Raw genomic sequence first — 144,179 nt, forward strand, 5'->3', positions numbered from 1 at the left:
GTAATACTGGGTATTTGACAATTGTAGAGCTTTGTTTGATGGTCTTATATTTTGTTAAAATGTTCTGTGTGATTTTTGAGTCCTAGATTTTCTGTAATATGTTGTTGCATGTGCCACAATCTATATATTTTTAAAAATTATATCTGCCTCTGTTCATATGTTCACTATGTGTATCAATTTTTTGCCTGTAGTTTTATGAACCAATTAAAAACCCAATTTTAAATCTATCTTTAAAATGGTGGATACATAAAGTCATCGTGTAATATGACAATGTTTATGCTATGGGTTTTGAGACATCTTCTTAAGTACAAAAAATTGTAGAAAGTAAATTAAAATTTTCTCATTATGTAGTGAATCTTTCTATACCCTAAAAATGCCTGTATTTTAAAATCCCATTTTGTCTGGTATTTATGCAATTATCCTTGCTTTGTTTTCTATCATATGCATCTTGTATATATGCTATTTTTTAAGTTATAGACTTTATTATTTTTAGAATTGTTTTGGTTTCAGAGAAAAAAAATGAGCTGAAAGTACAAAGTTTTCATACATTCCCTTATCTCCTACCCCCACCCCTCCAGATATACACAGTTTTCCTTATTATTCACATCTTGTACTAGTATGGTACATTTACAACATTATAGATGGATCTGGAGGGTATTATGCTAAGTGAAATAAGTTAGACTGAGCAAGACAAATAGCATATGATATCATTTATACGTGGGATCTAAAAAACAAAACAAATAAATAAGCAAACAAAAAGCAGAATGAAACCTATAAATATTTAGCAGAACATAAATGAGAGTGGGTACAAAGTAAACCGTCTTATACTTTTTTGAGTTTTGTTTTGTTTTCCAAAAGTTGATATAATAGACTCTTTATGCTTTATTTAAAGACATTATAATTATTTAAATAAAAACATTAAAATAATGCTAATAGGATGTATGACTTCAAAGCCAGCAATGGAAAATAGTGGTGCACACAGTCTAATAACATCAATTATATTTAATGCATCTCATTCTTTTTTTAACTGTGTAATATTCCATTAAGTACACACATGGTATATATATGTGTGTGGATGTATGTATATATTTATACACATACCATATCTTCCTTATATATTGGTGACAGATAGTAGCTATACTTGTGGTGAGCATAGCATAACATAAAAATTGAATCACTATGTTGTACACCTGAAACTAATGTAACATTGTATGTCAACTACATTCAAATAAAAAAATTAAGATGTTGATGAGTAAATAATATTTTAAAATAAATATTATTTTGAAACATAAAAAAGTACAAAAGAGTACACAATTCATAAATACAGAGTTTGGTGAATTATCATAATGTGAACACACCATTTGAGCCACCAAACAGATAGAAAAATATAGAACACCACCAATGTTTGAGAACACCCACCCAATGACTCATTCCCATTCATTGCACTTCCTTCTCCTCACAAAGTCAGCCATTATCCTGACTTATAATACCAAAGATGCTTTGCCTGTTCTTGAACTTTATATATGTACTCTTCATACATAGCAACTTTTGTTCAATATTATGATTTCAATATCCATCCATGTTGTTGCTTGCTGTCCATTGCATTCTTACGTGTCAATTTGTCTCTTCTGTTGTTGCTGGATGTTTTGTTTTGTGGGTTATTATGTTTCTATGGGCATTCTTGTACAAATCTTTTAGTAAACATCTGCATGGTCCCATACTCCTGTTCTCAATGTACCTGGTAATGGAATTGTTGTGTGAAAGGATCTGCTATATCTATAAATAGTAAATCATGACAAAGTGTTTTTCAAAATGTTTGCATTCATGTACACTCCACTAGAAATCTATAAGAGTAGCATTTACCCAACATGCTTTTGAATCTTACTGCCTGTCTTTTAATTTTAGGAACTGGTGGGATGTCATAACATCTCACTGTGGTTTTAATTTGCATTTTACTGATGCTATCAAAGTTGAACAAATTTTTACAAGATTATTGGTTATTTGTATATCCTATAATATGAAGTGCCTTTCTAAAGTGTTCCTCACATTTTTTTATTGGATGGTAGGTCTTTACCTATTGATTCATTAGCATTTTAATATTTACAAATATTAATCCTTTATTGTATTTATTATAAATACATTCTCCCATATTGTGGCTTGCATTTTCACTTTCTTAAAGTCACCTTTTCTTTTTTTATTGTTTCCTTTTTAAAATAGATAGTCTTATAATTTGTCAATTAAATTATAGCATTTTTCTTTATGATTAGTTTTTTTGTTCTGTTGAAAAATTAACCTATCTCAATGTCATGAAAATATTATCATACATCGTCTTTCAGAGATTTTATTTTCATCTGCCATATATAAATTTACAATCCATTTGATTTTACTTTTTTACGTATGCTGTGAAATCAGCATCAAGTTATATTGTTTTTCATAAGGATACCCAGTTGACATGGCGCCATTTATTTAAAATGTAGTTCTATACTCCTCACTGTTTGCACCACATTGGCATAAGTCATGTGTCCACATATTTAGGGTTGATTTCTGAACTTTTAATGTAATTACTTTGATCTACCTTTCTGTCCTTGTGCCAATTATACATTACCTTAATTACTGTAACTTCATAATGTCTCAATATTTAATAGTGTAATCCTTCAAGTTTATTTATTTTCCGCAATTTTTTCTTGGCTATCCCTTCTCTTTTATGTCGTTATAAAAATTTTTTTAATTAGAATATCAAAGTCAATAGCCAGGAAGAAAAAAAGGATAAATTGCAAATTTACCACCCCTCTTTTAAATATTGAGTCTTCCAGTTCACCAAAATTGTAGCCTTCTGTACATTCATGTCTTTTTACTATATATCTATGATATTTTATAGTGTTTCTATATAGACATTATGCATATTTTGCATAGCTTTTTATGCATAGTGATAGTTATACATAGTTATATTTTATTATGCGTATGTTATAGCTATGTATAGTTACATTGTGCATAGTTATTTTAGTGATATTATAATTTACATCAGTATACTGTCATTTACAGAATGATGCTGTTATATAGAAATGTAATATTTTATATTGACCTATCTAGTGATCTTAGCAAATTTATTTATTAATTCTAGTGGTTATTTTGTAGTTCCTTGGATTTTGTATTATGCTATCATGCCACCAGTGCATAATGACAGTTTTAATTCTTCCTTCCTAATCATTTTACGTGCATATATAGATAGATAGAGCTCAATCTTAGTATGTTTTTACCCTGAAGGAGTCAGAAAAAAATGTTTTTATTTGCTAATAGCCTAAAATCATGTAAGTAGCTGTGTTTATAGCTGCATTTGAAGGAGTCACTAGATAAGACATGGGAATTAGGACAAATATGTCCACTAAGGTGAATATTGTGATAACCATTATTACCATATATTTTACATTTATTGAGATAATTACTTACGCTTATTTAATTTACTCAGTCATCACAATAATCTTATGGTAGGCATGGCAGTGATGTTGGAATGATCATACCAGGAATTTAAAATAACTATAATTAATATGCTAAGAGCTCTAATGGATAATATAGACAGTATGCAAGAGCAGATAGGCAATGTAAGCAGAGAGAGGAAATCCTAAAAACAATCAAAAGGAAATACTAGAGATAAAAGACACTGTTAACAGAAATGGAGAATGCCTTTAATGGGTTTATTAGTAGACTGGATATCCCTGAAGAAAGACTCTCTGAGGTACAGGATGTATCCACAGAAACCTCAAAAAGTGAAAAGCAAGGAAACAGAGACTGAAAAAATCAGAACAGAATATCCAAGGACTGTGGGACAATTAGAGAAGGTATAATATATACATAATGGAATATGAGAAGAAGAAGAAAGGAAGTAAAGAAGAAATATTTGAAACAATAAAGATTGAGAACTTCTTTAAATTAATGTCAGACACCAAACCTACCAAAAATAAGAATTACTTAGGATTTCTTCTCCGAAACCATGCAAGCAAGAAGAGAGTGAAGTAAAATATCACATTTACAGAAATATACACAGACCTAGAATTCTGTACCTTGCAAAAAATGAAAGATATAATGAAGTTTTTTCTCAGACAAAGAAAATTGAGGAAATTTGTTGCCAACCAAGCTGAGTTTCAAGGCATGTTAAAAGAAGTTCTTTACAGAGTTGAAAAATATATAGGTCAGATACTCATGTCTACATAAAGAAAAGAAGATTATCAAAGAAGGAATAAATGAAGGTAAAAACAAAACTTTGTTTTTTTTTTTTCTTATTCTTAGTTGATCTAACAGATTTATCCAGGGTATTAAGACTGTTTTAACATTTGAAAATTAATTAGTGTAACCCATCACACCAACAGGTAAAAATGAAAAATTGCATGATCATATCAATAGATGCAAAAAAAACAAGCATTTGGCAAAATCCAGCACCCAATCATGATAGAAATTCTCAGTATTAGAAAAAGAAGACAACTTTCTCAACATGATAGAGACTATCTACAGAAAATCTACTATGGGGAATCCTAAAAATTTCCCATCAAAAGCAGGTACAAGTCATGAATGTTCTTTCTTAACACTCCTATTCAACATTATCCTGGAAGTCCTTAGTAATGCAAGGAGGCAAGGTATGGAAAGAAAAGATACATTGATTGGTAAGTAAAATATCAGATTTTTAATGCACGTGGCATGATTGTGTAGAAAGTCCAAAAGAATGGGCAAAAAACTTCTAAAATTTATAAAAGATTATATATAGCAAGGTTTAAGTGCACAAGGTTAATATACAAAAGTTTATGATTTATCATGTTGAGAAAGTTCTCTTCTATTTCTAATTTCCTGAAAAAAAGTCCTATAAACCAACAATGAACAGATGGAATTAATTTTTTTTAAAAATACTGTATATATTATAACCTCAAAAATGAACTACTTAAACAGAATACTTACAAAATCTATATTAAGGTAACTACAAAACTCTGATCAACAAAATCAAAGAACCAAAAAAAAATGGAGAGGCATTCCATGTTCATAGGTAGGAAGATTCAATATTGACAAGATGTCAGTTCTTTCCAACTTGATCTATAGGTCAATGCCATTCCAGTAAAAATCCTAGCAAGTTATTTTATGGATCTCAACAGAGCCTAAAGTTTATATGGTGAGGCAGAATACCCAAAATAGCCAAAACAATATTAAAGAACAAAATTGGAAGAATGACACTGCCAGACTTCAAAACTAACTATTAAGCCACAGTAATCAAGACAGTGTTGCATTGGCAAAAGAAAAGACAAATAGATCTATAGAACAGAATAGAGAGCCAGAAAAAGACACACATAAATATAGCCAACTTATCTTTGACAAAAGAGCAAAGGCAATACAGTGGAGCAACAATAGTCTGACAAATGGTATTGGAGCAACTGGACATCCACATGCAAAATAATGAATCTAGACACAGATTCACAAAAATTAAACTGCACAAAAATTAACTCAAAATGAATCATAGACCTATATGTAAAATACAAAACTATAAAACTCCTAGGAAAAAACCTAGATGATCGATCTTGAGTATGGTGTTGCCTTTATAGACACAACATTGAAGACACACTCCATAAAAAGTGATAAACTGAACTTCATGAAAATTAAATTTATGCTCTGCAAAGACAATAAGAGAATTTGAAGTCACACCCCAGACTGTGAGAAAATGTTTTCAAAAAAAAACCCTTATCTGATAAAGGCATGGTATCCAAAATTACAAAGAATTCTTAAAACTTAACAATAAGGAAAAGATTAAAAATTGGCCAAAGAACTAAACACACAACTTACCAAAGAAGATATGCAGAGGCAAATTAACATATGAAAAATACTCCATGTCATATGTCATCAGGGAAATGCAATCTAAAACAACAATGACATACCATTGTACACTTATTAGAATGGCCAAAATCTGAGACGCTGATGATAGTAAATGCTGATGAGGATGTATATCATCAGCAACTCTCATTCATTGCTGGTGGAATACAAAATGGTATAGCCATTTTGGAAGACGGTTTGGTGTTTTTTTGTTTGTTATTTTTTGTGTTTGTTTTTTGTCTGTTTACAAAACTAAACATACTCACAATATGATCCAGCAATCACACTCCTTCCTATTTGCCCAATGGAATTGAAAACTTATGTCCACACAAAAACCTGAAGATAGATGTTTATATTTATGGCAACTTTATTCATAATTGCCAAAAGATGGATGCAACCAAGGTGTACTTCAGTAGGTGAACGGATAAGTAAACAGTGGTACATCCAGACAATGGAATATTATTCAGCCCTAAAAAGAAATGAAAAGACATGGAAGAGACTTAAATACATATTACTAAGTAAAAGAAGCCAATCTGAGAGGCTACATACTGTGTGATTTCAACTGTATGACACACTGGAAAGGCAAAACCAAGGAAATGGTAAAATTTTTAGGTGTTGTCTGGGGTGGGGAGGTAGTAAGATGAATAGGTGGAGCCCAGAGGATGTGTAGGGCAGTGAAACTACTCTGTATGATATTAAAACGGTAGGATATATATATACACAAATACATATATGTGTAGACACATTTAAATGTTAATATATAATTTATAAATTTATAAATATGTATATAATTTATAAATACACACACACACATATACACACACATACACATATATAGAATGAACTGTTGGGGCACCTAGGTGGCTCGGTTGGTTGAGCGTCCGACTTTTTGGCTCAGGTCATGATCTCACAGCTTGTGAGTTCGAGCCCCATGTCAGGCTCTGTGCTGACAGCTCAGAGCCTGGAGCCTGCTTAGGATTCTGTGTCTCCCTCTCTCTCTCTGCCTCTAACCCACTCGCATTCTGTCTCTGTCTCTCTCAAAAATAAATAAATATTAAAAAAAAAAAAGAATGAACTGTAAAGTAAACTAGGGACTTTGGGTGATTGTGATGTGTAAATGTAGGTTCATCCTTGGTAACCAATATATCATTCTGATGGTGAGTGATGTTGATAATGGAGGAGACTGCATGTGTAGGGGCAGAGGATATATGGGAAATCACTGTACCTTCCTCTGAGTTTTATTGTTAACTTAAAATTGCTTTAAGAAATAGTCTTTAAACACACATACATACACACAAAGAACATAAGGGTAGCTATAGCTATGATAGCCCTTTCAGATGAATGTATTAGAAGATACACTTCAAGCAACTCATTAGCGGCTGAGGAAACCAGGAAAATTTGTAACAGTAAGCATGACTATATTTGTTTTAATTAAAGAGAAAAAGGAAACTGGATAAATGTATAGGAGAGTAATATGGAAACATATTATTTTATAAGGTAGAAATAAGACAGCTAAAAAGTAGAAGAAGAAATAATAGGTAAGCTAAATAACCTCAAATCATTTTTGCTTAGTTAGAAGAAAGTATATCATAAAAATTAATGAGGGATTTAAGTAAAGATTAAAAGTATTACAAGTATTTATAAAATTTAATAAAAGTATAAAGCTAGCCACAAGAGCAAAAATAAAACTTTAGAACGAATAATCCTATTAGAATTTGTGAATTAACAATGGGAAGACATGTAGAGACAGAAATACAGTAAAAATAGGGTAATGTACATCTTTGTTATGATATGCAAGGATGGTGACACATCATTACTTCCACCAACGTACGTGAATTATCTTAATTCACTTAATAAGGAGTCTTATAGTCTTCAACATTTTTACTTCGAATATTTTCAGACATGCAGACACTTTTCATGAACAATAAAATGAACATTCATACATGCTTCATGTGTACTTCTACATTTTGGCCAAAATGGGAACACTTCAGGCTGGCTGTTGTGTTCTTGTAGACACTTCCCCATCTTTTTAACTGGCACAACTAAATATTGTTTGCCCTTTTTAATTTCCCTGTACCAATTTAGAATCTGTCACTATTGATTATAGTATTTTCATTGTTACTAGGATATAGATTGTATTATGTTGTCATTGTGTTAGTAATACCACTTATTGCAATCCAAAAATATGTTTTTTTCCTATTTCATAATTTTTATCTTGTTTCTCCCATAGTGAAACAGTATGTGCATTAATATATTACTCATTTGTTCAATCTATAATAAGCAGGAAATATTCTTAGAATTGTTGCACTTAGTACAGTAAAAAACAAACGTACTAAAGTGCAAAATATCTTTGCAATATTTTTATTTTTCCCTCAGAATATATCCTGCTAAGAATATATAGTTAAAATAATATGTTAGAAAAGTATTTAATTTCTTTAATTTGTTCTATTTTAAAAGCTCTGTGGTTATGTTAAAATTTTACCTAAAATTATATTAAAATATTTTTAACAAGAGTATAGTTGACACACAATGTTACATTAGTTTCAAGTGTAAAACATTTTTGTTTTTGTAGTCAGTATGAGATTTTCCCTATTTTCCCATATCTATTTTTTACATATTTTCAATTATGTAAACCATATTATTTCAAAAGTCAAAATGATACTAACAGGTAAACTTCAAGTAATATCTATTGCCTTCTTTCCTTCTCAATGTAGCCCCACCCCCCCCCATAGGTAAATATATACGTTAGGTTTTTATTATTGTTATGCAAACCTAAGCAAATGAATGCATTTTTTTAACTGCCACATTTTTTTTTTTTTTCAATGCAAAGAAGGGCTTACTGTAGACAATCTTTTCCAATAGCTTTTTCACTTAGCAATGTATAATGGAAAGCACTGTCTGGCTTATCTTTATTGAAAAAAAAACAAAACAAAATGAGTTTGAGGGTGCCTGAGACTGTCAGTTAAGCGTCTGACTCTCCATTTCTGCTCCAGTCCTGATCTCACAGTTAGTGACATTGAGCCCCACATCCAGCTCTGCACTGACAGTGTGTTGCCAGCTTGTGATTCTCTCTCCTTTCTGCCCCTCCCTGCCCCACTATCAAAATAAATAAATAAATTGAAAAAAAAAAGTAAGCTTGTATCTTTTTCATTATTTGCAGCAATGCTTATAAATATCTGTTACCTCTTGCAAAAGTGTATATTTGTCACACTTTTGAATTCTTGCCTAATTGGTAGAAATAAAATCTTCATGTATTTTATTTTGCATCTTACTTATGGTTAAATTTACTTATTTTACATATGTTTTAGATTACTCTGATATCATTTTTGTGACCAGGTTTTTGACCTCTTTTTCCTAGACTTTTAAGCCTTATGCATATTAATCCTTTGTCTATGATATGTTGTAAATAACATATTCCACTTTATCATGTGCCTTTTGATTCTTTATGTTTCTTTTCAAAAAGTTATTTTATTTACTCATAGTTATTTAAGAGAAATACGTCCTTTAATACGTCAGAAATTTAAATCATATGTAGAGTCTTTCCCCAATGTTTTCTTCTGGTAATTGTTTGATTTTATTTATTATACTTAGATTTCCAAACCAATTAGATTTTTATGAATGTATGATATCAGATACAGATTAAATTTTAATTTTTTAGTGTTTTTTTTCTTTTTCTTTTTTTTTTTTTTTTTTTTTTGAGAGAGAGAGAGAGACGGGGGGGGGGGGGGGGGAGACAGCGTGCATGTGGCAGGGAGAGGGACAGAGAGAGAGACAGACAGATAGAATCTGAAGCAGGCTCCAGGCTGTGAGCTGTCAGCACAGAGCCTGATGCGGGGCTGGAACTCACTAACCATGAAATCATGACCTGAGCCGATGTCAGGCCCTTAACCAACTGAGCTACCCAGATGCCTCTTAAATTTTAATTTTTATTTCCCAACTAGCTACAAAGTTTTTTGAAAACCATTTTGGAGTCTAGTTTTACTCCAGTAATTTCAGATGCCACCTTTATCAAATGCTAAATATTCATATGTAGTGAGATATGCACGTGGATTTTCTGTTGTATAAAATGATTTGTCTGTTACCTCAAGATTCCTCATTATTTCTCCTTATTGTCTGCAAGCCAATGATCAGGTCTCAATATAATCTGTGCTTTTTATTCTAGGAGAAAAAGAGTACATGTAGAAAGGATTGCAAAGCTTGTCTAATGCAGTTCAGCAGGAACTGGTAGATATGCTTGGAGCTGATCATGATATTGGGCTTGTTTGACTACTCATTAAAGGTTGGAGAGGAGATAAATTGTTGACATTAGAATACTCTTTCATGACTAGAGTTTCAACATTTTAACAGGAACTACTGAAGTCAATACAAATTTGTTGTTGAAAATGATTCCTTAAAGCTCGTAATTAAAGAGAGTCAGTTCTAGATGAGAAAAGAATTCTGGTACTGCCTTTGAAATGTGCTGAGGAAAGGGTCAGAAGGCCTGGAAGGAAAAGACTGAAGTGTTAGAATATTATAGCTTGTGTACAGAGAATGCCCACTAGGCCATATTCCCTAGGAGATTAAAGCAGTAAAAATTCACTGGTGAGGCTCACACCATTCTCTTTGGCGAATTTCAATGGCGACCATCCTCTGTAGGTAGGGGTTAACAGGAGATACTGCTTTTGGAAAAAGCTTCATAGAGTTTCGGAATTGTCAAGTGGCATCATTTAACCAACAGAAACAATGTGAAAGTATACTAACGGGAATTAAACTGTTGTAATCAGGGGTACATTGGTGTTTTTTTTTTTTTTTTCGTTTTGGGTATTTTTAAGATTTTATCTAAATTCCAGTTAGTTAACATGCAGTGTAATATTAGTTTCAGGTGTACAATACAGTGATCCAACACTTCCATATATCATCTGGCCCTCATCTCAGCAAGTGCACTCCTTAATCTCCATCACCTATTTTACCGACCCCCTCACCTCTCCTCTGGTAACCATCAGTTTATTCTTCATTGTTAAGAGTCTGTTTATTGGTTTTCCTCCCTCTCTCTTTTTATTCCTCTTTGTTCATTCGTTTTGCTTCTTAAATTTCTACATATGAGTGAATCATATGGTATTTGTCTTTCTCTGATTGACTTATTTTGCTTAGCATAATACTCTCTAGCCCCATACGTGTCTTTGCAAATGGCAAGATTTCATTCTTTTCTATGGCTGAATATATTCCATGGTATATATGTCTTCTTTATCCATCATTAATTGGTGGACACTTGAGTTGTTTTGTAATTTGTCAATTGCATATAATGTGCCTATAAACATTGGGGTGCCTGTATCCCTTTGAATTAGTATTTTTGTATTCATTGGGTAAATACCTAGTAGTGCAATTGTTAGATTGCATGCTAGTTCTATTTTTAACTTTTGCGGAACCTCCATACTGTTTTCCAGAGTGGCTTCCACCAGTTTGCATTGCCAATAACAATGCAATCCCCTTTTCTCTGCATCCTCACCAACACTTGTTTCCTATTTTGTTAATTTTAGTCATTCTGACAGGTGTGAGGTAATATTTCAGTGAAGTTAGATTTGTATTTCCCCGATGATCAGTGACGTTGAGCATCTTTTCATGTGTCTGTTGGCCATTGGGGTGTCTTCTTTGGAAAACTGTCTATTCATGTCTTCTGCTCATCTTTTAATTAAATTATTTGTTTCTTGGGTGTTGAGTTTTATAAATTCTTTATATATTTTGGATACTAACCCTTTATCAGATATTTGCAAATATCTTCTCCCATTCCATAGGTTGCTTTTTAGTTTTGTTGATGTTTCCCTCATTGTGTAGAAGCTTTTATTTCTGATGAAGTCCCAATAGTTTATTTTTGCTTTCATTTCCCTTGCCTCAGAAGGCATATTTAGAAAGATAGAGCTTCAGCCAATGTCAAAGAAGTTACCACCTGTGTTCTCCTCTAGGATTTTAATGGTTTCAAGACTCATATTTACATACTTAATCCATTTTGAATTTATTTTTGTGTATTGTGTAAAAAAGTGGTCCAATTTCATTATTTTCCCAGTTTCCCCAACACGATTTGTTGAAGAGGTTGTCTTTTTCTCACTGGAACTTTTTTCCTGCTTTGTTAAAGATTAGTTGACCATATAATTGTGGGTTCATTTCTGAATTTTCTATTATGTTCTATTAATCTATGTATCTATTTTTGTGTGAGTCCTATACTATTTTGATCACTACAGCTTTGTAACATAACTCAAAGTCTGGAATTGTGATGCCTCCAGCTTTGCTTTTCTACCTCAAGGTTGCTTTGGCTATTCAGGGTCTTTTGTGGTTCCATACAAATTTTAGGATTGTGCTTTCTAGCTCTGTGAAAAAATGCTAGTGGTATACTGATAGGAATTCCATCAAATGTGTAAATTTCTTTGTGTAGGATAGACATTTTAACAATATTTTTTCTTCCAATCCACGATCACAGAATGTTTTAGACATCACTGGTAATGGTTACTATGTTCACAGTAACTACCTGATTTTTCATGTAATCAAATACAAAGGTAGTAACTTCTACGGCATTTGCCTGAGTATTTACCCACTCACATTGAACATAGTGCACCGTTTACTGTATATTTATTCAAAATTGGTGATAGACCTGTTATGATTTATCTATAGTTGAATTATAAGGATTTAGGTAATCAAAGCACACATTACTGGAATGGATGTTCAGGATGAGTGAATGTTTTCTTGCCGTCATTCACTGTTTTATTCAAAGGTTATTTATCAGGCAGAACACTGGATTCTGGTATTGTGAAAAAAACAAAGGGGCAAAAAATTGGAATCTCTTCCACATCTTTTTCTGAGATTGACACATATATTAAAACTTAATCATAAATCCAATGTGTTTCAAGTGAATGAAAGCATAAAAGAAACATAGAAGGCTTCCATGCATATTTTAGAAAATATTTTTTTTTTTGGAAAAAAATGTATTTGGCTTAGTACTTGATGAATATACACTTTCCAGAAGTCATATTTAAAACTATGAGTATTTGGGAATTACAGTTTGTAAAATACCAAGTACGTGAAAACCAGGTGTCTTATTTGTATGGTATTCTATGCTGATGCTTTCCAAAATTGAAGCAAAACTTCTGGGGAGAAGAGTCAGATAAGTATATTTCAAAATGTAATCTAAGGGAAACTTATGAACAGCTAGATTTCAAACCAGAAATCTAAGCAACTGTAATAACTGAAATAAAGCAGATTAAGGGACTAGCAGAATAATAAGAGTCTCTGAATGACCTTAACTGTCTTGACCAATTCTAAGATGAGTAAAGATTATGAGAATCCTCTTTGGTTTTTCTACTTAAGTTCAGTAGTAATTGTCTTTGAAGTTCCATTAAAGGCTAATGTCCCAGTAGCCTTATCCTTTGAATTTCTTACCACCTGTTCACAACTGCTGAGAACAATTTACTGTTTATAATGTATACACATGCTTACATTTAGACACATAGGAAGACCTGGTGTAATAGGAGACCATGTGGAGAATTGCAATAGACACCCGGACTTCTGGGTTAATCGTGATGCTTGGGGTAAAGTCTTAAGAGGAAACTAGTGATTTAAAAAGATTAGATGCTAGACCTACAGAACAGTTGCTTAAAATCCATGTGATTAAACTCCAGGTGGCTCTGGACTTCTGTGTGCACTGTTAAGGTCTCTTCACCTCAACACGGATGAAATAAAATGATTGTCAGTAGTTGTGACAAAGAAAAAGCATTTGATTTTACATTTTGTGTTTGCTGAGGGTCAGCTACTAAAATGGAGGCATTAAATTGACATATAGTGTAACATTAGGACCAGGGTCTCATTTTAGGACACATTTAAATCTTCTCAACATTTCTCTCTTGTAATTGCTCTGACTTTTGAGCTCCATTTTCCTTAATGACACTCAGTGAACTGAATTGCTTCAGTGAAATGAAAAAGCAGCAAGGAAATTCAGTGGAAGGTTTGATTACATCCCTTGTTGTAGCCTAGTTTCTGAATAATCTTATACTTTGATTATATAATCTTCTTTTCATGGTTTATCCACCATCAATATAGAAAACTATTCAGAGGTGATATATTTCCCTACCATGTACTTGTAGTATTCATAGCTAAGATATTAAAAATTAAATTATAATAAATGAATTTGAAACTTCTCTGCTGCTGACCCTAGATTTATTGCTTTTAAATCCTGCAAGCTGAAAAATTTTATGCATGAATGCATATTGTTTTTCTTAGTGATTATAATTCATATGTTGCTTCTTCTGGTCATTTGGTTAAGTGTTAAGTGACAGTGACATTTCTTCAGTAATCCGTCCATTCAGGATAAATTTTATACTTTAAAAATAACGTTTTAAAGACATTTAAAAAGTAGGTTGACATAAATTTAAGAGCTTGTAAGTACCTCATTCTTGTGCTTGTATTTAAAGCTCCCATGCATACTGAGATTTTACATACAGGCTGAGATGTTTATATTTAAGCAGATGATAAAGGCAAGCCAACAACCACACCAGTGAGTTGCTAAGCCACCAGAAAAAAAGCAAACTGTTCTAAGCATAAGAACCAGTCAAGCTGTGAGCTGTGGAATCCATAAGCTGTGTATAAAATGAGGTCACTGAATCATGATCTCATTCTGAACAGAATCATTTAGATATGCATGTACGTAGATGACTTGTTTGAAGCCCAAGTGGTTTTGTGAAAATTACACAGTGCAGTTCGATGATATACATGTAGATAAAGTTAAAATAAAAAATTTTCATTAGATAAACATATTTCCATATGCCATCAGTTGAATGCCAGTTTTTAGTTTTAGTTTTACAGATACAAATCATCACCTGTTTTATTACAATTAGAAACTAGAAAACACCAATGCATGTTTTTTTTTTTTTTCAACTAAGCACATTTCAGATATCATTTAGAAATACAGGCTGACAATATATTATGAAAAGAGAATGTATACAAAAATAGCTTTGGTTAGCAACATTAATTGAGAGTTACTCCAAGAAGAACAGGTTTTTATTTTTATTTTTTTGGAAAGAATACATGTTCTCTTACTCCTTAAGTTCCATAACTTAAACATGTTTCGTAAGGTATAAATTGAAACCCAGTTCAGAAAATAGGTTATCTCAGAGCACAAATGTTTATGTTGTCTTGTGAAAGTCAAAGTGCCAGAAGCATAGAAAATTCACAAAGCCTTTGAAAGAAATTAAAATTATCTTTTGCATATATGGTTACTGTTACTCAGGAAATAAAAGAGGGGCTAAATTTCACTACCAGGCTAGAGCTAAAAGGACTCATTGGAAATTAAAATGTCATCCTGAGTTTCATAATGGGAGAGCCCACCATATAGTGACAACTCTTTCAAGTACTAGTTCTACTCAAAAATAAACTCTGAATGATGATACATTAAAACAAAAAAGTGATTGAAGAACAACTGTTTGCAAATTAAAATGTCATAACATAAATTTCTGTAGAAAAAGAGATAAAAGTTACTGATTTAGGGAATGAACCAAAAGGAAGTAAACTATTATGAAATGTTAAAAACAGTTATAGTAACATATGTGCAAATAAATATCTTTCATTTTGATAAACAGATGCTTTAGTAGACTAGAAGTTCTTTGAGAAAAGAGAATATGCCTTATTTGATTTTTATGCCTAAGAGGTATAAGAGACCATTGATTGTAATAAGCCTCCAAAAATGTTAAAAATGGACTTTATATGATTTGTAAGAATTAAGACAATACAGATGTAGGGACAGGATTGATAATGTAGATGACTGCACAGAGCAAGATGTTTTTGCAGACTAAGAAAAACAATTGAAGAGCCCTAATTCAGCCACTGTGGATTACAGTATGGAGGTTCTTCAAAAAATTAAAACTAGAACTACAAAGAATTCCACTTTGAGGCATATATTCAAAGGAAATGAAAATAGGAGTTCAAAGAGATATCTGTACTTCTATTATTCATTGCAGCATATTAACAATAGCCAAGTAGCCAAGATACGGAAACAACCTAAGTGTCTGTCAGTGGATGAATGGATAAAGTAGATGTGGTGTATACACACACACACACACACACACACACACACACACACACACACACGAATATTGTTCAGCCATGAGAAAGAAGGAAATCCTGACATCAGCAACAACATGGATTCACCTTGAGGGAATTATGCTAAGTGATATGTCAGCCAGAGAAAGGCATATACTGTATGCATATACTGTAAGGCATATCACTTATCACTTATATCACTTATATGTTGAATCTTAAAAAGCCAAGTTCATGGGGTACCTGGGTGGCTCAGTTGGTTGAGTGTCTGGCTCTTGATTTTGGCTCAGGTCATGATGCCAGGGTCGTGGGATTAAGCCCCAAATCAGGCTCTGTGCTGAGCATGGAGCCTGTTTAAGACTTTCTCCCTCTTTCTGTCTCTCTTTCTATCCCTCCTCTACTTGCTCTCTCTCTCTCTCAAAATAAATTAAAAAAAATGAACTCGTAAAAACAGAGAGTAGAATGGTGGTTACCAGGGGCTGGGGTGTGGAGGGATTGAGGACGTAATGGTTAAGGATACAAATAGGAAACTAGTAGATCAATACATCTTGGAGAAGTAATAGAGGTTAGTGATTAGAGTAAAAAATACTGTATTATAAAGTTCACAGTTGCTGAGAGATGAGATCATTGTTCCCACCATAGAAAAGAGATTATAATTATGTGGCTTAAGAGTGGTGTTAGCTAAAGCTAGGTGGTAATCATATTGCAATATAGAAACCATTGTATACCTTAAGCTTATATGGTGTTATATGTCAATTATACTACAATTAAAACACAGAGAGAGAGAGATCCCCGTAATTGGGTTTCTGTGTCCCTTGTGGAGAGAAAATTGAGCTTAGTTTAAGAAGTTAACTGATCGAGTAAGTTTACATGTGGCTATAAGGTCACACACTCTGGTGGTCTGGTAATATAACATTAACTACACAAAGCCAAAGAAGCTAAAGATTACTTTATTTATTTATTTGTTTGTTTGTTTGTTTGTTTGTTTGTTTGTTTTTAACTACCTTAACTATAGAAGTGACTATATCTGGAGTTAGGGAGAAAGGTAATACTTCCCGGTTTTATAAAATGTTGTATAGCTCTTAGAAAATTAGATGCAATGTACTCCAAACTCTTCACTTGACAAGTTAAGAAACCCTGAAAGTGTGAAATTACTTACCTGCAATCACATATAAACAGAACCAGTCATCATTTAGGTCTCTTGGCTCTACTAATGTTAGCATTTTTTCCTGGTGCAACACAATAAATTCTTATAGAACTCAATAATTCAAGTGAGGAACCATATTTCTATGATTTTTTGGGGGGGAGGAAATTTCACCCTGATAAAAGAAAACAATGACGACTTTCTATTTACTAGGAATTGGGGTGTTGAGAAATTAAAATAATATTTCCTGTTTTTTCACACACACTGTTGAGTAGTTTATGGACTGTAAATGCGGTCATTATCTGCTCTAACACTTGCTTGGTTTTCCAAAAATAAGAGAGTGGAGTGAGAACATATTAATCAAAGGAGAATAAAGTATACCATACTCTATACCATTAACAAATGTAATTTTCCTATTTTAAGATTGTAGAAAGCATCTGTTCCAATTGCATGAATTTTCAAAGTATGCTCATGGCTTCCTAGATTAATCAAAAACAACTGAAGAAAAGAGCATTGAGCAGTAAGAGATGTTATGTTTACATGAATGAAATATGTTAAATCTGTGGTGACAAAATGGAAAAGATTTTTCAAAGGAATTTTATTACCCTAGGAAACTTTTCTCCTCACTTTCCAAACTCTGTGATATGATAAAAGTGATTTTGTTCTAGGTCTGTCTTTCTTTGTTTCTTTGCAAAACAACAACAAAGAGTAAAATTATGTTCATTCTCTGCCTACACTGAGAGATGCTCAACTTAACGATATTGGAGAAAAAAAGTAGGTTAGTAATATTTGTTCTTTCGTGTGCATGGTTCTTATTTTTCTGTACCGATTACTAGTCATGGTACCATTATTCCTAGAATTTATCTCACGGCCTTCTTGTTCCCATCCAGTGCCATATTGAGTCATGTTGGAGACAAAAGCAGAAGGAAAAATCAATACTCCTAACTTTATTTAAAAATCTGATATTTGTTCATCGTGGAATTTTGCTTCACATTTGGTTGTTAAAGTATAATTTAACATGGTTGTTTTCATGCCCCTTATATTGTGTGCCTAAAACATGTGCCTTCCTATTGTCACTCTGTTTCAGCCCTGTAGAAACTATCCCAATGACTCAAAAGCAGTTTATTTTTTACCTTTCTCATTGCGGATATTCTCCCTAACAGAATTTCTATTATTTTAGCAAATTTATGGATTCTTCATATGCATTAGGCAAAATGTTAGACATTTTTAGATGGGATATAAAAATTAAAGACCTGATTGTATTCTAAATATTCAAACATACCAAAAGGAAGAAGAAGCATATACACTTAGTTATTGTGTATGCAGAAAAATGCAACATCTACAAAAGAGATTAAAATCTATGAGGATAAATCGGTGAAAATATTTTCTTCTGATCAAAAGAGGCAATAAAATAACATAATCTGAACAGGAATGAAAGGGTAAACTTTTGAAAAGCAGAACCAGGAACCACGTTCACGTTGTAATGGAAGACACTAGACAGAAAGACTAGCTGCAGCAGACAAGGGAAGGCACCATATTACACTTTGAATAACCCAGTGACTCAGAATAGCTCAGAACTTATTATTAAAAAAATTCTGGCTTTGGGGTTAAGGCTTTGTTAGAAGATATGATTCCAGCACATAAGTATGAAATGGAAATTTGAAGATCTTTAAGAGAGATTACAGAATATTGAAGAATAGATGCCCATGGCATTCAAAAATGTCAGAGTCCGTATTAAAATTCCCCCTTTATTGATGTCAGATTTACATACCAAAAATATTAGCATGGAAGATGATGCGGAGAAATATGTGGACTTCTGATATCACCAAGGCTGTTTTCAAGGATGACAAATGAGTTGGGAAAGAGTAGTAAAAGCAGCTGGAAAATGGTGAAGCAATGATATCAGAAGTATGGCCTGAAATATACATTTGAGAGAAAGATGGACACCGAACACTCTCCCTTGCATTCAGCATTTTAGAGTATGAAAATGATAGAAGAGAAGTGTTCTTAGGAAACATGTTTAGGTGCAGAGTTGGAGAGTGGGTTTTAGTCTGGAGAAAGCCAATTTGAGAGAAGTTTGAATGAGATTCCTTTAGAAATAGTTCCAATGTGTAGAGTGTTTCCCCTAAAGAATGTGGTCAAGACACTGGAAGGAGAGTTTGGCCAGACAGGATGTGTTTTCTATAAAGCAAAACAATGCGGCCAAAACTATCACAAAGAATATCACAAAGAATATCTCAACTTAATTCTTGCCAAGTGAGGTGATGCTCTTTGCCGTCAATACCTGTACCCAGAATTTCATCTAAGTTGAGACAGTAGAGGCCTCCTTAGCAAGGAAATAACTCAATTTATTAGTTATAATTATATATTCATATAGCTTCCTTTTTTCATGATTATCCCTTCTAATGTATCAGATATGACTATTAACCAGAACCCTGGAACTTTTCAAACAGCGTGGACAAGAGCATCTCTCCAATGTAGATTATTATCATTGCAAAGTGGCACTTAACTTTGAGGGAAAATGCCACCACCACCAACTCCCACATATATTTATAAAATGAAGTTTGAACACATATCTTTCACATTCCTCAATTCCACAGTACCTACCAGCGTGAATTAAAATGTCAACTGTCTCAATAATTTTACACTAAAATTATGTGAAAGGAAGCAAAATGTTAAAATCATAAAATGCCAGACTTTCAAGTTAGCATTTAAATTCATAACACTTGGCATAGAGGGGATTGAAAATATTAAAATTCTACTTAATTAATTTGAAGAGTACTCTGATGCTAATTTCTCTAATGATTTTAGAAGTTTACTTTTATAATGAATACACAGTAAGAAATATACTACTGTAACCTTTCCACTTTATAAACATAAGTGAAATTTAACTTGCAGGTGGAAAAGAAAAGTCAAAATTGTTCTTTCCCCCAAAATTCTTCCAAGCTTCTTTTCCAAGATCTCAGCATCATTTGAGAAAAATCGAGGGAATACAAGTTAAAACAAAATGATGTGACATCATAAAGACTTATGCATAAGGCAATTTGAGTAAGTTTTTATTAGATGCCAGTAATACTTATAATTGGAGTATCAGGTTACCCATAATTAGTCAATGTCTTCTTGCAAATGAAATAATGTCAAAGCTATTTATTTGTATCATAATTTAAAAATTTGTAGAGTTCAAAAGGAGTTCCTTGTGGCCCTTATGAGGCTTTTTTCCCTTGAGAGAACAGTTGAATTTCATTAATTTATAAAGCTGAACTGTTAGGTGGAACACCCTAATACTGTCAGTTATATTCCACAAACGAAACACTGATTTCTCCTGATGTTAGAATTCCAGATGTCATCCCTCCTGATCTTTCAGGTTATTCAAAACAATCTTTTCTTCCTAGTGTTTAGTCCTAACCTCCTCCTAGTAATCCTACTCCTTTCTAAAGTAAAATACCTACCACTGAATAGTCCAACCACGGTCCACTATAAAGTTATCATAAATACTGGTTACTCAACACTTAATAAATTTTCAAATCCACCAGTGGATTCCTACTGCCAGCCACAGTGCATCATTATATTATATTGTGCTTCTTTTCGTGAACTTTTACTCACATCTCTTCCTCTAACAGCCTCAGAGATTAAGAGTTTTGATTATTTTTGTTTGTTTCTTAACCAAATAAAGTAGTTATTTGGAGATATGAGGATATTTTTGAAAAGTTATTCTTAAGTGATGTTTCGCCCTACTATTTTGGAATATAGACAAAATGAATAACATTCTAATTAATTACTTAGAATGCAAACTGAATCAAATAGCAACTTAGTAAAACTAGTTCAGATATATAAATAAGGTTTGAGGAAAGGAAACATATGCTGCAGGAAAGGGGTAAAGTTAGAATCCAAAACTATGCTGTATCTTCTAGGTAATCCTTGCAATTATTTTCACATCTTTTCCAATTCTGTCTAGTGCCCTTGTTGTTTATATCACGTGGATTTTTCATTCTTACTACTTTATACTTGTCATCTACCAATATTCTTGTCATTATCCCAAACTATCCCTCTTCAAAAGTGTTAAATGGAAATAAGGACCATGTACATTAACAGCCTCTTAGACATTTAGTTTCCCTGCTCAAGAAGTCATAATTAAAATCACTCATCATACTGTGGCTAACAATCCTTAGAAAATGTCACGTTTAGGGGCGCCTGGGTGGCGCAGTCGGTTAAGCGTCCGACTTCAGCCAGGTCATGATCTCGCGGTCCGTGAGTTCAAGCCCCGCGTCAGGCTCTGGGCTGATGGCTCAGAGCCTGGAGCCTGTTTCCGATTCTGTGTCTCCCTCTCTCTCTGCCCCTCCCCCGTTCATGCTCTGTCTCTCTCTGTCCCAAAAATAAATAAAAAAACGTTGAAAAAAAAAAAGAAAATGTCACGTTTTTTTCCATCATTTTACCCTACTTTATACTTTACACTTCCTTATTATGTACATTAGATTCCATGGTCTGTCGTGATCATTATTTCATTTTCTTTTTTTTCTTAGGTTTTTCCATCATACGTACCCTCACAAAATGCCCTTGATTTCATGACCTTAGGGTTAAAATACCACCTGCATGTATTGCCTGGCAAGTCTACTAGCTTCTTTTAGTAAATTTACTCTCCTCCTCTTTAAAACTGCAGCACCTGATTTTTTCCTTACTCAAACTTACTTCCTTCTCACCAAAGATAACAGCATGATTTAATATTCAAATGATAAAATATAAAGCACAAGAAAATTGAATCCTTATGCCTCTGCCATCAAATCGTCAAGTTATATTGAAAGCTGTCTTTTTTTCCTATCAAGGAAGGATCTCTTTTATTGTCAAATGGAAATACCCCTAAGTGTACCCTGGATTCCATTTTCATTAACTTTCAAACACACTCCTTCTCCATACATGCTTTTTTGTTTTGTTTTGTTTTTTTGTTTAAAAATTTTTTTAATGTTTCTTTTTCAGAGAGTGAGCGAGCAGGGGAGGGGCAGAGAGGGAGAGAGAGGGAATCCCAAGCAGGCCAGGCACTGTCCGTGCAGAGCCCTACTCGAGGCTCGAACCCATGAACGGTGAGATCATGACCTGAACTGAAATCAAGAGGCGGACGACCAACTGAGCCACCCAGGCGCCCCACAGACGTGCTTTTTTTTTTTTTTTTTTTTAAATCAGTTTCTGTCTATCTACAACATGAACAGAAAAGCATGCTGTTTCCCAAATGATGTTCTAACCTCTCCAGATGACAGCAACCGCAGCAGCCCTTCCTTTTCCGTACAAATGTCCATCCACTCTACTGGTTTCCAGTCCTCACAGAACAAAAGTTGTCAGTGTCAACACATTCTGTCTGCATATTCCTAGGACATATTTACTCACCATACCAATTTATCCTGGCTTCACATTCATTTCATTAGAGCTGTGGTTTTCAAATTCAATTACCTCCACATTTTCTAAGCCAATATTGTTCCCTTTTACATTTATTTCCTATGTTATATTATTTATTTTATTGTAGAGAGGGAGGGGAGCAGAGGAGGGCAGTTCTTTTCTTTTGTTTCATTCTCCCCCTAATCAACTTAGTGCCTATGCTGCCCTTAACCTTGTTCCTCAGTTCCATTCTTTGGCTCTGTCAGAACACAATCCCAGGTTTTAAAATATGTGGTTGCATTTTCCTTTATTTTCTTGTTGAATTTCAGGAGGTCTTTGCATTTTTAGTTAATAAACCCTTGTCAGTTTTATAGAATAACATGTCTTCAATTAGTCTTTTACTTCTTTGTTTGTTATATGTGTGTCTCGTGAAATATATAATACTAATATAATCAAATATATCATTTTGTTATGATGATTTGTAAGTAAACATGTTAACAATAATTATAACTTTAACACTTAACATGTGTTAGACACTTATATAAGTATTTTTTATATATTAGTAAGTTTTATCTTCATGATAACCCTAAGGAATTAAAGGCCATTATAATCATTTTAAACATGTGAAGACCGAAGCCCAAAGTTTAAGCAATATATGGAAAAACAAACAGGTAATAAGTTATAGCATGGATTCACACCTGACTGGAATACAGATCTATCACTCAAGGACAAATCTATACTGCCTCTATAAAACAATTATTAAAAAGCAAATTATAAAACACAATGTCTTTAGATAGAAAATGATAAAATTATTACAATTCACATAAAGAACTTGAATGAATGGAGATAGTCTCTTACATAGGACATACTGATCACAAAATTATTCTCCAATAGACCTATGAATGTAATTAATTCCAATAAAAATTTCTGCAACATTTTTCAAGGAAATCAACAAATGTATTTCTAAATTTATATGGAGAATAAAAGTTTATTATTTAGAGAGCCTTTTGTCATCCCACATTTTTCTCTCTGTAAATTTATTCTCTTAGGGTTAAGATCACATGTATACATCTTTTAAAGGAGAACATGTTTTAGTTTTCTCCATACTGTGAGATAACTTTTCAATCACTACTAACCAATACATTTTTTTTCTTAATCATTTGGGTGTCCACCTCTATAACTCATTATTTATTTATTTATTTAAGTTTTTATTTATTTGAGAGAGACAGAGACACTATGAGTGTGGACGGGCAGAGAGATAGGGAGAGAGAGAGAGAGACAATCCCAAACAAGCTCTGAGCTGCCAGTGCAGAGCCCAACACAGGGCTCAAAACCATGAAACCATGAGATCATGACCTGATCGGACAACAAGAGTCAGACGCTCAACTGACTGAGCCACCCACACGCCCCTATAACTCATCATTTATAAATGGGCATATTTATGTACTATGATCTACTCGTCATTATTACTCTAGAATTTTACTCACATATCAGGTAGAAAAATGTTTTTTTTTAATTGCTATTTTATTCATGAGTTTTAAATTCCACATGCATTTTAGAATTTTTGTTGTATAATCTATAACTTATTTACTGATGACTTTATATTTAATCTTTTAATCTTTTCAATTCAAATGGTTTGTTTTAATTTGTTAGGTTTTCTAAATAGTTGATTATCATATCTCCAAGTAACGGTATTGTGATTTTTATTTTAAAACTCAATCCACTATTTCTTCATATTTTATTGTATTATCCAGTACTTAAAATAAATTATTGTAATATTCTATACTAAGCATAATACTTATGTCAACGATTGGGAAGGGTATAAGATTGTTACCCTACTTGCAAGCTAACATGTTAATTTGCCACAGTTCCATAGATGTTGACAGAAGACCCAATGCTCCTGGAACAGAGGCACTCACAGCAGTAACAGTAGCAAGAGAATGAATACATTTACAGTGGTTTTCTGAGTCTAGTTTTTACAGAGCAGCAGAGAAAGGCTGATAACAACTATAAACTGTGTATTGTTTTACAGTATATGAACACTGGGCTTGGGGAACCCACTATTTTAAAGGAACTAAGTGAGTGAGAGAGAGAGACAGAGAGACAGAGAGATATTATCCCAACCCTCAAGATTGTTTCCTGCCATCAAAACCTCCTAAAATGGTCCAGATAAAGAGCATTTAAAGAAACCTTGAATTCCTTACGTACACAGTAAGATGCATAGAAGCTCAATACTCTAGTGAGGCATCTCCAAAGCGTTTACTATCATTTTTTGGCTTATAGTCTTCATAAAGTTACCTTGAATCGTTTATTATAAATTGACATTTAATATTGTAAAATGCTTTTGGCAGCTACTAAAATTATTTGAGCTTTTTTCTTTGGTATATTAATGTGAGGTATAAATCCATAATAATTGATTTTGTGATGTTGAATTCTTAAACTCTTGATATAAACTAACTTAATCATTATATAGATATTTTAATACACTGTTAAGTTTGGGTCTGTGCTAACTTAGGCTTTTTAAATCTCTATTCATACATTAAATGAACCTATATTCATCATGGTTTGTATTACTTTTGATTGATTTTGGAATCATGGCTATCCTAACTTCCCAAAATGACTGACAGGTTTTTAATTTTTTCTATTTTACAAACAACTCCTATAAAATAGATTTTCAGTTTATTTAAAATTTAGTAAAATTTTCCTAGAGTTTATTTCAAATTGTGGTCTTTGATTAGACCTTTATTTCATTAGATGTTATAGATCTATTCAAGTTTGCTCTTCTCTATTGCACTACCTATGGCATTTTATATTCTTCGAGAAATTAATTTATTCCATCTAATTTTTCAAATCAATTTTCTTCCAGTTTTTCTATTTATTTCTCAATTTTAATCATTTTTATGTATAGTTTTATTCTGTTTAGAATTTTGTATTTTATTAGTGCCTTTTTCTCCTTCTTTCTCTTTTCTTTGTAGTCTAATCAGTTTTTATGCCCTCCTCTTCTTTACTTACAAAGCAGCATTTTACAGAGTTGACAACTTTCTCCTCTTTGAAACAGTCTTTCCTCTTGGTTCTACAGATGTTAATATGCAGGTCATTTCCTAGATACTCTAACCTCTCTATATTGGTTCTCCATAAAGTTTGTTTCTTAATTTCCTCATATTGTCTTTTTTTTTGGATGAGACAATTTAACATTTTATTTATTTTAATACGAAATTTATTGTCAGATTGGTTTCCATACAACACCCAGTGCTCATCCCAACAGGAACCCTCCTCAATGTACATCACCCACTTTCCCCTCCTCCCCACCGCCCCATCAACCCTCAGTTTATTCTCAGTATTTAAGAGTCTCTTATGGTTTTCCTCCCTCCCTCTCTGTAACTTTTTTACCCCTTCTCCTCCCCCCTGGTCTTCTGTTGAGTTTCTCAGGATCCACATATGAGTGAAAACATATGGTATCTGTCTTTCTGTGCCTGACTTATTTCACTTAGCATAAGACTCTCCAGTTCTATCCACATTGCTGCAAATGGCCAGATTTCATTATTTCTCATTGCCAAGTAGTATTCCATTGTATATATAAACCACATGTTCTTTATCCATTCATCAGTTGATGGACATTTAGGCTCTTTCCATAATTTGGCTATTGTTGAAAATGCTGCTATAAACATTGGGGTACAAGTGCCCCAATCCATCAGCACTCCAGTATCCCTTGGGTAAATTCCTAGCAGTGCTATTGCTGGGTCATAGGGTAGATCTATTTTTCATTTTGTGAGGAATCTCCACACTGTTTTCCAGAGTGGCTGCACCAGTTTGCATTCCCATCAATAGTGCAAGAGGGTTCCCATTTCTCCACATCCTCACCAGCATCTATAGTCTCCTGATTTGTTCATTTTAGCCACTCTGACTGGCGTGAGGTGATATCTGAGTGTGGTTTTGATTTGTATTTCCCTGAGGAGTGACGTTGAGCATCTTTTCATGTGCCTGTTGGCCATCTGGATGTCTTCTTTAGAAAAGTGTCTGTTCATGCCTTCTGTCCATTTCTTGACTGGATTATTTGTTTTTCGGGTGTGGAGTTTGCTGAGTTCTTCAAAGACTTTGGAAAGTAGCTCTTTATCCGATACGTCATTTGCAAATATCTTTTCCCACTCCATTGGTTGCCTTTTAGTTTTTTGATTGTTTCCTTTGCTGTGCAGAAGCTTTTTATCTTGATGAGGTCCCAATAGTTCATTTTTGCTTTTAATTTCTTGCCCTTGGAGATGTGTCAAGTAAGAAATTGCTGCGGCTGAGGTCAGAGAGGTCTTTTCCTGCTTTGTCCTCTAGTGTTTTGATGGTTTCCTGTCTCACATTCAGGTCCTTCAACCATTTTGAGTTCATTTTTGTGACTGGTCTAAGAAAGTGGTCTAGTTTCATCCTTCTGCATGTTGCTGTTCAGTTCTCCCAGCACCATTTGTTAAAGAGACTGTCTTTTTTCCATTGGATATTCTTTCCTGCTTTGTCAAAGATTAGTCGGCCATACATTTGTGGGTCCAATTCTGGAGTCTCTATTCTATTCCATTGTTCTATGTGTTGTTTTTGTGCCAGTACCATGCTGTCTTGAGGATTACAGCTTTGCAGGAGAGGCTAAAGTCTGGGATTGTGATGCCTCCCGCTTTGGTTTTCTTCTTCAATATTTGGCTATTCTGGGTCTTTTTTGGTTTCATACAAATTTTAGGATTGCTTGTTCTAGCTTCGAGAAGAATGCTGGTGCAATTTTGATTGGGATTGCATTGAATGTGTAGATTGCTTTGGGTAGTATTAACATTTTCACAATATTTATTCTTCCAATCCATGAGCAGGGAATGTCTTTCCATTTCTTTGTATATTCTTCAATTTCCTTCATAAGTTTTCTATAGTTTTCAGCATACAGATCTTTTACATCTTTGGTTAGGTTTATTCCTAGGTATTTGATGTTTCTTGGTGCAATTGCGAATGGGATCAGTTTCTTTGTCTTTCTGTTGCTTCATTGTTAGTGTATAAGAATGCAACTGATGTCTGTACATTGATTTTGTATCCTGAAACTTTGCTGAATTCATGTATCAGTTCCAGCAGACTTTAGGTGGAGTCTATCAGGTTTTCCATGTATAATATCATGTCATCTGCAAAAAGTGAAAGCTTGACTTCATCTTTGCCAATTTTGATGCCTTTGATTTCCTTTTGTTGTCTGATTGCTGATGTTAGGACTTCCAAAACTATGTTAAACAACAGCAATGAGAGTGGGCATCCCTGTCGTGTTCCTGATCTCAGGGAAAAAGCTCTCAGTTTTTCCCCGTTGAGGATGATGTTAACTGTGGGATTTTCATAAATGGCTTTTATGATGTTTAGGTATCCTCATTTTGTCTTTTGATACTTTTCTTCTAAATGATCTGATTCAGTCCCATGGCTTTATATATAACATAGAAAAGGAAGGCTATTGAATTTACACTTATATTCCAAAGTTCTCTAAACACCAGACATTTTATTGAACTATTTGTCATATTCAATAAATAAAACTCCTCACTTAGTTCCCAATATCAGAGCTTCCAAGTGTCAGTAAAATGGTACCACCATTCACTCAGTTGCTGATCTAAAACTCTGGGCTGAATTATTATTACTTTTTTCTTTCTTAACACTTGACTTCCAATACATCAGTATGTTTTACCACTTTTTACCTACCTGTATATTAGAGAAGTCTCTTATCTCCATCTTCATTTTTTCACATAAGCCGATACTAGACTGCTGATATCTTCAACTTACCCCTCTTTTTCCACCCACCAATCTTATGAGTGTAGAAAATTTATCAAACTAAGAAAGAGTACTAACTGAATTAATGAAAAATTATCTAAGTGTCCTAACTTTTAAAATTATTTAAGAATAGCATTTGTGTACATTATAGTGAAAAAATTATATAAGGAAAATATGTTGTCAGAGATCAAGATCTTCTTAGCAGTAGAACACATATGTAGTTATATAAACATAATACATAATAAATGTGCTTATATTTATTTAGAATATATATAAATTCTCACTTATATATCTATCAATGTCTGAACTTTAAAGTTGTAATCAAATTTATATATCTTCCACTAGGAATTGTTATCAATTTGCTTTGTTAAAATTGCTAAGGTTTTTCTTTTGTACATATCTCAACTTTTATTATAGAATATGTCACAAAGCACTTGCATTTATATTTATTCATATGTGTACATGTATCTGCTTCAATGCAATGTATCTTAGATATACACTGAAAAATATGAATCGTGACTCATTTAATCTGTATCTCCCATGGTACTTACCTAGCATGGAAATTTACACATAACACATGTGAATTACTTTTTATTGAATTAAAATCAGTTGTGACAATTATGCAATTTTGATACTATAGAGCCCTTTTTAATTGACTATAATATTGGAGTACCAGCATGACTGTAGATTTTGTTCATGCATTCATTACAATTTTGCTTGAGAGCTAAGGTGAGAAAAAGAAAAAGGGACTGGAATATCTAGTTAATATGTAGGGCATTATGATTTTGTCACAATTTTTATCCAGAGTGAGGCCTCTATTTAGCATGTATGAAACAACCATTGATTTACTCTATAATAAACATGGAACCATAATCAAACTATCAGCATATCATTCATAACATTTGTTTGAATTATACATTTTTTGACATGCCTGGACAGATGGGCAGATATATTTTGTTTCATAGTTTTTACTATTTAATGTGTTTAGGGGACTGGCTAGAAGTGAAGAATATCTATAAAAATTAAAAACGTAACTGTTTTGTTGGCTTACTTGTATTTTTAGTGTTAAAGAGGAGGAAGGATGAAAGAACAAGAAGTTCCTTTAGATCATGGTTGCTAAGCCAACAATTGACCTATTCTTATTCTTTTAAGTAAAGTAATTCCAATTTTGTTCAGATATCTGTTTCAGACCTCAGATGAGGTGCGTCTCAAACACAGGTGTAAAAGGTGAATCATGACTGGAAAGGCACTTATGTCATCTCATCCCTCTTGTCGTTGATCGGTTCAGAAATAGGTATGTGTTGGGGTGCCTGGGTGGCTCAGTCAGTTAAGTGTCTGACTTTGGCTCAGGTCATGATCTCACGGTTCATGAGTTGGAGCCCCGCGTTGAGTTCTGTGCTGACAACTCAGAGTGTAGACCCTACTTCAGATTCTGTCTCCTTCTCTCTCTCTCTGCCCTTCCCTGACTTGTGCTCTGTCTCTCACTCTCTCAAAATAAACATTAAAAAAAATTTAGAAATGTGTGTGTATCAAATTACTGACCAACTTTTTAATATATGATCATTTTTAATATAAAAAATTCATCGTTATTAAAGATAGTTGACATAAGGTTTTCTGTTACTTGTCAGTAAATAATTCTGATATCATGCACTAGAATTAATTGACAATTCAAGAAAAAAAACAAAATGTTTTCTACAAAGCTGATATTTAGTTAGTCAGGGTAGGTAGACTATTAATGATCAATCTTGTAACGTCCAGAATTTGACAATATCTTCCTCTCTGAATACTTTCATTCTGTTCCTCCTTTCTTTTAAGTCTTAAACTACCTTATATCATCCAGTTTATACAACCTTAAGTTCAGTATTTAATTTAATAACACATGAATATCATGTTTGTTAAACATAGCTCTGTCATTTGGTCAGTTTTACCAGACTAAGCTGCCTGCTGTTCAATAAGACCTGAAGGAATGAGACACAGGACAAATTGTGGTTTGTAACAATAAGAGGATCACATGACTAGAACATTAAGTACATTATAACAGTGCAACTCAAAGTGCAAAGGCAATCTGAGCACTAACCAACTGGGAAGACAGTAAAAAAAAAAAAAAAGTTAATAAGGGTGGAATGACAGATGAGATCAAGTCATTCCTGCCAAGAACCATTTCTACTTAACAAATTACTTATCACACTGAATTCTTCTCCAAATATTGTCTAAACCTTTGCTGTTTTCAAGTTCTTAATAGTCGTTTTATGGCAACTTTCAAGGAAACTTCATCAATTTTAATCTTATAAAATAATTCCACAAACTGCTAGGTTACAGATGAGTATTGTTTTCTTGAAAAGTAAAAAGTATTTTTTAAAAGTAAATATTATTCTTTGAAGGTAGCATCTTTTGGAGCCTCAGAAACATGTAAACATTCCCCCCCTTCTATTAATAGTTGTGTTTTTCATATTGTCGGGCTCAGTCAGCCACAGTAATATATCTTATCACAGATGTTTTTACTCATAATACCAGTAGTAAATGGATATATGTTTCTAGTATTTCTACTTAACTGAGGGTGATGTTATGGATTTTGGTTTTTTTTTCTCTTTAATTTGAAAGTCTAATCTGTGTTTGTATAAAGGATGGAAAAAAATAGCTTACAGTTAAATGCAAATCAAATCTTTGATCCAAAACCACCCAAAGTCTGCTCTTTATTTTCAAAACCCTAAAAACTTTGATCATGTCTGCAAATACTACATTGAAAAACTATGCATCAAACACACATGCAAATTTTCTTACATATAAAAAATAGCTCGATTTAAAAAGACCAAAACATATGTAATAAATTATTATCACTGTAATCTATATGGTATAATATAAAGTGAAAACTAATAATATTTTGTTTTTGTATACACACACACACACATGCACACACATATGTATATACTCATACATATTCACACCCACACAGTCTCACATATATGTACTGGTGAGATTTTTTTTTGCCAAATAGAAAATGAGTTTTAAGTTTGCATTTATATTCTGTTGACTCATTTCAATTCCATCAATTATCAGAAGATAAATTCAAACAAAATAGACCATAATAGAGAGTTACTGGGATTGTCACTCATGTAAGCCTAAGAAACCTGACTGTGATCCATGTGAAGTAGAGAAGTGGAAGAAAGGATCTCTCTTAAGCAAGTATTCTGGAAGGCTACTTTCTCAGGGAAAAAAAAAGTGATTTGAAAATGAAAAATCGTCAGTAATAGCACAGAGAAAAAGAAAACCCATCTCTGCCATGGATTCTAGACTGATGGGGCAAAATTCCTGGAAAAATTGAAAAGTCAAGCTTGTACGACTAGACTTGCACAGATATTTTCAACTTTGAAAATTATATAAATCTTCTTTAAAGCTCATGAGGAGCGAATGCAAAATGGCAGGAGTCTCTGAACTGTGGTTTCCATTTCCAAAAACAACACAAGCAAGATCTACAATCAAGATATTGGACGATAACTTTATGGATATTGATATGATACACACCCACATGATTCTGTGTGTATTATGTGATATAACATGCAAAGTCAACCTATATGTTAAATATGTGTAAAGCTATAAACACACACTCACACATACACAATGGTGGTAATGGAATCTGTTTTTTTTTTGTTTTTTTTTTTAATGTTTATTTGAGAGAGAGAAAGAGAGAGAGCAGGGAAGGTGCAGAAAGAGAGGGAAACACGGCATCTAAAACAGGCTCCAGGCTCTGAGCTGTGAGCACAGACCCCAACACGGGGCTCGAACTCATGAGCCGCAAGATCATGACCTGAGCCAAAGTCAGACACAACTGACTAAGCCACCCAGGTGCCCAGGTAGTGGAATCTTCATAACAATTATAATGTCATAGAAGCGATCTTGGAAATATTTTTACCACACAAATGCTATCAGATTAGTATTGCAAAAATGTTAAATTGACAAATTTAAAATGAATTCCCTTTTTCCTAACTCTCCAAAAGCAGATGACCATGTGGACATATCAGTAAGGCCCCTCTCAGGGCCTTGGATGAGGCTCAAGCAAGTGAAGGGCCCTCATGCTCAAGCTTCACAGTAAATCCACTGCTAGGTACAATTAGTAAGAATTCCTTCCTATACTAGCCAAATTTAATGACTTTTCATAGTTATATATATGTAATGTTTATCAACACATAATGTTCAGGCAGACAAAAGGGTTACTTTTCAGACCGGTAAAAAGCTCAATTGTAAAATAGTGACAACTAGAGCTTTGTTTTCTTTAAATTGAATTGTCAGCAAACACAACAACAATAAAAATGTGTCATTCATGGCAAAGAATAGAGCATAGTGTAAATTAATCTCACTCTATACTTTCACCTCAATCTAATTAAAAAATTAAAGTTGCTCTTTTTTTTCTTAGTTCCCTGGCTAATACACATCCTGCAGCCTGCTGCTTCTGTTGCAGTGCATTTCATTAGCAAGCAGGTGAACTTAAATCCTGGTGTTTTAGCTTGCAAACACATAGACATGTTTCATTCAGTTTTGATTAATTAAAATGTGGATTTATGAAATGTCACTTCTTTAAAATTTTGTTTTATGTTTATTTATTTTTGACCGAGAGAGAGAGAGAGAGAGACAGAGCATGAGCGGGGGAGGGGAAGAGAGAGAGGGAGACGCAGAATCTGAAGCAGGCTCCAGGCTCCGAGCTGTCAGCACAGAGCCCAATGTGGGGCTCCAACTCACAGACTGCAAGATCATGACCTGAGCCGAAGTCGGACGCTCAACCGACTGAGCCACCCAGGCGCCCCTGAAATTTCACTTCTTTTTTTAGTTTATTTATTTTTGAGAGTGATAGAGTGAGGACAAGTGGGAGGGGCAGAGACAGAGGGAGAGAAAGAATCTCGAGCAGGCTCAGCGCTGTCAGCACAGAGCCCAATGCAGGGCTCCAACTCACAAACCGTGAGATCGTGACCTGAGCCCAAACCAAGGGCAGATGCTTAACCCACTGAGCCACCCAGGTGTCCCCAAAACTTCACTTCTTAATTCTGTCAGATGATGAATTCTGAAGAAATGTATTCTGTCATTATTTTGTTTGTTTTAGCTAAAACAATGGCTCTACAAAGTACTTCTAGTGTGACTAAGCTATAGGAGTCATCTAATGTTCTTTCATATTAACAAAAAAACTTAGTACTTCTTACATTCTTGGCATTGTTCTCAATGCTAGAAGAATAAATTAAACAGAAAATATCCCTGCCTCCTGTAGTTTACACTGCTGTGTATTGAGACAGACAAAACAGTCATTTCTGCTTCGTAAAATTTTCAGAGGAAATGTTTCTGTTCCTATCAATTTATATGTCTTAAATATGTTAATGACCATAATTACCAAAAATATTATACCAAATATCACCAAAAATAATGCCCAGATTCTTCATGTAATTCAAAATGCGTTTCACTTCGTATTTGCATGAATATTGACAGTATGTTTACTATACTTCTTAGATAAGAAGTGTTTCTGGTAAATATTGGACTAACCAATATATAGCTGATATTGATAGGGCCTAATATTATTGAAATTAATTGTCATGTTTTTGATCAGGGGAAATAATAAACATATTCAGCTATTTTTCATATGCATAAAGATATAAAATTGAGACAGCTAAAGACCAGATTAAAAATAGACCAAATAATATGAGAAAAATGGAGAGAGTGGCATCCTGTGATGACAGTAAGCAGGAAATAAAAGCATGAATTCAGGCAATGGAAACAGAAGAATGATTAACTCTCCTGAACCGTATCTCATCTGTTTAGAGTTTATATACATAAAACTGTCAGAATGGCATTACCTCACATCTTACATGGAATTTGAAATGTGGAGTTATGTTATCATTTGCACAGTTTTTCACTTTTTTGGGGGGCAAAGGGGGGCTGAAGTGTCCTTTTCTGGGTAAATATTCCAAAGCTTTTGATATGTTTAAGATACTATCACTAGCAACACAATACACTTTAGGAAATACTGTAATAGAGGGTCTTCAGGGAAGATGCTGATAGTATGTTAAACTCTTGTAAGAGCAGGAATTTTTAATGCAGTTCATCATTTTCTTACTGGCTTACCTGCAATATAATACTCATAGTTTGATAGAATTTGTTTTAAATTTTAGTATTTCTCTAACACAGTGGGTCTATGTGGTATTGGAAAAATTAACTATATTCAGAAGAGACAAGTTTTCTTGTTAGTGCTATCATGAAAATGATTTGAGCAAGTTATTTAATTGTTCTTCATCTTGGCTCTACCATATGCAATCCTTCATTAATTATTCTAAGCTCACAGACGTGAAGACTAAATAAAGCCACTGATTCATACCTTTATTCATTCATTCATTCATTCATTCATTCATTCACTTATTGATTGAATGTTTTTTTGGTTGTTAGTATATGAGAGACATTGTTAGAGAATGAACATAAAACATTTTTTTAAAGTAACATTTTGGGGGAACCTGGGTGGCTCAGTTGGTTGGGCGTCCAACTTCAGCTCAGGTCATGCTCTTGTGGTTTGTGAGTTTGAGCCCCGTGTTAGGCTCTGTGCTGACAGCTCAGAGCCTGTAGCCTGCTTTAGATTCTGTGTCTCCACCTCTCTCTGCCCCTCCCATACTCATGCTCTGTCTCTCTCTGTCTCTCAATAATAAATAAACATTAAAAAATTTAAAAATAAATAAATAAAGTAACATTTTGACTTCCACTCTCATGGAGCTTAAAGTCTAATGGGTGAGGCATATATTAAAATAATTATACAAATAAAATGTAATTTGGTAAGAGTTAAGAAGAAAAGCTATTCAGTATTATTTGACAACATATAATAGAGACCTCAGTCTAAAGGTCAGGCAAGAATTCTGTTAGGTATTAACATTTCTGTAACACATGAACCATTTTATGTAATTTAGGGCCTTCTTGGATGTATGTCTATATTTAAGAAAATAAGCTCCATGAGGTCAGGGATTTTAGTATTTTGTTTATTGTGCTAGCTTCCAGTGCTTAAAATAGGGCATGAGTGAATGGATGGGATGAAGGTAGCACAGCATTTATTATGTTGGTAAATTGGATAATGATTTTCTTCCATCGTCTTATGATACTCAAAAGAATTTCTTTTTCAAAATTTCTAATTTACAGAAACTTCTGATGCAGTAAATGTATTTTTAATGTATTCACTCAACATGCTTTTGATGTTTATTGAGTGCATATTATTGCCAAACACTGTGTTACTGAAAGGAAAAACACCTGTGTCTGTTTTATTCCATACTCAGAGAACACTGCTGACACCAAATACTGACAATTTTCCACGCCAAACAAAGCTCTAACTCTCCAGACACCAACTGAGTGTCCTACAATTCAATTATGGCACTAACTATGCAGCATTGGCACAGACCTCACAAATTAAAGGCTCAGTTCTACAAGATCAGCTCCTACTTTAGATAACAGTCACAAATAGTGAATCTCCAGGGTACCCAGACTTCTCTCTGACTTGGCCACAAGTTGGGGGTTCTCATGACCCCCTTATCAGTCCTGTAAAAGAATAAGTAAATGATGTGTTTAAGGTGCTACATTAATAAAAACTACCATTGATTGGCTATGCAAAAACAATTCAAACTTTAAGTTGAATTAATTTTATTATCTCTAAGTATCTCTACCCACCTGAAAGAAACATGTCATTTCTATTCTTAATTAGGGAAACTGGCGTTCCACTAATTTAGGCAGATTATCCATGCCATACTTGGTAAAACTGGTGGTCTGGACTTAGGGATGGCTATTTCTTAGCTTCTCTTAACACTTCTTTTGTCCATTTGTTATTTAGAAGTGCAATGCTTATTCTCCAAATATTTTAGGATTTTCCAGGTATCTTTCTGCTATTGATTGCTAGTTTAATTCCACTGTGTTCTGAGGGATTCTTTGTAGGGTTTCTATTTTTTTTAATTTGTTAAGATGTATTTGAAGGCCAGAATGTAGTTTATTCTGGTGAATATTTCACAAGAGCTTGAGAAGAATGTGTGTTCTGCTGTTGTTGGATGAAATGTTCTATAAATGTCAATTAGGTCCAGGTGATTGATGGTGCTGTTCAGTTCAACTCTATCCTTACTGATTTTTCTGCCTGCTGAATCTGTCAATTACTGAAAGAGGGCTGTCAAAATCTCCAACTATAATAGTGGATTTAACTATTTCTTCTTGCAGTTTGTGTTAGTTTGCTAGGGCTACCATAATAAAGTAGAATACACTGAGTGACTTAAACAACATAAATTTACTTTCTCACAATCCTAGAGGTTAAAAGTCTGGGATCAAGGTATTGGCAGTCTTGTTTGTTTATTTTGTTGTTTGTTTTCCTGTGGCCTATATCCTTGGCTTGCAGATGGCTGGCTTGTCCCTGTGTCTTCATGTGGTCTTTCCTGTGTGTTGGTCTGTGTCCTAATTTCCTCTTCTCATAAGGACACCAGTTCTATTGGATTAGGACCCACACTAATGACTTCATTATAATGTAGAAATCACATCTTTGAAAACCTTATCTTCAAGGTTGCATTCTAACATACTAGGGGTGAGGACATCAAAATATGAATTTAGGGAGGTGCACAGTTTAGATCACAGCACAGTTCTATCAGTTTTTGCCTCATATATTCTTATGCTCTGTTGTTAGATGCATACACATTAAGGATTGATATGTCTTGCAAAATTAATCCTTCTATGATTATGTATCATTTCTCTTTATCCCTGATAATTTTTGCTTTTCTGAACTCTCCCTGCTTTGTCTGAAATTAATATAGCTAACTTCAAATTTCTTATGGTTAATGTTAGAATGGCATATTTTTATCTCTTCTTTTGTTTTTAATCTATCTGTGTCTATATTTAAAGTGAGTCTCCTATATTCTTAACTATAGAGAATAAACTGATAGTTACTAGAGGGGAGGTGTGTGGGAATGAGTTAAATAGGTGAGTTTAATGAGTTTAATCCCCCATTAAAGAGTTTAAGATTAAAGAGGATTAAAGAGTTTATATGTTGAATGAGCACAAAGTGTTGTATGGAATTATTGAATCACTACATTGTATACCTGAAACTAATATTACACTGTATGTTAACTAACTTGAATTTAAATAGAAACTTGAGAAAAAGTGGGTGGCCTATAGAGAACATATAGTTGGGTCTTGCTTTTTTGTCCATATTTTTTTAATTGGTGAATTTAGACCATTTATATTTAAAGTGATTGTTGATTTGTTCGATTAGTATCTACCATGTTTGTAACTGTTTTCTACCCATTGAATTTTTTCTTTTTTCTTTTTTGCTTTTTTGCTTTTTCTCTTGTTTTAGCTATTTTATATGATTTTATTTTCTCTACTCTCTTTGCATATCAATTATATTTTTAATATAATCTTAATTGTTGTCTTAAATATTTCAATATATGTCTATAAGTAATCTAAACACACTTTCAAATAGCACTATATTAATTTACAGGAGGTATAGGTACCTTATACCTGAATGTTTCCACACTTTACTCACTAGATGTCATTCATTTCACTTCTGTAAGTTATATTCACCTGATATATTGTTGTTATTATCATTTTGAATTGTTATCTATTTGAGCAGTTTGGAAGAAAAATTTTTAAATTTAACTTACTTTTGTTTATTCTTCCTCTAATGTTCTCCTCTTTTAGGTTTATCTGAGTTTCTGACATTATTTTCCTTTTCTATAAAGAACTTATTTTAAGATTTCTTTCAAGGCTAGTCTACTGACATCAAATTGCTCATTTCTTTATTGGTCTGAGAAAATATTTTTCTCCTTTACTTTGGAAGCATAATTTCACTGCATAGGAAATCCTAAATTGGATTCGTGAGTTTCCTTCCTTTAACACTTCCTTCTCTTTTTGCTTGCATGATTTTTGAAGAGAATACAAATGTATTACATGTATGTTACACATTTTGTAATTCTCTCACACTTCTTGAATATTCGATACTTTATTTTTCATTCTTATTTTTATTTTTGCCTTTCAGTTTTGGAAGTTTTTATTGACATATCTTCTTCCAAAGCACTGATTGTTTCCACATTTGTGTCCTGTCTACTGAGCAGCTAATTAAAGGAATTCTTCATTATTTTTTTTTTTTTATGGTGTTTGTTTTCTAGCATTCTCTTTTGATTTGTTCTCAGAGTTTTCTTACACTGCACATCTGTTCTTGAATGTCATCCACTATTTCCACTGGAGACTATAGCATATTATCAGTTATTTTAAATTCCAAGTATAAGAACTTCAAAATCTCTGTCACATATTAGTATGTTTCTAATGCTTGCTTTGTCTCTTTTGACCGTGTTTTTCTTGAATTTTACCATACCTTGTAATATTTATTGAAAGCTGGACATGATATTGGTTAACAGAAAGGAGTTAAATAGCCCATTAATGTGAGGTTTTATATTTATCTTCAAAAAATAAGAAAATATTTATATTGAGTTAGGCTGTGTTTAATGTTTGCTGTAGCTGTAGATTTCAGAGGCTTCAGTTTCCTCTAATGTCTTTATTTATGGCTCCACTATTGCCTTAGGGTCTCTTTAGAAACATCTTAAATAAAGTCTGTTTCTAACAGCTCTCTCAGTTATAATACATTGTTATATTGGAGTACTGTTGATAAGGTGTTAGAGTTTTGGGGAGAGGAATTATTCTATAACCACATGATTAAATCTTACTTTTTAATGGGCAAGAGTCCCTGGGCTTTGATCTTTAGAAGACTTTCTTACCATTTTTGCTTCTCCATATGTGTGACAGAGAGGGTAGAAAGGCTCAAGTTATATAATTGCCCTTTCTCTACAATATATTAGATTCTGGTAAAGCAGCTTCCCCTGAGGGCAGGCAGGACTTTGCTACTGAGAACAAAATGTTCTGGGCAGGCATCAGTATGGTTCCTTTTCCCATCTCCCTACTAAAAGCAAGAGGCAATTTTTCTCTAGTCATAAAAATGAGAAGCTGATGGGCTCTTAAAGATATAAAACCCATGAAAATGTGGAAGAAACCAAATGCCTGTTCCTCCAGGAGATTTTAACTCTCAAGCTAGTCCAGGCTCAGCCTCTACATATCAGTCAATTACTGTTTGAGCTTTCTTACCAGTACTGACCCTAGTGGCTTCGACTCTAGGTATGCTGTGATTCTCTGTATTTGATTTTTTTTTTCCAGTTTCAGGGCATCAGTTTTCCCTGTCACCTCAATTCTCTGGTGGATTTAAGAAGAAATGAATTTTAATTTGTTCAGCCTTTTGCTTATTATAAGTTTGGGAGTGACAGCTTCCAAACTGTTTATATTTTGAAACAGAAACCAGAAGTGGGGGAAGCCTATTTCAGATGCCCACATTTTTATCAGCTGTATCCAAATCTCATAGTAATAGCATTTGTTGGGGTGGAGGGAAAAGAGGGAGTTTTATTGTAAACATCCAAGCAATCAGTGATGAGAACATAAACAATAGATACATAGAGTTTTCACTATAGTCAGAATACCAAAGTAAGGAGTGAGTACATGGCTAAACAATTTGAATATCTCAAGTTTGAGATTAATGACAACTGTAAACCATTTTCCAGGTTATATCATATTGAGGATTTGACCCCTATCAATATGTATGTGGTTGTTACTCAATATGCCAAATGATAGGATTTTTTTAAAAGTAATCCCACTTAAATTATGATATTTTTTGAAAAACAGTTATAAATTATTAAATTCAGGTAGCATATAGATGGATAGTGGCAAAATGCACTAATATATAACACTGCATTAGGTCCAATTTTGGAGTTTAAATGTTCTGACAAAAAACATTAAAGAATGTGCATAGAATTTAAAGAGGATACATAGCAAATTTGATTGCCATTATTCCAATTATTCAACGTATATATTTTTAGGTAATTGACGTCTCTACCATGATCACAATTCCTATCATTTTTATAAAAAGTTTATGTGAGCCACTTTCATCAAAATATTTTCTTTCTTAAAAAATTGAATCAATATCCTCTTTTATATGTATGAAAGATGTCTTAAATTCTCAAGTAACTTTATTTAAAAAGGACTATGACTTTCCTACTACTTTGTACCATAATTATAAGTTTTTGGCATCCTTTGCTAAAACCAAGCTGCTGTATTTTCAAAATTTCATACAGTAGGAATTCAACCTGGCATTCGTTACTGAGGAAATTGACTGGCTAGCAGTGAGTTTTATGATCCTGAGGCTTTGTTTCCTAGTTAGAAAATAATTTGCAGTACACTTAATCTGAAAAATTATATAAGAAAATGGAAAGTGTTACAATATATTTGACTTCTTCACTAAATATATAGAGATTTTATTGGTAAGGAGAACTTATAATTCAAAGGATTTGAGAATTATTTATCTATCTTCTCAATTCCTTTGATTTTTATCATTTATTTATACATATAAATAATATATATGATGTATATCTTTTTTTTAATTTTGTGCCACGAATATATGACACCTTATTATGCAAGTTTCAGTATCTAAAGAGTACCAGTCACATACTATCCATCAATAAATATCGCCTCAGAATTTGACTTGACATAAGCTACAGTGATCAACATCACATAAGAAACTTTCTTTTAGCTTTGTCCCCCCAAGTTAAATTCAGTGTTCACAACCAGAATACTCCTAATCCTGACAGTAGTTCAAACACAGAGCAGCAAATGCTTATATTCCTTATTATTTCCATAGCCTTATAGAAGGATTCATTATACAAAAGGAATAAAGACTGAACTAAGCTCTAGTATTTATGAGCTCATATCAAGAAGGGTATGAAACCATATAGTAAAACTAAAATTATCAATATTAAAAGCTTAAAAACTATACTGACATATTTAGGTCAGTGACTTGTAAGAAAAAATAAAATAATATTGTTAAGATATTAACAAGAACTTGTCTGTGACATCTGTCAGGATTGGAAACAAACATTTCATTGGAAAGATTTTTTTTAAATTTTAAAATATTTATTTATTGTTGAGAGATAGAGACAGAGCACGAGCGGGGTTGGGACAGAGAGAGAGGGAGACACAGATTCTGAAGCAGAGTCCAGGCTCTGAGCTGTCAGCACAGATCCTGATGTGGGGCTCGAACTCACGAACCCGTGAGATCATGAATTGAGCCCAAGTCAGACGTCCAACCGACTGAGCTACCCAGGGGCCCCTCACTGGAAATATTTTTAAGGTTTCTCTATTGATTTAAATTTTGGCTTTTTTTGTATGCTACAGCTGATTCAAATAAAGTAATGAAGCTATTTAATACTGTATGAGTTATACTATGACCTAGACAAACATTATCTTCTGTTAATAATTTTAAAACAATTTATTTGCTAAACAAATTTAAATAGCTATTATTTATGTAGAAAGAATAGAAAACATTAATGAACCAATAATGAAAATTAAAATGGATTTTAACCCCAAAAAGAACCAAAAAATTATCTTAATGTTTTTATTTTTACCTGCATGTTACTTCTGGTCATATAAACATATTAAAGTAAATATATTTTAAAATCAGAATCTCCTGGATAAGCTGTTCTAGAACATTAATATTCCACTTTTGTAATGGTGACTTTAAGTTATTTCATTTCAGAATTACACTAACAGTATTTTGCAGAGTAAATACATACCATTTTATAAGATGCCATAAATTGATCAGATGTTTTCCTGAGGTTCAGCCATTTTTCAGAGTCTTCTTATTTTATTGTATCTTTTGGATTCATGAAATGTATATTATTTATATAACGTACATGTTCACTTTTATATATTTTGGTTTATATTGCCAATAATGCTCTAGAATTGTGGTATCAGCATAGCCAGATTTAAAAACCTGCTCATTTTCTTGGAGTACTATCTTACTGTCTTTAGTCAATATTTATTCTTTAAAGTCAAATGTTTAATTTGTATATTTTAGTACTAACAAGGTTCTTCCTTTCCTAAAATTTATATATATAAATAAATATAAATATAAACTATACTTTTATATTTATATAAAAATTTTATATATTTATAATTTATATAAATATATATGTATAGTTTTTAAAGAAATCTCTGCATTTCCATGGAATGTCAGTTTTTATATATTTTCATTACTTGTAAAAGTTTTTTGTGTGTTGAAGCCATGAGTCTTGTCTTGGGATATAAATTTAAAATACTTTAGTACATTCCACTAATAATTTTATTGGAAAAAAAAAAAAGATTGGAAGTTAAAATAAAAAGAGACCCTAGGGGCTCCTGGGTGGCTCAGTCGGTTGAGCGGCCGACTTCGGTTCAGGTCATGATCTCACGGTCCGTGAGTTCAAGCCCCGCGTCGGGCTCTGTGCTGACAGCTCGGAGCCTGGAGCCTGTTTCAGATTCTGTCTGTGTCTCCCTCTCTCTGACCCTCCCCCGTTCATGCTCTGTCTCTCTCTGTCTCAAAAATAAACGTTAAAAAAAAAAAAAAAAAAAGAGACCCGAAATGAAATATCTCTAAAGAGTAGAGTTGATCACGGGTGCCTGGGTGGCTCAGTCTGTTAAGCGTCCGACTTCAGCCAGGTCACGATCTCGTGGTCCGTGAGTTCGAGCCCCGCGTCAGGCTCTGGGCTGATGGCTCAGAGCCTGGAGCCTGTTTCAGATTCTGTGTCTCCCTCTCTCTGACCCTCCCCTGTTCATGCTCTGTTTCTCCCTGTCTCAAAAAATAAATAAAACGTTTAAAAAAAAAGTTAAGAGTAGAATTGATCAAAAATACAAATTTTAACAAACATAAAAGTCAGATAGACAAATGAGTGGAGAGATGGAAAAAATACAAATACTAAATGATAATGGTAAGAAAACTGAAAAGAGCTCTGTTAAAATTATACAAAATAATATTTGGAAAAATACATTACAAAGACAAAATGTACATTCATAAAGAAGAAACAATTGTATGTGTATGTATGTGCATATGTATACACATATGAAAATATATTCAAAATAAAGGAAGCAAAACTGACATAAAAGGAAAATAAGACATATTTAAAATTGTAATCATTCCCTTCTCAGTAATTAGTGGAAGAAGCAGTGAAAAAAGTATATCTTAGTGCTTAATGGAAAACTAGAATAACATTATCAACCAACTTGTATACAAAATACAGTTGTTTTGCATTTTTATCCACCATGAAAATCTCCACATTTTAATTGGTGTATCAATTTAATTTAATATAATGATCAATAAAGTAATAGGGTGGAGTTTCAATATATCAACTTTTGATTTATTTTCTATTTATTCTTTTCTGAATTCTTTATTTCTTCATTCCCACTTTTGGATGGGTTGAATAGTTTTTGGTTTTCCATTTTTACCTCTAATTGAGTCACTAATTTTTTTACCTCTAATTGAGTCACTAATTTTTTACACTAATTTGTATTGGTCTCAGCCTATCCCTAGAATAGTATCAGCTAAGAATGACAGATGCTCACCAGGACCCATAATGCTTGGGGCCAGCCCCCACACACATTTCCTCAATCAGAGCCAATTTTATGGATGGATGGACCCTTGTGGTTCTTATGATTGCAAGATACACCTCAGCAACAATCATTAGGGAACTTTGAAGAAACAAGGTTTATTAATCACAAGTCCTGGACGGTACATGATATGTCCTAGGACCACAAAGAAAGATTGAGAGCGGAGACAGAGAGTGTGCTAAAGCATGGAGAGCTCTGCCTTTATGAAGGTTCAAGAACACAGTGCCTAAGGTTTTTCAGGTTCCTTAGGTTCTGTTAGCCTTTCTTCAATCTTTTGTTTTTCTGTTCCTCAAACTCAATCATCTCCATTGTCCTATCTTCAAGTCCATTGATTCTTCTGCCTGCTCAAATTTACCTTTGAATTCTTTTAGGGAGTTTTTCATTTCAGTTACTGTATATTGCAACTCTGGGGGTTACCTCTTGATATTTCCAATTTATTCATACATAATTTTCTTGACTTTTTCCCTATCTTACTTTAGTTCTCTGAGCATATTTGAGGCCTTGTTTTCAGTGTTTATTTAATAAATCTGCCATCAAGTCTTTTTCAAGGACAATTTCTTGATTTTTTTTTCCTTTGAAAATGACATAGTTCCCGTTTCTGTTTTTTGTTTTGTTTTGTTTTTTCCTATTTCCTTGTGATTTTTGTTGTTGCTGTTAAAAAATGGACATTTGAATCTAATAATGTGGTAACTCTGGAAATTAAATTATCTGCCTTCCCCATCACTTGTTCTTTTCTTTTTAAACATTTAAAAAATGTTCTAGTGTTTATTTTTGAGAGAGAGAGAGAGAGAGAGAGAGAGAGAGGATCTGACACAAGCTCTGTGCTGATAGCAGCGAGCCCAAAGCGCAAACTCACAAACCCAGGAGATCATCCCCAGAGCTGAAGTTAAAAGCTTAACCAACTGAGCCAGGCACTGGTCATTTGTTCCTTTTTGATATGGCTTTTGTTTTTTGATTCTTATAGGCCATCTCTGTGCTGAGGATCAGCCTGAGGTATAAATTTAAGGTCTTTTCAGGTCTTTCCTGAGTCTTTTCCTGAACATCATGGTTCACTTTCTAATTTTCCTCATGTATGCAGTCTTTTTTTAATGCTCACGTCTGCCTCCCAAATGGGGCAAAGGAGCTAAATAAAAGGAAAGGCAAGGCCATTGTTCCTTTAAATCCCCTGCAAGTGATTTCAGCCAAAAGGAGGAGGGACTTACCACGCCTGCAGCAGAGGCATAATAGAAATGGCCACCAGCCCTTAGTCTGAATTTCTGTGACCAGAATCAGCAACTGATGAGCAGAGCACAATCTCCCATATTTGGAGAACAAGATCCTTTTTACCCACCCTGGCTTTCTCAAGTCAAGCTATATGCTGGGTGCTCCAGAAATACATGCACACCTGTCTGCCACTGGGCTGGAGGTTGGAGGAAGGTAGTCACTACTGTGCTAAATTAAGCTGAAATTTACAAATTGACCAAAATAGGGGCTCTTGGGTGGTTCAGTTGTTTAAGCTCCTGACTTTGGTTCAGGTCCTGAGTTCTAGCCCCATTGTAGGGTTCTGTGCTGACAGCTCAGAGCCTGGAGCCTGCTTTGTTTTCTGTGTCTCCCACTCTTTCTGCCCTTCGCACTCATGCTCCGTCCCTCTCTCTCAAAAATAAATAAAAAACATTAAAATAATTAAAATAATTATAATAATAATTTGGCCACAATATACCATCCAAGTCTTTCTCTGGAAGTTAAACACCTACAATACCTTCCAGAGTTCCAACATGTTTACATCACACATTCCTTCAGTGCAGTTTTTGTCCAGTGAGGGAACAGATTCTTGACACTTCTGACACCACCATCTTTCCCAAATCATTCCATGTTTTCTTATTTTAAAGAGGGTTAAATTTTGGTTCTACATTCTGTTAATTTATGTGTGCATCTTCTCAGTGTGGAAAATTTACAGTGGTAAATAAAGGTGACTGAAAACTACCAGAAACAAAAGTGGAAGTTTTTATTTCCAGGAAATATTTATAAAAATAAGATATCTAATATTTTAAAAATCACGAATAAAATGTGTTTTCTGAATTACTTGTTTGCACAATGCATTGTAGACAGAATGGTGGATTACAAGAGAGACATCAATAATTATTTCCTATTTTGGAGATATATTTTTAAAGTATTTAGAGTATATTTGAAAATATTTCCCACTCTGTGGAGTGGGAAGGATAATATATCATTAAATAATACTATATAATTAAAATGCTTTAAAAACTAAATATTTAGAGAAATATAAAATATTTTTTTAATCTTTATAAACCAGCATGGATTATATATACAAGAAGATAATGAATAAAAAAAAATTACCACCTTTCAGAAAATCGGAACTATGTTTAGAATTAAATATTTTGTAGGATATTAATAATTCTTCATTAAATGTCAGAGACCCAATTTTGATGAAAATGCATCCTAATGTTCATTTGTTTTTCTAAATATTCACGAAAGCAAATGAAATGTATACTTAGTCATTTGTTTTCTAAAAGTTACCCATAAAGTTAGTAATTAATGTAGATTTTAAAGCAAAGTAGGTAAATCATTTAATCTGTCATTCTCCTTATCTGCACGAAGATTTAGTTGGACTACCATGACCTCTCTGTTTATGATTCCTGATATCCAATGGATATTAGCTAATGGATTAAAATCTTTGATCCTTGTAATCTCATAATTTGAGAATTAATGATATAATGACTTATATTGAGTAAACTATCTCAAAGAAATAACATAGTCGAGTACACATAATAGTTGAATGCAGCAAGGTGGATAAAACTTTTTTAATATGTATAAAATATCTGAGTATATTTTGAGGACCATAAGTATAATTAAAGGTAGGAATTGTGATATTTTAATATCAAAGATTTGCATAGTATTTTTGTCTGTTGTTTCACATAACTACCTAATACAGAATTATACCCCATCAAATTAGGGCTAACTCTGGAGTAGACACTGAAGTAATGTGAAGACTAATGGGAAATTTACCAAAACATTTAGAACATTTATCCATTATAAATTATAGAGAACGTTAGGGATGCCTGGGTGGCTCAGTCAGTGACTCTTGGTTTTCGGCTCAGGTCATGATTTTGCAGTTTCATGAGTTTGAGCCTCTCTCTCTGCTCCTCCCCAACTCATGCTGTCTCTGCTTCTCTCAAAACAAATAAACCACATAAATACATAAATAAAGTATAGAGGACATTATGAATGAGAACGTTTTAATTTGTGATGGGATAACTGGATCCAAAACAGCAACTTCTGTAATCCCACAGAAATCTTGAAATATGGGAAAGATATTCATAAAGATGAAAAAAATAATACAATTTTTTCTAGGACTCTATTATACATGAAGATTAGCATAGAAAATTTGTTAAATAAAATTACCAACTTGTGTAGGAGTCTTCAGGAAAAAAGAAATGACATTAAGGGAATTACTTTAATTCTATGAGTTGGTGATTTTTATGGGAATGCATTTCATTAAGTAAACCAATTTTTCTTTTATAGTTTTTAGATCTAATTCCTGTATTTTGGTATATGGCTTGATGAAAACACAACAAAAATGACTATTTACCTATTGAACAAACAAATTAAAGAAGGAAAAATGGATGGGAGAAGGGTAGGAAAACAACCAAACAAGAATGAAAGGAGAAAAAAGGAGGCAGGAAGAATCATTAATCAAATCTGGTTTTCAGTAACTGATGTAAGGAGTCAGGAAAATATTCATAAATATATTTATTTCTGAATATAAATGAATATAAATAAATTTTATATATGATACATATATATTCATATATTTGCAGAATGATAATGACTAAGAAACAATAACATGATATTTATAGCCCTGTAGACCATATTCTGAGTGCCTTAAAGATCTGAACAATATTTTTGTTTAATACACAACCCATCTAGATTTTCAACTTGATTTTACTCTAAATTTTGTGTAACTTTCTGTATTCTTAATGATTAATTATGTACACCCATAGAAAATATTATTTCTCTCTTGGAAATGCCAGATTTTTTTTATTATTTTCGTATGAGATTTTTGAATAATATTAAACACAGTGTAAAAAGAAACCTGAAATTTTAACTCAAGTGATTTTAATTAAATTATTCCTATTTAGCCCTTTTTCCTTTCAAATATTTTTTATGATTCAATAGGACAATATTCTTTAGTTTTTAAAAATTACTGGGGCACCTGGGTGGCTCAGTTGGTTAAGCATCAGACTTCGGCTCAGATCATGATCTTGCAGTTTGTGAATTTGGGCCCCGCGTCTGGCTCTGTGCTAACAGCTTGGAGCCTGGAGCCTGCTTCTGATTCTATGTCTTCCTATCTCTCTGTTCCTCCCCTGTTCGCTCTCTCTCTCTCTCTTCTCTCTCTCAGAAATAAACATTAACAAAACATTTTTAAAAATTACTAAATTTCATATCCTCTCACATTGTGATAATGCCAAATTTATTATGTAATTTATTATGACACAGCTTCATGTATGCTTATTTGCCTTATTTATAGAACATTGTAATTGAGAATACTCAACTTGAATATCTTAATCTATGCAAAAATATTCATCATTAATATTTGATTTTCTCTTGATTTAAAAAATATTAAACTAAAATGAAAAAATACATCTATGTAATTTAATTGTGCATACTGCTGCAATAAGTAATTAAACATCTGTCCTTTTAAAAGCAATAAGAAAAATGATATAAATAAGTTCTTAGCTAAGAGAGTACTATTTTAAAAAATCAATTATTCTCTGAAACACAGCAAGCTGCTTTTCAGAAATTACAACAAAGCAAACTGCTGGTAACCATCATACTGTATATCCATTTCTCAAAATAGTACAAGCATTTTCACAAAAAAGCCAAGTCATTCATTATAAAATGCCCCCAAGGCATAGATTTTCTCCAAGTGAGCTTCACATTTTTCCTTTGCAAAGAAAATCAATTTCAAAAATAAGGAGAAATGCTTAGCAACATCAATTCAGTTGTTTTAAGTATATGTACTGACTACATAGTGTATAAACATATGGATATTTGAATACTATTTATGCTTATAATTTAAACAGTTGAACAGATATTTTTACTGAATGTTTAAATGCATGGGACATTTGCAATAGCATTTATTGTGTACTATAACCATGTTCTGCAAGTAAATTCATATAATAATAACATTTTAAGTTTTTCAAATAATAATTATTCACATTCTGCCTTTAAGTACAGTGTATTATGAAAATGAATGATTTCATAAGATAGCCTGCTATACTAGATTCTCCTCAAGCTACATAACCTTCAAAATAGCTGAAATCATTCTTCTTATGTATTAGCATTTCCAAATAAACACTTTGTTCTTTTAGCAATGGAACAATATATTATTTTAACACCTGTTGAGAGTTATGGTCATTTATCTTTTACAGATTCACAGATAACATTTCTGAATGTTAATTCAGAAAAATACATTTTTTACTTAAGTATATGGACAAAGTTGGACAAAGAAAAACAGGTTCATTAGATGAGTATTGCAGTCTTATGAGAGGTTACTTTTCTTAGTACGTAACTTAACCTATACACACAGCACCTTCTGAATAGTAAGGAGAACATGTTGGATAGTATCTTCCCAGGGAGCATGTCTCCCCTTTGCACAGTACTCAACTACATATTGTAAATCAGATAAAAATTATCATCATTCAACTTGGGATTAGTAAACACAGCCTTCCCACCCTTTCAAGTTACAAAACTTTTTCCTTTGAGTGTTAGAATATCTACTCAAGAATAGTCAATGATACCACACGATTATTGTTATCTTAAGTGTTGATTCACTTAACAAAAAAGCCTAGCTTTTTGAGATGTGGGTTTTTGGGAAACACTAGAACTGAACACCTACAGTGAACTTTTTTTTACTTATACCGCACATTATGTTTTTTAAATAGCTTCACATGTATATTTGAAGCTCAACATAATGTGTGGAAGTAAGTACTGGCAAAAATTACTTCCAAATTAGAGATGAGAAGCTGAGGCTTAGGTCACGAAGCTTGCCAAAAATTAGGTTTTATGTTCTTCTACATCAGGAGAAAACTGAGCTTTATCGTTTTGAAGAAAACGTACTTGGCTGTATGTATTTGGGAAAAACAGTAACTATCTACCATTATAGGCATTTTCAAACGATATTGCATGTTAAAAGCTCAAGAAATCCATTTGACATTGTTTATGTCAGAATTTTTGTAATTAAGCACAGGGAAAGTAAAAAAGAATTCAACTCCATATTGGATATTTGTTGACTGACAGTTTTCAAGCCATACAATTACCCCTTTCTCTTCTGTGCCATATCTAGAAAGGCTTGGGTGCCTCCTCCTGTGGCACTGGCAAGAGGTTCAAATTGTAAAAAAGCCTTGACTCTCCTGCACAGAAATCCTCACCCTTGGCTCTACCCCAAAACAACCATAAAACCCCAAACTAGTTTTACCTCTCCACAGAAATCCTCGTTATGCATATAGAACTTTTCACACTTTCTCAGTGTATGTGTAAAATCCTTAACATTGCTCTGAGCCATATTTTGAGGGAGGGGTTTATCTTACCTCTGTTTAGTGTCCAAAACAATGTATTATGTACAAAACTCCTATGAACACCCAACTGAGCAATCACAGCTTGTAAAACTCAGAGAATCATTGGTATGTATATGTCAGTCTCCATTCTTCTTTCTTATAAAGAGAATAGAAATTAGTTTATAATCATCTTGGGGTTTATGTTTGCAGGCAAGGGAAGAAAGCATCTTTTTGGATCTATGAGTTTGGGTACGTTTATTTTTATTTATTTTTTTTTTTAAAGATTGTTTCTTTTGAAAGAGAGAGAGAGCAAGAGAAGAGCAGAGGGACAGGGAGAGAGAATTTCAAGCAGGGTCCACTGACAGTGAAGTGCCAGACACAGGGCTCAACCTTGCAAATCTTGAGATCATGACCTGAGTCAAGAGTCAGATGCTTAACCAACTATGTCAACCAGGTATCCCAGGTTGGGAATATTTAATGAAAGTCAGTCTTATTTTCTTACCCCATCTCATTTCATGTTCATAAGTTAAATGTGCCCATCCCATTGACTTTTATTCATATATTTATAGTCACTATGGATTATTTAGTCACTATGGATTAAATGCTGTTAATAGTATATCACTACAGTATAAAATTCTTTATGCAAAAAAAATGATGAATATACTTTGTACAGCTCTAAAAAAATCAAATCTTCTTATAAGTTACTGTTTTATAATAATTCTGAATCCTCTCCCAAAATCATCCCCTGTGTGCCAGCTGGGTCTATCAGTGGCAGGACTTTCCAGTGTCAATCACATAACATAGTGTAAAATACTTAACCTTTAAATAAATTAATCCAGACCTCAGCTGGATGCCTTTGTTGCCAACAATCAGAACCATATTTCTGCTACAATTTATAGTTATTTATCTGCCCTTGGATTTCTGATTATTCATATACCATCTGCTTTGCATAAAGGTATTCTGTACTGCACATATAACTCCAGAAGTATAATCTTCTGTACGCTGCATGATATCATATTAATTCTGGATTGTCCCACTATATTTGTTGAAATAAAGTGATACAAAAAAATGAAAAGAAAAAATAGTCACATCATTTATGGTAAATTTTCTATCAGTTTTCATACTGGCAAAGTGAGGTCCACTGTTTATTTTATATCTTGACCTGTATGGCCCCTTTCCTTCATTTTTCTTCTGTTAAATTGCAAGATATACAGAATTTGGGTTTGGTTCATACAAGGCTCTGTTTTTAACCTTTAAAACTATACCAGGGAGGCGCCTACGTGGCTCAGTCAGCTCAGTGTCTGACTCTTGATTTCAGCTCAAGTCATGATCTCAAAGTGCTGCACTGACAGCGCAGAGCCTGCTTGGGATTCTCTCTCTCCCGCTCTCTCTGCTCCTCCCCTTCTCTCAAAATAAATAAATAAGCATAATTAATACACACACACACACACACACACACACACACATACATACATACATACTAGCCTCCAAGGCCATGTTCCAGCATCATCAGTCAGATTGAAGAATGACAAAAACAAAGGAGAAAAATTCTAGAAATAGTACTTTGAAGAAAATCCATGGGACCTTCAGAGGCAAAGAATAAAGCACCAAAGAGCTTTGCTTTTCGTTGCACATTTCAAATTACTTCTGTTTATAAAGTTTGGTTCAGCATAAAAGGGCTCAATTAAGGAAAGAAGAGAGATGTTTTCAATCAGATTAGCAGTAACAGTAGTGAAAATACCATTTAAACACTATAACAACAATGTATGAAGTATCGACAGCATATGAAGGAACAGAGTAAAGCAATCTGGCCAACATTTACAGTGAAAGTTCAATTTTATCCTTTTGGATCCTTGCATTTACCATTCTCCACACCCCTACGACTCAAATTCCTGCATGCCCAGCTGTTCACCTCTTCCTTCAGATCGTACTTACTAGAGTTCTCTGATGCTCTATCCATAAGCTACCTGGAATTGATAACTACAAAGGTCATATCACACTGACAACCCTTGAACGTTACTCTCTGTGTTATGGCAAATGTTTCAGTTTATGCCATTTACTTAGAGCACTTGCTTCTGGCTCAGCCTCCACCTGTCTGACTTCCGTATTGTCATCAACATGGTGGGATAATAGAAAAATTCCATTCTTTGATCAGCTTGAGAAGTATGTGGTATACAACGAGTGTATGCTGAAAAATGTTTACATTTAGAAACTCCTCATAACCTCCAAGGACACAGAGATTGATTTCAGATTTTTACCTTAGTTCTCGAAAAGAAAAGAAAAATATAAAGTGTTAAAAAAAATCTTAATTTTTTTTCAAAGTTTTCAACTACAAACATAAATGATTTCTAATGAGTAGCTTGTAGTCATGGTTGGTTTTCATACCCCTTCATAATGACTCACACACTGATTTTCTGAAAATGTTCTAGGGTTTTGTCCAATGTAAAATGGTAAATGTATTATTAGTTTTATTTAAAAAGTATTTCCTTTTAACATACAGATACATCTTTTTAATATGCACTTAATTGTTGTAGGCTATAGCTTTGCTATTGTTTTAACCTTATTACATTATTTGCCTAGAAAGTAATATATAAAACATCAATCCTTCGGCATTTGTTGAGGTTTAATGCTTGGCCTAATACTCGGTTTATTTTTGTAAGATTTCATGTGTACTTGGAAAGAATGTGTACTAAAATGCACAGTTTTGTATTGATATCTAAGTATATCTACTAAGTCAGTCTAATGACTAGTATTGTTTAAGGCTTTTTCTGTGTTTTTGTCTTCTTAAACAGTTTCTGGGGATGGTGTATTAAAATTACTGATTGCAAAGGCTGATTTATCATTTATCTCTGTTCTATCATTTATCATTTGATATATGTTAAGGTATCTTAGAATGTACCTATTTAATAGTAATGAATATAGCTTCTAGTTTTATATATATTATATGCATATATTATTTTGTTCCTTATAAAAATTTTGACCTATAATTCTGTTTTTTACAGATATTAAAGTCAATGCCTCAAAATTTTTTGGTTCATAATTGCCTAGTGTATTTTATTCCATCAATCTATTTTCAAACTCAGTGTGGGTTTATGTGTGTGTGTGTGTGTATGTGTGTTAAGGTTTCCTACAGACAACATAAAATTACATATTGTTTTTAAATACAATGTGAGAGGCTTTTAATTGGTAAGTTTAATCCACGTACATCTATTATAACTACAGTTATATAACTGGTATGCTATATTTTGTTCTTATGGTGGTTCCATCTACTCTACATACATATTTGTATTTATTTCCCCATATTAATTTTTAAATTATCATTTACTTCCCTTATAAAAAATGTGTACTGATATATTTTTGTATTTCACTCTCTCCCCATTATTTAGAGAATACCTGGAATTTAACTTTGAGTTTTAATCATATACTCATTTTTTTCTTTTCCTTTACTTTAGTGTGTCTTTTGTTCTGAATGTTCATGTATTGTATTCTTTTTACTTCCAAAATCTTTTGTGACAGATCATATATTTGTTTTTTATTATCATAATACTTCAGCTAAAATTGTTTTTATTATGAGTAATGTGAGCTTACCTGTGTAAGAACATATTTATAACTCATATTTGAATACAAATTTGCATTTAAATATTCTATGTTCAAAATAAGTTTCTGTCATTAGCTAAACTTTAATACTTCAATATCTTCTTGAGTACTATGTTTATGTCAAGAAAATCTGCTCTAAATTTATCGTTGAGTTAAACTTCTTTATGAATACTTTTATATCGTCCCTTTAGTTAGGACATTTTCCAATTTCACTATAGTATATCCAGGACTTAGTTATGTGTTTTATTTCCTGTTTGGCATTTGATGGGCCCTTTCCAATAGAACTCTTAATTCCAAATCATGTATCTTCAATATTTCTTCAAATATTTCTTTTATTTGACTTGAATTTTTTTTCTTCTTATGTGATTGCTATTATCCCAACACTTGCTTTTATATTTTCATACACCTGGTCTCTTAGATCTTCTTTTTTATTGTCTTATTTTTTATCTTTCCATTCTGCCTTTATCATTTAGTTAGATCTTTGGTTATATTTATTCCATCTTAGGGTTTTTTTTAACCTTTATAGGTTTTATAAAGTAAAAGTTCCATATGGTTATTTTTGAATGGTTTTTGGTTCATGTTGTTATCATGCTCCTGTATATATCTAAATATGTGTATGTATGTGCATGTGTGTGTGTTTCATTTGATATATATATATATTATATATATAAAACATATATATAATATATATTATATATATAAAACATATATATAATATATAACATATATAAATATATATAATATACATATATAAAATATATATTATATATATATTCAGTTTGGTGCCTTTCTTTTATTTATATGTAAATACATATATGTGTGTATATATATATACACACATATATATATTTCAGTTTGGTGCCTTCCTTTTAAGGCAATTACAAGTTCACTTTCTGTGGAGATACCAACTACTCTGTAATAATTTATAATAGAGAAAGGCCAAAGCAAGAGGCTAAGGCATCAGAGAAAGAGTGTTAATTACTCTCACTCACTGCCATGATAGCACAAACTCTACTCGTCAAGATTTCTCCTTTAAATCCTTAGCATAAAACAGGAATGGGGAGAGTCAGTCTTAAAAGATTAAAATCAACCAACACAGGGATTTGGCACTGAAAGTGGTTAGAGGAATAAAAGCTCAAATTTAGCTTGTTAGTCTGCATATGTGTGTTTTATTTTAATGTTTATTTGTTTTTAAGAGAGAGACAGACAGACAGGGGGCACAAGGGGGGAGGGCAGAGAGAAAGAGGGAGACAGAATCTGAAGCAGGCTGCAAGCTCCAACCTGTCAGTGGAGAGCCTGATGCTGGTCTCTAACCCATGAGCTGTGAGATCATGACCTGAGCCAAAGTCGGACACTTAACCGCTGAGCCACCTTGGTGCTCCAGTCTGCATATGTGTTAATTAAACCCTCACTGAAGGAGACATATGATGCTCCTTTCATATAACCTAGGGTTCTGGGTAGCTACTGCTATTTTGTTACAATGAAAAGACTGGCAATGATTATTGTCAGGCAAATCAAGGGAAAGGCAAATGTTCAAGACAGACTTCTGTCTCCCGAGGGATTCTCTTGTCTCCTTTCTCTTTTTTTTTTTTTTTTTTTTTCCTCTTTTCTCTTTCCCTCTCTCTCTTTCTTCCTCTCTCTTTGGACTAGCTCTTGGAAATTATGTTTCCCTTTCATTTTTTTTTAATGTTTATTTATTTTTGAGAGGGGGGAGGGGCACAAAGAGAGAGAGACAGAAACCTAAGCAGGCTCTGCACCGTGAGCACAGAGCCCAACACGGAGCTCGATCCCACATTCCTTGAGATCATCACCTCAGCCAAAATCCAGAGTCAGACGATTAACAGACTGAGCCACCCAGGCGCCCCTCCCCCACCTTTCATTTTTATACTTTCTCCAATGTTGATTTTGAAATCCATATTGAAAAGCACTGCTGTTTAATAACTTTTTTTCGTAAAATAGATTTTACAAAAATCTATTGTAAATTAAAACTATCTACACAGATAACTACGTTAACATTATTCTGTATTCCACTGTATTTCTATCCTCATTAACATATTTTTAGTATTAAAGAATCTTGTTCAGGAAGAGAAAAGTTACATTAACCTCATTGTTCATTCCTGGAACTTCCTGAAAAACTCATTTAAATGAACAACAAAATGTTTGTCTCTTCAACTGATTGCATTAAATGACTGTTGAGTTCCCAAGACTCTTCAGAATCCTCACCTCAAAATCCTCATTCGTTATAATTTCAAATATTATAATATCATAATTACTACCCAATCCCAATAAAGACCCCAGATAAAATACCATCCTAAACCAGACTCCAAAACACATAAGTGTACCAACTTCATTTTCTTCCCCCTTCAACATTACCAAGACTCTCTCAAAGTTGTATTCTCCCGTGCCTCAGTAAGAATAATCTCAGTTTTTTTTTTCTCATCAACAATTTATTTTAATGGTATTTTTGAGAAAGCCAGTATTCAATAACCTTGGAGGTTCACTGAGCTCCAGTTGAGACTGTCATGGCCCTAGATCCTCAAATTGGATCCTCTTCTGAGGCCTCTTGAGATTCCTGCCAGAATAGAAGTCTTCATGGGCATGTGACTTGTGCAGTCATCCAGGGCCGCATACTTAAAAGGCCTCTGTGCTTGGTTTAAGGCTCTGTTATTGCTGTCTTAAATTTCTTAACCATATTTGAAAAAGGGACATTACATTTTTATTTTGCACTGGGCCTCATAATTGTGGACTCAGTCCTGCCTCTCCTCTCTATCAGGGATGTCTCTGATTAGGAGTGACATAGATAAATTTCTAATTTATATATTTTTTCTCATTATTTCATTAATAAAGCCAGATGTGACTGTTTTGTCTCATATCAAAAATTAATAATTTTAAGAAGCTTTTGATTATCTGATCAGACTTGAAAACTTTTATATTTAATGAATTTTTGCCTTATTATTAACAATTCTGTTATTTGTCCCTGTGTGTTCTTGTCATTTTGGTTTTGTTGTTGTACAACTAAAAGAGCCGAAGTTCTTGAGAAGTTCATGGGGAAGAAAATAGGCAGTTTTCCTCTTGGACCCACCCAGCTTCCCTGATACCAGTTGCAAGTAATAAATTAGTTGTTTTTCTGGGTTACTGAAATCAAATGTTAGGTCATCTATTCAGTAGTAAACACCACAATAGGCCAGAAAGCCAAAAACCGAAATGGCCTATCATGTTTTACCTAAAATAAATAAAGCCATTTTTAAGCTTGTATCTTTATGGAAACGATCTTTTATAACCAGACTTTCACATACAAAGAGCTTGGCAGATTTCCATTGAATATCTTTTTTGCAAACATTATATTTTGAAAAAATTTTGCAAATAGAAAATTATGGCATTTAAAAACATAATGATTCCCCCTTTTAGGTAGTATTATGCATCACAAAAACTATCCTGTGAGAATTTTTCATGGTTTTGGGGAAAAAAAACTTTATTTTCCAATTTGTACCTCTTTTGCCCCAATTGTGCAGAAGAATCGAAAATGAAACATAAGGATTCAATAGACAATCACATAATTACAACCCAATGCTAAGACTGATTCCCCTTGTATCTGAAACATAATGTAATATGTTAATTCCTAAGACACTGTCTAAGTTCTTTCCAATTTTAGTGAACAGCATTTCCCCAGTTGTTAAGTTGTAAAGAATAATGCTGTGTTTTATTATAGCTCAGTATGCAATGTATGTTTAACAATAAAATATACATTTTGAAAAGACATAAGCCTTAGGGTAATCTATGCTTCTTTTCAGAACTGTATATTAATAAAAAATAATACCCAAGGAATTTATAATACTGCTGAAAGAACCTTTGCAATGATCATAAGTAGGTGTGGACACCGTAAACCACATGCTTGTAGAGAATTTCTCACAATTTTCCAAGGCAGAAATGAGTACATATATTCTGTTCCTTGAGTTAAAATACAGAAGCAATAAAATACATTAATACCAAGTATTATTAACTCAATTCTTTTGTGTTTTTACATGAAAAATGGGTTGGAACATAAGACCAATGCATTTTTTATTAAAAAAAAAAAAAAAAGAAATATAGTGAAGCGCCTGGGTGGCTCAGTCGGTTAAGCATCCACCTTTGGCTTTTTGACTATCAGGTCATGATCTCACTGCTTGTGAGTTCGAGCCCTGTGTGTTGGGCTCAGTGCTGACAGCTCAGAGCCTGGATCCTGCCTCAGATTCTGTTTCTGTCTCTCTCTCTGCTCCTGCCCCACTTGCAAATTCTCTCTCTCCCTCTGTCTCTCAAATACAAATAAACATTAAACATTTTTTAAATAATAAAATAGAAAAAGAAATATAGTAATGATGAAGTAGTCTTCTATCCACAAATTAATAATATTAAAAAGATTTATTTTAACTACCTTTTAAAATTAAAAATCAATATTCCAACAGTATAATTTGTACTAGAAAAAATAATAAAGATTTATAATTTATTTAGAAGAAAGGTGCTATGCAAACTACTTTACAGGCATTATCTTATTTTTTCTTTACAACAACCGTATGTATGAGTTGGGTAATATTATTATTTTAGAGATGTAGAAACTCAGACAACTCAGACTTTTTAAGATCAAACATGTGACAATAGGTAGGTGGAATTTGAAATGTCTGCTCTCAAAGGCAGAGCCCTTAACAACAATATTATAGTACCTCCCAGTGAAGCATACAGCCAGTATCATCTAAAGTATCCTAATTGTCCTAGGACATACTCAGAATACAGCATTAATGATAACTGTAACATTTCTTTCCCAAGAATCTACATTTTGAAATCCAACTAGAGATATTGAGTAGACACTTATATTGCTTTCTGGAAATAAAAGGCTGAAATTCTATTTCACATTCTCCTTTACAGCTAATCATGGAACATTTGGGAGTCTCACTGCAGAGCACATTGGGAATTTGTTTGGTATAGGATTATCCGGTAAAAAAAGTTAGATTACTAAAGCCAATGAAAGTTATATAGCCTTTGATGCCTAGATGGGATTGAGAAATTAGGAAAGATAACAAATGTAAAAAATCTAATTAAATAAATACATTTAGCAGTCCATTAAGAAAAAAAAAAAAAAGACTAAGTGGCACACATACAAACATATATTGCACACACGCACACACAGAATCCTTACAGAAACAAGAACAAAAATCTAGTAAGAAAATATCTTAGGGATAGTTAAGTTTACCATTATGTTATAAACAAGAGAACTAATGTCTGTGACACTCTCCCTGCCAAATCCTTTACACAGATGTCAGATTTGCCTCCCCTGACTAATCTTAGTTCCTCTTCGATCTTTTACAATCTTGACTGTCAGTACAGCTCTTGTAATTCTAAATCTGTCTGTGTCTGCTTCCAAAAGACCCCACTGACCTCCGGACTTCACAGTATTCTATGCATAGAATTAGACACATGATATGAAACTTATTGCCATCTTTTCACTCAAATTGTACGTAATGTAATTCCTCCTCACCATCACCACCCATGAACTATTTGTACAATTTCGGTTTTCTGGTTTCTTTGGAGACTATCTTTTGCTCACCTCTTTATCATGGAGCAACTGTAAGAACATCAAGAAAATGATAATTTATGCTTGTTAGGGAAATAAGTTTATCCAAGAAATTAGCAACTGGCATCTTTTCTTAAGTTAACAATTCAGCATTCGTAACCAAAAAAAATGTATAATTGATTTAGATCTTTTATTTTAATGAAAAGTAAAAATGAAATCACAGTTTATTGGTGCATAATCTAATACAAATATGATTTTTTTCAGATTAATGTATACCCTAACATCACAGTAAAAATATATTTTCTCTCTTGGTACAAGTTACAAAAATCATCTGTATAACTCTCATATGGAAAACTGTATCACTATGTAGAATTACTTATTGTCAAATGTTCTGTATTTTACAGAGAATATTAAGGACTATGAAATAAACAGTTATTAACACTATGCATCTTTAGCAGGTATCTTTGCTTTTCTTAGATATGCAATTCTACATGAACCATAGCCATAGTGACAAGACAGAAAATCCACAACCTGGAATATTAATAAGTACTTATCTGTGACTAGGGTAGTAGATAAAGAATGACAACATACTTATAAAGAAATAATAATCAAATCATTTTCTAGTGGTATTTTTAAGTATATTTTCTCACTGAGTATATAACTGAGCAGTCAGAAAATTCTACCTCCTTAAAATGAGAACTCAGTGGAGTTTTACAGGTGTCTTGAATTTTCTGATGAGAAATTCTATACATCCACCTAATTCCTATTGTCTTTAAAATAGTAAAAATCTGAAAACAAAAAATGCAACATTTTTGGAAGCATGATATTTTATAATTTTATATGTTATATAAGATTGTTATATATATAATTATATAATATTTTAATTGACATAATATATGTCAATTATATCTCAAAAATGTTTATCAACTGGTATAATAATATATTATATTGGCATGCAATATTCAGTAGATAAATCAAGTTAAACTGTATATTCCCTTTTATTCTGTAATTACACATTATAAAACTACTCACCAAATGGAATACTGTAAAGCATGTCATTCATCAACTCATTCTCAGAAAGCATAAATGTTTTTTTTTTGTTTCTTAAAGAGAACATTGAGAGGTTTTTTTTTTTTTTTTCTGTTTTGTATGTGTGTTTGTGTGTGTCTAGCTATATTTTACCTTTGCCAGACCAAAAACAATATTATGGTGAAGAGAAATATGAAATTCTCCTAACATATTTTCTTTGCATTAAGAGTTCCATATTATAGAGTTTATTAAAAATCATCTCTGTTACAACTGTACCGTGTTGACCTTTCAGCTTTATTTCCCTGTGGTCTGTGGACTATATAACCTTCTGTTGGTTTTATTATGAATTTCAAGATTTTGTTTGCATTTTAGCGTTGATGATGACTCAACACGTTATAACTTATAGTACTCACTCAATAAATTAACTGTAATTTTGGGGGCTCCAGAGTGGCTTAGTCGGTTAAGTGTCCAACTCTTGATTTTAATTCAGGTCATGATGTGAAGGTCATGAGATTGACCCCCACATTGAGCTCTGTGCTGGGCATGGAACCTGCTTAAGATTCTCTCTCTTCTTTTCCCTTTGCTCCTCCTCATGTGTACTCTCTCTCTTTCTCAAAAATAAATACATGCATAAATAAATATACAATTAATTGTAATTTTTATTTGTAAATATGATTTTTATTGAGAACATTAGCATGTTTCTGTCCCAAAACAAATATCATATCAACTATTTTAAATATTGAAATATATACAATGAAATGAAAGTAATTATATTATACATTTCTTCTAACTAAAATTTACAGGATCAATAAGATATCTGTGCTTGATAGAATAAATAATCTCACTCCTATATTTCTTCAGTTCAAGTATTTTTCAGAATTGCTGAATTCAGTAAAAGAAACCTAATGTCTTTCTGTTCTTGTCCTCTGGGAAATTAATCCAAATGGATAAACTTCAAAGTAAAAATGTCTTGAACTTTGCCAACATGCTCTTCAGCTATGCACTAAGTATAATTACTCTCTAATCATTTTCCACTTATCTCTTGCTGGCTTATTCAGGTCGAACAATGCTGATCTACTTGCTTTTCCTCAGACTCTCAAGGCTTGCTTCCCCTTTGGGATTTGATGATGTACTTGAAATGCTCTACCCAAAAATCTTCAGAGCTAACGTCTTCATCTCTTCCAAGACTTTGATCAAATGTCACATTTATTTATAGTTACAGTTACTGTCCCCTATTAATATTTACCCCTCCCCCTCACTTTCGGTTCCCATTTCCTTGCACTGATTTTATTTTCCCAAAGTACTTCTCACCTTCCAACATAAAGTATAGACTTAAATTGGTTATTTTTATTGTTTAATTTCTGTTTCACACAATTAGAATATCACCATGAAGCAGATATTTTTGCTTCTTTTGATCATTAATATATCTTAAGTTGCTAGGTAAGTGTCTGGCATATTAGGCAATTAATAAATATTTATCAAATGAATGAATAGTGTAGAAAAATTATGGTCAGCTCTTTTTTTTCATTTTTATTATATATGGAAAATAGATTATATATTATCTACTGTGTCAAGCATTATGATATTGCTGGAGTATAATAATGAAGCAGACAGACATGGGGCTGTCCTCAAATTGATTCTTCTATGTAGTAGAAGGTAAACATTAAAGAATACTCGAGTGACTGATTAATATATTTGTGAAAAGTCTTTGAAGGAAAAGTGTTTGGACCCTATGGATGCGTAAAAGAGGGGGATTGACCTAGTCTGAGGGAAAAGGACTGTGTGAAGAGAAAGCATTTATAAGAAGTGATGTTTACACTAAGTTAACATACTAATTCTGAACACTTTCATATGTTATGCCTATGGCAAAAATGCTAGATTATAGGAGATTTTCATCAGCAGTAATGTACTCAAAGCTAAGCCGCTTACACACTGTACTACTGGTTGATCCCTTTATTAAGAAGAACTTAGTCACATGGGCCCACTGCTCTGGAAGGAGGTTGGACCATTTAATCATATTGCTGTGTTTTTCATCTAATTTTATTTGATTTTTTTTCAATAATGATAATTATTTCCCAGATTCTCCTCTACATCAACTTATCAGGGTTTTTATGAAGTTTTATTTTGTTGTTTGCAGTTTGAAGTTTATTTGCTTACCATAAATCATTTTAATTGCATTTTCACACAGTTCCTATTCAAATTGTCTATATCTTACCTCTTTTATGCTCTTGTGGGTTTTTTTTTTAATTTTTTTATTATTTTTTCAGGTTATTTATTTGCTTTGAGAGAGAGAGCAAACAGGGCAGGGGCAGAGAGAGAGGGAGAGACAGAGAATCCCAAGCAGGCTCTGCACTGTCAGCACATTTTCTGCTCTTTTTTTTAATGTTTATTTAATTTTGAAAGAGAGTAGAGAGAGAGAGAGAGAGAGAGAGAGAGAGAGAGAGAGAGAGACAGAGCATGAGCATTAGCATGAGCGTGAGCATAAGCATGAGCATGAGCATGAGCAGGGGAGGCACAAAGAGAGAGGGGATACAGAATCCGAAGCAGGCTCCAGGCTCTGAGCTGTCAGCACAGAGCCCCATGAGGGGCTCGAACTCATAAACTGCAAGTTCATGACCTGAGCTGAAGTTGGATGCTTGCCGGACTGAGCCACCCAGAAGCCTCTCTGCTCTTGTTTTTAAGATGAATTTATCATGTGACAATGAGACCTAGACATTTTCCTTCCTCAAATTATTTGTTCTTATTAGCACATCTATTTCATATCCTAGATTTATGTTTTAATAAATCAGTACTATAAATGCATTATATTTTGCATTTACTAATGCTTTTTGCATTACTAATAAAACAGTACTATAAATGCATTATATTTTGGAACATAATTGCAAACTTTCACAACTTAACTACTTACTGTGTCTCTTGAACATATTAATTCTCTCTGAGATTCAAAGTCCTAGACTTCACAAGGCATGTTGTGAATATTATTAAATTAAAATAAATAATGCATCAAAAAGCACCAAGGAGATTGCCTGGTACAAATGCTGTCTAATGGATATACATTTCATAGAAATCCCTATGCGCAGATGAATAGACAATTTAAATTATGAGTACAGAAAATAAGCATTTTGGAGGAAGTGCAGAGTCAGAACCACCCTGAACCTTCAGAGGAATATTATTTACACTGAAAAAGAAGAATCCTGACAAATTTTAGAGATAACTAACATTCTTGGCCATCACAGTTATCCTGGAATAATGTATGCTATCTACCACTGCTCTGGAGATTTGGGTAGTCATCTAAATGTATAAATCAATAAAGCAGAATGTCATTCTCTCTTTTCTAAGTGTGATTGTATAAGTTATCATTAAAATATGAAAATTTTGAGAATAAAATCATGTGCCAAATGATAAAAATCATGTATAATTTTCAGATACTTATTATTGGCTAACCAAATTATTTATTATATTAATGGCTTAGTAAAAATAATACTATTCAGGTACTATTTTTTAAATAAAAATAATGTAAGTATCTATTAAAGCAAAAGTTAAAAAGAATCATAATTGCTTTATATTCATATACTTCAGTTATTAAACCCCATATATTTCTAAATCTGTGGGATTGTTTTTTTTGAAGACTAATTATTTAGAGCATAATCTTATTTTTATTTATTTAGTAGAATTGCCTGCAATATTTTTTGTTTGTTTTAAGGTTTGTTAATCTAAAAAAGTTGTAATTGATGACATTTTATCTCACTGTTTTCTGAAAGCCTGTTTATAACTGAGAAAATAATCTTTCTGTTAGATGCTGAGGTACCTGGTAAGCTCAGGGAAAATTCTGATAATTAATGGATGTTTATAAATTCTAGTTTTCTGTAGACAACACTTATTCTTTCTGTTATATTTTTTGGTTCCTATTCAAATTATCTTTCTTCAACAAATATTTTTACAATGCAAACACATTGTAATTGCCTATATTTATGTCAATGCACTTGGGTGGCTCAGTCTGTTGAGCATCCAACTCTTGAGGTCATGATCTCAAGGTTTGTGGCACTGAACCCCACCTCCAGCTCTGTGCTGACAGCAAGGGGCCTGCTTGGGATTCTCTCTCTCTCTCTCTCTCTCTCTCTCTCTCTCCCTCCCTCCCTCCCTCCATCTCCTTCTCTCCCTCTCTCCCTCTCTCTCTCTCTCTCTCTACCCCTTCCCAACTCACACTCTCTTGCTCTCTCAAAATAAATAAATAAACTTAAAAAAATATTTCCCATTTTTTGTGGTAAATACACTTAACATGGGATCTGTCCTCCTTACAAAAACTTCTAAGAGCATAATACAGCATTGTTGACTATAAGCACTATGCTTTACTGCAGATCTTTCGAACTTACTCCTCTTGTGTGCATATGCCCAAAACTAATGAACTGTATATATTACATATATGTACTATTTTATATATCAATTATATCAATAAAGCTCTTTTTAAAAAGGGTGTTGCCAAATTTAGTCAGTGCCAAATCATAAACCCTCTCGACTTTATTCAGTTCTGGTTCAGAATACAAATTTATTGAACTGTGAATATCTCTTTCTACTAGATGAAATATTCCAAGTTACATAACATTTTAAAATTGAACCTCTAACATTTTTGACATCTGATCACTTAATTTGTTTAATTCCTTCCTATTTAAAGGGATAAATTTAATTTTTTCCTCCTTGCAAGTTTTATTTTCAATAAATTGCAATTCAAAAAGGATTCAAAAGTTGAAATTCTGTCATTCCATTTATAGAATAAGTTTTCATTTGAGAGTCTCATTGATATTGAATAAAATGCTACCAAACTCAACAAACTCATTTACAAATACTTTTACTCCCATTTCAAAACAGTCATATTTATAAGGTAATTTTACCATGACTCAAATATTCTTAAAACTAGACTGATGGCATACATCAAAATAGAAAATACCTACTGCTATGTTAAAGTGCCCTTTATTTTAATTATTATTTTTTAATTATTTATTTATTTACTTCATTTAAATTCAAGTTAGTTAACATATAGTGTAGTCTTGGCCTTAGGAGTAGAAACGAGTAATTCATCTTTTACATATGACACCCAGTGCTCATCCCAACAAATACCCTCCTTAATGCCCATTGCCCATTTAGCCCAGCCCCCCACCCAAAACTTTGCCAGCAACCCTGTTTGTTCTCTGTATTTAAGAGTCTTTTGAGTTGCCTCCCACTGTGTTCTTATCTTATTTTTCCTTCCCTTCCCCTATGTTCATCTGTTGTGTTTCTCAAATTCCACATATGAGTGAAATCAAATGATATCCATCTTTCTCTGACTGACTTATTTCATTTAACATAATAGCCTGTAGTTCCATCTACATTGTTGCAAATGGCAAGATTTCATTCTTTTTCATTGCAGATACATTTTTCATTGTATATATACAATGGAATACAATATCTAGATATAGATATAGATAGATATAGATATAGATATAGATATAGATATAGATATAGATATAGATATACAGATACAGATACATAAAATCTCACATCTTTTTTATCCATTCATCGGCCTACGGACATTTTGGCTCTTACCATAATTTGGCTATTGTTGATAACGCTGCTATAAACATTGGGCTCATGTGCCCCTTCAAATCAGAATTTTGGTAACCTTTGGATAAATACTTAGTAGTACAGTTGCTAGGTTGTAGGGTAGTTCTACTTTTAATCTTTTGAGGAACCTTGACAGTTTTACAGAGTGGCTGCACCAGTTTGCCTTCCCACCAACAGGGTAAAAGGATTCCCCTTTCTCTGCATCCTTGCCAACATCTGTTATTTCCTGAGTTGTTAATTTTAGTCATTCAGAGAAGTGTGAGGTGGTATCTCATTGTGGTTTTGATATGTGTTTCCCTGAGGATAAGTGATGTTGAGCATCTTTTCATGTATTTGTTAGCCATCTGGATGTCTTCTTTGGAAAAGTGTCTATTCATGTCTTCTGTCCATTTCTTTAATGGATTATTTGATTTTTGGGTGTTGAGTTTGGTAAGTTCTTTATAGATTTTGGATACTAACCCTTTATGCAGTATGTCACTTGCAAGTATCTTCTCCCACTCTGTCAGTTGCCTTTTAGATTTGTTGATTGTTTACTTTGCTGTGCAGAAGCTTTTTATGTTGATGACGCCCCACTAGTTCATTTTTGCTTTAGTTTCTCTTGCCTCTGGATACATGTAAGTAAGAAGTTGCTGGGTCCTATGTCAGCACCATTTGCTAGAGACTGTCTTTATTCCATTGGATACTCTTTCCTGCTTTGTTGGAGATTAGTTGGTCATATATTTGTGGGTCGTCTATTGTTTTGGGTTCTATTCCTTTCTATTCTATTCCTTTGATATATATGTCTGTTTTTGTGCCAATACCATACTGTCTTAATGATTAATGTAATGTTTACTTAATGATTACTTAATTACTTAATGATTAAGTAATATTTATTTACTTCTGAGAGAAAGAGCACAAGCGGGGGAGGGACAGAGAGAGAGGGAGACACAGAATGTGAAGCAGACTCCAGGCTCTGAGCTGTCAGCACAGAGCCGGATGTGGGGCTCGAACTTGTGAGCTGCCAGTTCATGACCTGAGGGGAAGTCGGACGCCCAACCAACTGAGCCACCCAGGCCCCGCTGATTACAGATTTATACTACAGCTTCAAATCCGGAATTGTGATGCTCCCAGCTTTGGTTTTCTTTTTCAAAATTATTTTGGCTATTTGGGGACTTTTCTGGTTGCATACAAATTTTAGGATTGTTTGTTCTAGTTCTGTGAAGAATGCTGGTGTTATTTTGATCGGGATTGCATTGAATGTGTAGATTGCTTTGGGTAGTAAAGACATTTTAACAATATTTGTTCTTCCAATCCATGAGCATGGAATATTTTTCCATTTCTTAGTGTCTTCAGTTTCCTTCAGGAGCTTTCTATAGTTTTCAGCATACAGATCTTTTACCTCTTTGATTAGGTTTATTCCTAGTATCTTATGGTTTTGGGTGCAATTGTAAATGGGATTTATTCTTTGATTTCTTTTTCTGCTGCTTCATTATTGGTGTATAGAAATGCACCTGATTGTGTACATTGATTTTATATCCTATAACTTTGCTGAATTCATGTATCAGGTCTAGCAGTTTTTGGTGGAGTCTTTCACATTTTCCATTTAGAGCATCATATCATTTGGAGTGAGGAGTGAAAGTTTGACTTCTTCCCATTTTGGATGCCTTTTATTTCCTTTTGCTGTCTGATTGCTGAGGCTAGGACTTCCAATACTATATTGAACAGCAGTTGTGAAAGTGGATATTTCATTTTTAAATTTTAATTAGTATTTTAATATCCAGTATTAGTTGTCACAAAGTTTTATCTTATTTACTCTATGTATTCAAAGTATTTGTATATTTTGATAGCCATCACCTCTATTTTGATTGGTAGAATTTTGGATGTAAATATGAATTGCGTGGCCATTATAACCAACCCCAAGTACTTTTCTCTGAATAAGTTTGTAATTCACTAATAATATGATCTGTCCTCTGCCATAATTTGTACTCTTTTAATTTGAATTTAATATTAAACATTTAAATGGAATTTATTATACCATGTACAATGTTATGGTTATGCTTTACCTTCAAAATAATGAACTTTCAAACTTTAGTTTGCTTCCATATATGGTTGAAATCATCAAATCAACACTGGAACTAACCCAGTGGGTTTTTCTATTTGAAAATCTGATGACATAGATATAAAACTGGTAATTCAGTTGTTTTTCAGAGGTTCTTCTACTCATAAGCCCAGTACATTACTCCTTTTGTTCATGATCACCTATCACTTAATGTCCATTTCTCTAAATGTAACAGGAAGTATAAAGAAGCATATCTGGAGAAACTACAGACAGGCTGAAACAATTTGTCTCACTTTGGTATTTTTTTTAATAAGAAAGGGAATATATTGTGATTAGGTAAAACAAATGCCAACAATATTTAGTGAAAATTATTTAGATTCATAAAGGCTACAAATTATATTTGTAAGGAACCCTCGTGATGAGAAATGAGATACTATGATCAGGATCACATTGAGGCTTTTAAAAAGTATTCTTATAAAATTCAGTTTAATGAGATGAAGAAGTCTTCAGAATATTTCTATTCTTTTGACCACAAGAATGTGGAAAGTAATGAAGATTTTTGTGTAATTTGAGTAAAGAAAGAATAGGTATAGTTGGTTCATCCTCAAGGAAGTGTTTCATGAGAATTGGGGAGGGAATGCATAATGATATCAGAGAGGAATTTAGAGGACTTCAAATAAAAGACAATGCAGGCATGAATATATGTACATACATGGAAACTCTTGGGTATTGCTGACTTGATCAGAGTGATTGTATTAAAACTATCTGGCATCTATTTTGCATCACTTGTTCTACCCAGTAACTACCAGGAGAAGCAGAACACTTGGTTGAAATGAAATTCTTTCTCGTGATAATTGGTCTTTGAAAACTGATTTTAATTTTGGAAATCACAATAGCCTGCTATTTTGATTATTCACCTTGGCGCGCTCTCATTGACAGTTTCTCTTTCAAAGTAACATTTTTTTTTTTTAATGCCTGAAACATAAAATTAAAAAGTAGAAAAGAGAAAAATAGAGTTATCCAGAATGTTACTCCCAGCATATTTGAAATATTTTGTATAACCTTTTCAACTGTTTTCCCACTTTATGTGAATATATTTGGAGTTAATATGCACCTTGTTCTATAGCCTCATGTCTATATTTAAAATATTTATGAACTTTTGGGATCTACCAATGCACTTTTCAAATGATTTTTAATGACAAGAGTTCCACAAGCCCGGTGTACCATTAATGATTCCACAAATATCATACGTTAAACACTAATGTCAGTTTCAATTTGTGCTATACAATTAAGCTTATTGTAAATATGTATTCTAGCACTTGCATATTAATAAGATTAATTAGGATTTAATTAATATTTAATATTTTCCTTAAAACAAAAGGAATTTGTTGGCTAGGAAGGCAATATTTGTTTATTTTTTATTTATCTATTTATTGATTTATTTTTAAATATTTTAGTATGTTACCAAATGACTCAATTGGTTGACCACATTCTATGAACCTGTCAATTTTTCTGCACTCAAAACAGCATGAGACGTTACTGTTGTTTTCTGTATTTTTGCCAAATTTTAGGTAAAATCAAATGATATTTTATTGTTATTATAATAGCCATCCCTTGTATTACTATCTGACCAATTTCTGTAAGCTAATTGACCAACTGACCAATCCTCCTTATGAATTATCCTTTACTCATTTTTGCTCATTTTTCTACTATAGGCTTTGTGTTTTTATTTTTGAGCAATCTATATGATATTTATTTCTCTCTTTCTGTCTTTTCTCTTCTCTCTCTCTCTCTTTCTCACTCTCTCTTTTAAAGTGGAAAGAGTTGGTCATACTTTTGTTTAAGAAAGAAAGATCTAGTTGAGAAAGAGAGAGGGAGGTTGAGGTTTACAGAAGTTAAGAAGGAGACTCTTCCTTGTTAGTAACAGAGGAGAGGAGAGGACAGTGGCTTGGTTGGCTTGTGGGTTTTGCTCCATATAGGAGCCAACTCAAACAGCAGCTGAACAAGTTTATGTATTCTCCACATGGCCAGGTAGAATATCTTCTTGTTATCAAGGACACAAATGTTCTTATCTCTCTAGACTGTGCTAGTAATTTATCTTCCAGCCTCCAGATTGCATCATTGTACAAGGTAGCTTTTGATGTTTCAACTCTCATTACCTCATCCAAGCCCAAAAAGAGTATAAGAAAGATATAAAGGATAAAATGTCAGCTGAGTTAGCTCCCTTTAAATGGCTTTTCTCAATTTCCTATCATTTTACATTTGAGTTTTATCTCTTTATTCAGAACTTAGTCACATGGACATGTGGAGCAGCCAGTGAAATGAGGCAATGCAGTGGTTTTACTGAGTGCATAGTCTCTCACAATACAGTCAAAATTCTCATCACCTGTCTATATTTTCAAGATATGGCCTAAGCTTTTTAACCATTTTCCAATTTTATAAAGAGAATTTTAATGCTCTTTAAAAATTGATACTGTTTCAGATTTTTTAGTTTTCATAGTTATTGTGGTTATTCTTCCTAGATTCTATGTTTAATCATTACCTAATTTTTCAGTTATACATTACTTTAAGTTTGTTTACTTCCATCAGTATTTTAAATGAATTTATAGATATTTTTATGTTCTCTTTTGAATAGTAAGAAATAATTTTGATGAAATAATGGACAAAAATGTTTCAAATAAAAAGATGTTCCAAATCTGATGAAATGAATAATCCAGCAGTTTTCATAAGCTTAACAAAGCCTAAGGACATGAAACCTGGAGAAAACTATACCAAGACACACACCTGCACACTCATACATATGAGGGCAAACAACTAAGGAAACTATATAGTTCTTATTCAAATTTATATATATATATATATATATATATATATATATATGTGTGTGTGTGTGTGTGTGTATAATATATATCCAAATATATATATATATATATATATATATATATATATTTGGAGATACATAGGATCTCTCTGTATTATTTTTTCACAATTGCACATGAATCTACAATTATCTTAAAATTAAAGTTTAAAAAATGAGCAGCCAGTGGGGAAGGGAGAAGACATGATATGTACAAAGGAACAAAGATAAAGAGGACATCAAATTTCTTTTCAAAGATACTGAAAGTATGCACATATTTAAAGTATTCAAAGAAAGGATGCCTGGGTGGCTCAGTCAGTTAAGGGTAGGACTTCAGCCCAGGTCATGATCTCACACTCCATGAGTTCCAGCACCACATCAGACTCTGTGCTGACAGCTCAGAGCCTGGAGCCTGCTTCAGATTCTGTGTCTCCACCTCTCTCTGCTCCTTCCCTGCTCATGCTCTGTCTCTCTATCTCCCTAAAATAAATAGACATTAAAAAAAATAAAAAATAAAGCATTCAAAGAAAAACAAAAAGTCCATCTAAAATTCTGTGTACTCAATGAAAATTTCCAAACTGGAGACAAAAATCAACACTTTGAGAAATACAAAAGCTGGAAGAATTCATCATTAGCAGAATCTCACTACACGAATGTTAATGAAAAAACAATGACAACAGATGAAAACATGGATCTACACAAACTAAGGAAGGTAATTGAAAATATTATCTATAGGGACATCTTTTAGAGCCAGTTTATACCTGAAGAAGTTCTACACACATGTCCCATTCCAAACAAATGGGAAATCAAGGACTGGCTGATACAGTAACTGTGACCTTTGCCTAGCTGTTCATAATCCACCCGATTCTGTCCAAGCAGCAACAACTACTGCATAGTGTTGGCTGACTCAGTTGGGTAGACAATAGAGTGTTAGTGCAGTGGTGATGCTTAGGATCTCTCACAACTTGCATTGCCAATTGTTTAGAATACCTGCTGCCAAGTGCTGAGCTTCCACTGGAGGGTAGGTATTATTAACACCATGGGCAGGTAGGGATGATCATGATCTGGTCTATAATGCCTTTCTTCATTCTGGCCTACTCAGTCATGAAGAATCACACCCCAAAGGAATTGAAGCCCTTCCATTTTGCGGGTGGCAAATAAGAACCAGAGCAATAATGAGCTGAGAATCAGGAAGGGAATCCCCCTATGCTTGATTAGAATTGTTCTTTCATGGAGACTTTTGCTAAGACCTATCTCAGCCTTCAGTTGCCAGTTGAACCAGTAGAAGACCTGCCTCTAGGCTCAGGTGCCCAAGACCAGTGAGATACAGCTTGACAAGTGCAGTGGTATGTGAGCACTGGAATAGAGTGTGCATAAAATATGGAATTCATTCATTGGAAAATGTTAGCTTACATGATTGGGTTTTTGTGTTTTTAAGTTGTGCTGTGGTTTCAGCTGTCATAATTAGATGTAAGTTAAATGTCCTTTGTGATTAAGAATTTAAAATATTTCCTTTTCCCAGACAAGGGAAACCAAATTTGTTAAATATGAGCATTTAATGAGGGGGAAACAAAAGCATTATGCATTTAAGTCATATGACCTAGACAGTCTTATGGAAAACCATATATATATAAAATTCCAAAACATACTGAAAGATACCAAAGCCCTTTAAAAACCTATCAATTGGGGAAAAAAAAAAAAAAAAAACTATCAGTTGAGTGTCAATATGACATTTCAAGTCATGTTGGTGTCTAATTGTTTTTTATTTATTTTTATATTTTGGTATCATTATGGATTCCCTCTCAGTTCCCATGAAATACATCCTTAAGGTCAAATCAGCTGTACCTACTCTCTCTTTAAATTACAGGGGCGCCTGGGTGGCGCAGTCGGTTAAGCGTCCGACTTCAGCCAGGTCACGATCTCGCGGTCCGTGAGTTCGAGCCCCGCGTCAGGCTCTGGGCTGATGGCTCGGAGCCTGGAGCCTGTTTCCGATTCTGTGTCTCCCTCTCTCTCTGCCCCTCCCCCGTTCATGCTCTGTCTCTCTCTGTCCCCAAAATAAATAAACGTTGAAAAAAAAATTTTTTTTTAATTACACAAAAATTTTCATTGCTATTCACATTCTTGTGGTCAAAAGAATGTAGATATTCTGAAGACTCTTTTGAATCATATTAAACTGGATTATCTCAGAATACTCCTCAAAATCCTCAACATGAATCTGATCACACTGTTATTTCATTTCTTTTCACAAGGGTTTCTTACACATACAATTGTAGCTTATATGAATCTTAATAATTTTCACTAAATATTGTTTTTAATTTTTTTAATTTTAATTTTTTTTTCATTTTTTCTTTCTGTGACTTATCTTTCCTTTGTTGATGCTTCAATCTTGTAAAAAGAATTTTATCAGATGTTTTTGTATATTTTGTGGTTTTTACTAATTTTAGCATAGTTTTTCTCAATGCTATAAAGACATTCAATTGCATTTCTTCTTAAGAAAGAATTCACAGGGGTGCCTGGGTGGCTCAGTTGATTGAACGTCCGACTTTGGCTCAGGTCATGATCTCACAGCTTGTGACTTCCAGCACCATGTCAGGCTCTGTGCTGAAAGCTCAAAGCCAGGAGCCTGCTTCAGATTCTGTGTCCCTCTCTCGCTCTGCCCCTTCCTTGTTATGCTCTGTCTGTCTCTCTCTTTGAATAATAAATAAATAAATACATTAAAAAAAATAATAAATAAATAAATAAATAAATAAATAAATAAAACATTAAAAAAATAATTAAAAAAAATAAAGAATTCACAATCCTTAGGTATTTAATCCTTGTCAAATTCTTGCTGTGGTATGGATCATACTATATGCCTTTCATATAGCTAGTTAGCTTGCTAAACTTAAATCTAAACTTCCTTCATGGATTTCACTCCCAACTCATGTGGAATATATAAAAAATATAGAATTATAACTTTTTCAGTAAAAATGATACTCAATACCATAAATATGACCTTTCTTCCCAAATAAGCTGAGTGAAATTCATTTGTAGTCAAAATTACAATGAGAATTTTCCCCAAACTCAACAAGCTAGTGCAAATTTCAGATTATTAGCATGAAAGCTAGTAAGGCCAAACCTGTTTGGAAAAGAATAAGAAGGAAAAGACTCATCTTCAAAATATTGACTTAATATAAAGCTATAGTAATTAAAATAGCGTGCTTTTAATAGTGATAGCCAAATTGGGGTGCCTGGGTGGCTCCCTTGGTTGAGCATCCGACTTCGGCTCAGGTCATGATCTCGTGGCCTGTGAGTTCGAGCCCTGCGTCAGGCTCTGTGCTGACAGCTGGGAGCCTAGAGCCTGCTTTGGATTCTGTGCCTCCCTCTCTCTCTGCCCCAACCCACTCACATTCTGTCTCTTGATCTCTCAAAAATAAACATTAAAAAAATTTTTAAATAGTGATAGCCAAATAGGTCAATAAAATATGGAGCTTGGAAATAGCACCACTCATATATGGAAACTTGATATAATTCACCAAAGAGTGTCATAAAATTTTAGAGGTAATATGTTACATTCACAAGGGATATAGCAATAATTTCTGAAATACAGATTATTTGAAGATTTTTTCTTATGAAATATTTTCAAGGAAAACCTTTTTAAAAATTATACTGAATAATATTTTCTGCATCTTCAAAAGAGGAGAAACCTTATCCTTGTCTTGTTAACATTTATTTTACAAGAAGTTTAGGTAGGCCTAGAGGTTCATGCTTTAGCACCAGATATCTACTGATTGACGCTAAAGGAGAAAAAAGAAAAAAAAAGAAAAAAAAAAAAAGAACACGACGGAGAAGCTCAAAGTAAAGAAACACACATAAAAATTGTAAAACACAAATGGAATGGTAACACATGGTGTTTTACATTTATAAACAGTGCTAATACAGCTTTAAAGCTTTTTAATGGCAACTTAGATATATTCTGCAAATTTATTTGCTTGGCTACTTTCCCTAGTATGACAATAAAAATTCTGAAGCACAGAAAGATAAAATTTCTTGGCAGAAATCACACTGTTAATATTTGATAAGTGTTTGTCCCCCATACCATTCTATATTGCCCAGTTTTATTTTAATACAACAATGTATTTCTATGAATACTTTAATTTCATTAGCCCAAAGAAAATAAAACAAACAAAAACATTTAGCCATTGGAACTGTTTCCTAATACAGATTCATTTGTGTCCAATGTAGTCCTCCAACCCTTTGTAACTCTCTTGGTGCAGAAATCATCCTTAGTCTAATAGTTAATTAAGACCTAGTACTATTCAAACTATTATAGTATAAATTCCCTGAGAGGAGAGGTTATATCCTATTCATTTTTGTATTTCTTATAGCACTTAGCAAAGGCTTTATGCATAGTAAATCCTTGATAAATATTTAGAAAATTACAAATTAGAATTATATCTATATAATTTTATTAGCACATAAAATACTAAATTTACGAAAGAAATCTAAAAACCGAAAAGTAATATACTCTGAATTAATTGTGTAATTAGAATGATATTTGACATTATATAGTGGACAAGGACTGACTTAAGTCAGTAAGGAAGGAGCATCAGCAATTGAACCTGACTCTATGCCTTTCAGGAAAGAAACTAGCACACTTGCATGAACCTAGTTATTTGCATAGAAATAATACACAGCATATCTCACCACATTACTAAACCATCAAGGTAACAGTGATATATATCTTTACTCTATTGTTATTTTTGAATTTAGGATAATTGTATTCAATCCCACTGATCTTAAAGTGAGTATTTTCTTCACCTTTTAATGTTCTGAACTTAGGATGCATCTAATCATGAATGGTGTACCATTGTTTTCACTGACAATTTTTTTAGTGTTTACATGAACTTATGATGTGTCGTACAATCAATGATTGCTAGTTGTGATGATGAAATACTGTATTTTACCAAAATGAATAAGAAAAGCAATACCAATTCTCTGTATGTAATAAATTAGTGATTAGTTATAAATTGCCCATAGTGTTAGGCAGGGCATTAAAACCATTTTTCACAATGATATCAGTCTGACAGCTAGGAGTCCAAGGCTGATGATTTCCTTAATCTAAGCTCTCTTCCCCCCTATTGCCTTAAACTGTTATGGAACAATATTTATTATGCAGTATTGTTTATATTGTGTTAATTTTAGCCAATTTGGCATCATTGACACTCCTGCTAAGGTTTCTTCTACCATCACAGAGAAGAAAACAGGAGGGATTTTCGATTTCCAGACTTCTTTTTCACTGTGCACATGCTGGTTAGAGCCTACCAGTGAAAGATCCTTATTCCCTTAAGTGGTTGCAGAGATCACATGGACAGAAACATGGCAGATGTCATGTTAACTAGGTGAACTTCTTGAGCATTAGTTGATTTTGTGCTTCAAGCTGAGACCTGCTCCAACTTCTAGCACAAGTTTCTACTTCCTATGTTCAGACAATCTATACTTTGAATACTTGAATATATAGTATGGGTTCTGTTTTATTGACAAAAGAATGGTGCACAATTAGACAATCAGGAAAAGAAAGAAAAACATTGAATTATACTCTTGTAACAAGTATTCTATTTTTAGTGTTGTATCTTGCACTTTCTCATTCAGTACATATAAATGTAATTTTAGGGATATAATCATTGTTTTTAAAATATATTGTATTGATATCTTCATTTGTATGTGACATATCTTAATTTCCAACAAGATTCATATTTATAATTTTAATTAAAGCATAGTAATCCATTGCATCAGATTATCTTCACTCTAAAATTGAGATTTTAAATTATTTGCTTAAAAATTTCATATGTGTAAACTCCCTAGAATTTTAAGTTTTGTCTAAGTCTTCATTGATTTTAAGATGGTGCCACTATAGTATTACAGACAGCCTATATACAATGTGTCTCATTCTGGTTCCAATCAATATCCCAGTGAATTTGATAAATAAATTTCTTAAAGTATGTTTGTACTTTGGTTAGCTCTATGTATACCTTCAGTTGCTTTTAGCTGCCGACCAGCATTAGTATTTTTAAGGTTTAAAATTTAAATTAAGAATATTAGGATTCAAAAAGAAGAAGAATTAATTCCATACACACTCTATTGTTCTGGACTTGAAAAAAGTTTTTAGATATAGAGAAGTTCTTAGTTTCTATCTAAGTTTGGTATTTCCTAAGACATGTTCCCAGGCAATTAAGAGAATGGCAATTGAATGATCCACTAAAACTGATTTCTATTGAAATCTCTAGGACTTAAATTAATCCCCCAAATATATTAATTACTATCTTTTATCCAAATGCTTTAGTTGTTTTTTTTTTTAATTCCAGTTTATAAATTCTAAAAAAATCATCTTCCTTTGATCTGCAAGTGCACTTGATAGGCCCATTGTAAATCAGCTGAGTTTTATGTATTTTAATTCAATATGTTATGTCAAGAAATCTTTGTTTTCATCCTGTGAGTAGTACTTAAGCGTTCATAGAGTTGATTTAAATTTAACATTTGAATATTACATACTTTCTAGTTATGCAAGGGCAAGAATCAGCTAGACTACTGCTTCCTACCTTCTTTCTCTTCTATAATCCACTCAAACAGAGAGAGAGTGAGAGAGGGGAAGATTGAGTAAGAAAGAGAGAAAGAGAGGCTCTGACCGGCATTTTTTAAATGTTTATTCTGAAATTTTCTGGTGAATGCATTTGAAAGAAATCAGGTATGTCTTTGACATGATACTGTATTATTCCCCAGGATTTATGCTGCCCTTTCCCCTAAATGCCCTGCCTCCACTTGATGTCCTAATTTTCTGGTGTGCGTTACCTCCCTTAGGAGGTATGATAAGCCAATGGATTTTTCATTTGTTTTATTTTCAAAGAGCTTCATTTTGTTTCATCTACACCACTGTAAATAGTTTGGGGAATTCCTACTCATGGTCTTCTGGGTATAGACATCTCTTTATAGTATTGCTGAAAATGTTTTTCTTCTGGCAGTGCACTCAGGTCTTGATAAGCTGTCTCATGTCTTTTCCAAGATCTTTCTATTGGCATATCACATGCTCCTTCTTAAAATTTTGACATTATCTCCCAAACAAAAAATGTTTTAGTTTATTTGTTATGACCTAAGTGTTTTAGCTCTAGAAAAAAATAAGGTGTGATGCTTTTATATACATTTAAAATATCTGCTTCGAAACAACCTACTGAGTATTCAATGAGTAATTGGACTTTTTGGGAAATGAATGTAAGAAAAGAAGCTTGTGTGTGTGTGTGTGTGTGTGTGTGTGTGTGCACATGCACATATGCACACACATGCTTACATGGTAGAAACAGCTTGAAGTTTGTCCAGGTTCCTTGAACTGTACCACTGTGAACTGTACCACTACCTTCGACATAGTGACAGCAGGATCCTCTTTAGCATTTGATGTAATTGTTCCCAATGTGGACATTTAACCAAACATGGTAATCTTTTCCTAGGGAGTTTGAATTGGAGCTGAGGCCTATTTTGGAGTTACTGGCATCATAAACTAGATGAGAACTGTAGGGGTTGAATTCTATCACCCTTTATATGGACTGCAGAAACAAAGAGTCTTGATGTTCAGAAATAAGAAGGAATGGCACAGATACAAAGAGAGAAGTAAAACATCATATGCGATTTTATATCAGAATTGTTAATTTGGTCAAATTGTTTGTGTCTGTAGTCTCCTGTCTCTTACTACTCATCCTCTGTCCTCCATTCTTCACCTTTCGCCATCTTATTGCAATGGTTCTGACCACCATTTCTACTTAAAACTGTTCTCAAGAAATAATGCGAGAAAGTAGTTCCCAATAAATTATGGTTTACTGATAAAGCCCAGCAATTTCAGTACTGTTTTCATATCAGAAAAGTCATAGATTTTTTTTTAAATTTTGACCCAACATCATAAAGATAAATGTGTTGAATCATTTACATTAAGAAAAATATTGAAAAGATGTTTTGAGGACATGAGGCCTTTCTTATGACTCCTTTGTAACTCTTGAGAGTCGGTTTTATGTTTCTCAGCCTAAATAGTAAGTAATGATTTTAAGGAAAATGATATGATGTATTTTACATGAAAAAATATCTGAACATACATATCAGCTCTAGGACTGTGTAGGTTAAAAACCACAAACCAAGTCAGTAGTCATAAAACTCATTAATATCAGACCAAAGTTATTCTAAATTTTAATGCTCTGGAGAAGGCAATGAGGTTGGAAGTTATGTTCCAGCAGGCTCTAGGCTCACCCTTTTCTGAAGCCCTGTTACAATGGAAGGGTTTGCTGTCCACAGTCTGAGAAGCTTTATTCTAAAGAAATATAAAAAAGGCTTATATTTTGTCCTAGCTTTTATCATGTCCAGACTGTAAGCTACCAGGTTTAAACTTTGCAGGAGGTTTTTTTGGCCTGAGGCACTTGTTGAAGACACCAGGTTTTTGTTGTTGTTGTTATTTTGTTTTGCTTTTGCTGTTCACCTCCAGAGATCTACGAAAAGTTCAAAATATTTAACATTGATGTAGCCTTCCAGGGGCCTGATAGCATGACCATCAATCAATAGTGACAATTCCCAATTTTCATTTTATCAAGCGCAACAACACACATTGAAAACATCTGTTTGGAGATCTATTAAGTGAATTGCCATACACATTTCTTTGGTACTCTTTTCAAACGTGAGCTTTACTACGCACTGGAGACAATTTACTGGAAAGATGGTCATTTTAGTCTGCATAATTTGGCAAAAAGGCATCAAAATAAATAGATTATTAATTTATGCATGCCTGAATTTTATGTTGTATCTAGATATGAATTATTTTGATCGAGCATATTGTACAGACCTAAGCTACATTAGGATATATATATATATATATATATATATATATATATACTATATGTTCTATATAATGTATATATACTATATATATACTATATAATATATATACTATACAATATATATATACTATATTATATATATATTTATATATAATGCAGAAATGCAGAAAATGTAAGGATAAAAGTCCAAATTACTCATTTCTCATCTCAATATGGTTTATATTAAATATTTTGGAATAATATTGAGATGATGTATAAATATAAGAATGTAAGAGAAATATCCAAGTAAAATACTTTCAAGTTCAGTATTTATTGACCATTGATACTCAGGATCAATATTTCACAGCATTTAAAATAGGCAGATATGAATTTTAATGTCCTCCAATCCCCTGACCCTCTTTTCCGCTTTTTGACCTCCCTGACCTCTTACCCTTCCGGCACCCTCTAAGCCTCTGAGTACCTCCTTGAATATGTTATACATTTTCTTTCAGGCACAGCATGCAGTTAACTAACATTGATTGTTTGGTATATACTAAGTATTTCAACACAGGCGAAGATAAAATAGCATGCTCCAGTCATAAGGTTGCCATATTTAGAAAATAAAAATACAAGGCCACCGGTTAAAATTGAATTTCACATGAACAACAAATACTTATTTTAGGATCTGGGACCTATTTATTTATTTATTTTTTTATTTATTTTTTTTATTATTGAAGTATAGTTGACACATAATGTTACATAGCTTTCAGGTATACCACATAGTGATCTGACAACTCTACATTTTATACTATGCTCAACAAAAATGTAGCTACCATCTGACACCATACAAGCTATTGCAATACCATTGACTGTATTCCTTATTCTGTGACTTTTATCCTTGTGACTTATTCATTCCATAACTGGAAGCCTGTTATCTCCCACTCTTTTTCATCTACTTTGCCCAACCTCCCACCTTCCTTCTCTTCTGGCAAACCATTAGGTTATTTATGCGTCTGCTTCTGCTTTTGTTTTGCTTGTTTATTTGTTTTGTTTATTAGATTCCACATATAAGAGAAACCAGATGGTATTTATCTTTCTTCTTCTGACTCATTTTACTTAGCATTTACTCTTTAGGTCCAATAATGTTGTCACAAATGACAAGGTCTCATTCTCTTTATGGCTGAATAATATACCATTGTACGTATAAGCCCCATTTTTCTTATCCATTCATCTATCAATGTACACTTGGGGTGCTTCTATATCAAGCATTGTAAATAATGCTGCAATAAGCATAGGAGTACTTATATCTTTTTAAATTAGTGTTTTGATTTTGTTTAGGTAAATAGTAGTGGAATTACTGGATCATGTGATATATATGTACATATATACATATACATATACATATACATATACATATACATATACATATATATGGTGTTTATTTTTGAGAGAGAGAAAGACACAGAGTGGGAGCAGGGGAAAGGCAGAAAGAGAGGGAGAGAGAGAGAGAGAGACAGAGAGAGAGAGAGAGAGAATCTGAAGCAGACTCCAGGCTCCGAGCTGTCAGCACAGAGCCCGATGCGGGCCCAAACTCAGGAACCTTGAGATCATGACCTGAGGCGAAGTCGGACACTGGACCAACTGAGCCATACTGGCGCCCTGACCATATAGTATTTATTTTTCAAAAATTTTAAGGAACTTCCTTCCTGTTTTCCACAGAAGCAGCACCAATTCACATTCCCACCAGCAGTGCACAAGGGTTACTTTTTTCCACATCCTCGCTAGTACTTGTTGTTTCTTGTGTTTTTGGTTTTAGCTATTCTGACAGGTGTGAGGTGATCTCTCATTGTGGTTTCAATTTGCATTTCCCTCATGATTAGTGATGCCAAACATCTTTTTATGTGTCTGTTTGCCATCTCTATGTCTTCTTTGGACAAACGTCTATTCAGGTTCTCTGCCCTTTTTAATCATAGTGGTTTTATGTTTTATTATTGTATAAGTTATTTTTCTATTTTGGATATTAACTCCTTGTAGGACATATCATTTGCAAATATATTCTCCCATTCACTAGATTGCCTTTTGAAGGTAAAAACTATGTTTCTGAATTATTGCATTATTTCCAGTGTCTATAACAGTGCCTGGCTTTGTATAGGTGCTGAATAAATATTTATTGACTAAATAAATTAATAAGTAAATTAACTTCTTATAGCATTTATAGTCTAATGGGCTATAGACAAAACTAATGTGGTGTGCCATAAAATCATATGATAAATGCCACAATACAGGTCATGCAGAGAGATTTGGATCACAAAAAATAGTTCCTACTTCAAATACAGGGAGGTAGCAACAAGCTTGTGGAGGAATTGTATTTCCTGTAAGAATGAATCTATATCATTGAGCTATCATGAATCAAAACAGTCAGTGCATGGTATACTTGAAAGGAGAGAGGAACTGTCATTAGTTTTCAAATCATGCAACAAGCAGCTGTGTGACCTGACTACCAATTGGGCTAACCTCATTATCATGTACAATACCAATCAGATAATTAATTGTATGTCACATACCATATAGTTACCAATTATATATGTTTAATTGAACTTCATTATATTTTTGTTTATAATCCAAATTGGTCCTGCATCAGTTATATTATCTTCCTTTTCCTTTTTCTGTTATTTTGCTGAACAAATTGAGATATGGAACATTTTACACAGTACGCCTGAAGTGTAAAACCCCAATTCTTGTCACATAAGCAATACATGTAAGTAATAATATAGCCAATGTGGTTTCTCAGATGCGGAAATACATTTAAAAACAACATATATGCCATTACTTTCACTTCTAACCCAAGTATTTGAACAATTGGAACTTAAAAGAATCCTTCTCTTACAAACATCCAATAGCCACTATGACCAGAAAGACGTCAGTCTCTGTACAGAATACTACCAAAATGTGGATTTCAGTAGACACATTTGAAAAATAAGTGGGTTATATAATGCTAGATGAAAAAATAAATCATTCATGGTTTCTTTTATGTTTTCTTTTAGAAATGGGATTCATTTACATTTTGTGATATAGGAAGTTAAAATTTTAGGTATTGAGCAATAAATTTTGTATTAACCTCTTCCTTTGGACCAATATCATAACAAGCTCTAGAAGAAAATTATGAAAAATATTTCCCCCAATTACCAGGAATTTTTATCTGTGAGATTACTTAAAATCACTTAGTCATTCCCACTCAGCCTATTAGGTGGCAGTATCTTCTGTTTATATCTACTTACATAGGTTTTCTGAAATTGCAATCTTTCTCTGAATAATCCGTGAAACTTAGCACAAAAGAGGAAGTCCTCAATTTATTACAGTAGAGTATTTGTTTTATTTACATTTTTATTGTTTATTCCACATCCTAATATCTCATCTAACATTAGATAAATGAATGATCATAAAAGAGTCAGAGAAGGATCTGTGTTTCAAGTAATAAGCCTCGTTATTTGTATTCAAAATATTTCAATATTTGTATTTAAATATTCATACAGATGTATTTTCAAACGGTGTGTGGTGGGCAGCATGCAAACTAAATAATCCAAAGCAACTACATGCTAAAATACAACCATGCTTTGTATAACATTCTAATTTTTGTATAGACTGATTTGGAGGGAATAAAGTATATTTCTAAGAAGACATATATATATAGGGCACCTGGGTGGCTCAGGCTTTAAGCATCTGACTTTGGCTCAGGTCCTGATCTCACAGTTTGTGAGTTCAAGTCCCACATCGGGTGAGCCCCGCTTCTCTCTCTCTCTCTGCCCTTCACTCACTTGCACCATCTTTCTCAAAAAAAAAAAAAAAGACAAATACATAAAACTGAGAATACAGTGGAATTGCCCTGAGTGTGAATATTTACAGCATTTCTCTTAGGGAAGTAAGCATGAAAGGCTAAAGAGTTAGAGCTAACCCTGGGACATCTGGACTATACCAACATCTTGATTATAGTTTAGGTGGATATAGAAGCAGATTTTAAAAATGTTATTTAGGTACTCAATTTAGGTATTCAATAGTTCAAAATCTACTAAATAGAAGATTTGAATCTAAAATAACTAAATGTAGAATGGTAAAAGTTACAATGAAATGAATACTTAAATAAACAACACGTTCTTATCCCTAAAGATTTCATATATTAGAATCAGGACAGCATCAAACACTGTAAAGAAAAGCACCGCTTGTGAAATGGTTAAAAAAATAAAATTTGAAATACAAAAATGAGCAAGAAGAAGACTAAAATCTAACCACACAGACCTATCAAAGAACCAAACAGAATATTTTTAAAGGTAATTATTTAAATAAAAATTAACAAACCATTTTAGATGACAGTTTTAAGCAGGCTGAAATAGCAACAGTAAATAGGGAGCTCTATCTGAAAAAAATTTCTGATGATGAAGTTCAAAAGCGTAAAAAAATGAAAAAAAACCTGAAATTGAGAGTAACAATTAAAGATTAACAATTAAAATTAGGCAGTGTAACATATATCAAAGCAGAATCCCAGAAGGAGAGAAAAGACAAAATAGAAGAGAGCAGTTATTTAAAGAAATAGTGGATGGGAACTTAACAAAATATTTGAAAAATATTTCATTTTTCAATGAAATGAAATTTCATTGCAGTTAAGACCAACAAATTCCAAGCAATAAAAATAAGATATCCATCCCTAGGCACATTGTAATGAAATATCAATGACCTCAAATACCTCAGAGACAAAAAGAAGATCTTAGAAGTGGCCAGAGAAAAGGAAACAGCAATTAAAACTGACAGCATTATTTCCAGCAGCAAAAATAGAAGTCAGAAGAAAGTGGAATAATATCTTTGAAGCACTGAGATAAAATGACCTACAAAACAAATTAGGTAAAATAACAACATATTTCAGTAAACAAAACCTGGGAGAATTTAACAGCAATGGCCCTAACTGGAATAAATTCTAAAAAATGTCTTTGGAGAGAAGACAAACGATTCTAGAAGGAAATTTTTAATTGCATTAATAAAAGTAAACAAATAATAAGAGCAGTTAGTAAATATGAAGGTAAACCTAAACACATAATGTCTATGGTAATAAAAAATAGGCTGTGTACCTAAACAGTCTCATTTTTAAATCAGCCCTGACACCCATTAGAGGTGGGTAGAGACATTTATTCACCCTTTGTCTCTGGTTCCTCATCAGTACAACGAAGGTTAATAATTACATACTCCAGATGGGTTTTGTGAGGATTAAATCAGTAAATGAACTACAACATGTAAGTGTTTGATGTACAGAAAGCTCAGTAAGTGTTAGATACTGATATTACTACAACTACTACTACTACTTTACAGAAATTAGTCTAATAATGTAAATAAAAATTCTAACAAACCTAAATTATTAGATAAGAATAGCCTGTAAATATGGGAAAGGTTTGAGGTGAAATGTATTAAGGTCATTTTATACTGGGGAGAAGAATGAAAATATTAACTACAGATTTTGATAGATATGCGTGATAAAATTTAAGAGTAAACATCAATATGTAATTACCGTGGCACCTGGGTGGCTCAGTCGGTTAAGTGTCCGACTTCAGCTCAGGTCATGATCTCACAGTTCGTGGGTCTGAGCCCCATGTCAGGCTCTGGGCTGACAGCTGAGAGCCTGGAGCCTGCTTCAGATTCTGTGTCTCCCTCTCTCTCTGCCCCTCCCCTGCTCACGCATGTGCACTCTCTCTCTCTCTCTCTCTTTAAAAAATAAACATTTAAGATTCACGGTTAGAGAGGGAAGATGGCGGCGTAGGAAGACACTGGGCTCACCGCGCGTCCTGCTGATCACTTAGATTCCACCTACACCTGCCTAAATAACCCAGAAAACCACCAGAGGATTAGCAGAACAGAGTCGCCGGAGCCAAGCGCAGACGAGAGGCCCACGGAAGAGGGTAGGAAGCGCGGCAAGGCGGTGCGTGCTCCACGGACTGGCGGGAGGGAGCCGGGGCGGAGGGGTGGCTCTCCGGCCAAGCAGAGCCCCCGAGTCTGGCTTGCAAAAAGCGGAGGGGCCTGACGGACTGTGTTCCGACAGCAAACGCGACTTAGCCTCTGGGAGGTCATAAGTTAACAGCTCTGCTCGGAAAGCGGGAAGGCTGGAGGACAAAGGGAAGGAGAGCTGCTGAGCCCCCGGACGACAGAGCTCAGTTTGGTGGGGAACAAAGGCGCTCGCCAGCGCCATCTCCCCCGCCCATCCCCCAGCCAAAATCCCAAAGAGCACCAGTTCCTGCCAGGGAACTTGCTCACTCCAGCAAACACCCAACTCTGCGCTTCTGCGGAGCCAAACCTCCGGCAGCGGATCTGACTCCCTCCTGCTGCCACAGGGCCCCTCCTGAAGTGGATCACCTAAGGAGAAGCAAGCTAAGCCTGCCCCTCCTGCCCCCGTGCACCTTGCCTACCCACCCCAGCTAAGACGCCAGATTCCCAGCATCACAAGCCTGGCAGTGTGCAAGTAGCCCAGACAGGCCACCCCACCCCACAGTGAATCCCGCCCCTAGGAGAGGGGAAGAGAAGGCACACACCAGTCTGACTGTGGCCCCAGCGGTGGGCTGGGGGCAGACATCAGGTCTGACTGCGGCTCCGCCCACCAACTCCAGTTATATACCACAGCACAGGGGAAGTGCCCTGCAGGTCCTCACCACGCCAGGGACTATCCAAAATGACCAAGCGGAAGAATTCCCCTCAGAAGAATCTCCAGGAAATAACAACAGCTAATGAGCTGATCAAAAAGGATTTAAATAATATAACAGAGAGTGAATTTAGAATAATAGTCATAAAATTAATCGCTGGGCTCGAAAACAGGATAGCTGACAGCAGAGAATCTCTTGCTACAGAGATCAAGGGACTAAGGAACAGTCACGAGGAGCTGAAAAACGCTTTAAACGAAATGCATAACAAAATGGAAACCACCACGGCTCGGATTGAAGAGGCAGAGGAGAGAATAGGTGAACTAGAAGATAAAGTTATGGAAAAAGAGGAAGCTGAGAAAAAGAGAGAGAAAAAAATCCAGGAGTAAGAGGGGAAAATTAGAGAACTAAGTGATACACTAAAAAGAAATAATCTACGCATAATAGGTATCCCAGAGGAGGAAGAGAGAGGGAAAGGTGCTGAAGGGGTACTTGAAGAAATAATAGCTGAGAACTTCCCTGAAGTGGGGAAGGAAAAAGGCATTGAAATCCAAGAGGCACAGAGAACTCCCTTCAGACGTAACTTGAATCGATCTTCTGCACGACATATCATAGTGAAACTGGCAACATACAAGGATAAAGAGAAAATTCTGAAAGCAGCAAGGGGTAAACGTGCCCTCACATATAAAGGGAGACCTATAAGACTCGTGACTGATCTCTCTTTTGAAACTTGGCAGGCCAGAAAGAATTGGCACGAGATTTTCAGTGTGCTAGACAGAAAAAATATGCAGCCGAGACTCCTTTATCCAGCAAGTCTGTCATTTAGAATAGAAGGAGAGATAAAGGTCTTCCCAAACAAACAAAAACTGAAGGAATTTGTCACCACTAAACCAGCCCTACAAGAGATCCTAAGGGGGACCCTGTGAGACAAAGTACCAGAGACATCACTACAAGCATAAAACATACAGACATCACAATGACTCTAAACCCATATCTTTCTATAATAACACTGAATGTAAATGGATTAAATGTGCCAACCAAAAGACATAGGGTATCAGAATGGATAAAAAAACAAGACCCATCTATTTGCTGTCTACAAGAGACTCATTTTAGACCTGAGGACACCTTTAGATTGAGAGTGAGGGGATGGAGAACTATTTATCATGCGACTGGAAGCCAAAAGAAAGCTGGAGTAGCCATACTTATATCAGACAAACTAGACTTTAAATTAAAGGCTGTAACAAGGGATGAAGAAGGACATTATATAATAGTGACAGGGTCTATCCATCAGGAAGAGCTAACAATTATAAATGTCTATGCGCCGAATACCGGAGCGCCCAAATATATAAAACAATTACTCATAAACACAAGCAACCTTATTGATAAGAATGTGGTAATTGCAGGGGACTTTAACACCCCACTTACAGAAATGGATAGATCATCTAGACACACGGTCCATAAAGAAACAAGGGCCCTGAATGAGACATTGGATCAGATGGACTTGACAGATATATTTAGAACTCTGCATCCCAAAGCAACAGAATATACTTTCTTCTCGAGTGCACATGGAACATTCTCCAAGATAGATCATATACTGGGTCACAAAACAGCCCTTCATAAGTTTACAAGAATTGAAATCATACCATGCATACTTTTAGACCACAATGCTATGAAGCTTGAAATCAACCACAGAAAAAAGTCTGGAAAACCTCCAAAAGCATGGAGGTTAAAGAACACCCTACTAACGAATGAGTGGGTCAACCAGGCAATTAGAGAAGAAATTAAAAAATATATGGAAACAAACGAAAATGAAAATACAACAATCCAAACGCTTTGGGACACAGCGAAGGCAGTCCTGAGAGGAAAATACATTGCAATCCAGGCCTATCTCAAGAAACAAGAAAAATCCCAAATACAACATCTAACAGCACACCTAAAGGAAATAGAAGCAGAACAGCAAAGGCAGCCTAAACCCAGCAGAAGAAGAGAAATAATAAAGATCAGAGCAGAAATAAACAATAGAGAATCTAAAAAAACTGTAGAGCAGATCAACGAAACCAAGAGTTGGTTTTTTGAAAAAATAAACAAAATTGACAAACCTCTAGCCAGGCTTCTCAAAAAGAAAAGGGAGATGACCCAAATAGATAAAATCATGAATGAAAATGGAATTATTACAACCAATCCCTCAGAGATACATACAATTATCAGGGAATACTATGAAAAATTATATGCCAACAAATTGGACAACCTGGAAGAAATGGACAAATTCCTGAACACCCACACTCTTCCAAAACTCAATCAGGAAGAAATAGAAAGCTTGAACAGACCCATAAGCAGCGAAGAAATTGAATCGGTTATCAAAAATCTCCCAACAAATAAGAGTCCAGGACCAGATGGCTTCCCAGGGGAGTTCTACCAGACGTTTAAAGCAGAGATAATACCTATCCTTCTCAAGCTATTCCAAGAAATAGAAAGGGAAGGAAAACTTCCAGACTCATTCTATGAAGCCAATATTACTTTGATTCCTAAACCAGACAGAGACCCAGTAAAAAAAGAGAACTACAGGCCAATATCCCTGATGAATATGGATGCAAAAATTCTCAATAAGATACTAGCAAATCGAATTCAACGGCATATAAAAAGAATTATTCACCATGATCAAGTGGGATTCATTCCTGGGATGCAGGGCTGGTTCAACATTCGCAAATCAATCAACGTGATACATCACATTAACAAAAAAAAAGAGAAAAACCATATGATCCTGTCAATCGATGCAGAAAAGGCCTTTGACAAAATCCAGCACCCTTTCTTAATAAAAACCCTTGAGAAAGTCGGGATAGAAGGAACATACTTAAAGATCATAAAAGCCATTTATGAAAAGCCCACAGCTAACATCATCCTCAACGGGGAAAAACTGAGAGCTTTTTCCCTGAGATCAGGAACACGACAGGGATGCCCACTCTCAACACTGTTGTTTAACATAGTGCTGGAAGTTCTAGCATCAGCAATCAGACAACAAAAGGAAATCAAAGGCATCAAAATTGGCAAAGATGAAGTCAAGCTTTCGCTCTTTGCAGATGACATGATATTATACATGGAAAATCCGATAGACTCCACCAAAAGTCTGCTAGAACTGATACATGAATTCAGCAAAGTTGCAGGATACAAAATCAATGTACAGAAATCAGTTGCATTCTTATACACTAACAATGAAGCAACAGAAAGACAAGTAAAGAAACTGATCCCATTCACAATTGCACCAAGAAGCATAAAATACCTAGGAATAAATCTAACCGAAGATGTAAAGGATCTGTATGCTGAAAACTATAGAAAGCTTATGAAGGTAATTGAAGAAGATTTAAAGAAATGGAAAGACATTCCCTGCTCATGGATTGGAAGAATAAATATTGTCAAAATGTCAATACTACCCAAAGCTATCTACACATTCAATGCAATGCCAATCAAAATTGCACCAGCATTCTTCTCGAAACTAGAACAAGCAATCCTAAAATTCATATGGAACCACAAAAGGCCCCGAATAGCCAAAGTAATTTTGAAGAAGAAGACCAAAGCAGGAGGCATCACAATCCCAGACTTTAGCCTCTACTACAAAGCTGTCATCATCAAGACAGCATGGTATTGGCACAAAAACAGACACATAGACCAATGGAATAGAATAGAAACCCCAGAACTAGACCCACAAACGTATGGCCAACTCATCTTTGACAAAGCAGGAAAGAACATCCAATGGAAAAAAGACAGTCTCTTTAACAAATGGTGCTGGGAGAACTGGACAGCAACATGCAGAAGGTTGAAACTAGACCACTTTCTCACACCATTCACAAAAATAAACTCAAAATGGATAAAGGACCTGAATGTGAGACAGGAAACCATCAAAACCTTAGAGGAGAAAGCAGGAAAAGACCTCTCTGACCTCAGCCGTAGCAATCTCTTACTCGACACATCCCCAAAGGCAAGGGAATTAAAAGCAAAAGTGAATTACTGGGACCTTATGAAGATAAAAAGCTTCTGCACAGCAAAGGAAACAACCAACAAAACTAAAAGGCAACCAACGGAATGGGAAAAGATATTTGCAAATGACATATCGGACAAAGGGCTAGTATCCAAAATCTATAAAGAGCTCACCAAACTCCACACCCGAAAAGCAAATAACCCAGTGAAGAAATGGGCAGAAAACATGAATAGACACTTCTCTAAAGAAGACATCCACATGGGCAACAGGCACATGAAAAGATGCTCAGCGTCGCTCCTTATCAGGGAAATACAAATCAAAACCACACTCAGGTATCACCTCACGCCAGTCAGAGTGGCCAAAATGAACAAATCGGGAGACTATAGATGCTGGAGAGGATGTGGAGAAACGGGAACCCTCTTGTACTGTTGGTGGGAATGCAAATTGGTGCAGCCGCTCTGGAAAGCAGTGTGGAGGTTCCTCAGAAAATTAAAAATAGACCTACCCTATGACCCAGCAATAGCACTGCTAGGAATATATCCAAGGGACACAGGAGTACTGATGCATAGGGGCACTTGTACCCCAATGTTCATAGCAGCACTCTCAACAATAGCCAAATTATGGAAAGAGCCTAAATGTCCATCAACTGATGAATGGATAAAGAAATTGTGGTTTATATACACAATGGAATACTACGTGGCAATGAGAAAAAATGAAATATGGCCTTTTGTAGCAACGTGGATGGAACTGGAGAGTGTGATGCTAAGTGAAATAAGCCATACAGAGAAAGACAGATACCATATGGTTTCACTCTTATGTGGATCCTGAGAAACTTAACAGGAACCCATGGGGGAGGGGAAGAAAAAAAAAAAAAAAAGAGGTTAGAGTGGGAGAGAGCCAAAGCATAAGAGACTGTTGAGAACTGAGAACAAACTAAGGGTTGATGGGGGGTGGGAGGGAGGAGAGGGTGGGTGATGGGTATTGAGGAGGGCACCTTTTGGGATGAGCACTGGGTGTTGTATGGAAACCAATTTGACAATAAATTTCATATATAAATAAAAAAAAATAAAACAAAAAAAAATAAACATTTAAAAAACCCTAAATATGTAATTTCTAAAGGTTGTATGGCTTTCAAACAAGTAGAGAGGTAAAAATAGATTAGGAGTAAAAGCAAAGAAGAAAATATCACTGTATTATTTCGAAGGGTAAAAAAGAAACCATAGAAAAACAATGAAAAAATGAGAAATTAAGAAAATTCAAATACATCAGTAATCATATTGAATGTAATTGGAGTAATTTAACATATAGCCAGTAGGGCTAACCTCATTATCATGTATAATATCAATTAGATGATTACTGATATACTACATGTTATATAATTACCATATGTATGTTTATTATACTTTTGTTCTAATCCAAACTGGTTCTGCATGTGCTATATTATCTTCCTTTTCCTGTTTTGTTATTTTGGAACAAATTCAGATATAAAAACTATTTTGAGTATAGTAGTTGAGACAAATTATCTCCCAATAACAAGTTCTCTTTTGAAATTCATCATTTATATACTATATCCAGTAATTCTCTTCGTGGACATATACTTCCATTTTTTTACATATATAGCATGTATTACATGTACACAGATGTTTCTAAGAATTTGACGATAGTGTTCAAAACACAAAGAAAAAAGCTACATGTAGCAACACAGAAAAATCTTTGGGAATAGAACTTAGGAAAAAGCATGCTGTAATTAGAGTATGGTACTTTTAGGAATATCATACATATTTAGATATATTTACAAATCAAGCAAAGGAAAACAATATAATGCTTATACATACATAGCATGTATGTGATAAAGTCATTCAAAATTCAGATAGTGGTGACCTTTCGTGGGAACAGTGGCGATGGCACAACGTATTTAAATTTATGTCATGAGGGGTGCCTGGGTGGCTCAGTCGGTTGAGCGTCCCACTTCAGCCCAGGTCATGATCTCGCTGTCCGTGAGTTTGAGCCCCACGTCGGGCTCTGTGCTGACAGCTCGGACCCCAGAGCCTGTTTCAGATTCTGTGTCTCCCTCTCTCTCTGACCCTCCCCTGTTCATGCTCTGCCTCTCTCTGTCTCAAAAATAAACATTAAAAAAATAAATAAATAAATTTATGTCATGATATTGACAGCATTCTCGTTCTTGAACTAGTGGTGAGTTTATAGGTATTCATTTTATTTTGGCGTTTCAAAATTTTCACATAGGTTGCATATAGGCTTTTGTTTGTATGAAATTTTATGTAATAGTTGAAAATGACATTGTATCAGTAATAGGTCCCAGCAGAAAGAGATAACACACTTAAATTAGTACAATTTGGCCACAGTTTTATAAGAGTAATATCTACAAGGTTCGGATGGTAGGGAAACCCTAAGTAATTTTGCAACTCCCCAGGCAGGGATATTCTAATATAATTTCTAGACCTGAAGGTGTGAAGAGAGAAAGTAGTTACTTACATCCAGGAGACAGAGAGGTCTGTGTGGAGAGTATTAACTGACAGGTGAGAACTTCCATAGAACGGTATAGCCAGCCTACAGCAACCTCTTAGAAAGTGAGTCAGAGGAATACATTTCCTGACTTCACTTTCTCTCCCTCCAATCTGTGGTAGCCTGTGTTGGTTGGATCCAAGATGAGAAGGCACAAGGGATCGCTGTCACATAGACGACACAGCTGAGCTTCTCAGGATACAGACTAAGGTGGGGAAAGGTAGAATATGCTTGGGGCCAGGCGAGCAGTGCCAGGTGAGGGGGGCAGTGTGGGTGGAGAGACAGATTTTTCCAGCAAGGCAATTTGATATAGCCAAAGTCACTGCATAATCTTTGGTATTCAGGACTTCAAAACTCATTTTGCCTCTTTAGAATGTAATTTGTATTGCAAAATTGCCATAATTCAACAGCATATGGATTTTAGCCAATGTTTCACAAAATGTGGAAAGTATTTAGGAATATAAACTAAGGCTTGGAATAGTTCCTGATTTCTAGCTCTTTAATTTTTGTCTTTTAAGTTTTTATGTCCTTCTCAAAATTAAGAGTTGACTTTAAACAAGAAAATATATGAGAATGAACAAACTGCAGATTAAAACTACCCTAATTAAAGACAAAGTCACTTTTTATAAAATAGAAAAGTTCTGTTGGTTCTTTTAGAGTGAATTTAAATTTGCCTCACCCCACAGCAGTCTAGAAAAATTAGATGTCTCATTTATCTTCATAAAGAACAAATACCTTCAACAGAGCGATGATTCTTTGCACAGCAAATTAAGCTATTTAACTATGCTCCTGTTGTCACCAAGTATCTTCAAAGCCACCTTAAAATTAATATATTATGTTTCCTTTTAAAGAAAACACGTTTGTTTAATTATCAAAGTATATTTGACATACAATGTTATATTATTTTCAAGTGTACTGCAGAGTGATTTGATGATGGTATACCTTATACATTGCTCTCCACAAGAAGTGTATGACCACCTGTCATCATACAATTGTTACAACATTATTGACTATACTCCCTATGTTATACTTTTTATCCTCATGATTTACTTATTTCACAACTGGAAGTTTATGCCTCTTAATCTCCTTCACCTATTTCGCTGACCCCTATGACATAAAGATATTGAACTTTTCCAATATCCACTTTGTTGTGGGGTTTGGAATGTTTCTTAGATGTGTGCTTTTTGTTTTCATATACCCTGTATAAAAGAGAAATGTGTGTTATGTTTAATGAGACCGACAGTGGTAAAAATTACAAGTTGTTTCTAGCTCTTCTAATGATTGTTACTGTCTTTACACCAGTTGGTTAATGTATCTGGTTTTTAGATCATCTTTAAAAGGGGAATTTTCATTAAGATTTTTAAGAATCTTAGTACCTGGCAGTTTTCTGACACACATACACAGGTTCTTGCTTTGCTGTGCTGAGGCTGATCCAGCCCCTTTTTACTTCTTTTCATAATTTTTAAAATAACTTTTATTTTTAAATTCTTTGGTTAACATTTTTAAAAACAAATTAAGCAAGTATTAATTATATCCAATTATTTACAGAATATAGTTTACATAGTTATTATCATGAATACATGTATTTTTTTAATGTTTATTTATTTTGGGGGCACCTGGGTGGCTCAGTCATTTAAGCCTCCGACTTCAACTTTGGTTATGATATCATGGCAGTCTGTGAGATCAAGCCCCACATCAGGCTCTGTGCTGACAGCTAAGAGCATGGAGCCTACTTTGGATTGTGTGTCTCCCCCTCTCTCCCCTCCCCTGCTCACGTTCTGTCTCTCTCTCTCTCTCCCTCTCAAAAATAAATAAACATTAAAAAATTATTTAAAAAATATTTATTTTTGAGAGAGAGAGAGACAAAGCATGAGCCTGGGAGGAGCAGACAGAGGACACACAGAATCTGAAGCGAGCTCCAAGGACTCAGCACAGAGCCCAATGCGGGGCTCAAACTTATGAACTGGGAGATCATGACACGAGCTGAAGTCAGACACTTAACGGACTGAGCCACCCAGCTGCCCCATGAATACATGTATTTTTGATCCACTTTTAAATTTGCTATCAAATTTGTTATTAACTGCTAATATGATATATATAACAATTAATATTTACATGCTGTATAGATTTATTATATAAAATAAAGAGTTGCCTTAAAAACTATCAAATTACTGTGTTCTTGGATTAGAAGACTCAGATGGTAAAGATTACAATCCTGTCCAATTGACCTACAGATTTAACAGAATCAAAATTCTAGCAGAAAATTTTAGATATAGACAAACTGATTTTAAGTTATATGAAAAGGCAAAGGAATTAGAATAGCCAAAAAATTTTTTGAAAAAAGAATAAATTTCCTAAAATCAGCATCTGATTTTAAGTGACCTATTAGACTCACATAGACTGATGGAATAGAAGAGAGAGTCCAGAAATAGACCCACACAAATAGTGAATTGAGCTTTCACAAAGGTACAAAGAGATTAAATGAAAAGTTTTTTTTTTTTTTTTTTAATCGATATTCACTTCCAGAAATACAGGTCTTGACCTAAACTTCACACCTTACAGAAAATGATTCAAAAAATGGGTCATAAGTCTAAATGTAAAATGTGTAACTATAAAGACTTTGGAAGAAAACATATGAAAATATTTGTGACCTGGGCTTAGGCTGAGAGTTGTTAGACATGACACCAAAAGTACACTCATAATCGAATGATATGCATGAAAGCACACAATAAATTGGACTTCATCAGAATTAAAGAATGTTTGCTCTGCATAAAACACAGGTAAAGAATGAAAAGACAAGCCACAGCCTGGGAGAAAACACTTGGCAAAGAACAGGTTTGACAAAGGATTTTTATCCAAAATGCATAAGGAACTTTCAACACTCAACAGTAAGAGAATAACCCAATTTATGGGCAAAAGAATGGATGCTTCACTAAAAAAGGCACTAATATCAATAATATGATATATTAATTAATAATATGAAAATATTATCCACATTATCAGCCATTAGGGAATGCAAATTCAAACAATAGTGAATTGCTGGGGCACCTGGGTGGCTCAGTGGGTTAAGCATCCAGCTTCGGCTCAGGTCATGATCTCACTGTTTGTGGGTTTGAGCCCTGAGTCAGGCTCTGTGCTGACAGCTCAAGAGTCTGGAATCTGCTTTGGGTTCTGTGTCTCCCTCTCTCTCTACCCCTTCCCACTCATGCTCTGCCTCTATCTCTCAAAATAAATAAACATTAAAAAATGTAAACAAACAATAATGAATTGTTACTCCCTATCTATTGGAAGGGATAAAAGAAGAAATACAATTAATACCAAATGCTGTCAAAAATGTGGAACAACTGAAACTTTCCCCTCTTACTACTGAAAATACAAAATGGCACAGCCACTCTGGAAAACAGTTTGGCATTCTCTAATAAAATGAAGCTTAAACTTACCATATGACCCCATGATGTCAATTTTAGGTATTTACCATACAAAACTGAAAACTTAAATTTTCACAAGAACCTATACATCCATTTATATAATGACCCTATTCAAAATTTCCCAGCTCAGAAATTAAAGCAAACACTTTTCAAATGCAAGACCCATGGGTGAAACATCCTTACGATAAAATTCTGTTTGGCCCCAAAACAACTGAAATATTAATGAACACAAAAAAAAAAACTGAAATGAATCTCAAGGGTATTATGCTGAGTGAAACAAGCTGATCTGAAAAGGTTACATACTTTACAACCTGACTTTTATGATGTTTTCTAAAGGACAAAACTATTGTAATAGAGGAAAGATTACTGTTTGCCAGAAGTTGGGGTGAGAGGAAGGTGGGACTATGAAGACACAGTAAAAGGCGGTGGTTTGGGTTGAAAGAGCCTTTCTGTATTACTACTATAGTAGTGGTTTCCTAAGTTTAGAATGCGTTAAATGTGTAGAACTGTACACACACACACTTCAATTTTATTACATGTGAATTAAAAAAAAAATCTCAACATTAACAAAAATGGTAACAGAGTCTTAGTCATTTCATGGAGAAGCAGATCACCATAGTCCTTAGTGGAACTAGAGGGCATGGCTATAGAAAATAATACTTTTGAATGCTGGTAGTCTCGAAAGACGAAAACATAATTAAATTGTCTTCAATATAGCCTTTATTGCCATCGCACATTTCATAGAAACATGAAAATACTGGAGATTGGGGAATCTTAGAGCATCATATTGGCTAAATCAAATCTCGTCTCTCAACTTTGGATAAGAAACTAGTAAGTTTAAAATAATAGCACATAGGTTATTTTGTTTAAATGTTGTATAAAATTACGATGACATTTAACATCATATTTTATATGTAGCTTTGAAATTTTCTCTTCAAATGTTGTGATTGAAATATTTTATGGGACAAACTAATACTCTCCAGCTAATGCATAACTTCAGTTGAATCCTTGTCTGTATTGTCGTATCATCTTGCAAATTCCTGAAACCCTTTTTACTTGTTATTCTGTGGTCTGTGGGTGAGTTGGCTACAATTTGTAATTCCATTGATTTCTAGAGTTGTTTTGTATGGACAGGTGGATATCCTCATCCTGGAGGTAATACGAGAGTGAAATGCTGTTTTTCAGGTCAGTGGCTAAGAGTAGATATGTTCATTTTCCAATATCTTAAAATTCTTTATTACAATCGTATTTTGATGGTTTTGACTTGTTATGGAAATTTACATATTTCCAAGAACTCTTCCTATCATTTGTATCTTGTGAATAGTCAAAATGTCTTAGAGTTTCAGCATTCTCAGTTGCATTGTTTCTTTTTTTTGGCATAAGTTTTTATTTTGTCATTATATAGAAAATAACTGTCTGTGATGCCCAAACATAACTGAAGACTTAAACCTTATTGTACAGATGATATAAGCAGAACAAGTTAGGGGTCCCCAGAAAAACAAAGAGGAGACACAGCTTTCATGACACAAGTGAAGTCATTTTTTGGCTCCCCACCAGCTGTTTTCTGTGATCTATGTCCTAAGAACTCTATTTGTCCAAGCACATTGCTTGCAGAACTTTCCAGGAGGTGTCAGAATTTCAAGAAATGAAAAAAAACCTTCAGTAGTTTAGGATTATAAGGGAACCAGGGAATGCAAAGACTAAGAGTCTCTACCAGTCTCTACCAAGAAATTACCTAACCATAACACAGTAAATCATTGGTAAAACTCCTAGTGTTGTTTCAAAAGTAAGCAAGACCCTGCATTCCTCACCAGAGATAAGGAGGCCATGCCCCCATCCAGGTTATACCAACTCTCAGAGCTTGCTCATAGCTCCTTCCCCTAGTTCAACAGTTATCTCTGCTTATAAAGTCTCTGCCCACAGAGGAACACCAGTTTCATTAACATAACATAATATGCATGTGTAGGCATGTTTTTATTTTTAATGTTTATATATTTATTTTGAGAGAGAGAGAGAGAGAGAGAGAGAGAGAGAGAGAGAGAGAGAGAGAGAGAAGGGGCAGAGAGAGAAAGGGAGAGAGAGAATCCCAAGCAGGCTCTGTTTTCTCAGCACAGAACCCAAAACAGGTGGATCTTACAAACCCTGAGCAGAATTCCAGTGGGATGCTTAATGCTTAACCAACTGTGCCACCCAGGCGCCCCCTATAGGCGCGTTTTTTAAGTACATCAGTGTAGCTTTCTGTTTGCCTTTAAATGCGATGACAAAGCTTCCCTTTCTGAATATTCATCCTAAAACCTAAATAAAAAGAACCTGCTCAACCCTGTTCAGGGAGTCACAGCTTTGGAAGTTATTCCTTGTGATCTCCTCATTTGCTGCAAGTAAAATATCCTTTGTGTGACAACTCCACCTGGTGTACTCTATCCGTAACTCACTGAGGCGTGAACTCAGGTTAGTGGGGTTACAAAGATTGCCTGAAAGAAATAGAGGTCTTAACAAATGTAATCTAAAGGTCATACAATTTTCCAAAATGCCTTTAGCAATTACTACCGATCCTTTAAAAAGTAAAATCTCATGGTTCAAATATCAGAAGCAATTTGGGTTCTTCATTCCCACTCTGCCATCACCGTTGTTTTAATTTAATGAAGGTTATTGTAGCAAGGCTAAATAGAGTTATGTTGTATTATATTGAAATTTATCAGCTGGAGAAACTTAGAGTTTTTCAGTTAATTTAAAGCATTGTTTTTGAACATATTGACTATGTTCATCTGAAAGAAAAACCAACAACTGCATATTGTGGAACATAGGCCTCTTCTTAATTTATTAGTATCCTCTCCAGGAGACCACTATTGTTTCACATAAGAATTCCTCTAGACCCTAGAGGTCAGAGGAGTGTTAAAGTGGTAGGCACATTTCTTTTTTATTTAAAAAAAAAATTTTTTTTTTCCAACGTTTATTTATTTTTGGGACAGAGAGAGACAGAGCATGAACGGGGGAGGGGCAGAGAGAGAGGGAGACACAGAATCGGAAACAGGCTCCAGGCTCTGAGCCATCAGCCCAGAGCCCGATGCGGGGCTCGAACTCACAGGACCGCGAGATCGTGACCTGGCTGAAGTCGGACGCTTAACCGACTGCGCCACCCAGGCGCCCCGATATGGTTCATTTTAATACCAACATTATTTTCCTTCTTGTCAGACCTGAAAATATAGTTATTTCCAATAATTTTATTTATTACTTGTTTGTTTGTTTATTTATTTATTTTGAGACAGAGCTCCCACAAGCAAGGGTGGGACAGAGAGAGAAAGGGAGAGAGAGAGAATTTTAATCAGGCTCCATGCCCAGCTGGATTTCATGAGGAGATCATGACCTGAGCCGAAATCAAGAGCCAGGTGCTTAATCAACTGAACCACCAAGGCGCTCCTCCCATAATTTTAAAGCTGAGTTTTTGTTATTAATATTTCTTTTTCACGAGACCACAAGGAATGGTCTGAATTTAGTTTTTCCCACTGCTACCTCAATGTTTTTTTTTTTCTGCATTCTTTGTTACTAATTCTTATTTTCCAAAATTTCACTTGTCATTTGTAAAACCCTGTGTTTCAGCCAAATAAGCCCTACAAATAATAGCTATTAATATTTAACACTTACTGTGTATCAGACACTAGTCTACAAAAGATACTTTTATTAGCCCATTATACATATAGGGAAACATGCACTGAGCAATTGACACTTGCACAAAACATGGAAGTCATGGTGCTGGTATTTGAGCCAAGCAGGCTGGCTCTAGAATTCCAACTCTTAAACTTTACTTTTAACTACAAAGCTATGTATGAACGTCCAATACTCTCACCCCTGTTTCTCAAAAGCACTGAAATCTATTCCAGAAGAGAAACTCAAATTGAGCATATCAAATACAGAACCAATATCCTTTCTTTTCTGCACAACCAAGTCTTCATATTGTTTCTTTTCTCAACGTCTGCTCGTTTACTCAATTAGGAAAATTCCAAAATGTCTATTTCTACAGTTACTCTGACATCTCCCTTTATTTTGTTTCAGACCCCCATTTATTCTTAAGTAGACTTTTTTAACCCCCTCTGTCTCTGTCAGTTTCCTTTCTTTCTTTCGTTCTTTCTTTCTTTCTTTCTCCCTTCCTTTCTTTTTTTCAAGTTTATTTACTTGTTTTGAGAAAGAGATAGTGCGAGTTGGGGAGGGGCAGAGAGACCAGGAGACAGAGAATCCCAAGCAGGCTCTGTGCTGCCAGCACAGACCCCGTCCTGGGGATTGAACTCATGAAACCATGAGATTTTGAGCTAAGCCAAAATCAAGAGTCTGATGCTTAACCAACTGAGCCTCCCAGGCACCCCTCTAATTTCAGTGTTCTAATCTTTTGTGTATGAGCTCTTCCACTGCATGAGTCCTAACAGTCTTTCTACCCTCATGGTTTGGAGATTTGGACTAATTTTGGCCCTGCCTTGACCACTGGCTTTCTGAATAATAGTTGTGTATAAGATGTCTTACTGTTTCTCAACTAAGATATCTTTTTAAATGTAGTATATAGCATCTTAATTATTTCCTTCTGTGAAAAATAAGGATAATGTCTTTATCTGCCTCACCTGTCTATCACTGTTATAGACATCAAATAAGAAAATATATATAAATGCTACTTAAAAACCATAAAAAATAAAATATGTAAATATACTTTTATATATGCTTTTTAGACTGAATATTCAGAAGTAAAAAATGTCCTTGTCTCTGCTCCCTCATATTCCTCACCTTGTTACAAGGAATGCCTCTTCCTCACTCTTTCTGGTGACTTGTTTTTATTCTCCTTTTCAACCCACTGAGATACTTTCATTCTCTTGTTATAAACTGTTTTATTATCACTTAACTATTTAGCTTTATATATAAAGTCGGTTCCATTTCTTCCTCTCCTTTTCCAGGAAATTGATTCCCCCCCCCCCATTAATTTCTGCCAAAAGCTAATTACAATCTTTCTACTCAATACTGCACCTCTAATTTATTTTCTTATTCAAAGTGACTAGCAGCTATTATACACTGTGTCAGCTCTTCCTGGTCAAGTAGGAGAATGAGTCAGTGGTCTACTTTTTTAGAATAGGAGTTCTGTGTTTCCTAAAGGTTTGGAGACTCTTCCTGTCACCTATTGCCTTAGATACTGCTGTTTCAATTGCTGTGAATTTGAGTCAGGAATCTGGCCAATGAATTACATGAAGTATATGAATATGGCTATATATTAGAGGCTCAATGAATATCGTGTGTTTTACTTCACCATTGTAGAGAAGAAAGTTACTGAAATGCAAAGAAATTTCTGTTTATTTTAGCCATGGAAGATATTTTTTTTCAAATGAAGTCTTGTTAGGAGTATTAATATATAAAACCTAAAAATTAAAAAGATCAGTAAAATATGGGCTGAGATATGGAAATCTTTATATTTGGTCTCCTAAAATTTCACTTACATCTAGTTCACACTGTGAGTGGTCCCTTGAGCCATGTCTGCAAGAACTCTAAGATTTACTTACACAAAAATTATATAATAACACCAATAGTTTAGATGATTTTCAACCATTTTACATTTATTTATATGTATATATACACATATTGCATAAATAGGTTTATTCATCTATAAAATTATTTGCTAATACCTTTTTGATCTGAAGCAGTTTGCTAGAAGAAACATAAAGGCACTATCTCTCTCACCCTCTCCTTTTTTCCCTATCTCCTATCAATTATTCATCTATCTATCCATTTATTAATTTACCTATCAATTGCTCATCTTTTGAGCTATTCAAATGTAAAAATGTAAAAAAAAAAAAAAAAAAAAAAAAAAGAATGTGTGGGACCACACCAGAAAGGTAGCTAATCATGTTTAAGGTCAAGACAGAGTTCCTTACAGGAGGTGACTTCAAACCTAAAATTAGAATGACAGGTAGCAGTGTGTGGAGGCTATGCAGACCCTGAAGGCCATAAAAAACTACTAAGGGGATTTGGACAAATCCTAAAGTTGATAAATTTCATTTATTTAATCTTTAATATGAAAAAATTTCAAACATACAGAAATTTTTAAAGTTTAATGCAATAAACACTATATATTTCTTACCAGGATTTACTACTTATTCATATTTGGCCACACTAATTTTCTGTCATTTATGTCTTTGTTTCCAGTATGTATTTATTTGTATAAGCATATAAAAATATATGTATATGTAACATATTTACATACACACATATATATTTATGCATCTTATTTTTAGATTTCATATAATTTTTTTAAGTTTACTATTTTTTGAGAGAGAGAGAGAGAGCACATGAGCAAGGGAAGGTACAGAGAGGAAGTGAGAACCCACGTGGGACTCAATCGCATGACCCTGGGATCATGACCTGAGCCAAAATCAAGAGTTGGATGCTTAACTGACTGAGCCACCCAGGTGCCCCTCCCCCCACTTTTTGTTTGTGTGTTTGTTTGTTTGCTTTGTTTTAGAAAGAGGGAAAAAGAGGACAGGGGCAGAGGGAGAGAGCGAGAGAATCTCAAGTAGTCTCCACGCTCAGCACTGAGCCTGATGTGGGGCTCAATCCCACGACCCTGGGATCAACCTGAGCCAAAATCAAGAGTCTGACGCTCAACCAAGTGTGTTACCCAAGCAGCACCTACACATCTTCCTTTTCTCAGAATCATTTTAAAGTATATCAAACATTTTGACATTTAACTTTTATGTGCTAAATCTCTAAATACTTCCATATGCACCTCCTAAGAATAAGGAGGACAGTATACAAAGAATCCCCTTATAACCTTCACTAGAATTCCCCAGTTGTTAACATTTTTCTACTCTGCTTTGAAATTCTCTCTCTATATAACTCATATTATTTTTTTTGAACAATTTTAGAGAAAGTTATAAAAATGATGCCCCTTTATCCCTCAAACTTTGGTCAATTTCATAAGAACAGATTCTTTTGTATAACCATGGAATAATGATAAAAATTTCCCGATCTGATGTCTTACCATTACCTAATTTGCAGACCTTAATTAAATTTTTCCATATGTTCTAATACTGGTCTTTAAAAAATATATGAAATTTTCACTTCAAGATCATGTGTTACACATTATTACATTTATTTGACATGTCTCTGTAGTTTAATGTGGAACAGTTAATTGTTCTTTGTCTTTCATGAGCTTCCTTACAGGGATTTACCAATATAACCTTGATACTGACATTTTTTTAAAAGAATATAAGACAGGAATTTATAGAATCAACCTTGATTTAGGGTCTGTTGTTGGAATTCCACAGATGCAATACTGTATTCTTCCCAGGGCATGTGTGGAGTCATGTGATGCTGATTTTTTCCAATTACTGGTGATAACTCACTTTGATACATGCTTCTCCACTATAAAGTTACTGTTTTTCTTTTATTATTTATAAGTCACTTGTAGGAATACTTTGAGACTGTATAAATATGTTGCTTTCCGCCATACTTTCATCCACTCATTACAGCATTCATTGATGGTCTTTGCTGCATCTTTTTTTTTTTAACAAAGGAATGATTTACTATGTGATTTAACATACCTTTCATTATATTTTCTTTAGCATCCTACTTGAAGGATGAGTTTTTCCTTATCCTCTATTTATTTATTTACAAACGTATACATTTATGGACTCATGACTTCATATTTCATTAAATTAGTTGCAATGTGTTATCATTTTTTAGTTTTAATAAGCAAGATGTTTCAGATTTGTTCAGTTGGAGATCTATCAAAATGGGTTCTGTGCCATTTTGTTTTGAGAAGTGCAGTGTTTGTACTTTGGTTCTAAAGAAAAAAAGGGGGAGTGGTATTTAGGAAGGTTTTAGTATATATACTAGTTATATTTATAATAATACCTGTTATAAAGCTCTAGTCTTCTTTTACTTTTCTTAAACTTTACATGTTTTGTCACTTTTAAATGATATATTTTGAATTTCATTTAGTACTACTACATCAATCTCTTCTTTTTTTTCCTTTTCTCTGCTCTCATTTTCTTAATTCTTCATGGAATTTATGTTCTAATATATGACAGAATATAAAATTTACATGATATTTTTTATTTTTTTTTATTTTTTTTAAATTTTTTTTTTCAACGTTTATTTATTTTTGGGACAGAGAGAGACAGAGCATGAACGGGGGAGGGGCAGAGAAAGAGGAAGACACAGAATCGGAAACAGGCTCCAGGCTCTGAGCCATCAGCCCAGAGCCTGACGCGGGGCTCGAACTCACGGACCGCGAGATCGTGACCTGGCTGAAGTCGGACGCTTAACCGACTGCGCCACCCAGGCGCCCCTACATGATATTTTTAAAAGTTTGTTTCCCTGTTGTTTTAGTGTTAGATCTACTTTCAAGCATATTTACCACTCCATATTCAGTCCTTTTGCCAAATTGTCCCCTCTCTTCTAGTGAATCATTTCTTCTTGTCTTCAGGAAGGAATCATGAATATAGTTTTTCCTGGATTCATACATGCTTAAAAACATACTTTCTAATCTTGATACTTGAAGAAGAGTTTAGTGAGTATAAAATCCTTCATTTCCATGTTTTTTCACTGAGTTTCCTAAAAATGTTTATCTTCTCATGCCTTGCTGAAGAGAAAATTGAGGCTAAACTGTTATTCTTTTTCTCAGTAGACAATCTATTTTACCTGGAGCCCAAGACAAAGGATTTAATTTTTATCTTTAATATCTTATAGCTCAGCTAGTATAGGTCTGAGAGTTGATCATCTGAGCCAATTTGGAGATAGGCAGTACTTTTTAAAATATTTTTATTAGGTACTCCATATATATATATATATATATATATATATATATATATACACACACACACACACGGATATATATATATATATATATATATATATATATATAATGCAGGCTAAAATATGTATATATATATATATACACACATATATATCATGTATGTATGTATATATATGATATATATATACATATTTTAGCCTTCATTATCTGGCCCCTTCTGTATGACATCTTATACTTCTTAATTTAATTTTTTTTTTCTTTTTATAATTCTTTTTATAAAAGTCTGACCTATTATCTCTTAAGAAACTTGTAAGTTAGTGTCTATTTCTGATTTGATTTTGTTCTTTTTATTTTTTTTCAAATTTATTTAACGCATTCTACATTAAGCTTTTTTTTTTCTTTTTTACATGCCTTTCTGAGTTTTTGAATTTCTGATTTGAAGTATTTTTGCCTATCTGTAAATGGCTGTTTAAAGGTATATAATTTAAGTTGCAGTATTATTGTTTCACTTTTTCTCTGCTCTTGATTCCTCTTCAGGGATAATTTTTATCTTGGGAGAAGTGGCTAATTCCTGAGTTTGGGCAGGAAAAATACAAGATTGTCCTGGAATGTTGTGGTCCACTGAAGAAGTAAAGATGTGATCAAAAAGTGTTGGAGACAGGCAGTATTTTCCAAACTAACAGCAATAAGATTATTAGTATGGTTGCTAATTATATTAATTATTTAATTAATTTATTATTAATTCATTATTTACTGTTAATTTAAGAGTGCTCTCTTTTGTTGGCAAAGTGAAGTGCAGTTTCTTTAATTGTGCCATTTTGAAGTGTTGAATTTGTATGTTTTCTGATTTTTGTGATCTTATTTTTTATTTTCTTTATGCCAGAGTCTTCATTTTCACCTTTTGATTCCTTCTTTTCTTTTACCATCAAACTTGCAAAGGACACTTTCTCTTTTCATGTCAACTCAGTTCCCTAGAGGGAGTGCCTTTCCTGTATTTCAAACATAGACCCTTCCTTTTGATTCCCTAGTTGCCAATATCTGAACCTCTAGATATTATACCTATTCCAAATATTTACTTATATAATGTGGGACTTTTTTTTCTGCAGATAATTTAATATGGATCCCAACACTCATAGTATCATGCTTAACAAATCCTCCTATTTTCTATGCAATTTCCAATCCATGTCTGGAGTGCTCTCTGGACTATTTTCCTACTATCAATATAACTGTAAGTACCAGTAGTTTATTATCTTTGCTTTTGATATATGTGTCTTTTGTGAGTGGGGAGATGATAGATTTATGCAGCTACAATTTTCTATGAAAACCTAGATTTTTGTGTTTTTGAAATGTTGCTCTGGCTTGAATGTATGAAATGGAAGATGGGGATCAGGGGAGAGGAATCCCTAGGGCAGAGTAAAAGTTTAAATATATTACAACGATTAGAGAAACAAAAATAACTGTGGCCAGAACATATGAAAATGTCTAAAATGAGATAATTTAAACAAAAGGAAAAAAGGATAAATCACTCCTTGGCTAGTTTGGAATTAGTGATCGATGAGATGATAGATACCCAGAAAATACTTCGATATGAGATGGTCATTATTAGTCCTTGGCTACTTTGGAATTAGTGATTAATGAGATGATGGATATCCGGAAAATACTTTGACATGATATCCTCAGTATTAGTCTATCTGGAATGTCAGGTAAGGGATACTACCAGTCTCAATTCTATTTGTGCACAGTAAGTCAATGAGGACTCCAAACCAGATTAAAAAAGAAACCAAACATCTGTGTTTATGATGTGCCTCTTATAGAGTTCTATGTCAGAAATTACTTAGAAATAATATATTTCAGGGTCTCCTGGGTGACTCAGTCGATTGGGCTGCTGACTTCAGCTCAGGTCATGATCTCGAGGCTTGTGAGTTAGAGCCCCACGTCAGACTCTGTGCTGACAGCTCGGAGCTTGGAGCCTGCTTCTGATTCTGTCTTCCTATCTCTCTACTCCTCCCCTATTCATGCTCTGTGTCTCTCTCCCTCTCTCTCAAAAACAAATAAACATTAAAAAAAAAAGAAATAATATATTTCACTTTCACAGTAACGGTATAATTATTAGTACTAATTTGCAGATGGGAAAATTGTTTCTCAGAAAGGTGAGGCTTTAAATATTCTGATGGCTATGTATTCAATAAAATATGAAACAATTATTAAAAGTTATACCTAAGTGCAATTATATTTTTAAAGGTAAATGCAAATACTAGTAAATAAGTAAATACTTTGCTTCACACAAGTGATAGACAATAGTAAAGCCAGTAAATCTGAGTTTGTAACTTTCATTGTAAGAATCTCCACATCTAAATTGAAAACAGTATTTTGAAAGGTAAATCACAGCATCCTGACATTTTAGTGACTGTCTATAGTATTCTTTTCACCCAATCAAGGCATGTTAGAGTGGCTTTCACCATAGGAGATAGATTAGTTGATTAGGTCAAGCCAGGTCTAGGCAATTCTTGGTTTACAATAAAAGAAAACACTGTGATTTTCTTAACTTAAGTGGATATTGACTTCTACTATGGCACAGATCAAGATTTATTATCTCAAATGATAGTCAACAGACTGGATGACAACTATTGACTTGGGGGAAATCACAGCAGGCCACTGAACCACCATTGAACCTAAAGAAAGATCTTCTGTGTCTCTCACAGCAGGATAAGGCCAATCTTACATCAAGACGATAGGCCTCACCAGAGACAAGGGCTATTAAAATGTCTTTCCATTTATTTGGTTTGTGATGTTCTTCTAATATCTCAGCACTTTAAGACTGAGAGCAGTTAATTATAACATCAGAGAGTCAGAGATGAGAATGTCTATGGTGATACACAAGTTTTAATTCCTTAGTAAAAATAATGCTTTGTCAGGCATTCAAAATGATATCAGCTTAGTGAGCCCAATTCCTAAAACTGTAAAATTCACTTATGTATCTTTGGTGTTTAATTAGCAATATTAGTGTGGTGTTACATAAAAATATTACTATATAAAAGCCTATTTTAAATCTGAACAATCATCTAAAGTGATATTTTTAAAGAACAACCAATAAATTATTTCTATTTTATTCTAAAATATTTTTGGAGACATTCTAAAAGGTAAAAACATGTAAACCTTTTGTTTACAGTCTATGTACACAAACCTGACAAAATTTAGACAAAATAAGTCTTAATGGAGCTAGACTGAGTAAACTCTTTGCTGCCATCATTGTTTTTGGTAAGGAGATATAGCATTCCTGTTGCTGAAAGAAGGCAAAAAGACAATCTCAAAAATTGAGCACCTGGGTGGCTCCATCAGTAAAGCATCCAATTCTTGATTTCAGCTCAGGTCATGACCTCACAGTTCTGAGATCCAGCCCCACCTCAGACTCCTAGCTGGGAGTGGAGCCTGCTTAAGATTCTCCCTTTCCCGCTTCCCCTCCCCAACTAAAAACACAAAAAAACAAAAACAGGCAATAATCCATAGACTATTTGGCAAAACATGTAAAACAAATAGCTAAGTAAGCCCAAAATGGGGAAAGTGTAAAATAAAATGAGTATGGTAGGCAGAATCTGAAGATATCCCCCAAGACTCCCATCCTTGGTATATAAACACCACCCAGTTAGTCAATCAAATACCAACAGGCTGCTATGAAGGGATTTTGCATATCTAAATAAGCTATTAGGGTCCCAACTCAGTTGGTTTTAAGATAGAGTATTCTCAATGTAACTAACTGAATTCATAAGGAAAGAGGCTAAGATCCTTCTGGAGAGGTAATTAAAATATGATGGGTAACTCAACACAAGAGACATTCTTCATTTCTGGCCTTAAGGATGGAAGGAGTTAATGACAAGAAGTGTGGGTAGCCTCTAGAAGGTGAGAGTAGCCTTGACCAATAGGCAGCAAGGAACTGAATTCTGTCAGCAACCTGGATGAGTTTGGAAGAGCACACTAATCTCCAAATGAGAACACCATGAGAATGCAAATAGCAAGATATAAGCCTGTTATAAGTGGAGGCCAAGGAGCAGTAGAGAAGGGAAGCTGACTATATAGATGTTATGATGATTGACAGTCAAGATCCAGAGGAAATGCAGTGGGGAAGGAATTGAGATCAATGTAGAAGGATTACATTTGTTTAGGACAAGTAACCTCTCCTTCCTTGGGACCAAAGAAGACTAAAACAAGGATTCATTTATATCAATTTGTTTCTAACAGGAGGTAATTGGGATGCTGAACCATTTACACTTGATAGGCTGAATTGTTACCTGAGGTAGAAGTCTGTTTTTTTCTTCTTTGCACTGAAAAGGAAGGCTATAAGGTTGAGTAGAACCCCAACTAGAGTGGTTTATTTATGGAAATATGACTGAGGAGTTTACCAAGAATAATAAAGACATTTTCAAGTAGCCTCAAAAATCAAACAGGTTGTAGACCAGAAATTTTAAAAATATTTCTCACTGAGAAGAAAATTATATCTTATTAGGTGTGTATTGAATGTCAACCTTTGTGGCCACAGAGGAGCTAGTTAAAGCAAAATAAAAATTGTAAACATTTTCTTTAAAAAGAATATTTGATGACAGTGTTTACTGGAATTGCTCTTTTGAAATCACCTTTTTATTTGAGAAGCATTAAGACAGTAGAGGGCTTTTGAATATAGAACCTAATTCCTCCTTAATTACTAGCCGTATTATCTGAACTAGGCAAAATGGAAACAGGTCAGTCATCCTCTGCTGACCTTAGCATCCCTTTACAGCATCTGCCAATCATTTAGGGAAAGAGCTGTTTATTTAGATGCATCTTTCTATGCATGAGGAGAGAAATGTTTGTAGGAGTTTTGAGAAGAAAAATGTATATGACTCATTCAGACAACTATGCAGTGTGAATTGAGGATTATGTCATCCTCCTTCCTTGCACAAGGTTTATGGTTAAGGAGCTTGTCATTTGCGCAGGCTTTATTCACTAAATATTTATTGAGTTCTAACTGAATTAAAAGTTCTGAGTTTGTTCCAGTGAATACATAAAAAACAAAAACAAAACAAAAAAATCAAAACAAAAACCCAGAAAAAAAAAAAAAAAAAAACAAGAAAACAGAATCCCTAACATCAGTGTACTCAAATCAGTGTATGTGGGAGGTGAAGCAGTTCTATGCATCAGCTGAGATCAGATTATAAGATTCCTGGGCCATCTTAAGATGCTTTAGAACTTACCCAAAAAACAATGGTACTGAAGCGTCTACTGAATTTTAAGCAGTAGTGACATTATCACATTTGTACTTTAGAGTATTTGTTAGATTGGACACCAGGACATGGATTAAGAGTCTGATACAAATATTCATTTATAAGTCTGAGAGGTTATGGTGGCCTGAACCTGGGTATTGGCTATGGAGACAGGAAGAAGTGGAAGGATTTGAGAGAAGGGATTTGGTACCTATTTCAATGTAGGAATGAAGATTGGAAGTGTGAGTGTAGGAGTAGGGAAAAATAATGACTGGGTTTCAGTAGAGCTAGTGAGCAAGGTCATTTTCAAGTTACTGAAAGCATAGAAATTTTATTATGTAAGTGCTGTCTGTTGTAATGGGTCTGCTGTCTTAACATCCAAAATTTAGAGTCAGGGGATTCCTGAGCATGTTTTCAGCATTACAAAGGCTGAGGCTTCTAGAAAATATTTATTTTAATCTTTACCAGTCCTTTTCCTATACCATTACAGATGATCAAAACACATTTGACTATTGTTACAGTTGAGCTGATAAATCAAATGGTATCTTATTTCAAAAAAATAATCCATGGATAGTTTCTACAGTTTTTAGTTTTGGTAATTTCTTCAGTATTCTTATTTGCTTTTTCATATGTTTTTCTCTGATTTAATTGTTTGACATTGTATTTCAACATGTTGTTAGTCTTAATATTTTAGGATATGAGGAAAGCAGTACTGAATGTTCCTATTAGTTCTCACTTTTTCCAGAACATTGATCTCGATTAACAAGGCAACAGGCTGTACCCTCCCTATGCCTCATTAAAAAAGATTAAAATATTGGTTAATTGTAGCACCAATAAAACTATCAATACTCAGAATATGCAGCACAACTATTCCCTAGTTGGGAAATAAAAAAAAAAAAATCCATCAAGAAGTCATTTTGTACAATTAACTAGCTGGCTTATTGATTTCTTTTCTATGTGAAAAGTTGCTGAATGAATCATATCTCAAAAATTAAAAATCATTTGTTTTTTTAGGAAAAAGTCATTATGGAATCATGGAAATTAATAAAAAGAGCCAAGTAAAATTTAATGCTAATCATGACCTATTTTTTAACTGACATTTTTTTATAAACATTATTTGATTAATTAATATTCATTCAGTTGATCTTTATGGCTCCTTTTACTGATAAGTTCTATCATAGTAAAACAGCTTCAACTACTGTATTCTTCTTTGTGAAGTTGAAAATAATTAATTTAAATACAGATTATTGCTCTAAATAAATCTACTTTTGCCTTACTTAAAACATGATGGGAAAACATCATGTATTTAAAAATTACTTTAAAAATGTATTTGCTTCTTAAACAACAAGAACAGAGTTAAGTTGCCAAGCTCTGCCAAATCAAAAGGAGGTAAGATGTGTTTATTTTTGGAAAATAAACCAAATTTAAGGAGAAAAATTAAAAATTAGATAAGATATGCTGAAGATGAAACAGAAATGGAAACTTTTTCAGAGGATAATTTTCTTTAGAAAATTTTCAAGATCTAAGGAAAAAACTACTGTCTGTTCCTTTTTTAAAAAATTTCTTATAAAATAAGAAATTAATAGAAGTGGTATGGAAAGAGTTACTCTCATGTATGAGTAGGTTCAATCTACTGGTATTATTACTGCTAATCTGTTGAGAATTACATGAAATGGTTACAGTTTTTGGCAAAAAGACCAGGAAAAACCCAAATGAAGGACCAAGTAACTATACAATATCTATACTTGTTGAATTTTCTCTATTTGATTTGTAAGGTTTTACATGTTCTAGGTGTAATATAAATGTCTTGTATTATTAACACTTCTTCCTTTAAATAAAAACTATATTAGTTATAATAAGTATGTGCTCCAACATTAAGCCTTTTAATCAGGAAAAACCATATATTTGTAATAGGAGCTAGACAGCTTATGAACTAATTTATGGCAGTATTTTTGATTCTGGAGTTATTTACATTGTTTATCTTCGTTCCTCATCCCACTTAGTTGTTAACTCTTTGGGTCCTTTTGATATAGTTACTCCATAATTACATAATATTTTCCGTATTTCTCCTTTTGGGGAATCAACACAAAAAAATGTTCCATAATTTTGGTACTTTGTTCTACTACCAGAGGGTATATGACTGGAATCCCATTTGGCCCAACCCTGGTCTCTGTGAAGGGAAGTATCACACACTTAAAATGAACCAGAGCAAAGCAGACTTAATTTGCTTACTTTCAAGATGTCTTAAAAATCTCAATTTCTGGGGCGCCTGGGTGGCGCAGTCGGTTAAGCATCCGACTTCAGCCAGGTCACGATCTCGCGGTCCATGAGTTCAAGCCCCGCGTCGGGCTCTGGGCTGATGGCTCGGAGCCTGGAGCCTGTTTCCGATTCTGTGTCTCCCTCTCTCTCTGCCCCTCCCCCGTTCATGCTCTGTCTCTCTCTGTCCCCCAAAAAATAAACAAATGTTGAAAAAAAAAATTAAAATCTCAATTTCTAATAACAGCATTTTGGGGGGCTATAAAAAATCCTAATATTAAAAATACTGCATTTATTTAATATTTGTTACGTATAAGCAGGTTTTTGTTTTGTTTTGTTTTGTTTTGCTGAGAGAGAGAGAAGCAGGGGAGAAGCAGAAGCAGAGGGAGAAAGAGAATCTTTTTTTTTAATTTGGTAGAGTGAGAGTGTGAGCAGGGGAAAGTGACAAAGGAAGGGAGAAAGAGAATCTTAAGCAGGCTCCACATTCAGAGCAGAGCCTAGCACGGGGCTCCATCCCACAACCCTGGGATAATGACCTGAGCCCAAATCAAGAGTAATACACTTAGCCAATTGAGCCAGGCAGGCGCCCCGTATAAGCAGTTTTGATGCATTATTCTTGCTTATCTTCCCATCACATTTATGTTGCATATGTAATCACCACTTTATAATAGGATAAGTAATGTTCTTAAGGCAGTATTTGAAACCATGCCTGTCTGAAACAGAAGTTCACATGCTTAACAACCATGGTTTATACATACTGTCTTGAAGATTATATCACAAAATCTATAGCAATAATCTGGAGGGAAGATAATAATTTTCTGTATCTTCTCTGAATATCAGTCTTGTGTATAAGGTGTATATCACTGCAGTAGATTACATAGGCTCTCTAGAAGAAATGTTCAAATAAGGCTTTAGCTTTTGTAGACATGACGACAATTATGTTAAGAGTCTAGAATGGATTAGCATTAAAATAATAATAATTGAAAATTGCATATGTAGAATGGCTTAATTTTTAAACATTTATCACTAATCCCTGTTGTGTATATGTATATACATTCATGTGGCTGAACACAAGGTTGAAGGCAAATATTACCATTAAATAATTGTATTGTTTTTAAACATCTGTAGTCAAATTCTAAATGTTGACATTATAGAGCAAGACAAAAATTTCTTATTATTTCACATTTCAGATTATGTCTAAACTAAATATACAGCATGTTTTCTATACTAAATAATATCCAATTATTGAGGGTTTTTTTTGTTATGTTTATTTATTTTTGAGAGAGAGAGAGACTGAGCATGAGTGGGGGAGGAGCAGAGAGAGAGAAGGAGACACAGAATCTGAAACAGACTCAAGGCTCAGAGCTGTCAGCACAGAGCCCAATGTGGGGCTCGAACTCACAAGCCCTGAGAACATGACCTGAGCCAAAAAGTCGGACACTCAACTGACTGAGCCACCCAGGTGCCCCCTATTGAATTATTTTTGTATCTGTTGAATGCCCCTCCACCATTACCTATTGTAGTATGTTAACATGGATCATTCTTACATCCTGATACATAAATCCTACACAGTCACCACACGTTGTTATTTATTATTATTATTATTTTTTTTATTATTATTATTAAATATGCTATTGCTATTTATTTACTTTTTAGTCACTGTTGTGTTTTTTATTTTATGATAGGTGCATCTGTATTCACGGGCTCACACAAAATTTTCATTCCTTTGTTTGTTTGTTTTTTCTTTTTTTGGTTTAATATAAAATCATACCAGTTTTTTAAATTCTTTTTTTTAATGTTTTTTTTTTTTTTTTTTTGAGAGAGAGAGAGTATGAGTGGGGGACAGGAAGAGACACAGGGAGACACAGAATGTGAAGCAGGCTCCAGGCTCTGAGCTGTCAGCACAGAGCCCAATGAAGGGCTGGAACCCACGAACCGCCATACCATGACCTAAGCCAAAGTTGGATGCCTAACCAACTGAGTCACCCAGGCGCCCAAATCATACAATTTTAAAACAAGTGGTCCAGCTTTGTCTATTGTCAAATATTTTTAATATAAGAGTGGTTATAGATTCACCTAAAGGTTGATTAATTGTACAAATACCAAGTCTCAACATTTTAAGAGGTTTACACATATAGTGAGATTTATTACACACTGCTCCAATTTATTTGGTTCACTGGTCTATTAAAGTATTCTCTTTTTTCTTGGGTCAACCTCAATGATTTATATATTTTTCAGAAAATTGTCAACAGTTATTCAAAACTATTTGTGTATACACATATGTACACACACATATACATTAAAATTACATAACCAAATTATTTTTCAGTGCATTTATTCACATAAATAAATGTCTATTTTATTTTTGAATAAGAAATAAATATACATGGGGGCACCCGGGTGGTTCAGTCGGTTCAGCATCCAACTTCGGCTCAGGTCATGATCTCAAGTTTCAAGAGTTCAAGCCCCTTGAGGGTTCTGTGCTGACAGCTCAGAGCCTGGAGCCTGCTTCAGATTCTCTGTCTCCCTCTCTCTGCCCCTCCTCCACTTGCACTCGTGCTCATTCTCTCTCCCTCTCTTAAAAATAAATAAAAACGTTAAAAAATTGAAAATAATGATAAAAAAAGAAATAAATATACATGAGAAAAAACAAAATGTGCAAAAGGTGTAGAGGTAAGGGTAAGTTTACCATTTTTACTCTACCAGTCTGTCCTCTTTCCCTGCCCAGGGCCACTTCTAGGCTATGTGAGGGAAATATTTTTTTATTGAATATGATTTTTAAATCTCTCAAAATTCATAGGTCCGTCTGAGGTAATAGTGATTTATTGATCAAGCAATCTACAGACTTAATGCAATCCTATTAAAAATATCCACAGCATGGGGCGCCTGGGTGGCGCAGTCGGTTAAGCATCCGACTTCGGCCAGGTCACGATCTCGTGCTGCGTGAGTTCGAGCCCCGCATCAGGCTCTGGGCTGATGGCTCAGAGCCTGGAGCCTGTTTCCGATTCTGTGTCTCCCTCTCTCTCTGCCCCTCCCCCGTTCATGCTCTGTCTCTCTCTGTCCCAAAAATAAATAAAACGTTGAAAAAAAAATTAAAAAAAAATAAAAATAAAATATCCACAGCATTTTTCACAGAACTAGAACAAACAATCCTAAAATTTGTATGGAATTACAAAAGGCCTCCAATAGCCAAATCAACTTGAAAAGAAAAACAAAACTGGAGTTATTTTAATTTCAGATTTCAAGTTATATTACAAAGCCATAGTAATTAAAACAATACGGAACTGGCATAAATATCAACACATAGGTCAATAGAATAGAATAGATAACCCAGAAATAAACCCACAATTATATGGTCAATTAATATTCAACAAAGGAGGAATAAATAAATATAAATAAATATACAATGGGTAAAAGAAAGTCTCTTCAACAAATGATTTTGAGAAAACTAGACAGCAACATGCAAAAGAATGAAACTGGACTACTTTCTTTCACTATATGCAAAAATAAATTCAGAATGTTTTTAAGACCAACATGTAAGTAAGGCCGGAAACCATAAAAATCCTAGATTTCTCTGAAATCAGCCACAGCTACATTTTTCTAAATAAGTCACCTGATCCAAGGGAAATAAAAACAAAAACAAACTATGGAACTACATCAAAATAAAATGGCTTTGCACAACGAAGAGAATAATCAACCAAACTAAAAGGCAACCTGCTGAAAGGGAGAAGATATAACTGTTATGTTATGTATGACATAACTGTTAGGTTATGTATTAGGTTAGTATTCAAAATATGTAAATGACATAACTGTTAGGTTATGTATTAGGTTAGTATTCAAAATATGTAAAGAACTAGTACAAATCAACACCAAAACCCCCAAATAATCCAATTTAAAATGGGCAGGAGACATAAATAGACGTTTTCCAAAGAAGACATACAGATGGCCAACAGACACATGAAAAAATGCTCAGTATCACTCATCATCAAGGAAATGCAAATCAAAACTACAGTGAGATACACTGTCAGAATGGCAAAGATCAACACAAGAAACAAGTGTTGGTGAGGATGTGGAAACAAAGGAACCTTCTTATACTCTTGGTGGAATCCAAACTGGGTACAGCCTCTCTTGAAAAGAGTATGGAGGTTCCTCAAAAAATTAAAAATAGAACTACCCTATGATCCAGTAATCACACCACCGGGTATTTACTCCAAAAACACAAAACCCTAATTCAAAGGCATACGTACAGTTCGATGTTTATTGCAACATTATTTATAATAGTCAAACTATGGAAGTAGCCAAAGTGTCCATCAATAGATGAATGAATAAAAATGATGTGTTGTGTGTGTGTTTATATACATATATATGTATATGTGTATGTATATGTATGTATGTATATATGTATATACATATGTATGTATTTATGTATATATATGTACGTATATATATATATATATATATATGCGTATATATGTGTGTGTGTGTGTGTGTGTGTGTGTGTGTGTGTGTGTGTGTGTATATATATATATATATATAGTATTATTCAGCCATAAAAGAGAATAAAATCTCACCATTTGCCGCATGGATGGACTTAGACAGTATAACACTATGCAAAAGCAGTCAGTCAGAGAAAGACAAATACCATATGATCTCACTCGTATGTGTAATTTAAGAAACAAAACAAATGAGCAAAGGACAAAAGAGAGAGAGAGGAAAAAACCAAGAGACTGTTAACTACAGGGAAAAAAAACTGATGGTTACCAGAGTGTATGTGTGTGTTTGGGTGGGTGAGGAGAAGGGTTGGCTGAAATGAATGATGGAGATTAAAGAGTATACTTCTCATGATGACAAAAAAATTAAATAAAATAAATAATTTTTAAAAACATAGTGGAATAGCATTATTTCATATTGATTGGTAAAGATTAACATGTTTGATAAAGTATAAAATTAGTAAGGGTATGCATAAAAGTGTCTACTCCTGGTCTACAATCATGTTAGAATACGTACTTAGTTCAGAAATCTTTGGAAGGCAATCTGTAAGGTTCCAAAGAATGAAAAATACACATATCTTTTGACTCCCATTCCCACTTATGAGAATTTATCCTGTAGAGATACTTGTACATCTGTACCAAGGTTATGTATAAAGATAGTCAATGCAGCAGTTACTGGATAGCATGAAACTTGAAACAACCTAAATATGTATACTAAGAATTCTTGTGACATATCTGCGTAATGGTGCACTATGTAGCCTTATAAGAGGCGACTGTATATATTGATTAAGAATTATTTGCAATTTAGACATTAAGTGAAAAAATGCTAGATGCAGAATTTGTATGATATTCTATTTAAGTTTTTTCCCCAGTGAGGGGTGGGAGAAAGGAGTATTCTTGTTTAAAAAAAAAAAAAAAAAAAAAAAAAAAAAAAAGATTTAGAATAATGAGTAAAGAAGAATTACTTAGATATTGATTTTCAAAAAAAAAAAAAAAAAAAAAAAAAAAAAAGATTTAGAATAATGAGTAAAGAAGAATTACTTAGATATTGATTTTCCCAATCAATACATATAAAGATTCTTTCAAGGCACCATCTCTCCCTATTCAGGTCCAGTAACTATTTCTTGGTGTTCTTTATTGTCAGATGGTCATTCCTGGCTAATTTTATATGTCCCACCTGAAGAAAAATGTAGCAATGCTATTACAATAATAGCTGTTTGGAGCCTGTTCTACATAGAACTTCCTGCATATGAAGTTTTCATCTTATTTATTTAATTCTGTTTGCCTCCTTAATGGCTCTTTATTATCCATCATGACATCTGTGATTACTGGGTTCCATTTACTCTATCAAAGGTTGTTCCTGGGGCGCCTGGGTGGCTCAGTCCGTTAAGCCTCCGACTTCGGCTTAGGTCATGATCTCACAGTTCATGAGTTCGAGCCCTGCGTCAGGCTCTGTGCTGACAGCTCAGAGCCTGGAACCTTCTTCAGATTCTGTGTCTCCCTCTCTCTCTGCCCCTCCCCTGCTCATGCTCTCTCTGTCTCAAAAATAAATAAAAACATTATTTGTCTCTCTCGGTCTCAAAAATAAATAAAAACATTAAAGAGAAAAAAGGTTGTTACTGAGCTCCCTTGACGATGATCACAGATGCAAGTCTTACCCAGAGCTTTCAGGAAAATGTGAGGGAACAATCATTCATTTTCTAGCCATGCTAAATTTATCATTCAGAAATTTGTAGCATAAATGCAAAACAACATACCTTCCTACAAGGTCTTCTATTTAATTTTTCAAGAGGTTGTGTGTGACTACTTTCATGTTGGCTCCGTCCAGTCTCCATTGAGTACCAGTGGGAAAGGTAGGTGAGAGCCCATGAATGGGGCAGAGAGTGTGGCCTCTTCACATCCAAGGAGTTTGTGTTCCCCTTCAGACACAGCCTCACACCAACCCAAGGGTGTGAACTATCACCTTATCAATTGGAGGCTGTAGAGGACAGGAACCTGAAGAGCCTGTTAACCCTCTGGAGCAAGAATCTCAAAGGCCTTCAGAGCAAATAGTTGGATACCCTACCGATGGAGCTTGTGGAAGTCTAGGTGGCCACCTTAGGTGCCACTGGGGGAGATATATGAGGTAACAGACACCTGCACCTCCACCTCCTTGGAAACCACCCCTACAAGTTGTCGGCTGGTTGTGGTTCCTGCGGGAATTCTGGTGAGTGAAACTCCAGGCAGAGGCCCGCTCAGCACTGCAGACTGAGGGTTGGCACATGTGTATTGACGTTCTGGTGAAAGTAACTACTCCTGTGTCTACAACTCTTGGAACTCCTTGTGTGTCTAGAACTCTTCCTGTGTCCCGCTGGAGAGTCCCAGGAACTAGCCTGTTAACACCATCCTGGCTGCCCACTTTCAAGATCCAAGGAAAGAAATGCCTCATGGATCCCACAGCAGTTCTGCTTGCCAGCTGGCCCTCGGGGACCTGGGTCAGTAACCAGGAAGGAGCACACAGAGCAAGCCCCACACATTCCCAGGGCATCCATCTGGACACCCCAATGCAGGACAGAGGGTTGGAGCATATCCCAAGCCGAAAAAGCACACCAGGGCTCGCGTGATTCTTGGTCTCCTCCTGACACACTCACAATAGCTGGGTCCAAGCAGTGGAGAGGAGCTGGGACAGGACCTGGTCTCTCAGGTCTAGGTTAAGTATCCATTCAAAAGTATTCCTTGCATTTGACGACATTTATGGATATATTTATATTGCCATTCCAAAACATGTGCACGTGGTTTTGTGCTTATGTGTGTATGTGTTTTTTTAATCATGTATTTGAGATGCTTTCCACATATAAGTGGAAAAAAAGGAAAAATCTAATTCTTTTTAAGTAGCTGCATAGTTACCATCGTATTAAAGTCCTGTAATTTACTTGATGCTTCATTGTTTAATACTACATTTATGTTGACATCAAATCTAATCATTTAACATTACAAAGAGTGCCATACTGAATATCCCTTAAAATACAATGCTTTATGCAATATTTTGTGGAATTTTACAGTAGCTATAGGATAAATTCCTGTAAAGGAATATACTGTTACAAAATTATGTTCATTTTAAACTTGATAGATGATAACTTAAATACCCTTTTTAGAAGTTCAAACAATTTATATTCTCACTTTTAAAAAGTGAGGAAAATATCTGATGCTATACACTATCAGGTAGTGTATTTTATCAATCTTGATCTTTATTCTGACAAATGAAAAAATAGTGTTATAAATTTAGTTTACCTAATTATAAGATATTCTTCGTCCTCCTATCTGTTTAAAATCCATTTAAATTTATTTTTCTCTGAATTGTAGGTTTATATCCTTTTCATATTTTTCAGTGGGTTTTTCCTTTTTATATCATAGCCATTTATCTGTAAGTTTTACACCCCCCCCCAAGTGTTTTCATTTAATTTCAGCTTTATTTATAGGGAATGATTTTTGCCTTGGAGAAAGTATTGAATTCTATGTTTGCATGTATGTTTCTAGGCAGAAAGAATTCTTTCAACTAATAAACACATACACTACTCACAGAAAACTTACATGTGGCATATTAGCACATAGCTTCCTGTTTTCTCTGACACTTTTATAGCTTCTAATTATTTCAATTTCAAATGTTTGGTTTAACTGGAATTTTATATAAAGCAGAGAAATTTTTCCTTTTGTTATGATATTATGCCATATTTATTATACATGTTAGGCATTTAGAACCTTCAAGTTTTATTCACCCACGTTAGACATAACTTTTAAATTTGAATTTTACATTCTAATGTACTGTTAGTTTTTCATCAATATATTTTGAGACACTTATGTAAAATATGCTAATAACTATCTTCATAATTAGGCATTAATTAAACCAGCTTTGAAAGAAAAAATAATGAAATACATTCATTTTATTTCTAACTAAACAAAATGTGTGTTTAGAATGGAGCAGTTAAGAAAAAATGAATATATGATGGATTCGTACGGTTTTAAAAGTCTCTGCTTCAGGATGAAATATAACTGTAGAATGTGAAAGGCAATAATGTAATGCTTGCTTTTGAAAAGTAGAGAATCAGGGTGGTAGCACTAGAATGTACACTTGGATTTGAATCAGAAATTTTGTTGCTACTAAATATGTGATCTTGGGTCTCTACTTCAATCTCTTTGAAGATCACTTTGCTCATCCATGAATAGAGATTTAAAATAATCATTCTACTCCAAAGGGTTACTTTTAAGTATTCAAACCTTTTAACAAGTTTTGTCCATATTGCCCTGTTTTGGAAGACCTTATACTAATCTGAAAAAATGCAAGATAAACAGTAGGCTATATGTGAAAATAAAATACCAAGTAGGGGTCAAGAGTTTCTTTTTGTTTGTTTTTGTTTTTGTTTTTGTTTTTGTTTTGTTTCGTTGTTTTGTTTTATTCCTTTGGCTGTCTTTCTTCTGTTCATCAAGTTTGTTCTTTGGAGCACATGCGTCAGCCATTTTTCTCCCCCCTTTGTTAACCTCCCAGTGATGGGCTAGTGAACTATCAAACTCATGTACCAAGTCATTTTTTCCTTACAAAAATATAGATGAAGAATCAGAACCTAATAATAGTATTTTAACCATTCATGTCATATATTTACTATAAGCCAACAGATTTTTATGAGATTTTACCAGGCAGACACTGATAGTCACTAGTGATATAATATGTGGCTGAAATAAACAAAGGATAAATGTATTTCCTGCACTCATTGAGCTTTTAGTGAATAACACAAAGTTCATTTAATTTCAAGGCAGTGTAAGTGTAATGATAGTAAATGGAGGATGTTACAGCAACTCATGTAAAGTCCTGGGAGATTAGAGAGGCACTGGGCATGAAAGCCCTGTCTGCTCAGAATAAAGGTCTACTCCAGAAGTACACAATAAAAAGAACAGAAAACTGGTGGAAAGAGAAGAAAACAAATGTACTTGGCAGAGGAAACAATATAATAGCTCAAAGAAATTTGGAATCTCTTAAAATCATATTAAATGTATTAGATATTTGAGTATATATGTTCAGTAGAGTAGGGAAACAAATTTTTGAGACTACATTACTTAACGCAAAGATGATGATTTATTGAATTTAAGAGGTGGCAATAGGGATAAAGAAGAGGAGACAGCTGTTTATTATTACTAAGGAGTATATCATTGTAAAATCACAACATGATTTGTTTACCCAATCTCCTATTGATATTTCAGTGTTTCTAGTTTGGGGCTACATTAAATAGAGTTGTTATAAACAGTCTTACATAAGTATTTTGCAGACCTGTGTTCCAATTCCCTTGAGTAAATAACTAGGAGTTGACTTGCTTGGCCACTGTAACTTATTTAACTTACTGAGAAACTGCTGGGGCACCTGGGTGTCAGAGTTGGTTGGGTGTCAGACTTTGGCTTAGGTCATGATCTCATGGTTTGTGAGTTCCAGCCCCTTGTCGGGCTCTGTGCTGACAGCTCAGAGCCTGGAGGGTGCTTTGGATCCTGTGTCTCCCTCTCTCTCTGCCCCTTTCCTGCTCATGTTCCTCTCTGTGTGTGTGTGTGTGTGTGTGTGTGTGTGTGTGTGTGTCTCTCTCTCTCTCTCTCTCCCTCTCCTTCTCAAAATTAAATAAACAATAAAAAAAAAAATGCTACACTCTTTCCAAAGTGGATGTGCCATATTATACACATATTACAGATCTGTAATAAACAGATTATTATCTGTAAACAGATGTGAAAAGATCTGTTGCATAAATGTTTCTTAGTTTATTTATTTTTTTATTTTATCTAAGGTAATTATTACCTTAAGAAGTTAAATGTGTTAGCGGTGCCTGGGTGGCTCAGTCAGTTAAGCGTCCAAAATTGGCTCAGGTCATGATCTCATGATTTGTGGGTTGGAGCCCCATGTTGGGCTCTGTGCTGACAGCTCAGAGCCTGCAGCCTACTTCAGATTCTGTGTCTCTGTCTCTCTCTGCACCTCCCCAGCTCGCACCCTGTCTCTCTCAAAAAGAGACAGACATTAAAAAGAAACTTTTTAAAGAAGGTAATGTGGCAAAAGTGCTCAATTTCCTCATAGCAATGAGCATGTACCTCAGATTATTATCAAAACTGGATCATGTATAAACCAACATTTTCTCATTTTTCATTTTTCATTAAACTCTCTCCCTAATTCAATATTATGTATTCATTTGTCCTTGAAAAGCAAATCATTCTTCAACATTTTTTTCTTGTTTCACATCCATTTGAGAGTTCACATTGTTCTACTCAGTCATCAATGCTACTCTGCAAATTGCTCTCAGCCAAACACTCAGAAAAATGTGTATAATGTATAATTCTTTAGTGTATTTTTAATTCAATCAAAAGCATGATCTTTATCCATATTTTTCAAAACTTGAAGCTTATATGTCTTTTTTGTTGTTGTTGATTTTATTTTCTTTATTTCCCCTCCCTGTAATCCTTTCAAATAAATCCTTTTATTCCTTTCGTTTTGATAATCCTATAAGCATATTATCTCTAGAGACCTTTAGTGTCCTTTGGAGTGACTTTGGATATTTTCTCACCCTCCTTTACAAAGATGGAACTGATGGGACTGGCAAACAAGGGTTGCTTCTCTTTGTACTTTCCTAAGGTATACTACTGACAATAGCACTGCATGTTGGGCAGTTTGATAGTCAGAATAAGACAAGGCCAAGTGGCACTTTATAGAAGCAGCTACAACACCTTATCGTTGAGTATGATTCCATGACCTTTCAGGGAGAATTTTTACCAACCCAAAAAAAGACAACTTCAATAGAAAACCCAGGAAGAATGATTGGCTAGTTTTCTATTTAAAGAAAAAGTTACATTACTTTGTTGCCAATTTTGTCTCATTTTGTTTTGTTTTGGTTTGATTTGGTTTTGGTTTGTTTTTCCCTCCTGGTCATCACTGTGTTCATTGTCGGACCAATTCATAAGAAACATAGGAGTTCTTGACTTTCTTTACGCACAGTTGTTGAGCATCCTGCTTGAACCACCGTCATTCTTTAACCTGTTTGTCAGAAGTGCCCTAGCCTAGAGCCTAATGCATTTTAATTTTGAAAACTTTTTTTTTTTCCTTTCCCTGGAGAGACCTAGCTTGAGTGGGAAAGAATTGAATATCAAAGAGAGTTTCAACTTGCTGTTTTCCTTTAGTTTTTTTCGTAAATACGTTTACTCAGAAGGTATTCAGTGAACTTAAACTTTGTATCACTACAGTAAATAGAAAACAAGAACTATGGGGCACCAGGGTGGCTCAGTCAGTTTACTGTCCGACTTCGGCTCAGGTCATGATCTCGCGGTTTGTGGGTTTGAGCCTCGCGTCGGGTCTGTGCTAACAGCTCAGAGCCTGGAGCCTGCTTTATATTCTGTCTCTCTCTCCCTCTCAACCCCTCAGCCACTCGTGTTCTGTCTCACTCTCTCTCTCAAAACTAAATAAACATTAAAAGAAAAGAAAACAAGAACTATTGTCAATAAGAAGTGGTTTTAAATAAATACAATGAAATCACCACAGTATTGTTAACTTCCCACCAAATACAATGCCTACAGCAGGTTCTGATGGAAGGTTCTGATGCTAGGGCCTACCTCTCTTTTATAAAAAGAGAGATTAGCAACAGTCAGGGGTTGTTAAATACATCTTCCTGCCAAAGTAGGATATTCCCCATGATGCAAGCAGGATTGAAACTGAACTGGAAAGGGAATCATTTTCTCATTGATATAATCCAATGGAATTTAAAGCTGTCTCTTTAAAACATAAAATCACCTCTAACCCAGAAGTGGCACTCGTCCCACATGTTTGGAGAGGCTACCTTGGGGAAAATCCTCTTAATCCTAGAATATATATTTCATAGTTACCTGAATCTCCCCTGCACCTTTACTAATCACTGAATACAAAGTGTTATTCACCTAAATATAGAGAACCCAATGAAAAACAGTGTCTTTTGGAATATTTTACTAATTAAGAAAAACTGTCAGTCTCTCCCCCCCCTCCCCCCCCCCCCCCCGCCCCGGTTGTGGTTTCAAGCCTGATGAACAAATATATTCAGTTTTGAGAGTACTGGAAACGTGGTCAGGTTTAATTAGCATGACAGATCATTACAAACTGCAATATTGTCTAGAAATTTAGCAAACCTGAGGAAGAGAGAAGGTGTTTTGAAAATTCAACTTTTTTTTAAACAGAAACTGGTCCTCAGTCGTGTATTTTACAATCATTGTCTTTAACTGAGGCCTTTGATGAATCTGTAGTTTCCTGAAGGCAATCCTGATTGCCCCAAAGAAGATTGATATTATTCTATTAAAGTCACAGGCACACTCATACACACACACAGAGATATATGCACGCATGCAATAGTGCCCTGAGCAGAGTCCAAACTACATCAGAAGGAAAAGACAAGACTGAAAACAGAAAATAGACAGTAGGTGTCAAGATATTTCAAAACAACATCTTCAGAACTTAAAAAACAAAAACAAGTTTCTGGAGTCGCAGTTCTGATAGAGTGCACAGAAAAACTTTCATTGTGGTATTGTTCATTATAGCACACTTTTCCCTTCTAGGTCCAAAGCAATAAACTGAGCCCGTAGCATGCTCACAGAAACATCTCAGTTTCTGAAAACAGGCTCAGACTCAGCTCCAGACTTGCTGATAGGCAGAAGGAGCTCACAGTCTGATTTGAAGGGTATTTGGGGGAAAAAAGCAAAACGATAAAACCCTTCCCCACAATAACTATTGATCATTTCCCATGCATCAATATATAGATTTTTGTGAGTTTTCTCAGTATTGTAGGTCCTTCTTCACCCTTATCTCCCCTGGTAAACTCTTATTTGCCCTTAAAGCCAATTCAAATGATCTCCTTTGTGTCAATTCTTCTGCTTAAACTTCTTTTGCCTGTGCTTCCACATCTCTCTGTTCTAAGATTTATTGTTTCCTTTTATATTTTATACTTGATTACCTCATTCACTAGTCTAGAGGTAGTATTTTGAATCAGCTCCTGAAAGGCTCAAATACCAGCTTGCCTTTTTAATTAGTTTGGGGACTTTGGGAATGACTTTTTTCTAGTTTCTTTAAAATTTTATTGCATCTTTTAAAATATTAAATGACTGTTTTCTTAATTAAAATGAAAATAATGTCATTTTAATTTTTTTTCTGGAGATTAAATAATGTATGCAAAGTGGTGAGCACCTATTTGAGACTCTGTAAATGGTGATAATTAGTGTTGGTATTTTTTTAAACTTTGAGTTTGGAAAAAGGGTCACTTTTTATCCTGAAGAGCTATAAAATTAGTGTACATAACTTACTGGTATGTGTATTATGTTCTTTATCTGTTATAGTACCTGCCATTTAATTTTGTTATTTGAAAAGACACAAATATTTGCAAGGCACAGGGAAAGTCTGGGAACTCCAACAACACTCCCTACTCCCCAGATTCTTACTTCCTGCTTTGAACATGCTTTTGCTCAGGTAATGTGTGAGGTTTCTAAGTGATCCAAACAGTCAACTGACTTACACAGGAAGAACCATTCAAGCCATGAAACATCTCAACTTCATAATTGGATAGTTACATTGTTTGTATATTTTTCATGTGCACACTGCTCAAGTCATTTCATAAATAAGGACCATTTAGTTTGTTAAAGCAGGAGGTCTATGTTAGTATGATGGGCTTGTAAAGAGAGTGAATAGATTGCAGAGCCTATTTGACTGTTTACTTATTTCATGTATTTGATAGATTATGCATCATTACGATTTCTCCACCATATCCCTTTTAAAATTATGTATACATATCTATTTGTATGCATCCCTTTTCTGATCAGGTTTAATAGCTTATAATATAACTACAGCTATGCATCTTTAATTCTTACAGTCAGTTTCTGGAATTGTCTCTATTAGCTTCAAATCTGGCTTTTTTCTCTCAAAGTTTTTCCTTTCTTCACATTTGACCAAGAATATCCGCGGCTTATTTAGTCCTAAAGATATCAGACCTGCTTCCAAATGCTAGACATGTAGAGAGAAATACAAAGTGTAATTCATTTACAGTATAAAGCTTTGGCCTTTGTCATTTGGTGTCAGTGATGACAACTCTATCCATAGCCACACGGAAGATTTCTCCTGTTGAGTCAAAGGTTGGTCCTCTCAGATCCTAGCTTTGCCTCCGTGGTACCTACCCTGCACGGTGCCACTATCTGTCCTCTCCATACACTCCCTGGGCTATTTACTTAAACGGAGAAAATACATACTTCTACTCAGCCAGAGCTGTCTGTGTTGTCATAAAAATACCAGAATTACTAAAACACAGATAAAAACATTCAACATTCATATACTTCCAAAGTAAGTCTAATTCACACCCAAATCCCCTCCTTTTCTCTACACGACTTCCATCGTTGTAAACTAATATTTTGGTCACTTGCACAACCTCAAGTGCACAACTTGCACTTGAGGAGGAGCCACTCAAGTGACTCTAAACCTAATAGCTGTGTTGAGCCAAGGTGACATTTTGTGTCCTTATCTGACAGAGAGGATATGGGAATGCCACCCATACATAAATAAATAAGTTTATAGATAAATAAGCCCATATAACATTTTGTTTCTACAGTTTTACACAATGCCTGATATATATTAAATGTTGATTAAACTGTAGAAATATAGAAGTTTATTAAGTATAACTTATTTTATACTTTTTGTGGAGAATGTGTTCAATCAATTTTAGTTATATCCTTAACTCAAATTTATAAAACATATATTATTTGCCAGAGACTGTGCTAACTTCTTTACATATATTTTCTCATTTTCTCATATCAGTTATGTGTAGTGAGAGTTATTATTTCCATTTCACAGGAAACTGAGTCTTAAAGGTTTAGTTGAATTGCTCATAGTGCCTAATGGAACCAGGATTTGAATCCATTTCTTTCTGAATCTAGAAGCAAAATGTTTAATCAGAGTGACAATATTTAACTCTCTGCTCATTAACATGCAAATATCCCTGCAATGAATAATGTAATACTCCTCTAATCTTACTATGAATGTGTTTCTTAGATTGCTTTCCTCCGTGATGTAACAAATTGTATATTAGGAAGGTACTGTGTGTTGGCAAAAGAGGGAAATATTTAACTAGTAGAACAAGAGAGAAAGGGGAGCAGCTATGCCAAAATCAGGCAATCTGACCTCTTTTATTATTCTGCTTTGCTCGAAGATACTGAGATTCAATCGGTTTGAAAATGAACATTTTTAGGAAATAAGTACATTCACAGTTTCATTATATTGATATACATCACACATACAAACACACAAAGATACAGACACATGTCAGGCTGACATGCAGACTCAGTACAGATGAGTTAAAGTAGTATAGATTTTTAAAAAATAAATAAATTTATTTATCTGTAAGAGACAGAGAGAGAGCGCGAGCAAGACAGGGGCAGAGAGGGAGACAGAATCCACAGCAGGCTCCAGGCTCTGCGCTGTCAGCACAAGGCCCAATGAGATCATGACCTGAGCCTAAGTCAGACACTTAACCAACTGAGGCACCCAGGTGCCCCAGTCGTATAGATTTTTTTTTTTTAATCTCCTTTTCCTCCCTAAATTGTCTGGATTTTATGAAATCAGAAAATCAAAATTTTGATGGACTGGTCAGTCTTTTTCATCAAAATGATGAACTCATTAGAAATTTTATATAAAATTCAGGTTGAATTTCATGAACCTACTATATTTTATATTCTATCTATCCATCTATCTCTATTTAACTTGAAAATCCTCCACATTTCAGAGGGTAATAAAGATTACATATGCATTTAAACATTTTAAGAATAGAATTTAGAAAATTATTCAAGGTTGTTTTTATTATTCAATGCATGTTTGCAATAACAAAATAGCTATGAGAGATAAGAGCATAAGGGGAAAACCATTTAAAATTTAAAATGAGATGTGACGGAAGGGTTAGCTAATGGTATGGTGGTGATCATATTGCAAGATATGAGTGTATCAAATCAACATGTTGTACACTTTAAACCACAGCTATATGCCCATTATATATATCTCAATGAAGCTGAAAAAATACAATTTAAAATGAAAAATCACTCAGGCATCATTTTTGTTGGTAGATTAGATAGGTACTTAAACCATTTTAGAAATGAGACCTACACTATTTCTATGGGTTGGCTATGTTTTCATGTACATTGTGATGTCAATATATTTAATTCTTGTAAAGAAAGATACTTTGGACTTACAAAGTTAAAGTCCCAGTTAGTTTTTGATAATATGATAAATGTGGTTTTTATCATTTCAGTTATCTACGAGGCTATTTAAAACAGGGATCTTTCCATGTTGATTTTTGAATTTCTAGTGCTTTTGAAAAGCATTAAGCACTGACTTAGAATAGATAATACGTAGATGAATGAGCTTTGAAGTAATAAACAGAAATGTTAATATATTTATTTCAAAATTACTTTTGACCAAATATTTCTTAATACTTCACTGGCATCTAGTCACTCATTTAAAAATTTCATGTCTTGCTATCACATTCAATATGTTACAGCCTATTGCTGTATATTGTTACATTTATTTCTTATATTGCTGTATATTCTTAACATATGGCCTTCAACTTGTCTTTGTAATAGCCTATTTAATACATTTCAATTTAAGAGTTGAATATTATCACTTAATAGGAAGTTTAATATGCACTAATTACAGAGCTTGATATTTCCCATTTTACATTTGTGTTAATTTATTTGTAATATGTAAATTTTTGTGCCATTTTCTTAGAGTATCACCACTGATGAGATTACCGTTTCCAGGCCTGAATGTAAGAAACATGTAACCAACCTCAATGAAATCTCTAACCCCTATTAGTGTAACCTCTGTTTACCCTTTCTTTGTCTGTTTCTTCCTTTAGTTAAGACACATGCCTTCATAGTCAGTGGACCAATTCTAACTTATTTTCCAGTTTAAAACAAAGCAAAACAGATCAAATAAATGAATAAAGATAAATACAAAAAAACAAAGCAAACAAAAAAGATGAAGCAAAAGCAAACAAAATTAAAAGTTACTATGGGGTGTCTGAGGGGTTCAGTAGGTTGAGCATCCAACTCACGATGGCTCAGGCTGTGATCTCATGGTCATGGGATCTAACCCGGCAGCAGGCTCCGTGATGGAGCCTGCTTGGTATTCTCTGTCTCCCTCTGCCCCTTCCCTGCTTGCGCTCTCTCTCTCTCTCTCTCTCTCTCTCTCAAAATACATATATACATACATACATAATTTTTAAAAAGTTCCCTCATTTAAATTTCATATCAAACTTTTCCCAAATAGCTATTGAAGTAAAGATTAAAGTTTATAGAACACATTATAATTTCTTTAGAATATCCAGATCTGTTACCTACTGATACTCAGAAATTAACAATGGTCTTTGACCACTTTTTTCTTGTATTGCTGTATATTCTTACATTTAATTTGAGGTAAAGTTGGAAATTATATAAAAATTGATTGTTTATTCATTTAGGAACACAAGTAATGGAAGGCAAAATATCAAAATCTTGGTTGAGTCACTAGGGTTTTATACCTTTTAAACTTCAATCACTTGATTTAGGCAGTGGGTAAGTAAATGATTCTATCAATCAAAATGAGGAATTGAACCAGGTGATTTCTCAATTATTTCTCCTTAGAGAACATTCAGTTGAATTTTAAAAAAAGGAGTTTTGGGGACAGTTAAGCAAGTACATTATTTAATTTTATAACTCCTGGAAAATATTTGAACAGTAAAAAGATACCACTTATCTTATACTTTATGATTTAATCCTTTTTTCTGACTTTGCTGCTTAAAAATATTCTCTGAGAGTTTCCCCAACACTTCAAGGCAAAGCAATGTAAGAGAAAGGACTTTTTTCTTGATCCAACTGTGCCCTATTATTCTTTGACCTAACCTCTTCTCTTCTAAAGCCGTCTTCATTTATATTGCTCTAAAGCCATTTCCTCTCAGCTCTCATTATCCATTTATGCGTTCAGTCTTCATCCCTTAAAATTGTTCTTTTTTCCCTACCTCTCTACTGAAATTGTTCTCTCAAAGTTCATTAATGAGTTTCTTTTTCCTAAATACAACATACACTTTCAATCTCCTATTTTCCTCAAACTATCTCTACTGTTTTGCACTAGAAACTACTTGTTTGTCTGTTTGTTTATCTCATTTAGTTACAAGGGAAGAATATCGTTAGATGCCCGACATTTTGTCAACAAACCCCAAGAGGCATTACAATGATGCTAAAGCTCATTAAGCCTAGAGCTCAAAGACCATACTGTTTCCAAAGTAGTTTTAAGGACCTCAACAAAAGGAAGGATTTTGCATATGTTTAATATTATATCAATATGGCAGACTTCATCATGTAATTTATATTAAACAAGACTCATGACCTCTCTGGTTCCAATTAGGCCTCATATTTTGTAAAGTCAATTTCTACCTATTGATTGGTTCAGACTCTCTGATTCTTAGTTCCATTTCCTGGTGGTGATCATCTGGTAGGGCTGGTTCATCTTTTTTTTTTTTTTTTTTTTTCTAGGAAGACACTTACAGGTTGCTAATTAGCAATTAATTGCTGTTCTTGATAATTTATACATACTTTGTTAGTTAAAGAGTGAGGTGGCATTCAGATGGCACAAAACAGCACTTGGGAAACAGAGGGTTGAAGAAAGTTCAGTTTTATTTCTAGGGGCTATTAGATTGTTACAGTAGTTATCATTTTTGGTATATTCTGTTACTTCTCAGTATTCTTGCTTTGCATAGGAGAGCCTCATTAAAAATTCAGTCACAGGCATCTGGGTGGCTCAGTCAGTTAAACATCTGACTCTTGATTTCAGCTCAGGTCATGATCTCATGGTTGGTAGGTTCAAGCCCTGCGTTGGGCTATGCACTGATGGTGTATAGGCTGCTTGGTATTCTCTCTCTCTACCTTTGTCTCTGCTCTTCCCCCACTTGTTCTCTCTCTCTCTATCTCTCTCTAAAAATAAATGACCTTAAAAAACTAAAAATAAAAATTTTACCAGTTGCGAACTGTTAATTTGCCATCCTAGAGTGTATTAAGATGGTTCACCTAAGTGGTGACCCAGCAATTCCTATCACTGCCTTTGTGTCATTCTGATGACTGATTTTTTAATTTCCATTTCTATTTATTTTATGTATATGTATATATAATTGTCATATATTTATATAATAATGAAGAGAGGTAGATATAAATATCAGAGATAGAGAATTTAAGGAATCCTTTTATTTATTTTGGCCTGTTTGGTTGTTAGAAACAGGTAGACAGGTAGACCTTCAGGCTAGCACAAATACAGTTTTATATTGGACATATGTTCAGAACTAAGAAAAATCTAGGAATAAATATTAAATTGGCTAAACGTCAAAGAGAGTGGAATATGGTTCTTGAGTCAATGCATTTCTTTTGGTCTTCTCAGTGATCTAAAACCAATATTGTTGATAAGATTCTTATTTTTGCCTATTCTGTACCTATGCCAATTGGCTACTTTTTATTTCCCTTGTTATTTGCTACTGTTGCTTCTTAATTTTGCCTTGTACATGACCTGTTATTGTCTTGGAAGTTACTATACCCCAGACACTATTAACTATACCTTCTACTTGCTAACTCAGTCAACCTGAGTTTCTCAATATATAATATTAAAAGCAAGACTTTCTTTGGCCAAATTTGTTGCATCATGCATATGTACTCATGGACCACCAACCAGACTCTGAATCTATTACCTTTGGATAAGATGTCTATCCCTGGTCCAAACAGCATGGGTCATATGACATGATCACATGGTAAATAAATGACAATACCTATAAAGTGATGGCTTGGGATGAAGTTGTGTTGATTAGCTTGGGGTGTTTCCAGGTATGCACCAAGCAAGATTGGCACTAATCCAACCATCTCCTGCTTCTGAAAATGCTCTTCTGTATTTCTTTTTTTTTTTTTTTTTTTACTTGCAACTTCTTGACTTTTTTTTTTCATATCACTGTCACTTTTCTATCTTGCCTCTGAAGAGAAAGAGACAGGTATTCTCTGAAAATTTCCTTCCTAATTTTCCTATGAGTACATGCCTTAAGGTTTTGTTCTTGGATGTACATTCTTTGCTTTTTGATTTTTCTCCAAACATAATAATTCATAAGAAATTAGTGATAACATCTTTTATATAGTTATTGAGTCTATAATTTTACCTTCTACTATGCTCTGAAATGCCAAATCCACCTTTCCAGCCACTGACTTGTTTTGTCTACTTCTGTATCTACCATGTTTATGTGTACTAGTTCAGAAACAAACTTGCTATTCCTAAAGCCCTTAAATAAATTTCTCATTCTGACATTGATATTTCCATTAATGGAATGGCAATTCAATTGTTACCAAATTTTAACCTTGAACTATCTTTATTTTATTATTTTTTTTTAATTTCTTTTTTTTTTCCAATGTTTATTTATTTTGGGGACAGAGAGAGACAGAGCATGAACGGGGGAGGGGCAGAGAGACAGGGAGACACAGAATCGGAAACAGGCTCCAGGCTCTGAGCCATCAGCCCAGAGCCTGACGCGGGGCTGGAACTCCCGGACCGTGAGATCGTGACCTGGCTGAAGTCGGACGCTTACCCGACTGCGCCACCCAGGCGCCCCTCCTTGAACTATCTTTAATACTCTTTCTTCATCCCTTACTTTTAATCAGATGCTAAGTACTGTGTATTCTACTTCTACGTTATTTCTTGTATCATCCGTCCTGTATTCTCATTCTGACTACTTAGTTCATGCCTTTATTATTAATCTTGGCTGGATAAACATATTCAGTATCTTCTCCCCCTACACCATCTATTCATCACTGTCACACTAATCTCCCCACAAGAACTGCGGTTATATAGTCCACATTTCAGTAAGGTCTCAATGGCAAATAAATGGCACATTCAATTTGGTAATTCGAAGAGACTTTAATAGAATTTTAAAATGTGCTATATGAGTGAAGAAGGAACACAAGGGATAATACCGTACCTAGGGGTTCACATCCCAGTGTTTTTCCTGTCATTGTACCTGAAGAAGAAAGAGAAGGAAGTGGTTATTGGAACCCAAAGATACAAAGGGCTATGTGGAGAGGCCATCTGTCATCAAGAAGGAAGCCAGCCTCTCAGGAAGGTAATATAGTAATATAACCTATCTCACTCTCCTATTTTCCAGATATCCTGCCAATACTTCCAATTGGATAAACCCAACCAGAAGCCTAAGGGCAAGGGATCTTGTGAATGTGGTCCAGATAGATGGACCTTCCCAGATGTAGGTCAGAGAATGTGTTTGAAAGGGCAAGTAGTTAAGTTGGATCCCCTCAAACATTTAATAGCTTCTCATTGCTTACTAAAACAAGGACGGTATTTAAAGTCTTTCAATGAATGGCCTAAATCTTATTATTGGTCAAATTGGGCTGTAGGAGTAGTCTCCATATTTTTATATCTCTCGATGGTATGTGTCTTGCTCTTTATTGAAATACCTTCTTTCTTCCTCTGGCACATCTCTACCCTGGAAAAGTATATCTTTGAGACTTACTTCACCATTTCTCATCTACATTTCTTCCTCAATGTGTATATAGTATGCATAAATGCAGTTTCTATAAACCTAACTTCTATCTTATTTATACACTTATTTTATTCCAACTTGTACTTTGTGGTAGTCAGAATTATAAGGTGGCCTTCAGTATCCTCTCTTCTACCCCAAGTGTGCATGCTCTGTGTAATTCCCTTGCTCTTGACTGTGAGCAAGAACAGTGAATATGATGGTGTATACGATATACTGTAGGCATATATAACCCTATGATTATACACCTTATATGGCAAAGGGATTTTCAAGATGTATTCAGTCAGTTTTGAGTTAATCAAGAGGGAAATTATTCTAGGTGGACCTGACTTAATAATATGAGTCCTAGAAAGACACTAGAACATTTCTTAGGAGATTTAAATTATGGGAAACTCTTCAGCCAGCCTTACAGACTTGGAAAGGGATAGGCAAGAAATGGTAGATAGCCTTTAGTAGGTGGGAATGGCTCCCTGTTGCCAGCTAGCAAGAAACCAAGAACCTCTGTCTTACAGTCATGAAGAACTGAATTCTACAAATAATTCATGAGCTTGGAATAAAATACTGACCCTCAAATGAGATTGCAGCCCTAGCTCATCCCTTGCTCTTAGCCTGGTGAGACCTTTGAAGAGGACCCAGCTAAACCATAGCCAGAATCCTGACCAGTGGAAGCTGTGAGATAATAACTTTTTGTTTTAAGCCACTGAATTTTGGTAATTTGTTACAGAGCATTATAAAACTAATATATACTTCAGTTATGTCTATATCTATCTAACACAAGTTCCAAAATTTAAACTTCTTGAAAATTATGATTATATTTTATTCTAAAAGATTCTTTATAATTATTTGACTAGATGGCATAAAATATTTATAAAACAACTGAACCATAGTAAAAACCACCAAATTTTTGGACATTATGTGATATATGTCAAACCCTATTTATGATGGAACCGACGTATTCTCTGAAGCACTAAAAATAAATTGTATTGAAATCTTACCTAAATGAGTTGAGCTATTCAGTGAAGAATGGAAATAGTTGTACTGAAAGATTAATATTGTAGGGTTTGTCTTATGTAATCAGTGCATAATAGAAGACTAGAGTAGGTTGGATGATGGCTACCCAAAATCACTTCAAATTGCACATTATTAGATTGTAGATTGTAAATTGCAGGTTATGTGATACCAAATATCAACTTATCCAGTTTATTAGCTTTGTCAATGACAAACAATAATACCTTCTAAATGGCCAAAACCGCAAGTCAATTACATAGTGTAGGTAAAGATTCAAGTTTTTTGCTTTACCACATGGAGCCACCTCAGCCACCTCCTTTTATACCCTGATGAGAACCACTGACCCAAACAGACAGAGGGAGAGCCGCAAGTTCCTAAATGGGTTCAAAATACTAGATGATGAAAAAAGTTTAAATTGAGTTACAGCAACGCTGTTTTCCAGGCAGCAAAGTATTGTCTGGATGGAAACAGAGGGAATTACATCAATTTTAGAGAGGAATGGGAAGGTCAATTAACGTTTGTTTTGTTTTGTTTAAGGTTAACTATCAGTTTTGTAGCTAAAAAAATTTTCTTTAATTATTTTTTAATATTTATTTATTTTTCAGAGAGAGAGAGAGAGAAAGACAGAGTGCAAGTGGGGCAGGGGCACAGGGAGGGGGAGTCACAGAATCTGAAGCAGGCTCCAGGCTCTGAGCTGTCAGCACAGAGCTGGGCGGGGCTCAAACTGAGGATTGTGAGATCATGACCTGAGCAGAAGTCTGACACTTAACCGACTGAGCCACCTAGGTGTCCCAAAACATTTTCTTTTATACTAAGCAAAAAGTTCACACTTTTAAAGGGTAAAAATATTACAAAGCAGTTTTCCATTCAGAAATATCAAATAAAGAATCCTGTTAGATTTGATAGTATTGAGTGGTCAAGGGAAGATACCTCAGAAATGAACACGGAAATGATTGGGAGGGAATAGAAGGAGTTAGCACTTCAAAAGATGAATGACTTTAAAGTTAGCATTTCCTTTCTACAAATGGAGACAGAGAACAGAAGGCAGATGCTGTCTGATTATCTCAGAATCAGCTAAAGGAGGATGTCATTTGTTACTCCAATTTACAGGAGCCCATAAAACAGTCATAACAGGAGCATATTCTCCTTGCCTGTGCCATGTTAATCATCATTACATTTCACTCCAGAAAGAAAAGTTACAGATGTTAAGGGAATGGGACAAACATAAAAAATAGAACTATGCTCTAGATAGTTTTCTTTTCTGCAGATGAAGTGAAAAGAAATGAAATTTTATAATTTTATAAATAAAATGTGAAGCTGTATCTATCTACATGGTAGTTACATTCTAATAAAATAAATAAAAGATGAGATGACTATCCATTTTGACTTCATTTTCTACTTTTTCTCAGAATACTTAAAGTTTGAGAGAAATGTGAGACAACTTCATTTGTTTCATCTTGTTTTTGGACTCTTTACTGGAGGACTGTATTTCATTTGGACTGAGATTCGCTGTGGTATTTTAGGAAATCATTTTTGTATTATCTCAGTGAGATTCAGAAAATCTTGAGTTTCCAGTTGACTTCAGAATACATTTGAAAATCAGCTGGATGTCAAGGGTATCCAGAGCTTATCTCATGTTCATTTAATGTGAAGCTATGTCTTTCCTATTTTTTTTTTTTAAATTTTATTTTAGAGAGAAAGCACACAAGCAGGGCAGAGGGGCAGAGGGAGAGAGACAGTCTTAAGCATGTTCCACGCTCAGCATGGAACCTGATGTGGGGCTCGATCTCACAACCCTGGGAATATGACCTGAGCCAAAACCAAAACTCGGATGCTTACTCAACTAGGACACCCAGGCACCCCAATATGCCTTTTCTATTAAAAAGAAAACTACGGGCGCCTGGGTGGCTCAGTCAGTTAAGCGTCCGTCTTCAGCTCAGGTCATGATCTCACAGTCCATGAGTTTGAGCCCTGCATCGGTCTCTGTGCTGACAGCTCAGAGCCTGGAACCTGCTTCAGATTCTGTGTCTCCTTCTCTCTGTGTCCCTCCCCTGCTTCCCTCCCCTGCTTGTACTCTGTCTCTCTCACTCTCAAAAATAAAGTAAATTTAAAAACTTTAAAAAAAGAAAACTAATATTTTCAACTTTTTTACATACACTTTTAAGATTTTAAATTAATTTCAAAGGTTATTTTCATAGTTGATTTCAAAGAAACCTACATGGATTGAAGGTTTAACTTTTACCAGTTAAAGAAAGTTAATGTGATATAAGCTACTGCATATAATGACACAACTTCCATTACTTTATTTAGTCAAACTCTAAGAAACATGTGCTGATCTTTACTGAAGCAACCTGAAAATACTGTAAATCCACTTAAAATCTGTCCTTTTTACATTAAGATTAGTGGCACACCTCACTGTGTTTCTCAAAGGAAGTAACCTCTCTCAATCTCCCTTCAACCTGTGAATGAGATGTAGCCAACCAGGCGTGGTTTCTAGATCTTCATGTTATCAAATAAAATTGTTGTTATTAAATTAAATGTAGAAATTCAATGCCAATATCAATGGAGAAGAAAGTCAATAGAAACATTTCCTACAGAATCTGGAATAATCCATTATACTCTATTCTCTCAGTAAAGTAGAGAATATTAGTGTATATAATTTCATTTCTTATGTGAGAGCATTCTTTCCTGAGTATGTGCCTGACAAGGAAAAGAATGACTATTTCCCTTCCCAGGGACACATGAACAGCATATGGGTGTGCAGACATCTGATTCCTGTAGCCCTGAGAGTTTGCGGCTCAAAAGAAAAAGCAATGACATTAGCCAACCTTGTATCTAACTTTGCAGTTCATGAATTTTTTTTTTTTAACTTGAAAGATTATCTTCACTTCTTCCTGTGAGCTTGTGCCCGTGCTCAGAGCCCCCCCCCCCCCAACCCCCCAGTGTCATAGCACATAACAGTGAAAACCACTGGTATTGTGCAGGGCAAGAAGTTCTGAGTCCACTATTGTTTTTATTTTATGGAATAAATACTAATTTTGTACTCAGAAAAATCTGAAGTTTTCCAACTGTGCACATTTCCTAACATGTTATTTTAAGTGCACACACACACACATATTGTCTTTTTGTTTTTGCTATTATATACTCCACACTTGTATTGCTATTTTTCAAATGGTAAGTATTCAGTAAATATTTTGAATAAGTTGTAAAATCAGTATATGCATATGGTTAAAAAAATTACATTTTTAAAAGGTACAGTACAAAGAAAAATAAGAGAACTCCATCCCGTTTTCCCATTCTTTGTAGTGTTCCCTGAAGTAAGCACTTTAATAACTCTTCTAATTATTTCTTATTCTGTTTATCTCTGTAACTCCAAATAAGTTTTTTATTACCTCTATTTCTGAATTGATTTGCATAAGAATTATGTATTAACTTTTTTTGTTGATTGAACCCACTGAAAACTCCCCTTCTGATCCTCATATCTATCATTAGAATAGGCTTTGAAGTCATAATTAAGGATATGAAAACTCAACATCATGTTTTACTTAGTTTTACTTTTGTTTCTGTACTCTTTCCATATTTTGATAGGGGGCAATTCAGTTTCCTCTGAATATGCCCCACAACCCACATGGTACTCAGACTTCCTGTGTAATTTAGTCAGTTTACTTTCTCTTACTGCTGCACAATTACCTGCCCGAGAATTAAACCAGTATTTCATGGATATTGTCTCTCTGTTCCTTTATTTCTGTGTTTGTGTGTTTAAGTATGTAGATGACTTTTGAAAAGATATCTGGTAATGAGATTTTGTAGATGACTTTTCTTCCTTCTCTTGAAGAATTCTAGGGTCATCTCTTCATTCTTGGTGTTAGGAAAATTTACAATTGTTTCTAGACATATGGGGCATTTTTACATCTATTGCATTAGCTCTTATAGAATTCTTTCAGTGTAAAGATTTGAGTCTTCTTTCTACTCTTGAAATCAAAGCTAGAATTTTTTTCTTTTTTAGATTTTAGTAGTTTTTCTTTAAATGTTCTCAAAACACTATTTTGTTAGTAATCTTCCTCTTATTTTTTAGATACCCATTAATTAGATTTAAGCATCCTATATTACTGTCTATGACTTTCATCTTATTTTTTTCATATTTTCCTTCTCTACGTTTTAATCCTATATTTTGGAACATATCTTCCAATTTTATTTTTATTTTGACAATGGTATTTTTTACTTTAAAAGGTTTTTTCATATTAATAACTTTGGATTTTCCTTGAGCTTATTCATTGATTTATTGTGCTTTTCAATGTTTTCTCTTACCTGTTGATGCTCATTAGTTCAAATGAATTTTCATTTGAACACGAACCAATTAGTAATGTATGAGGCAAATGCTATTATCAGACCTGTAATCTGAAATAATACGCGTAGAAAGATAATGGTTGACAAATAGATTAGAAAAGTTGTCAAAACCTCACTCCCTGTGCTATATAGTAGTCTATATTTTACCTAAACCCAAACACATGGCAATTACTGCCCTCTATTTTGCCTTTTATTACAAAGTCTCTCTTGTCCTGGTATCTGTCACATGTATAGGAGGAATCATATTTTCTAGTATTCTAATTTACCTGTAATTTTTTTTCTATAAGTATTTTCTAGCATTCCTAATAATTCTGTCTATAAAAATCTTGGCAAAGAAAAAAAATAGTGCCAATATGTTAACATAGACATATTTTGTAATAAATTTTCTCCTTAATGATATGACTTGTATTTATTTCAGATTAAAATAAATTTGAATATGCTTTGTTATGGGTAAAAAATTTAACAGATTGAAATATGAAATTACTTTCATATTTCTTTTGATACATATATAAATTGTTTTGTTTGCAACCTGATAAAAGATATACTGTGTACTTAAAAGTCAACTGAAACAGAAAGCAGGATGGTAATTCACAGTGGTTCACTAATGTGTATCCCAGTGGTAATTAATTCAACTTTTTGTAGAGATTCCAGACACTAATTTACTATACAGTGAGCGAGCGTTCAAGGAAGATCTTCAGCATTCTCTTTTAACTCCCTAATCCTTAGATATCCACTAGTGAATAAATATAAACTGAGATTTGCTTTGGAAGATTGTTATTTTATGTTAAGAAAAAGGAATTGATTTGTATAAATATTTACAGTTTCCATTTAAAATTCTGAATGTTGGGGCACATGGGTGGCTCAGTCAGTTAAGCATCTGACTTCAGCTCAGATCATGATTTCACGGTTTGTGAGTTTGAGCCCCTCATCTGGCTCTGTGCTGACAGCTCAGAGCCTGGAGTCTGCTTCAGATTCTGTGTGAGTCTCTCTTGCCCTCCCCTGCTCACGTTCTGTCTCTCTCTCTCTTTCAAAAATAAATAACCATTTTTTAAAATTAAAAAAAAAAGAAATTCTGAATGTTGACTCTCTCACCCAGAAAAACAACACATTAATTTTTCATTAAAATATTTTCTACCCAAGTTACATATTGTAAAACATTACAAAAAAAAATCAAACTAGTTATCTAAGAATAATAAATATCTCTCTACTTCACTTATTAACTCAATTAGCATGTGTTAGCATCACAGAATACCTGAAATTCTGGTATTTGTACAATCAATAGGATCAAGGGAAATTAAAAAGTTATATAGCCCTTTCTGTCTTTAGGTAGAAAAACATTACAGAAAGTTATCTTATTACACTTTAAGTAATTTCATATTGATTCTCTAAATTACATTGGGAACCTATATAACTAGAAATTATGTTTATTTTCTGTGCTTGTCACAATGGCTACATACAAAGCTTAAATTATTTTTAACAACCACTGAAAAGAAAAAAATAGAAACCTTAACCTTTCAATCAATATTATGTTATTAAAATATACATATTAATATATGTCTAGATGTATATATATATATGTATATATATATATATATATATAGAGAGAGAGAGAGAGAGAGATAATTATTTGGTCTTCCTTGTAAAAACAATGTAAAACAAACAAAAAGAAAAAAAATGTAGGTAGGCCTAACTTTTATGATAACCTTTTTTTCAACAAACCTATTAATCATGTTATGTCTATGGTGATATGTAGGCCCTATAGAATTTTTGCAAATGAACGCATTTTCTAGAATTCAGGACTTAGTGTGGGAAATGCATATATAGACTCCCAATTATAAAAGATATAATAAAACCAGTGTACAAACAGGTACCTGAGTGTGATGAGGGAGTTATTATATTTTGGATAACATAAGGAGTTTCAATTGTCCGTAAGTCAAAAAGCAGACAGATATTGGGGTAGATATTATTTCAGTAATTACTTATAGTCAGACACATGGTTGGCATGTAATACAACTGCATTTCTTTCTCTTTGTACTTTCCCACCTCCAAAAAAACTACCATAAAGATTAGACTTAAAAAGTAACCATTACAAAAGCAGAATACAGAAAAAAGCAATATAGAAATGTTTACTCAATCCAAAATATCCATAGGTTGACATAAAGTTGATAAAAATTGACATCAAGAAATATGGAGTGGCAAAGATCTAGCAGCCTACCAATGATCCATGCTGCCCTTTTCGTAGAGTAGAATTATTTCTATGAAGTGGCTGCCAATTCAGAACCTACATTTCCTAGCATTCTGGCATTTTGGTGAGGCCATCAGATTAACTTCTTGCCAGTGGAATGTGAGCTAAAGTAATGTATGTTTTTTGTTCCTTCTGGGCTGATTTATTGTTGTTATTGTGTGTGTTTAATGTTTTTGTTTTTGTAGAAGTAGGTGTGCCTTTTCCGAACTTTTTTTTTTTTTTTTTTTTTTTTTCCTTTTACATTTGGATGCAGAGACTCAAGACTTGTAGGCTTGGGAACTGTAGGATAGAAAAGAATCCTTGCATAACTACTTGGGAGAAAAGTCTACGGCCAATAGACTGTTATATGAACAAGAAATAAACTGTTGAACATCTAACATACAGAATTTTTGTTGTTTTTACCGAGACTAGTATAGTAGTATCCTTATTAATACCCTAGACTTCTTTTAACATAAGCCAAGAATATAGGAATAATAATTTATGAGTGAATGTGGTAGAAGTAAACAGAGCTATTTTGTAATTTAAATCATAAAATTTACTGCCTGGACCTTGGGTTGCCAAACATTTTTTAAAGGGCTAAATAATAAATATTTAGGATTTGTCTACGGCACAACTGCTCAACTCTGCCATTGTAATGCAGAAGCAGCCACACATAAAGAGATGGGAGTGGTTGTGTTACAATCATACTTACAAAAAACAAGCCTGAAGGGCCATTGTTTGCTGAACCTGGGCTTAGCCTTGGCACAGTTTCTCCACCTGGTGGTAGCAAATTAAATTGCAACTAAATGATACAACTAAATTTGACGAAACAAAATAATTGGAGAAGGAAGTACACTTAAAGTCATAAAGTACACATGTGCTTAGAGTTGTTATTATTTTTTTACACATACAGCTTCTCCAGCATCTCAATGGTTGATAATCCAGCTCCTAGTTAACTTGTGTATAACATTTATTTCTTTATTTTGCAAATATTTTATTTATAAAAATCCAGACCATTCCCCAGAAAAATAGGAGTATTTTTTTTTACCTATTTTTGGCATTATTTTTAGCATGTTTTACATTTTAACAACAAAAATTACAAAGTAAAAGCTTACTTTTATCATGAATTACTATTGGATTCAATGTGTGCAAATAAGGCAACAATATTGGAAGTGGAGTAGAGTAAGGGTTCAAAGACTTCCATAATGGTATCTGCATTTCCATCATATTTTATGGATGATTCTCTCATTGCTTCACAAAGTTGAAATAACTCTTATGTCTGTAAGCAATAAAAATGAAGAGACAAGACTCATCAACATGGTAGCATACTGCCAAGCCACCTGAGTCTAGGGTCCATAACAGTCAGGAAGGTTTATAATATTAATCGATTCTGTGCCTTTTAAAAAAGTGTTATTAGGGGTTCCTGGGTGGCTCAGTCGGTTGAGCACCCGACTTGGGCTCAGGTCATGATCTCACAGTTGTGAGTTTGAGGCTCGCATCAGGCTCTGTGCAGACCGCTGGGAGCCTTGAGCCTGCTTCACATTCTGTGTCTCCCTTCCTCTCTGCCCCTCCCCCAGTCGGGCGCAGGCGCTCTCTCTCTCTCTCTCAAAAATAAATAAGCATTAAAAGAGTATTATTAGTTCTTTTAATATCAAAATTAATTTAAAATTTTAAAAATTGAATTTATTCAAAGACAAGTAGTTATTGATAATGGAAAATAATAATACTAATATGAATATTCTAAGAAACAAAAGAAAGCTCAGTTTTCCTTTCTTCAGGCCAATCTCCAAATTTTAAATATTTCATTAGTACCTTTAACCTCACAAAACTTTTGAAAAGAAACACATTACTTGGCCAGTAAAGTTTATTTTTGAAATCATCATTAAAATATGAAAATGGGAGCATACGGAGGTAAAATTTGCTACTGA

The sequence above is a fragment of the Puma concolor genome, chromosome C2, assembly GCF_028749965.1.
Source record: "Puma concolor isolate L17-30 chromosome C2, mPumCon1.1.hap2, whole genome shotgun sequence".
NCBI lineage: Eukaryota > Metazoa > Chordata > Mammalia > Carnivora > Felidae > Puma > Puma concolor.